The sequence below is a fragment of the Oryza brachyantha genome, chromosome 1, assembly GCF_000231095.2.
Source record: "Oryza brachyantha chromosome 1, ObraRS2, whole genome shotgun sequence".
NCBI lineage: Eukaryota > Viridiplantae > Streptophyta > Magnoliopsida > Poales > Poaceae > Oryza > Oryza brachyantha.
Window position 1 is genome coordinate 29,363,326 of NC_023163.2, and position 137,250 is coordinate 29,500,575.

Consider the following 137,250-nt stretch of genomic DNA (forward strand, 5'->3'; position numbering starts at 1 on the left):
GCTTGCCGAAAATGACAATCAGCAACGGTGATTGGGCTGCATTAGCCGTTAGGCACATAATTTTGGCTTTCGATTTACCAGAAATTTGAATTCGATATTTCAGCCTAATTTGTTTGGTGAACTGACGAAGGAACCACTGCGGATTTTCTTTTGAAGCTGCCTGTCTTGCGCCCTTGGTTACGTGTACGTAACAATGTGACACGCATCATGCATGTCGCATGGTTCGTCAGCGAGAGGCAATTTCTTTTCTTGCGCGGATAGCTCATATCAACCTAACTGTAGTCGACCTAAACCAGAACTGAGAATTCGCAGTTCAAACTTCAACGACGCGCCTAATTATGAGACTATTCTGTTGATTTGTAATTTAAACATGCGTACACTCCTACTCCTACCTGCTGGGAAGCTGTTGTCTCTGCTGCCCAGGAGCCCAGCGTGACAGGCCGACAACAAGTCAAATTCCGTACAGCAAATGATTTTAATTAAAAGACATGCGTTACTTTTATGCAAACCAATCCCTGCCAAGTACTACGTATAATAGTAGAGCTAAATAATAATAAGCTTATATTAGAACATGTGTAATAAATTAATAATAAGGTTAGCTTCACTTAAGTATTTAATGTATATATTTAGAAGTACGAGTAAAAGTAGCTTTTATATGAGAGTCAACACTTCTCATGTTTTATTTTGCTCTTTTGTTCCATATATGCATGTACTTCTTTCGTTCTAAAATATAGTATTTCTATAATTGAAATTTTATATCATGACATAAACGTTTTTTTTGCAATGATTCTTATTATTTCAATCACTCTAGTGATTCCAAATCATATGTTTAGAAAAGAAATCTAACCAATTCAATCAAAAATTGATCACATAAGTGACTAAAAGGAAATCTTTCGGTATCCCTAGTCTTTGCTAAACAACCTAAAATGATTATATTTTAGAATAAATGTAGTAGTCGGCTTGTAGCATGCTATTCAAATTGTACTTGCTTGGACATACTACAAGGTCATATCTTCCATTCCGAAGTTTTTTGCGGGCACGTTTCTTAATTACTAAATAGCGTATTTTTCAAAAGAGAATTATATACCAAAATTGATTTAAAAATTATATTAATTTATTTTTGCAAATACTTAATTGATCGAGCACTAACGAGTGACTCTATTTTATGTGCACAAATGATTACTATCTCTATCTCAAAATAAAATCACTTTTGCTATATGGTCTTTGTCCTAAAATAAATTTATTTTAAAGCAGTTATTGCATCAAAGTTTGTGAAGTAGAGAATAAATGCATTGTATATAGATGAAGTGTCGGATAATTTTATTGAGATTTCATAATGCGAGAGTATTCTAGTCTTTAATTTTGTTTTCATTAATTTTGATGGGAAGAGTAAAAAGAGTAGTTCCCAGTCTGGATAAACGAACGCACTGACTATGTTAGGGCATTTATAACGTGCTTCAAAAGTTATGTGATTATAAAGCTACCCCTGCTATTGTTGTAGTATTTATAATAGTCTTTAGAATAACCTACCCGTATTTATAAAAATCAGCCATTAGAAATAAAATATAAAAAATAACTATATATTTCTTTTTGATATTGGGTCCCGTTGCCAATGTTCATGTTGGTTCCACCATTATAGCCCTAGAAATCCAATACTAATTACATGGCCCAGACATAAAGACTATTTCATCCGTATACTTGTTCTTGCCCTTAATATACTCCTCTATATTAAAATATAACTACTTTAGATCTTAACGCTATATTGGAGATGCTTTTTGATCAATAATGTTTATAAATAATATATATTTTTGAAAATTTATATATTATAGTTTGTTTAATAACAAATCTATTTAAATAGCCTGTTTATTAAATGGTCAAATTTAAAAGGCTTGACTTAGCATTATTCTAAAAATAACTATAGTTTGAGTTGGAGTAGTAGGAAATTTTTCCCACTAATTTTCTTTAGTGTTCTTTTGAGGCTTTTTGGCTCATCTAGTCCCCCGTTTAGTTTCATCAAATATTCGATGGGATTTTCTCAAAACAAATTATACATAAATTTCTTTTAAAATGAAATAAATATATTTCTATTTTTAATACTTAATACTTAAATAATCATCATAGTGGTATTTCCCAACTTATAAGCACTGCATATGCCCAAACAAACACTGCCTAACCGGCTCACCCGCTTTCCTCTGGCAATAAAATTTCAGGACCAACTAGGAAATGTATATTCAAGATTGTTCAGTTTCCCAGAGAAGAGTCTTACGCTTACCTGCCTAGTAAAAGTATGTCATCCTTTGAATACGTATGTTTACCTAAACGAGAGACTCATTCCTTAATCCAAGTGGCCGCGCGCCAAAACGCTCGTGTCGACTGACTCTGATCAGCCTGTGACCTCAGCGACATCGTCAGCACGCGGCTATGTTAACAGGGTAGCTAAGCAATTGGCATTGATCTTATCGAGACTAATTAAACAAAGCTGGATCGCTTGCTCCAAAACAAAACAAGTCCGTAGAGCTGGTCAGATTTGGTGTCGTTTCTTGTAGAGCGCCAAACATTAATTAGGCGTGCCTGCGTCGTATGGTTCCTGGGTAATTAAACGCCAACGTGCCAATTGTGCACCAGCACTGGAAATCATAAACGCGAGTTGCATCATATTACGCTGTTTTTATGTTGTTTGTTGTTATTTTAGTGAACCATCGTCATATACCAGGACGTCTGTGGTACGGTTGGTGAGCGATGCGACTCGACAGAGTCGCCGCGCTAGCTAAGTAAACGGGAAGGGTCGGTCGGTCGATCGGTTGGAACTTCGCTTCCGCCGTCGACGACGGGCAGACATCTCGACTCGTGATAGTAAAATCAACGCGAAATGGATGCTTCTGTTGTGTAGTTACCGAACCTCTTTAGCCTCTCGACATGACTGGCTCCCGTTCATTTCAACTTATGAGATTGGTGTATATCTCGATTTTTATTAGCAAGTTTTTTAAACGGGTAGACGGTACTTTTCATATTTAAAATTTATATATATATATATATATATATAAGTTGATTAAAAAAATTAAATAAATTACCTTGATGGAACCGCTGGAAAGAACCCGTGGACCAACCTGTAGCATATCGTAGCTACCAAGCACCTACATATGCATACACCATACTCCTACAAGATAGTACGATACACCAACCCATGATCTACTACTACTGGTCAGCGCGAGAGCACTTGCAAGGTAAGTACGAGAGCAGCCCAACCAGAGGAAAGAGCAAGAAAACGAGACGACCAGCTTGAAACTACTGTTGGTTTAAATGTCAAAAACACTGTTGGTTTAAATGTCAAGTTTATCACAAAGTCCAATTCCAACGCGTGGAAATATGATGGAAGCTCCAGTCAGTGCTCGATCGGCTGACACAACTCGCAGCAAACCGGCTGAAAGCCTACTCCTAGGAGGAATCATTTGCATGCTAACAGGATGGATTAGATTACGATCGCACGGCCGGAGAGTCGATGCGCCATTGCTTTCCGTTCCGATACGCATCCTTGTCTCACGCTGTGATTCACTAGCCAAGCATTAATCTGCACGTTGCAGCCACTGCTCGCTAACTTCTGTGAATCAAATGTTCCAGCGGCGGCATTCCATTTCATTTCAACAGCTAAGGTTCTGTTTAGTTACTAAATTTTTTCTTAAAAATATTATATCGAATCTTTAGACATCTAAATAAAGTATTAAATATATATGAACATCAAAACTAGTTACACAGTTACAGGGAAAATCGTGAGACGAATCTTTTGAGCCTAATTAGAACGTGATTAGCCATAAGTGCTACATTAACCAACATGTGCTAATGATGGATTAATTAGACTCAAAAGATTTGTCTTGTGGTTTACAGGCAGAATCTGAAATTTGTTTTATAATTAAACTATATTTAATACTTTAAATATGTATCCAAAAATTTGATGTGATGTTTTTTAAAAAAAATTACAATCAGGCCTAATTAGCACAGAGCACAGCGTCCAGTTCGCGGATGCTAACCACGACTTCTCAGTCTCACGCCCCCCCCCCTTTTTTTTGTCTTTTGCTAATATTTATAAATCAAAATTTAAATGTTTAACCTTAAAATTGTTTGGAGTAAGATTTCCAGATTCCAATTATTAGTGGAGCTTAGCTGAAAGCCTGAAAGTAGAGTGGACGTAGTTTGGATTCGTGTCGCCAGTTATCCTTGAGCCACTTGACAGCGTGGGACTAATTTTGGTTTGGTTGCGTCTAGGAGAGAGGGCAGTGGCATTATATTGATGGGAAACGATATTAGTATTATCATATAATACTTCCTCCGGTCAATCATAATCTGATGTCCCTGATAAAAAAAAGAATTGATATTTAGTGTTGGGAGTCTTGGTACTCCCAATATGAAATATTATTGATTGATTAGAGCGACTATTAATTCTTTTCTTTATTCAACTGCAAAAGGACCTCCAACGTAGAGATTATTTGGAATGCATAAATCTTACATAAGTTAATTCGATGCCTAGTTTTTTTTTAAAAAAAAATCCCACATTTCAAATGAGGCTGCCTTTTAAATTGTTCCATTATGTGCACCTATACAAAATAATACATTGCAATGGATATTTTAGCAGTATCGTATTATTGTTAGTTGATATTTCAGATCACCATGATATGTTCTTTTTTTTAGAGAGGCCTTTTCACCTTTTTAGACACCGTGCACACTTTATTTCTTTAAACGATTTCCCTATAGAATTACATTATGAGTTGGTACAAGCTAGTAGATTCTATAACCTATGAAGAAGATGAAGCTAGAATTCCCTCATCACATCATGCCCTCGCCATTTTCTGCTTCAGAAGATTGGCGCACCTATATATTTAAACAAAACATCTACACCTACACAGCTGCGCACTAACACAATGTCTGGAAACGAAGAAAGATGTAAGGCGCGTTCATAGGCAATATGGTTTTCAATTAAGTTTGGTGGCGGTTAGAGGAAATCATCATAAAGACCAGCTAAACGACTAAGCCATATTAGATGATATTTTTTTTTTGACACCGTTGACTTTTTAATTTACGTTTAACTTTTCGTCTTATCCAAAAATTTTATCCAAATATGCAAAATTATAAAATCATACTAGTAATAAATTAAACCATAATAAAATAGTCAATAATTATATAGTTTTTTTAATAAGATAAAGGGTCAAACGTAGATAAAAAAATCAACGGTGTCAAACAAACAATCAGAGCGAGTAGCATTGTTTTTACTCCCTACAATTTTGAGTGACCACTACCAGAATTAACATCGACTGCACAGCAGGTTGACTCAAAACGTTTTTCTAAGGATGGCTCCATATCCAAAACAACAAGTGATATATCATTCCTCCGGTATTTTTTATTTCACACCGTTAACTTTTAAATTTAAGTTTGACCATTCATGTTATTTTGAATTTTTGTGTAAATATACAAAATTATAAATTATGCTTAAAATTGCTTTGATGATGAAATAAATCATAATAAAATAACTAATAATTATGTGAACTGTTCGACTAAGACGAATAATCAAACGTAAGATTCAAATATCAATGATTTCAAATGAAAATGAGATATTTGCCTTTTTCATTTTCATCTAACAAAACAATGAAACAGTAATCAATCAATGTGTTGAAGCAGTCGGTGCGATATTCCATCAGTGTGGGGTGATGCTTTCGGAAGGACTAGAGAATAGTGCGATATATTCCATCGTTCCATTTTAGCCATGCGATCTCTGCCGACAGTGAGAAGTTGTGTAACAGACCATCCCTCTTTACTAAAATTCTTTCATCTTTCTTTTAAGGAGGCTATCCATCTCCCTATAATTGTTGACCGTGGTGCATGCTCCAGTGGAGCTTGAACTGTCACGTAGAATATGGGTTTAACATTTATTGTAAGTTGCAACGGTTGTTTCGCAATCATATTCAACAGTACAATATGTAAAATGGATGTTACGTAACGCTCTGAGGACATCATATCCTGCCAAGTTTCACTCCCACTGATTAGTTGGCGGTTACCGGCAAGAATCTAATTTTAAGTTTGGTGTACAATCCTATCAGTGAGCGAGCTCTCTGCTTCAACGTTTTGGCATTATGGCAACAATTAAATTCATGCATTGAGCAATCCATTTCAGATTGACAAATGCCAACACAGAGATAGGCACGTCCATACTCGTCACATGTGGACTTGGTTTGTCAATGGCGTGTTGCCAATGGTGTACGCACGTATCAGTGCTCTCCCTTACTTGTAAACAACAGGGTGAATGAATACCTTGGTCCATCCAAAAAGCAGAAGAAAACAAAACAAAAACGAGATAAGGTTCATGATATACAAGGATACTCTTGGTGGCGCATTATTTGGAGCACCTGCCTGTACAGTACAGTATACTGTAAAGGGTCTAATCTGTAAAGCGACACACGCAGAATACAAAACGAAATACGTACAGAGAAGGTAATTGCCGCATCCACATCACGGGAAGAATTTGTTTACGGCACTTTCAATCAGGATAGACCAATAATAAATGAAATCTGGTTCGAACCAAAAGGCTGGACAATGACAGCACCCCCGACCACTTCGCTTTCAGGGGATCCCTTCGATAAGTTCTTTTTCTTTTTTTTTTTCTCCTCCCTTTCACTGACGGGTTGGGTTGGCTACACGCTTCCATGTGTCTTCTGGACCGTGAGCTGTGACTGGCTCTACCTCTCCGGTCTCTCCCGTTTCCCTTTTTCTTATCCCTGCGAGTTTTTGTCTCATGAGGCCACATGGAGGACAGTCCGCACGGCAATGGTCCCAGCTCTCCCCTCCCTCCCTCGACCACATCCGATCGATCTGCACGGCAAAACTCGTCGCTTCGCACACGACCCGGCTGCGGTTTCTCCGTCGCTTGCTTGCCTCGTAGCGCGCAACGTCACCGTCACGCCCCTTTTCGCCCCGCTCCGCTCGTCGCGCGCCGGTGAATTTCTCGTGTCGACGCCGTGCGCGACGTGCGCTTTTTTCTTTGCAACGGGTGGATTGGGTTGATGAGTGGGTTGGTTTCCACCCCCACGCGGGGCGCGGCGCGCCGGTGCGAGGGTGAGGCAAAGGGAAGGATGCCATGGCGCATTGAAGGCGAGCGCGAGACGCGACCCGGCGCGCGCGGTGGCGAGGCAGCCAACCACCCCACCCAGCGCCGGCGTAAATGTGGGTCGAGTCGCAAAGCCAGAGAGCTGCGAGCCTGTGACCACCACCACCGCCACGTCCCCGGTCCATGAGATGAGCCCATCGCACTTTTGCACAGATGGGGAGCTACCTATTGGAGGCCGGCTAGCTTACACCCCGTTCTTGGTAAGAGTCAGACGCACACATGCCATTCAAGTGCCAAACTGAGCAGGCAGCTCAGCTCGTGATGGAAGCATACACGCCACGAATAAATACCCAGGAGATGAGATGAGCTGAGAGTTTTAGATGATATGAGAGTTAAAACTGCTACTGCTGCTGCTACTACAACATGCACTTGCCCCAGCTTCTTCACTTCTCGTGGGGCAGGGAAAAACAGAGCATGGTACTAGAGTAGTACACTTTGTACATGCAGCAGCGTATAAAGGACGTACGGTTTAGTGGGCACGGGCACAAATCTAGAAGAATTTAATGACCAGTTGTGGGGGGGGGGGGGGGGGGGGGGGGGGGCGTGTTATCTGAACGTGATTGCCATTGCCGGAGACTTAAAACTAAATGATCCGAAGGCATCGTCCAGCCACAGCTGAGGCGAGAAGGAGATCCTGAGATGCATCACGCGCACGGCATCATCGATTGTGAGCTAGAGATCATATGGGGGGTGTCTCTAGTTTAATCCGTGGGCTCTGTGAGCAACTGAATTGTTTTTTAGGGTTAGAGTTTTGTTTACTGGACTTAACCGAAAGTATGTGGTTGGTAGTAACCCCGGATCTATTTTACAGTAGCTTTGCCACTATGTTTGTTAATTGCGCTGGAGCATCATGCTATGTTATTAAATTGTGATGATAAGAGGAGGCTTAGCTTCCCACGATGCCTTTTTCCTCTTATCTAAAGCTCACGGCCACTGGTCTTCTGCGATAGTTAACAATGGCCAGCCTCCTATGCCAACCACTGCCCACAACAGAGGACAATTATACCACAAATATTTGCGAGTTAATCACAAGCAACAAGCTTTTGTTTTTGTGTGTATTTTCGTATAATGATGTTGTAGGCTACTTGTGGTGCCCACAAAACCAATCATTACTCTCACCTGGACTTGCATTTCTCTTCTGGAAAAATTGAGGTGCAAGAGAGAGCAACAGTACTACTAACATGGTAATCTAATGCTGTTTCTTCCCTAACCGGAGATCAAAATACTCGGTAGGTAGCATTGCAATTGGCCAGACACTCCTACGGTTACATAACGAAGTGTGTGAAAAATGTTTCCGTTAATTTCCAAAAGAGTCTCTCCCAAGTAAATGCCCATTTTTTTGCGATTAATACCCTAATACTCCGTACTGTTTATACGAAACAAGTTATGAACGGCCTACGAATGGAACGGACAAGAGAAGAAGACAGGTTCCTAATTAAGCCCACAACCGAATTAAGACGACGTGACATAATGCTATAGTTAGTTTGAGGTGTAATTGCATTCATGGCCTGAGGGGCACAACCTAGCTACCCTTTTTCTTTCTTTCTTTCTTTCCATGGTGTCATGCGACGCTTAGCAGCATCGTCGTCTTGGGAGGAAACCTGCATATAATGGGCCGGCCGCCATGGCTCATGGGGATCGATGGGAGCTAGCTTGTGAGAAGAGAACAGGTCTCGCGCGCGAATCCAATCAATGTGTTGGCGCCGGGCCGCCGGCAAAGTGGCTTTTTTGCGCCTCCGGCATGTGAAAGCGCCCGTTGGCAACCCGTCAATCCAGGCTTGACAGCCGTTTCCCTTTGATGGTGCCATGGAACTGGCCTGGCCTGGACAACATCACTAGCGTTTGTCTGACGAGAAAGAGGAAAAAAACACGGACGTGCAAAAGTTCCGGAATGGTATTAGGTTACCTTAGCTTAGCCTAATGTAATAACGTCCTTAAGTTTCAACATGGAATAAGATTTTGGGGTTTTTTTTTTGCTTTTTTCAAATGTTTTGACCCTACCTGCTGGATCATGGAAATTGTTCGGACCGTGCGGTGTGGAATTTCTGCAAATTATTGATCTCTGAACGGGGACACGGAGTTGAATTAGGTTAGAACAGGCATTGGGCAGGCTTTGTATACAATAGGTAGAGTAGCAAAGGCCAGAAAGTGAGGATGGTTCAACTACAGAGACCAAAGACGGCTGAACTGCTTAGTAGTGACAAAAGCATGTAAAGTAATCTTTGGTAGGATGAAAAACTCTGTAGCCGGAAGTTTCCTAATCACCCCTGTGTTAAGCTTTTCCAACCTACTTAGGGTAGAGCGTATGTGTAGGCATGGCTTCACACAGAGCAGCTTGCCCCCAACCTAATGCTTAAGCGCGTCAAGCTGATCTCATCGACCCCGTCAACGTGGGTCAAACACTCTGCATGTGCATGGCATTTAGGCCTTAGTTCCCAATTTTTTTAAAACATTAATTATAGATGAACCAAAAAACTAATTGCACAGTTATAAAAGAAATCTTGGGACAAATCTTTTAAGCCTAATTAGCTCATAATTAGCCATAAGTGCTACAGTAACCAACATGTGCTAATGACGGATTAGTTAGGCTCAAAAATTCGTCTCGCGGTTTCTAGGCTAGCCGTGAAATTCGTTTTTTCATCCGTGCCCAAAAACTCTTTCCAACATCCGGTCAAATATTTGACGTGACACTTCTCCTAAAAATTTTCTAAATCTAAACACCACCTTACACACGGTTACGTACTTATGTGGACGCTAGATTCTAGATTGTTCTTTTCATGTAAACTGGGTAAAATAGCTGATTAGTAGTAAGATGCAACCTGTTTATGAAACCAACCATTTGTTAAAATTATTTTTGCTGAGAATTCTTCTGTATAATACATGATAAACCACCAGTTTTTTTGACTAATTTAAAACATTACCATTGTTATAAACTTGTATCGAGCTCTTCTTTGGGATAAAAGGTGAGCAACGCAAATTGTTAAATGATATGTTTTTTAAATATAAAAAGTTGAAATCAAAATGAAATACATCCATTCTAAGTTTAAGATAGTTGAAACTTAATTAGTTATGCACTAATGACTCACACCACCATTTTGCCTGGTCTTCTTCTTCCCTCTCCTTCACTGTCAAACACAGCAGATATGCCCACATCTTCGATATTGTTTTAGCCCTTGAGAACTCATAACTCATGAATTTGATCTAAACTAGTATTACTAGAAATTTAAGGAGTCCTTAGATTGTGACACCAAAATGAAATTCCTAGAATATTTTAATATAAAAACGTTTTATATCCCAGATTTAACAACACGTTATTGCTACAAGAATTTTCCGCTAAAATCAGGAGATTAATTATATTTTTCAGGGTAAGATTTATTCTACTTACAATATAATAAGCATATAATACGTTAACGCGCCATATCGTAAGTGTAAAAATTTCACAGTATTAATTTAATTTTATAATTTAATTGAGACCAGTTTAGCACACATAATCCATCATTAATCTCTTCCATTGCAGTCCATTATCCTCTCGCGCACTGTCGATGGATGCCTAACCATTCTCACCGACTGACGCTAATCTCCGGCCCCTTCACGTACAGCAAAGAAATGGGAAAAAACTTCTCCTCTTCCTCTCTGTATATAACGCTCCGGCTGCCTCACTGCTCTCTCTACAGCGAGCTTTGCGAGAGGGAGAGGGGGAGAGAGAGAGGGGTGAGAGCCGGAGCCGCTCATAGCCTGCCAAGAACGCTAGCTACGCCGCCACCAACTGAGCCCCCCCTGTCTCTTCCCGTGGCAAGCGCGGCCGGCCATTTCCGCCGGCGCCGGCGCGCGCCCGGTGCGGTGCTCCTAAGTCCGCCACCTCTGCGGGTGCGTACGGACACAGTGCTGAGGAGTTCTCAGTCATCTCCTCCTCCTCCTCCTCCTTCTTTCCGTGTGACATCTGCGCCATCCTGTTCTCTGTGTTGTTCTTGGCCACTTGATCTGGTTTGATGCGTTGCTGTGGGAGCTGCTCGAGGCGCTTTTGGGGGGGGGGGGGGGGGGTGGTCTGTGCGGCGCCACCATTTGCTCGATTTGGTATCCGGGTTCTCTCTTTTTCGCGGCAGCTAACAGATTTATGGTTCTTTTTTGCCGTGTTACCATGCCGATGTCGGATTTTGGCTTGCAACTGCCTTCTACTTTGCATTTCTATTAAATGTTTGCTCTTCTTATTCCTTGTGTGTGTTCGGTTGTTCACCCTGGCCACTATGACCACTACGCTCTGCTGTTCTTGTGGGGAAATGTTTTTTATCTTTGCCTGCTGCTACTCTCTCTTCGTTCGTCCTGTATGGCATTGGATTGTTTCCTTTTGCCTCGGTGAAGTCAGTTGCTCACACGAATCCTCCTGTGTCTCTGGTTCTGATTTCAGATGAGAAGCGGCGCCACAGCGGCGGCGACAGTGTGGTCGGCCTCCGCCTGAGACCGGAGAGCCAGTCGACGGCCAGGGGGAAGATTCGGGTGGACTGAGAGGGAAAGAACGGGAGTGGCCATGGGTTCCTTGGAGACGACGAACACGCGGTACCGGCCGGCCGGAGCAGCGTAAGATCTCTCTCTACCACGCTGTCTCGATCTGAAGAAAGGCTCCTCCTTTGCGTGCCTCTCTTTTTAGCTGGTTATGCCCTTGATGCTGCTCTCCTCGCGTGCTAAACCCGGCTTGCTTTGCCATGTGCTGCCATGTGTTGCATGTTGAGTTCGATTGACTCAAGAAGTAATTAGGCTATTGCCGATGTGCGTGTGCGGTGCCCGGCGCCGGCGGCCATATCATCATGTAATCTTGCAGGTGGTGGTGGTGGTGTACTGGCCCTGCACGCTGTACAAGATGCCGTTCTTTTCCTTTCGGTCTCCGTTCATCATGCGTTCCTCCTTAACTTCCCTGATATTGTAGGTGGTGTGGTGGGTGGTGGTTGTGCTGCCTTTATGGCATCCATCCATCCATCAATCCGTTCTTCCCTTGTTGATGTTCCTGCTACTGCAAACTGCAGAAACATGCTCTCTCTGCATGTTTTCTCTCTCTTTTTCTTGTGTGCTGCCGCTCCTGATGCGTGTTGGTTGATGCTGATGTGCGGAGAAAATGGATGTCTGTTTTTGCGGATTTCCCTCAAATCTCCTGGCGGAAAGTTGGTTTTACTTTTGTGGCCATCTGATCCCCTTTTTTAGCTGCTACCATTTGGCTAAAATTGGCTGTGCTGTGATGTGGAGCCAGGGCGTCGGTGGTCATGTGTTCGCACTGCCAATTTGACCCCAAAGACTACGCCTTGCATCGCCAGCGCCATTAAAATTGCAGCATGCATTAGTTCCATGTGCAGTCTGTAGTGGTCACCGGGTTTGCCACGTTTGAAGCGGGAGCTACAGTTGCTTTGTGCCTGTGACCCATCAGTGCCAAATGAGAGAGCTTAGCGTGTAGAAAATGTTGGGTTTTGGCCTAGTTAGATGCTTCGATGCACGGCCAGTCTAGTGGGTCAGGGGGGTCGTTTCCATTGTTTTGAATCAAAATTTCTTGACAAAGCTGTCCCCTTCACAGCTGGGATTACCCATGAGTGCAGCTTTTCGTTTCGTGTTTAACGGTTTTTAAATTGCGAAGTGCACTTTTGGATTTGAGACTAAGAACATGGGGTTAGGTACCCGGGTATCTTTGTGATTAGTGATGCTTTCCTTTCCTAAAAGATGTGTGTGACTAATAAAGCAAGAATGGAGGGAAAATGAATTGGCACCACTTCTTTTTGCTAATCTTTTTCTTTAATTCTCAGTGCTGAGAACCTTGCGGTTTTGTTCTCTTTTAGCCTTTTGTCTTTGATAGCTAAACAACTTTAGTGTGATCACTTTTCCATATTACAGTAAGAGATTTCAGTTCTCCTTTCAAAAGATGTGCTATGTTTTATTAAGATTTAGTATTACAAGGCCTGTTTGTCCATAGAAGCAGGACCAAATAGACACAAGACTATGCAAATTTCTAGGAAAGCAAAACATGATCACCAAGAAAATGTTTTCTAAGTTATCTTTCTGGAGGTAAGTAATGGGAATAGTAGGGCCGTTGGGACCAGGGCATGTTTTCTAGTATTACTTACAATCGATATGGACCTTACCAATCAAATTTTTATTACTTCAATGTGCTTTAGATCAAAATACAACAATCTAAGTTGGTCTTTCGGGGAAACCATATCGTACTTATTTCTTCTTCAGCAATACTTCCATATGCAATCTCTTTCTCCTTTTTCCAGATGGAAATTCAAAAGGCATTCTTTTCACCTTGTTTGCTGACTATCCTTTATCAAGGGGTTTCCTTTTGAATTATTACTTGATGCACGAATATTACTATGAGAAGTTGCTGTCTCTAAGTGTGTTTCTTCTATACCTTCTTTCAGTGATGACACGGCTAAGAGAAGGACGCAGAAAAGCAAAAGTTTCAAAGAGGTTGAAAAATTTGATGTATTCGTCCTCGAAAAAAGCTCTGGTTGCAAGTTCCGGTCCTTGCAACTTCTGCTCTTCGCCATCATGTCTGCTGCATTTCTGACACTATTGTACACTCCATCAGTGTATGACCATCAGATGCAGTCTAGTTCTCGGTGAGTAGACCTATCAAAAGGAAACTTGTTACAATATACTGGTGGCAGTAGAATCAATTCCTCTAGAATCATGGTGGTTATGTTGGAGTAATGTATGACAAGAAACTGTATACTCATTTGCTCACACTAGTTCATATGCTTTACAGGTTTGTCAATGTTGGGTGGATATGGGAGAAGACCATCCCTGATCCACGATATGTATCTTCAGTTGGTTTTCAGTGGGAGGATATATATAAAACTGTTGAAAATATAAATGGCGGTGACCAAAAGCTCAAAGTTGGACTCTTAAATTTTAATAGCACTGAAATTGGCTCATGGACACAATTGCTCCCAGAAAGTGACTTTTCGATAATCAGGCTAGAGCATGCTAAGGAAAGCATAACATGGCAGACTCTTTATCCTGAATGGATTGATGAGGAGGAAGAAACAGAGATACCATCGTGTCCATCACTTCCAGATCCTAATTTTCCAAGAGGGACACAATTTGATGTTGTTGCCGTGAAACTTCCCTGTACCCGAGCAGGTGGGTGGTCAAGAGATGTTGCACGCCTGCATTTGCAACTATCTGCAGCAAAAGTGGCAGTGACTGCTTCAAGAGGCAATCGTGGTATCCATGTTCTGTTTGTGACTGATTGCTTCCCTATTCCAAATCTCTTCTCTTGTAAGAACCTTGTGAAACACGAAGGCAACGCGTGGATGTACAAGCCTGACTTGAAGGCACTTAGGGAGAAGCTCAGACTTCCAGTTGGATCCTGTGAACTTGCTGTTCCACTAAAAGCAAAAGGTATGGCGATTACTGCCAGCATTTTTATTAGCTTCCCATCTAATGACACTTGGTTTAAATACCGATGTTGCTGCATTTCTTTTTGCATGATAACTTAATTCTGCAATATGAAAGCAAGAGTATTTGCTTTAACAGAGATATCTTAATGGTTTTTGTCTGATAATGTTAGAATATACTTTTGCGCCTTCTAGATTTTTTTTCCGCATGACATCGATATTTACAGTAGATAACATTTTTGATCTCCTTTACAGCACGACTTTACTCGGTAGACAGACGGAGAGAAGCATATGCTACAATTCTGCATTCAGCAAGTGAATACGTCTGTGGTGCAATCACAGCTGCCCAAAGCATTCGCCAAGCAGGATCAACTAGGGACTTTGTTATTCTTGTTGATGATACCATAAGTGATCACCACCGAAAGGGCTTGGAAGCTGCTGGGTGGAAGGTCAGAATAATACAAAGGATCAGGAATCCGAAAGCTGAGCGTGATGCATATAATGAATGGAACTACAGCAAATTCCGTCTATGGCAGCTCACAGATTATGACAAAATTATATTTATTGATGCTGATCTCCTCATTCTGAGAAATGTAGATTTTCTGTTTGCAATGCCAGAAATCACCGCTACTGGCAACAATGCAACACTGTTCAACTCTGGAGTAATGGTTATTGAGCCTTCAAACTGCACATTCCAGTTGTTGATGGAGCACATCAATGAGATAACATCTTACAATGGCGGTGATCAAGGGTACCTGAATGAGATATTCACATGGTGGCATCGAATTCCGAAGCACATGAACTTCTTAAAACATTTCTGGGAGGGGGATGAAGAGGAAGTGAAGGTGAAGAAGACAAGGCTGTTTGGTGCTGACCCACCAATCCTCTATGTCCTTCACTATCTGGGTCTCAAACCCTGGCTGTGCTTCCGGGATTACGACTGTAACTGGAATGTGGAGATACTGCGTGAGTTTGCCAGTGATGTTGCGCATGCCCGTTGGTGGAAGGTACATGACAAGATGCCAAAGAAACTTCAGCACTATTGTCTTTTGAGATCAAGGCAAAAGGCTGGGTTGGAGTGGGATCGGAGGCAGGCCGAGAAAGCAAATTTCACTGATGGACATTGGAGGCGGAACATAACTGATCCTAGGTTGAAAACTTGCTTTGAGAAGTTCTGCTTCTGGGAGAGCATGTTATGGCACTGGGGTGAGGCCAAGAACTCAACGAACGAAAACCCGGTGCCAGCGACACCTACTGCGAGCCTCTCAAGCTCATGAGATGTGTAGATAGCCCTATACCAGATACAAACTTCTAAGCTCCATACATACATAGCAACAGCTTGTAAAGGTAGCTATGCTTAGGTTTTTCGACAAAACTATACCTTGTGTTTGCTGTCATGGCTACAGCTCTGCTTTGATGGCTCACATTTTTTTGGTTTTTTGGCCAATAATTCATGAGTATAGGTAAATTTTCTGTTCAAGAATTGTTTGGTCGGTTCGGGGTTGGTTGTTGCTCAGCTGCAATAACCAAGTTTGATGTATGGGTTGTTGAACTGTTTCAGTGATCAAATCTGGAGTGATGCAACATGAGATTGCTGACCAGCAAACACTGCCAAACACTGCTTCCTTTTGACATGAATATTGTATTGCTGTACTTGAGTTGGATTAGAGCCACTGCTGATCGCTGGGGCAGCTGGGGGCCATTTCATACTGGTAGTTCCTGAAGCACCTGGTATTGTATTTATGCTTACTCATTTACTCATACTTGAGTTAAGAGTAGTGCGTCCTGTATTGCACATAGCAATTGCGGAGATTGCAATCAACGACTGCATTCAAAACTCAAGTGATGAGCCCCCATTTCGTGGGCCCCCATGCATGCACAGGCAGATGCAGTACTCCAGTTACTCACCTAACAATGCAGCATTGAAATGCCCTGCTCCTCACTGCAGGTATAGAACATGGGCACACCCAGATTTCTGAAAGAGATCTGGTAGCGATGCAATGCCATGCCATGCTGCCAAAGAAGAAGAACATCATCATTTCCCAGTATCAATTATTTAGTCATGCTTCCGTTCCCTTCGAGATGCAGCCTTTCGGGGGTGCTCAGCTCAGCATGCTGCCCTTTTCCAACGGCAACGCACCGACTAAAGCATGAGTGTGAGGGCATTTTTAACCCATAACACACATAATTTTTATAAACTCTACATTATCACAAAATTAGTACTAGACACCACTCTTTCAATATAAATACCACTATCCATACTTCAATTTAATACTATTTATCTCATATGATATTTTAAATATTATGTAGAAACCATGTCTTGTATAGACATGCTTTTATTCTCTTTCCTTATATATTCACTTGCCACATCATTTTTTATCATATATGATAACTTAATTAATATTATGGATACCATTCTAACCATTGGGTTGAGAATGCCCTTAGGCTGTACAAGTTCAAGCGGCATTCTTTGCCAAAGATACTAATCTCCTTGTAGTACTTCCCTTGTCCTTCAAGATGGGAGTAGTTGGAGGATTGCATCACAAGTGATTGACTAGTTTAGTTCTCAAGAACTAGTGGTAGTATGATGCATTTACGCATCTAGATCTGAACATTCTACCGGTGCTTCACTTGCACATAGGTAGTACTGTTCACCCACGCGCTTATCATTTGGAGCCAGTACAAACTGTTTACTATTGTAAATTTCTAGTTTTGTTATTTTCATGGATATATATAATGTGTATGTATACTTAGATAGTATTAATAAAAATCTAGATAAAACTAAAAAAATCATAAAATTGTGAAACTGAAAAGTCTCAGGCAACTTTGGTTTGCAGTAACAGCCATGGGATGAACAGGCAACTTTGGTGTGCTGTAACAGCCATGGGATGAACACGAGGAAAATGTGAATTGCGCGAGTACGAATAGCTAAATCTCTACAGGCCTATAGCTGAATTTTGGTGTACTAGTGTTGAATTGAGGCGTTGTTTATGAGATCAAGCTGGACTAGTTTACGAGCATAAACAAATTCCCCATTGGGTCGAGACATTTCACGCGAATCTCGTGGAAATCCTACCAACTGAGCCGTCCAAAGAGGAGAGGTTTCAGGAAGAGAGAGAGAGAGAGGCGTACACACGTGGTGGTGGCGTTGGAGTCCGGGTGTCCGCTGTCCGGCGAGCACGAGAGTGGCGCGTCCATCGAGTGTCATCTTCCTCCGTGCCGCCCTGCGCCACAGCACCCACCACCATCAGGGCAAAAGCGAGCGGTCGTCGCGCCGCGCATGGCATGGACCGACTCGGTGGTGCCTGCCCGCTGCCCTAGGCAGGGAGGGACCTCCGGCGACACGCGTCCTCGCGGTCGTACCTGTGCCAGGAGAGACGCCAGCTTTTAGCGGTTTGACCGGGTAAAGAGGAACCAAACCAAAAGGCCGAAGAAGAGAGAGAGATTGCCTACCGTTTCTGTGCTCACTCGTCCATGGCGTTCGCCGACGCGACGCGGCAAGCCGGCAAACTCCGGGAGGGCCTCACTCTGGCACGGAAGAAGGATAACGAGGGATGCCGCGGTGGTTTCGGTTTGGTTAGCCTCTCGTTTGCGTGGTCACGTCGCGGTCGCGGTGTGCCAGGCCGGTGGCAGCGGCGGCGGCGGCGGCGGCCGCGCTCGGTGCGGACCGTGGCTCTGCACGGTCAACACGCGTGGGCCGAACGTATCCGGGCTTTGCAGTAGCCCACTAGTTACTGTGTTCTGTGGCATTTGAGAGGACGGCCCACACCAACAACTAAAAAGCCGATCCGAACGTTTGACACAAAAGTGATGTGCCGTTACGTTGGGCTTGAAAACTTGAAGGCCGAAACTCAAGGCCGCCCAAAAGGCCGGCCTCTCTGAACATGATGACCGGATACCATGGGCCCGTCAAACCTGCGTCACAGTTTACTGGCCATATTCAGTCAGCAATTAGCGTCGACGATTTCTCCTATAAGAACAAGGCTAATAATATAGCCAAGAAACCGTCTATAAAACTTCGTGTAGCTTTTTATTAGCGCATTCATATATTAGTCAGTCTTTATCATTAATGCAAGACTCAATTGTCTCTATGAAAGTTTTTTGGTTTTTGTGTCCGAGCTGGCTATAGACCGTGTCTCATCTCTCTCCTCCACCTCAGCATTTAACTAGCTTAGAGTCTGCTATTACAGTTGCTCTAAGAGTAAGACTAATAATATAGCCAACAAGCTGGCTATAAGACTCTTTATAGTCTTTTCTTAGCACACCTATATAGTAGTTAGCTCTTTATTATTGTTGCATGACCCATATGTCTCTCTCACATAGTTTTTTTTCTTATGTCCAAGCTGGCTATAAGAGACTTCTCTATCTCCTTCCCTCATTCCTCCACATAAGCATTTAGCCAGCTTTAAAAGTATTAATTACTTCCTCTAAGAACATCCAAGATATGCTTTAAAAGTATTAATTATACAATAAATATCCTGATATGTTTGCCTTTATATACTGTGAATATGATCTATATAAAATTAATTGTTAAAATAGTCCATAGACATATGGAATATTCATAAGAATAAATATTCTCACATCTTTTTTGTTATTTCAGACCCACTTTATTTTCTAAGCTATTTATAAGCATAGTAAAATTTGCTATAACTAATGACACGTGATGAGTTCCGTCATATAGACTATATGATATTTATACACTAATATACACTAAGCATTTCGGCGCTTGTCTTGAAATTGACCGGCGAGTCACCGCGCATGTATGCAAGTGCACTCTGAAGTGGGTAGGCAGAGACGGCGCAGAGCATTACTCGGAAATTGGTTGGTCCTCCTGGTTTGGTCGTGCGGAGGGCGGCGCTGCACACCGGCAAATGGGGCGGTGAAGAGGGCGGTGGAAGGGAAGGACACTGCACGACGACGGAAAAAGGGTTTGCTGCTAGTGATGGGATGATGGACCACCACACTACGAGTGAGGGGAGATGATAATGTTCTCGCGATGCAGTCACGCCTTATTGCGGAAACCGCACGCCGAGCCTATCTACTTGTCTCTTTCATGCTCTGCATCTGCACTAGAGAAACTCAAAATTGGAGATTTTATTTTGTGGCGTTGCTTTTCGTAGATTTGGCCTTCATGTTCTGCTTGAGCGAGCACGAGATCATCGATCCTCGATTACCAAGTTCACGCTTTTCTCCGACCCTTTTCATTAAAAGCAATTTTATCAATCTTTTTGAGAAGGTACAAAGAGATCACACTGTTTTCTATATTAAATTTGGTATCTTACGTACTATAAAGATACCAAATTTACATAGAAAAAAGTAGTATCTCATTGTACATCCCAAGGATAGGAAAAAAGCTCTTTCATTAAACATTATGCACGGCACAATGCGTTTGCGAAGCTGCATCGATCGACGAAGTTGGTAGTTGGTGTACCACCTCAAGCTGTATCGGCCTCTACTGGGTCGGTGGTTACTGCTTTATGCTACGCTACTGTACTTTGGGTATCCACTTGTCACCCTGTATGAAGCTGGCGACGCTGTACACGCCGACGTGGTCCTTGGGCACCTGGCTGCTCCACCCAATCCTGCTCCCGCCGGCGCCGGCGCCGCCGGGGCCGGCGCTCTCGTACTCGCCGTAGTAGAGCGTCTTGAGCGCGAAGTCGCCGTTCCAGGCCATCCACCCGCGCGGCTGCACGATCTCGGAGAGCGTGCAGCCGACGTACACCGTGCGCGAGTACTCCTTCCAGGGGCGGCCCAGGTAGACGTGGTGCACGCCGGGGTTCTGCCGGTACATCGCCATGTAGTCGTCGCTGCCGTTGACGAGGCAGCCGCGGAGCACGATCCCCGTGGGCTGCGCCGGGTCGGTGCGGCCCTGCGCGGTGACGGCGTCGTTCTCGCCCTTCTCCGGGTGGAGCTGCCGCGGCACGACGGTCAACGCGGTGTCGTGGAGCACGGTGGCGGAGTTGCCGAAGACGAAGTCGACGGTGCCGGAGACGCGGCACCGGGTGTAGAACTGCCGCATGGCGTGCGCGTAGAGCGTGTCCTGGTGGCCCAGGAGCTCCACGGTGTCCAGCACCGTGCGGTCGCCCGACGACCGGAACGCCACCGCCTGGTGCGCGTCGGGCCCCGCCGTGTTGGAGATCGTCAGGTCGCGCGCCATGAAGCCGTCAGCCAGAACGCCTGGAAACAAGATTCAATCGAGATCACGAAACACGATCCTGGCAGCGTAAAATTTGCTGTAGCCTAGGGTACGAGTACAATCACGTCTCGTGACACAAGAATCTCATAGCAAAATTACAAGCAGTGAATAGAACTGGCAGGTCGAGGACCGTGGGTTTGGGGTTTTTCTAAAAGAAAAACAAAATGGTATATTTGCAAACAAAAAGTATTTGTAAATAATTTATATATATATATATTCAGATCGGTCTAGAAGTCAAAGCTAAAAAATAAATTTTAATAAAAAAGATACTAAATCAACTATAAATTAAAATTTTATCTTCCCAGCATAAACGAAAAAGAAAACACATGGACTCTTTGCACACCAATTTAATTCCCTGTTTGGCAGGGACCACCAAAAAGGCAAAGGCATGGAAAGGTGCATGTAATCTTTTTCTTTGCCTAGCAGTAGAGAGGCTCGTGACACTGCGACGCATTGTCGCTTCCGGCATTACTAATTGGATGGCCTAAAAGAGTGAACGGTAAAAAGAAAGAATGTTTCATTGCGCGGTGACCTAGACTGATTAATCATTTGCAAGAGTAAAGCACGTCGAGGCCTAATTATGATGAAGGAAATAATGACAAAACTATATTGCTCATGCCTCATGGAACGAAATAGCTGGAATCTAGCTGAATCGCTTCTATATTCTTTTGGTGTTAGTAGACTGCACCAACAGATAGTGCCCATAGCAGTGATAACCTGTCTGTCCAAATGTCCATTAGACTACTGTGGCAAACTGGCAATCAGATGGCAATTTGTAGCCATCACCTGCATGCAGCCCTACAACTATCTGTTTTGTACTTTTGTCTTAGCTTAGGAAAAGAACGAAACTAATGGACCTACATGGTCTAATGCGAGAATTTCTCACATTTTTACAAATGAACTCATCTAGAAACATTATTAAAAAATAAACTCATTTCTCAGGTACATGTTACCAGAAACATTATTCAAAAATAAACTCATTTCTCAGCGTCACGTTACGTGTTACGTTGTGCGCCGAGGTATAACAATATGGCACAGAGGTGATGTTGATTGAGATCTTGTATGCGTCGAGATACGGTTAGCGCAGAGTTAGATCAGTCAACTCCACCTCGGCGCCGCTGTTATACCTCGACGTCACGACCCATGGCGCAAATAAATATGTCTATTCTTTTGATGATGTTTTTATTTATTTGTAAAATTTCTTTGTGAAAAGTTAAAAACACTTTTCTAATGCGTCATGCGTGGAATAAACTACGGATAAACAAAGCAAGAGCTACAGACACAGAGCCGGGCATGCAAATGCGACTGGATGCACAAATTTCACATCGTCACGCAGTGCAGCAGTAGTCACTCATGTGGCATGCCGGACGCAACGTACACGAAAGCCAAAGAATTAGGCCCACGTCACGAACATAGTAATCCACGGAAAGGCGGTTTTAGCTGCAGACAAAGAGCTAAATGGGTCGGTCACGAGCAGCAGGTAAGCGCTGGCCACCGCATTGATTCATGCACGTACTACGTGTCTACGTGTACCACCGTAGAAAAAAAACGTACGCCGGCTACCGTGTACGGTATACGGGTGGGTATACGTGCAGGTGCAGCACAGATAAGATAGAGATGAAAGAAGGCGAATACGGGTTGGTATACGCACCTACGGTCGCAGTATTGAAGGTGGAGACGCCGGACGTGTCGGCGTTGAGGTCGCCGGTGATGACCGTCCGCCCCATGCCGTCGCCGACGACCACCACGTTCGTCTTCTCCCACGGCACGTTCACCGTCTCCTTGTACACCCCCTCCTTCACGTGCACCACGAACCAGCCGTCCCCGTAGTCCGCCGCCGCCGCCACCGCCTCCCCCACCGTCTTGTAGTGGCACCCGGCGCCGCAGACCGTCACGTTGGGTGGGAGCCCCTTGGGCACGCCGAACGCGTCCTCGTCCGCGGACCCCACCGCCGCGGGGGGCCAGTAGCCATCGCGCTCCGTCTGCGGCGGGGCCCACCGGGAGGTGTCGTCGCCGTAGCGCTGCAGGGCGGCGAGCATGGAGATGTAGTTGCTATTGACGGCGATGGTGTCGTCGAGGTAGGCCATGGCGTCGGAGATGGTCCGGGAGAAGTTGACGTACTTGTAGGCGGACCAGCAGTCGTAGAGGTGGAGGAGCGCGGTGGAGGCGGAGAGGAGCGACGACGGCGAGGGCGGCGGCGAGAGGCGGTGGGCGGAGAGGGAGAGGAACGTGAGGCAGTTGGTGGCGGCGTTGGAGAGGTTGACGTTGGAGGAGCCGGCGAGGACGGACCGCGCCGTGGAGACGGCGGGCGGGATGCGGGCTTTGAGCGCCGCGAGCGTGGCGGCGAGGAGGTCGGAGTTGGACGCGTCGGCGGAGGCGTTGGAGAGCGTGGAGACGCAGACCGGCTGGAACCGCGTGGCGTTGCAGGCGAGGAGGACGGCGAGCGGCGCGGCGTAGGAGGACGGCGTGGGCTTCGACGGCGACGGCGGGTGGTGGTGGTGGCGCGAGGAGAGGGAGGATGGGAGATGGATCAGGAGGAGAAAGATGAGGAACGGAACGAGACGAAGCGGCGCCGGCGCCGGCGGCGACATTGGTGATGGCCGGATGGAATCGAGCGCGCGCTCGAGTGGGGAGACGGAGCAACGAAAGTGGAGCGTGTAGTGGTGGTTAGACTGGTTAGTTATATCGGCGACGGAGACAGTGGCGGGCAGGGGCAGCGGCTTGGTTGGGCAAGTTTTGTGTAATTGGCTAGTAACAGAAAGGAAAGCATTGATGATTGTAATTGGCTAGTAACAGCTGAATCTTTGGCGATGGTATTGCTGCCATTTATGTTGGATTTGTCTTCCATCTCCAAGCATTGCATTTGCACCACCAGGTGAAAAGACATCACCTGCTGAGTTGCTGCTAGTATTTGAACGATTTGTCTTTCCCCAATGGACCCTAGTCTTAGTTTGTACCTGCACCATTGGGTAAAATCAACCTAGAAAGTAAAGCAGACGATTTTCTAGGACATTTTTTTCCCGGAATACGGTCAATCAGTTATCTTTCGGGGTCGATCGCATTCCTCGACTCTGCTCTCATTTGGTTTGCCTCATGCATGAAGCCACCGTAGACATCTAGTAGGGGTGCTTGAAATTGCCCAGCCGTGCACGACAGGCACTGCCCTCTTAGGTTGCATCCACGTCAGGGTGTATCGAAGAGTTCGTTTAGCCATGCCATCTGTCAGTTCGAACAAACACGATCACTAAGCCCCGCAAACATGCATAGTCCCTTATATATCAGTATACGTTAATCATGAAAAACTAAACGACCTGCCAGGTAATAAGCCTAAATTTTTTACTTATAAAATTTAAATATTAGATTTAAAATGGATTGTAAATAAAACTATTTTAAGCTAAAAAATTTAGGTATCAAACAGGATTGTGAAATAATGTTCTATTAACATCCCTGGAGGTCGCATAACAATGTAGCCATGTGATGTCCTGCTCCCCACAGGACCTGATGTCCCAGCCGCCGAATAGAGATGGGTGGTTTTTTCCCGTCCAATGCCACCTTGTCTACCATAGTTTGCCGGACATGATCACGGGAATAACAGTGGACACAGGTCAGCATCTGGCGGACCAGTGTCCACTCGGGTACTTGCTGTTGCTGGTTAGGCACACCAGCACCGCAGCACATATGCATGTATGCGCAAGTATGAAACTACGTGGATCACAGACTTGCAGCCGATTTTTCATACTTATAAGCCAAAAATTTAAATTTTTAACATTAAATTTAAAGTAGATTTTTGAATTTTTATTATATTTTTTCAGCCTTGACTTTTAGATCACTAAAAATAAGTATATAAAAGTTTTATTCATAAATTATTTTTTATTTGTAAAATATGTCATTTGACTTTTCCCTTCAATAAGCCAACCAATCACGTTTTGTTGTCAATATCCTTCATGATAGATTTAGCATTAATACCAGTATAACTGTAGCACACAAGGAAAAAAGAAGGCCACATGGATTATCCTATGGCAAACCACTGGATTGTATGTAGCTAAAAAGAACAAAAAATAGACCAAACAGATTTAATGAATGAGTTCCCAAAAATTTGCAAATTAATTGGTGTTTACATACAGGTTGCCGATTTTGATGTTTTCTGTCTAAAAGGAAAAACAGACAATGATACATGTGTAACTAAGGAGACGTGTAATCTTTCTCGAGCGCTCGAGGAAAAATATTGGGACAAAAAAAAAAGATGCAAATACCTGTTGCGGATGCTGCTGTCTATGAAAATTAATGATCCGCTCTTTGATATCAGACGAAACAGAAGCAGCAGGAAGAAAAGGGAAAAATAAAAAGAAAGTATAATGTCAGCAGTCAGTCAGTCAGCCAGCCAACGTTCGCCAACCTGCAAAATTGCATGAGGCAAGATCAGATCGGATCGGTATATCACCATTTATATATCTCCAGAATATGCAAGCCATCAGTTCGAAGACAGATGAACACAGCACCACATGCAGTGCCATTGTGCCAATCATCCGCAACGGACTGAATTCTGCAAATGCCTACGACTACTTCGATCACATTCAAGGTATTTCCTTTTTGAAACGAGACATTCAAGGTATTTCAGGATAACATTACCACGAGTTACTTCACTAGAGGAACATAGATAGGCTGGACGCATTCATTTGTGTTCAGGTTATAGTTTTCTCACGCCAAATTTTGGACACTAAGCAATTGTCATGTTCAGGTATTGATTTCACACATAGCTAGAGAGTTCAGCTTTTTTATTATTACGAAGGCAACAACCTTACCAGGTTCTGGTGACAAAAAAAGAAACAAGGGGACTTAGGTATGAAGAAATAAATAGCATATGTTACACTATATACAGTTGGGGGTTCCAGGTTACCTTGCAATCAAAGAACTAAGGAGAAGAAAAATACATGGGATTACTATGCAGTGTTTTGCATGGATGATTGAAGGAATAATGTAAAAAAATATGCTCAAAGAATCTTAACATGAAGGATCTTACCATTTGTCAGAAGGTGCGAAATTACCAGTTCATTCCAAGCATCTGGCACTCCAGGAAGGCACCAGTGACTGCAATCAAGTATGGTTGAAGGATGACTCCATATACCAATATGAGCATCGCTTCGGAAGGCCCCCATCAAAGTCACATTCAGGATAGTAGCAGGAACACTCGTGTTCACCACAACACCAGCGAGTATATCTCCAAATTCACTTCTATCATCTCCTTTGGCTTCAGCCATAGGAAATTCAGTTACTTCACATACCTTTTGATTAGAACCACTGTAAACATCCAAAAAGAAAACAATATATAAATGATTGGATGTTTTTTTGCAAATAATTTACACCTTTTCAAACCACAATAAAAACAGTCTTACATGTTTTCACTAGGCACATTTATAATATAACAAGGGAAGAATAATACACTGGTAAAGATCCGATATATGTGAGAAAACACACCTCCAATGAGATGGCTCATATGTGCGGAAGAAGACATGTGTTCGTTTCAAATCCACCTTTTTCTTCACCCAGGAAGCCCATGTTTCAAGTGCCATTTTGAAAGCAGAATTAATGGATGTCCCCAGTTTAAGCAAACCTCCAGCTTCAAAATAGCAGCCCCTGTTGAAAACATAAAGCAATGCTTTCCCATTAATTGAAGACTGAGACCAAGAAATGATAATTCAGTAGACTCAGCATAATTGGTAACAATTTGCAATAATAGGAAACCACATTAGTTGAAATACTAAGGGAAAGTGTCCACTGAGAAAAGTACAGCGAGACAATAGGCAAAATATTCAAATGATTAATGCAAATTTTGTTCCCTAAAGTAATGCAATACTGTAACACAAAAAAATTAATGCTGGTAAATGAGTTATAATCCCATATAAATTATATTTTAGTGTGCAGTAGTCATACAAACATGAAAACAAGGTAGGCCACTGTTTCTGGATACAAGAGGAGATGATCATGAATAAGTTTGAACAGGATTTATTAGTATAATCAAGATATAATTCCATTGTAGACAGTCCATGTTCCCTAACTACAACTACTCAGGTGAAGACCACAATGCACCAACATCAGCCATCGAGTATACGTGACAGGAGAACCAAAAACACTGTGGTGCTGGTTAGCAAAACTAAGATCAAGGCAACCCATCATTTGTTTTTGTCATTTTGTTATTATCAGTACTCTTGATCAATCCACTTCATGATTCCTGAAGAGCATAAATTATGCAAAGCTCTTAAAAAAAAACACTGCCTATCACCCCTTTGATCTACTAAGGGTTGCTTAGAAGTCACAGGAAATCAAATCAGATAGCTTTCAAAGGGACACTGCTGTCTATTTTCCCAACCATTGCCATGCGGCCATGCCCAGAGCGTCTATCCAGGATTTTGAGGAAAAATAAATGTACTGGAGCAAACATATATTAGGCTCGTAGAATTTAGCAAATTCTAAGAACAAATGTGTGCTTTTAAGTACCATGAGAAAAACTCACATATCAAACAATTTGCCGGGAGTCCACCAATGCCCTGAGTTGAAAATAAGCACATCAGCATTCTCCCATTTCCGGCTGATATTATCCATCCTATCAAGCTTGAGAATGGCTCGGACCCTTTTAGGCCCAAGGCGAGGTGCGGGGCTCTGTTGTACAAGGAACACCGACCTGAAGAACTCTACATTCAGGTTGAATGACGCAAACCTCACTCCTAAAAACCGGATTGTCTTTGAGATCTGATTGCCATTAACCTCATAAACTGTCTTAGGGTCCTCAACACCTGCCATGAGCATGCAGATGAAAGATTCCCACTGAGTTCGGCTCATGGAGTCCCCCACGAACACAATCCTCTTCCCCCTCAGCCGTTCCAACACATCCCGGGCACTGAACCGCGGCAAGTCGCACCCCCTTGGCTTCCACCGCCATTTCAGGTAGCCGGTGTCCTTCCTCCCATTTGCAAGGCAATTGAATCCCCTCTCCGCAAATGGGCACTCGGAGCTATTGTACAAGGGATACCTCCCATCAGGCACCCAGCTTCCGTCGAACACGTCGCAGGACTCTAGATTCTCGCCGGCGAACTCCGCGACCACATGGCTACGGCCCAGGTACCGGAACACATACAGATACAGCGCGCAGGAGAGCACGAGAGCGACGGCGGAGAGGAAGAAGGCCAAGGCGGCGCACTCGAACGATGGACCCGAGGGCGCCCACCACTTACGGTGCGCGGCCGCCGCAGCCGCAGACACCCGCGGGCTCCCAACGCCGCCCCTCGCTGTGAGCCGCGCCGATGTGCTCCTGCTAAAGCTCCCGGTCACCATCTCGCCGCCGCCGGCGCCTGATCTCCCATCACACAACCGCCCCGCTGCCAAATCTGTTCGAACAAATCCACCCGAGAATCTATACAGATACCTCCTGTCCCGCTCTCGAATTCGTCCAGCAAATTGGCCGGATCGGGCCACGGGGCACCTAGCCCAGTAACCCGCGCACAGCTCCCCGGATCACGGAGCACCAAATCGTTTACTGTATGATCGGAGACACAGATTTCCGCGATGACCGACGCAGGCGCGACCGCGCGAGGGGAAGATCAGGGCTACTCACCAGATTCCAGCCACTCCTGTTCCCCGGCGATCGCCGGAGTGGCCCGCACGCAACCCTGAACCTCCTCGGAACAGCTCGATATCTAGTCGCGGGTGTGCCGCCGCGAGCTGCGCCTTTCGTCAGCGCTTGCGCCGCGCGAGGAGGCCAAGTCCGAGGAGTAGGGAAGGAGACAGGAGACGGCTCCGCGCGGAGGAGGCGGTGGCTGAGGAACGGGTGATTTAAATACCGGCTCCAGATATACCAGGGGGAAGAAGGCTCTAGACTCACTGACCTGTGGGGTCAGTATACGGTCGGGGCCCATTTGTCATTGGGCAAAACCGCGTACTTTGACTTTCGCGGTGTCGAGAGGAGGGTGGTGGTTCCGTGGTCGTGTGCGGTGACCGGTGAGGTGCCCTTCGTTTTCGACGAGACTGCGGATGGTTGTGCGTATCGTCCACTATCGTACCATCATCACTGTAGCTATTTACATACGGGTGAGTTTTATTCTTCTATGTCAGTGTTTATAACGATAATGTTATAGTATAGTGGTAGAGGGTATAAACCCCGTTATACTCTGTTTGATGAAAGATGAAGCACAAAATATTACTTCTATAGAAAATCTTTTTATAGTTGTTTAAAAGTATTACGATACAATTTCAAAAAACTTTGAAGATTTAAATATTACTCCTATAGAAAATCTTTTTATAGTTGTTTAAAAGTATAACGATACAATTTCAAAAAACTTGAAGATTTTAATAACTGTTTTGTTTGAAATTGTAGTGGTAGATATGTTAGAGTTTGTTTCTGTATTCTTGCTGCATTTGTTGGCAGTTGTGGGCTCTTAGAAACAATATAATTTTTAGAGATCTTTCCATTAATTCACCATTACTTATACCAATTCGGGTCATTTGCCTCTTGTTACATTGGAAAAGGCTGCTGAAGGTGGAAGATGCTGATTTTTTGGAGAGATGGACCACCGCTATTCAAAGTAAAGTTAGAAACCTGCGAGTACCAAGATTAGGGATATGTTAATTGCCTGAGGTTACCTATTTGGCCGTGTTTTGGGTCTATGTTAGTTTCTGTTTTCCTCAGCTTGTGAGTTTTTCGTTTGTTGTTACCAGGTTCTGTGTCCTGGGGTGTGTTCTCGCCCATAAACTTTTGTTTCTGAGCTTGGTGCTCGTTTTGTTTGCTTATCCTATAAAACCGACAACCCTGGTCCACTGTGACCCTGTTTCTAGCTTTATAAAATGTAGGGCTTCGGCTTTTTTCTAAATAAAAAGTATAACAATACACTGTAAACTTAAAAATCTTTTTAATATTTTATAAAGGTGTAATAATGAACTACTATAAAAAAATATTTTTAAAAACATATTATTTAATGGCTTGAAAATCGTGTATGCAAGAGCCTAAGAATAATTGAGAATAAGTGTGCGGGTAATGTGTGCTTCGTTTTTGATAAGATTGGGGATGGTCGTATGGTTACGTACCCTCCCTTGATATAATGGCATTATCACTGTAGCTATTAACATGTGGATTTTATTCTTCTACTAATTTATACTTAATTTATACTTATATTAGTGATTGTAATAACATTGTTATAATGATATACGATACTTCTCCCGGTGGACATGTATGACACCGCTATATAACGGTAAAAGATTTGAACCCAAGCTGTACTTTGATAAAACACAAAAGATTAGTTAAACTTTGTAGCTGTTTAATGGTATAAAGATACAATTAACTACTATAAAATTAAAAATATTTCGAATACTTTATGAAGGTGAGATAATGAACTTCCATATATATATTTTTTGAAAAAACGCTATTCAATAGTTCGGTAAGCGTACATGTAAAAGTCAAAAAAAAAGAGAATAAGTTAGATAAAATAACACAACCTTACTCCGACCGTCTCAGAATATTTGTGGGATCGTTATTTGGCTTTAGCTAAATGACATATTTACAAATAAATATTAATTTATGAATAAAAATTTTTATATACATGCTGCAAAGGGTGAAAAATAAATCATGTTAAAAATTTTTTTGACTTATAAGCATAAATATAAGTGAAAAAGATAAAAACACGTATAAAAGATCGTAGTTAAGCATAAACATAAGTGAAAAAGATAAAAACGCGTATAAAAGATCGTAGTTGTGGATATACTAGTACCTCTTGATTGCTTGGTGTCAGTTTATCACCAGTTAGCCACCTTAACAGCCTATCGCTGCACCACCGGTGAAAATCAACAGGACAACAGCCATACGGAGAGTCAGGTACTCAATGTTTTCATCGCATCAGTATTGCTATGTCGCTCAAGCCCATTGTACATCCACAACTCAAGCCTATTTTTTTTTCCAACTACATCACGTCTAATCTTTAAACATCTAAATAGAGCATTAAATATAGATAAAAAAATAAATTGCATAATTAGGGAGAAATCATGAGACGAATATTTTAAGCCTAGTTAGTATGTGATTTGTCATAAGTGCTACAGTAACCCGTACGTGCTAATAACGGATTAATTAGGTTTAAAAGATTTGTCTCGCAGTTTTATTTATTCGTGTTTAAAAATCTCTCCTGATATCCGATCAAATGTATGACATGACTTCTAAATATTTTATTTTCACGAACTAAACAGCCGCCAAACACCTGAGCAAGTGAGCAGAACTCGATATGGGGTGATGCCAATCCTGGCAGGACAGGTTTACTACCTCACCTCAGTTCCAAACCATCATCATTTCCTTTTATCATTTTAGTAGCATTTTTTTAAATTTGAATGAATTAGATTATCTTTATAAGTATATGTTTGGCTCTAAAATAATTTAAATGATAAAAATTATAGGATTGAGTGCAAAAATACATATATTATAAAACAAAATTGAAGTCATATAAATGTTTATATTTTAACACGGAGTAGGAGAATTAGACTCGATATGGGCAGCGACCTCAAGACAAAGGAATAAGTTCATCTTAGGCCCCTCAACTTAACATCGAGTCCGTTGAGATCCTTTTAACCCTAAAACCAGAAATGTATACCCCTAAACTTGTATAAACCGTTTAAAACGGGTCCCTCGGTAGTATTAACTCAATTTTTGCCCGGTTTTACTGATATGGCATTTGGTGGCCCCACGTGTCAGAATTTTTTTCTTTTTTCTCTTTCTTTTTTTCTCCAATCTTTTCTACCGGTCTCTCCTCTCTCTCCTCTTCCTCTCTTCTCTCTCAGGCTGGGGCGCAGGCGACGGCAGGCCGGCGCGGGCTAGAGGGCGAAGCCACGAGGCGGCAGCTGGGGTGAGGGCAGCGGCGGTGGCAGCTGGGCTAGCAATGGCGGCTTGCGGCGACCCTTCAGCCCGCGTGCGACGTCCACTCCTGCTGGAGACCCACATAGCGGTGGCCCGCTTGGTTGAGCTTCCCGTCGGCGTCGAGTTGTCGACGAGGTGGGCGTGGGAGCGCCACATTTTGTCATGCATGAACTCCCACACCATGATGCCCTCCACGGCTGGGTGAGCAAACGCGGAAACACCTCCCGGAGCACGATCTAGGTCATCGGCGCGCACCGCCTCGTCCGCCGCCGACACATCCAGCTTCGTGATCCCCACGGGCAGCCCCGTCACCGCCAGCTTGTCCAGTGCGTCGTAGATCTCCTAGCCGCTGCAAGCCGTCGTCGCGTGGCACCGCCCTCCAGCCCGCGTCGGCCGCTGGCCTGCCTCTACCTGCATCCCAGCCTGAGAGAGAAAAGATGCATATCGATTAATTAGCTAGTTAGTGGCTGCATGCATATCGATTATTTAGCTAGCTAGTTAGTTAACGCTAGTGAATCCATGCATGTGTTGCATGAGTCTTCTAGCCAGTAGCTAGTGTATGTGTTGCATGAACCTCATTGCGACTAGCTAGTGGCTGCCGGGTGGGGTGGGTGGGTGCCTAGGCGATGGGTGGCCGGGGTGCGGCGAGCTCCTCGCCGGTGTGGACTCGAGGTTAAGCGACGACTACGACGAGGGGAGATGAGGAGCGCGCTGCTGGTGGGGTTGTCGTGCTCGAGCTCGGAACCGACGCTCCGGCCGGGGATGCGGCGGTAGTGCAGATACTGACCGGCGAGGCAAACCCACTGGTCATGCCGACGAGGCAGAAAAGAAGAGAGGGAGAGAGTGGAAGAAAAAAATAGAAAAAAGAGAAAAAAAAGGAAAAACCTCCTGACACGTGGGGCCACTGAAGTATACCTCAACAAAACCGGTCAAAAAGGTGAGTTAATACTGCAAAGAGACGTATTTTGAACGGTTTATACAAGTATAGGGATGCATATTTCTAGTTTTAAGCATAAGGGATCTCAGATAAACTCGACGTTAAGTTGAGAGATATCAGGTGAACTTATTTCCAAAACAAACCATACACAGCGCATTTCGAAGCGAGCAGATCGGATAGGAAACGGCCCAGCTTCTGTGTGCCACACGTGAGTAATAATTCAAATTCCAGCCCAACAGGCTGCACTATCTCGGCAATCTAGCTTTGGACCAACAACGGGCGCACATATGAGCTTGCTTGGAGAGCTTAGTATTCACAAGCAGCTGGTCAGAAGTCAACTTCTCGGAATCTGTGATGTGGCATGATCGGATAAGACAGTGAGACCCATCTAAAAACGGATTTGTCCTTTAGGTGAAGCGAAACACGGTGACGCTTATTTTTTTAGGAATTAATACTATTTTGATGAAAAATCGTAAAAGCAGTGGCCAACCGGAGAAAATCGTGAATATAGATGCTCGTTGGAACGGATGTACTTCGATAGATGTCCTATCGAACGGCCAGCGCGCGACTGAAAAGTAGATTAGACTAGAACGCCAGCGCTGCGATTCGATAGAGCCTATCGAACTGCGGTAGTTTGATAGGCCTGACTGACTCGGTAGTCGAATAGGTGGTGGGTCCTGTCAAACTCCCTCCATTCGATAGGGCCTAATCGAATGTCCACCGTTCGATAGACCCATAAATTCGCGTTTTCCCCGAATAACCTCTACTTTTACGATTTCCCGTCAAAATAATATTAATTCTAAAAAAATCCCTCTTTTGGCCCTTGCCCTGCAAGCACCGAAGCACACCGTCCCTGTTGGCTGTATTGGAGAAAGTCAAGCTCGGAACCTCACGAGTAGGCTTGCTAATGGGTTGGATGGAAATGGATTAAATGAGTATCGTTTTAATTTGGATTGTCTTTGGTTGGGTGCAAATGGATTGTTATTTCAAATGGATTGGATTGGGTTGGGTTACAGAGATAGATGGAGTGGTATGGACTGAGTTTGGTTAGGTGATTTTAGATTTTAAATGGATTTAACCCATGGATGACAAATGGATTCTTTAATTGGGTAGCTAATGGATAAGAGAATAGACATATGTGGGATCCACATGTAGAAATTTATCAAAATTTGCACAAAGTTGCTCTTACACATAATAAATCATCCCACCAAATTTCAGCCAAATTTAATAAATTTTTATAGTGTGAACGCGAGTTTTAAAATTTTAGATCCGAGTTTATACATACCAAATGGACGCATCCATTCTACTAGAGTGGGTTAGATCCATTTTAACTAAATGGTTTGGTGCGGGTTGGACTAAAATTGAAGTTGGATTGGTTTGGATTGGATCCTAATGAAAAACAATTGGGGTAGGTTGGTTTGGTAGACTAGCTAATAAAGAGATGGATTAGAGCGAATTTGGATTGGATCCAAATCCATTGGCAGGCCTACTCACGAGAGGAGTGCCTCTACTGGGTGTCGTGTTCACAAATTCTCCTCTCTTTTTTGTTGAACAATAAATTCTCCTCTTGATGTTAGAGGCTTGCGTGGGCTTTACATAGTGATAAAAATGAAAAAAGTATTTTAAGCTCTTAAATGGCATTCTCTCCTCTATCACATGTCATCTAAATAGTTATAAAAATAAAATAAATAAAATAAATATATTAATACTAAATATGCAGCTCTACAGATATGCACATTCAAATATGACTTTTACAATTCGTAGCAAAAATAATAAATATAATTATGAGTATAAATATACTATTTAGAGTTTAATTTATTATTTTATTATGAATGATCGAAGATATATTTAAATCTACATATATGTGAAGTGATATATATTTTATTAATTGATCTTCGTGATTTTTAAAATTTTTTATAACTATTTCGTTAGCATATAGAAGACGAGGGGATCCCATAGAGTTTAAATCCATTCCCGATAAGAACGAGAAACTCGATTCTAGAAGAACGTCGCAGCATGAGTGCATGTCAGCCCGGGTTCGTGCGGCGCACGAACGCAAACTTGCACGGGACGTGCAAGGCGATCTCCGGTTAAACGCTTCGCCATACGAAACCACCAGTGGATTTTAGGTTTGAATCTCGCAGGTGGCAGCGCCGGATGCCAGCCTGGTTCTCGACTGGCTTCCTCGCCAGCATCGCGGTGGCGGCGGCGGCGGCGGGCCGGCCTCGGTGGTGGGCTCGGGAATCGCTCTGCACAGCACAGCTAGCTACTACCTCCCTCAGCCGCGCAAAATGCCACTTGTATCATGGTCACATGCACCGGCGCGCCGCACGTGCCCAGAATCCGGCCGGTGGCGAATCCAGGGGCGGACCACGGTGTTTACGTTAACCCGCCTCTTCCCACCCAAAAAAGAACACAACTTTGCCCAACCATTCTTCAACAAAGTTGTTCACTTGCTCCTCCACACTTTACAGTAAAAACACTTTCGTCACCCAGAGTACTTGTCTCATGCGACAATGTTCTTCCGGTTTGACTTGCTGGTCCCCAGAACAGACAACGAGATCTCTGTACTATCATCCGCTTGGCATTGGAGAACTGAAAAACAGCGGACGGATTTACGCATCCACTCCTCCACGTCGTCCCCGAGCGGACACCGTGGAGTAATCTCGCTGTGCATGCAACCAGCTGGCTAACCAAGTAGCAGAAACAGTGAAGCACCCACAGGATCCAGTCCCTCCCACACCACAGGCCCGTTGCACAAAACCACGGAAACCACCGCGCCCACCCACCGGTTTCCATTCCGCCCACGCCTTCATATACGAGGCAGCGCTGCTCGGCGATCCAAAGTCCGAGACACCAAACCCAACAACACCCGAGTTGGCCGACAGGTGACAGCGATAGTGGGCAGCATGCAGGTCGCGAGAACAGTGCGTCTCAGTGGGGGTGGCGCGCCGGTGGCGCGGCCTCCGCCCTCGCGCCGGCAATGCCGCGTGTCCGCGGCGGTGCTGACGGCCGCGCCGGTGACGACGACGACGGCGCGGCGCCGGGTGACGCACTCGATGCCGCCGGAGAAGGCGGAGGTGTTTCGGTCGCTGGAGGGGTGGGCGGCGACGTCGCTGCTGCCGCTGCTCAAGCCCGTGGAGGAGTGCTGGCAGCCGACGGATTTCTTGCCGGACTCGTCGTCGGAGATGTTCGAGGACCAGGTGCGCGAGCTGCGGGCGCGCGCGGCGGGGCTGCCCGACGAGTACTTCGTCGTGCTGGTGGGGGACATGATCACGGAGGAGGCGCTGCCGACGTACCAGACCATGATCAACACGCTCGACGGCGTCCGCGACGAGACCGGCGCCAGCGCCTGCCCCTGGGCCGTCTGGACGCGCACCTGGACCGCCGAGGAGAACCGCCACGGCGACATCCTCGGCAAGTACATGTACCTCTCCGGCCGCGTCGACATGCGCATGGTCGAGAAGACTGTCCAGTACCTCATCGGCTCCGGCATGGTACGCACCCAACGAACGAATCTGTCGAAATGCCGATGGCGTCTCTCTGTTTTCGCGATTTTTTTTTTGGTGCTTACCATTATCGCCGAATTGATTGCAGGACCCAGGGACGGAGAACAACCCGTACCTGGGGTTCGTGTACACGAGCTTCCAGGAGCGCGCCACGGCCGTGTCGCACGGCAACACGGCGCGCCTCGCCAAGGTGCACGGTGACGACGTCCTGGCGCGCACCTGCGGCACCATCGCCGCCGACGAGAAGCGTCACGAGACGGCGTACGGGCGCATCGTGGAGCAGCTGCTGCACCTCGACCCGGACGGCGCCATGCTCGCCATCGCCGACATGATGCACAAGCGGATCACCATGCCCGCGCACCTCATGCACGACGGCCGCGACCTAAACCTGTTCGACCATTTCGCCGCCGTTGCTCAGCGCCTCGGGGTCTACACCGCGCGCGACTACGCCGACATCGTCGAGTTCCTCGTCAAGCGGTGGAAGCTGGAGACCCTGGAGGGCGGGCTCTCCGGCGAGGGCCGGAGGGCCCGGGACTTCGTGTGCGGGCTCGCGCAGAGGATGCGGCGGGCCGCGGAGCGGGCTGAGGACAGGGCCAAGAAGGATGAGCAGAGGAAGGTCAAGTTCAGCTGGATCTTTGATAGGGAAGTGATTGTCTAGGCAACTTGTCTTGGGGTTGACTTCTGAATTTTGAGCCTCAGGCGACATGCCATTTTCGTTATCATCTCTGTTCTTGTGCTCTCTTTGCAACGCAGTAAATTGGTAATGGTTATGGTGCCTTTGATCTTGGAAATTTCGCCGAAAATGTATTTTCTGGTATCATTAGTGAAGATAGTGTTTCTTTCTCACATTTGAACCGCAAAAATTGGTGTTCAAATACATAATTCAGCTGTGCCTGACTGCCTGCAGACTTAATATTAGCATATAAAATTGACAGAAGTGTATACTACCAGTTCTTTTTTCTAACATCTAGTGTGCAAAAGAATAATATTAGTTAATACCACCAAATTGCGAAACCAGATCGCCAGAGCATTCGAGACAAGCAAAAATGCAGTTGATATATTTTGGGACAACGTACCAGTACCACTGCGGCACTGCCTACGCGTACTTGTGTTCAGGAATGTCAAACTCAACTGAACTGCAACCTGGAGTCTTCCCGACTCCATGGAGCGCCATCTTTCTCCTCATGCGTTCTGCCTGCTCCCACCTCTTCGACGAGGCCATGATATTTGACATCAATATGTACTCTGCATCGTTGGTTGACACACGACGAGAGTGCAATCGGCTGATCTCGCTTGATACCAGTTCAGACATGTCTGCATCACCGTGCACCCTGCAAGCTCCGAGCAAGGAGCCCCAGATCACCTCGTTGGGTTCAGCAAGCATTTTCTTGACAATCTCGTAGGCTTCCCTCAATCTTCCAGCACGGCCCAAGAGATCAACTAGGCACCCGTAATGCTCCACTCGAGCAGCAACCCCATACACATCGAACTTGTTGAAGATTCTTAGTCCCTCATCTACGAATCCTCCGTGTGTGCAAGCACCAAGCACAGCGAGAAGTGTGATCTCATTAGGCTTTTGTGCTGAACACTCCATCTCGGAGAAGAGTTGAATAGCCTCAGCGATCTGTCCATGGCTGGCAAGTGCAGAGATCATCGAGTTCCAGCATTCGGTGTTCCTCCATTGCATGTTGTCGAAAATCTTTCGGGCGAAGGCAAGGTCGCCGCATTTGGCGAACATGTCGACAAGGCCATTCAGAACGAACTGGTTCTTCCGGATACGGTGCTCGATGATGAATTTGTGAACCTTCCTCGCTTGCTCCAGCGAACCGAGCTGTGCGCAGGCAGAGAGCATGCCTGCCATGGTGAACTCGTCTGGCTTTATCCTGTCGTCCAGCATCGACTGAAATGCTTCCAGTGCCTTCTCGCAGCACCCTATTTTCGCGTACCCGGCTATCAGCGCGTTCCAGTTCACCAGGTTCCGGACGGGGATTCTGTCGAATACCGCCTGCGCTTCGTCAGCATCGCCACCCTTGAAGTACCCGGTGACCATAGACGACCACACGAACGCGTTCCGCGCGGGCATCTTGTCGAACAGCTCCCTCGCGGTCTCCATGTCCCCCGCGGCCACGTAGCCGTTCACGAGCACGGTCCACGTGACGACGGTCCGCATGCCCGGCGGCGTGGCCTCGAACCACCGCCGCGCCTCCGCCACGTCGCCCTTCTCCGCGAACCCCCGGATCAGCGTCGCCCACGTGACGGGCGACCGCGAGCCCATGGCGGCGAACAGCGCCTCCGCCTTGACCATGTCGCCCGCCGCGGCGTACCCGGAGAGCATGGCGTTGCACGTCACGGGGTTCCGGTCCGGCATTCCGTCGAACAGGCGGCGCGCGTCGGCCAGGAGGCCGCACTTGCAGTACGCGGACACCAGCGTGGTGCCGACGAGCAGGTCGCGGGCGTTGGCGGATTTCACGGCCTCCGCGTGGAGGGCCCTGCCGAGGCCGGGATCCGGGCGGGAGGCGGTGGCCTTGAGGAGGACGATGAGGAGGGGAAGGTGGTGCGTTCGCTGGGGCAGGTGCTTCGTGTAGATGATGGCGGCTTCACGGAGGAAGGCATTGGAGGCGTAGTCCTTGGCGAGGTCTGCCCACTTGTCAGGGTCACGGCACCCTCTCGTCAGGTAAAGGCCGTGGAGCTGCCTCGCTCGGTTGGCCGCCATGGCCAGCGCTAATCCGCCAGAACGGCGTCGGCTACGGCGCTGTGGCTTGTAACGTTGGGTCAAACGAAATGTCAACTATTTCTTGATTAATTTACAGAAATTGTTTTTTTTTTTTTGGACTGAGTGTCTGAGTGCAAAGGGAATAGCCTCTACTCTTGCAGATGGACATATTTTATCTGAAAGCGACAAAGTAACGAGCCAGAACACCAGCACAGGCAGGATGCCATCTAATGGATTTCCATCATGCGTCATCAGGTTACTTACATAAGGTTGGCACAGTTCAAAACGCATAATAGCGAGATCAACCGCCTAACTAGCTTAACAGATAAATAGAGTACTATACAAAAGCTGCCTTCTATTTCCTTGGAGGATTCGTACCCATCACTTCAAAAAAGGGCGACACGGGAAGATACGACGATGACCTTTGATGCTGTCATGGAACAGGAACAGACGATAATATGAATCTTCATCAACTGTCAGGTACTGGCACTATTTGCAACTGCATAGCGCGGTCAGTTTCGTCGTCGTCGGAGCTACTGGATTCCGAAGTCGACGAACCCTCCGGGGCATACATATCGTCACTGTCTTCATTCTCCACCTCGTCAGCGTAGTTGACAACTTTCCTTTTTCTCTTCCCACGGCCAAGATCCACCTTGGGAGTAGCAGGCTTAAGAACACACAGATCATCAACCTTGGGGGAAGAAGGTACTTCATCCTCGACACCATGAGCAAAGCTCACAATGCTACCAAGATAACCGTTATTGTCCGACGAGCATTTCTCACCAGAGGAAGGGTCTAACTTTAGGAGATTCTCAATGGCTTCATCGTCGTAGTGGATCGATGTTGCGCTGACCTTCTTCCTGTCCACAATTGTTTTTGCTCCATAAAGTAGAATGGACTGCAACTCATCAGCACTGGGCTTCTGGGAAGAGTTCATCAACATATTTTCAATTGCCAATTTCTGCTTTGACTTCTGCAGTATCTTCTCCTCAACAGTACATTTTGTAATGAGCTGGTAAACGACCACCGGTCGGGTCTGCCCTATTCGATGAGCCCTAGATTGTGCTTGCAAGTCCATAAATGGGTTGAAATCAGGATCTAAAAATAGGAAAGTCAAATCAGTGCAGGCGGATAGTAGGCATACAGGGAAGGGGCAATAAACACATTAAAAACCACTTACCGTATATTATTACCCTATCGGCACCAGGCTGCAAAGTAGAGTAATGCATGTTAATCCAAGGAGGCTTCACAGGCTAACAGTTTCAATTGACAATAATATATTACCAGATCAAATCCTAGGCCACCAGCACGAGTTGACATCAAGAAAATAAATGTTTCACTAGCATTGTTGTTGTATTCTTTTATGCTCTCCTGCCTAGCAGAGAGTGGTGTCTGTCCAATGCTGCATGTATAACCACAGCCATGGAATGGCCAAAAAGAAATGGCATTACATTTGTCAGGTAGTGAGGAAAAAGAGTGAAGAAAGTCTGGAGCAGATTGTACCAAAATTGTAAGACGAAAGGTAGACGAAGGAAGCATACCGTGCATATTTGTACCCAAGGGAACAAAGAAAAACCTCAAGAATGTCAAGCATCCTGATCATTTGTGAGAAAATCAGCACACGATTTCCCCTTTCTTTCAATCTTGGAAGCAACTGACATTCACAATTGTGAAGTGTTACTTAACTCCCACAAAAATATTAAAACACCAGCTAAGTTTAAACTTCAAATGCAGTGCCAAAATATGACAGCAATATAAGGACCAATACGAGGTCCTCAGAGAACCTTATGCAGAAGTTGAAGTTTCCCAGATGAAGCAACAAGTGAGTGAAACACATCTTGGCTTGCTTGCTGTCCAACTTCAAATCCTGGGAATAGATACTGGAACACAATTTTAGCATCTAGGGCAGCACAAAAATTTAACGTGTATAGCACACATAAAAACTGGTATTTCTTTTGAACAGGTAGCCTCATGATTAGTTTGCTATCTTGGGCGAACGAGCATCAGAGCAAGGTAGAGCAGTTGGCTTGAGATAAAGACAGGAGGAATGTAGGAATGGGGTTTAAGACACTGCTATACTAGTATAAATTTTAAGCTTCTCACGCACAATACATTCTCTATAAGCACTCCCACACATCACTGTCAATGTGAAATCTAAGAATGTCCAAAAACACTCAATTCCTAGACTTAAGAAAACCAATTAAGTTTTGTGTTTGATCAGAAAAATAGAATGTAAAAACTTACAGGATGATTGCAGCATTTTCGGAGTTCAATAAGAATGTTGTTCAGAGAGCTTCCTGCCTGTAAAAGTGCAAACACAAGACTGTTAAATCTGAGTATGGTATCCAGTTATACATAGAATAAAATAATGGCATAGTTATTGAAGGTTTCCAAAGCCTGTTGATAATGTGCCTTTCATCTTCTATGTCCTCAAATAATAAATTGGCTCTTATTAAGACATAATTTGCAAAAGAATAGTAATATTCAGATAATTTTTAGTTCTGTCAGCCACTTGAAATGATAATAATATACTGGTCAGGCATTACTGCCTTTGAGAAACCTTGTTTGTGCCATATTGAAATATCATGTGATCCAATTCATAGGACAAAGATAATTTACAAAGTGAATCTACTTACATCTTTATCAAAGCATACAAGATAGCAGAATGAATAACTCACCATTCAGGATAGCACTATTCAGCTTTGTGTAATTCTTCTCTAAAATATTAATGTAAAGTTCTCTCTGGGAATCAGTAAGTGCACAGGGAACTTGAACCCACTTCTTTATTGGCATAGAATCTGTTAGAACATCAGATTTCATTCTCCGCAACATCCTGGGAAAAACAAGAAAATAAGATTGCTGCCCACTGATATTAAACATATGTAATTCTTATTTCAGAGTATCACCTAGGCTTTAAAATATCATGAATCCGAGCAATTTTTTCATCCATTGTCAAATCCCTCTCAGATTCAATTGGTGAGAACAACCCATCAGTTTTTGGATCAGAGAACTCATCTGGATCAATATAATGAAGCAAAGAAAATAGTTCCATAATGTTATTTTGTAACGGAGTCCCCTGTACAGTGAAAGAGAAGAGGTACAAGGACAAGAACGTAGTTAGTTATTTAAAAGAAAAGGCAGTTGCAATGCACTGTGAGAGTGACTATGTTAAAGGACAATCAATGTTAAATGACAAGAATTATACAGGTCAGATATGAGTACATACCGTAAGGAGCAACCGGAATTCAGAGCAATATCGTTTTAGGCATGCTGCAAGGTTGCAGTCAAGCTTCTTCATTCTGTGAGCCTCATCAACTGATGTAAAAATGGCGAAATGCTCAAGTGTTAAAACAAAACAACAGACACAATACAGGGCAAGCTAACACTAAATAATGGACATCTTAGGAAAAAAAAAACTTACTGACTATCGAAGACCACTTGAATTTCTGTAGAACGGCCTTGTCAATTTGGACAAACTCGTAACTTGTGACTAGAGCATCAAATAAAGGTTTCCCTTCAGAAGAGTACATTTCATGGACTTGGATATACTTACGAGAGTCTTTGTCACCTTGATAAACAATTACATTAAGATCGCTAGCCCAGTGGCCAAATTCCTAAAGAACAAAACAAGCAACCAAACAACAAGATTAATACAACCAAATTTATGCGAACTGAACAATGTGATATTGAAGCATGAATTCAAGATAACATTTAAAATTTCATTTAAATAATAAATACAATATAGTATGTCAGAAGACCGTATAACTGTATACAGACCTTTTCACACTGCAGTAGGATGCTCTTTGGAGCAAGGATCAATGCTGGTGATGCAGTTAGACCTCCCCTAATAATGTGGTAGAGAAAGCAAACAACTTGAACAGTTTTGCCAAGACCCATTTCATCTGCCAACAGAAAGGAGAACAATTCCTATTACCATAGTCTCACCTTGAAATAAGAAAGTAAGAGTTGAACAAGATGCTTTTCCATCATAAATGTAATGCCAAGGAAATAAAGAAAATGTAAAAGACACTAAATGATTACTCGGTTAACATGGATCATGATAAATCAGATTATTTCAAAACACCCCAATTAAAACAACACCAGAATAATTCACTAAATGTGTATATAGAGCAGTATAATTTGATAAGGTGCAAGTACAATGGATGAATGGATTATGGATTTAGAGTTCATGAACATACCAGCTAGAATAACACTTCTCCTACTTTTAAAGTTATCTAAGATCCATTGTAAACCTTGAAGCTGATAGTCGTACAGAGCACCACGGTGCACCTCCTCTATTTTCAATTCATCAGGATGTGTTTGGCTTATGCTCTCTCTTTTTGAGGCATTTTAGTGCCTTTTAAAGAGGAAACAGCGTGTTGCACACCATCAGTACAATATGGCTCCCATGTAGCTTCACAGTAATCAAGACCCTTCCATTTTACAAGGAACTCATACTCATCGAGGTCTTGATTATCCTCGAAAATACCCAAGATATCACATAAACCTTCATAATGGGACTTCCTCCGACATGCTATGGCTCGATCTACATCAAACCACTCTAGTTTCCTTTGATCCTCTGAATAAATCTCCTGGGGCAAACTGTTGTAATGTTTCACAGATCAGTACAGTGGTATTATCATTAGGAAACACAACAGGTATGAAAAAAAGAAACGAAATTGTTTTAAAAAATGGTAAACAACAATATGGTATTGTTCATTCAGAATGGCTAAGTACTGGTCAATGAAAAGGTAGCAAATCAGCAATGGCTAGTATTATTAAATTACCAATGAAATGAAGGTTGTTACAAAATATAGTGGATATCAAACAATAGCGTTAAGTTCTCTAAAAAAAATCTTTAACTATTAGGAGATTATGCAAAACTACTACATTCAGGAAAAAAAATAATAGCAGCACTGACCAAAAAAAAACAGATATAGCTTTAACAAGAAATTAATGAGCAGAAATACAATCAAGAGGGAGTATAAAAACAAAAACAATAATAAGAAGGCTTGCCAGTTCTTCATTAGATAGCTCTGTACTCGTAAACGATCAAATACATGAAGCCATTCAAGTGGAACCTACAGAGAGTAGATAATTGTATTAGAAACAGCATTTACAGGGTCCACATTGAGTACAGCGAGTACATAATAAATACTAGGCAGACTGTGGCAAGGTACAATTCTAACATAGTAAGTCAATCGTTGTGGAGCTGCAGCATTTGATTGCCAATACACAAAAGATTAGTGTATGCTTGTGCTAAGAAGATAGAAATAGAAGTGTAGGCAGCTCAAGCAAGACTTTGCAATATATAATACATGGATAGCAATTCTGTAACTTAATATAATGATCAAGTATGCTTACAGGAAAAAAAAACACATTGTCTCTTTATAGACACAAGAAAATTGTTAAGGAAAATAGACCAAGATAGATTGAGTAAGAGGGCTAACATACCCAGCAGTCATGATAATGAGAAAGCGATTGCCATTTCACAAGAAATTCATACTGAAAATCTGAATCCATAAGAGTTCGTCTGTGTCCAACAAGTCTTTGAATTTTTTTGGAACTTAACACTTCTGCCACGTTGGCTGATGGTGCTAGATGGATTTTGCACCATGAACATTCCCAGGAGCCTATACTCTCTTGCAAAGGAGGATCGAGACAAAAGGTGTGGAAAGTACAAGAACAATTTGAATTCTTGCATTGGATGAGAAAAGAGCAGGTGATTCCAATCTGGGCATAAACCAAGCCAGTCAGGATTTACTGTAATGACGAAAAAATTATAAATTAATAAATCAGCACAGCCAACATACCTTACAGATCAAACAATTAGGTCGACTGGAATCACGTCTGCTACATTTTATGGCATTCCGCAATAATTTGTCATCTGAAAAAAATATAATTAACAAATGAGCAATTTTACGGTACTTGAGTAGGTACTGAGAGGTACCAAAATTTTAGTATAAAATTTGGTACCTCCTAGTACATAGGTACCAAAATTTTACACTGAAATTTTGGTACCTCCTCAAGGACTGTAAAATCGCTCTTAACAAATATGCATGACAGAATTTCAATTTTACAAGAAGCACACTGAGGTTCTACTCAAATCATTACGCAAAAAAAGAGGTTGTCAATTCATTCGATATCATAGCTGCAAGCAACAACAAATGCATTGAATAAAAGTGATCAGCAATGGCGGATGTGTTTGATGTGACTATGGAATATTGGTGCTATGCACATGCATGTATGGTAACAAATTATTTCCCAGGTATTTTAGATATTTGTATGGTGACATTTTATTACATTCTGCAAGGTGCAACATGGTGACATTTTATTACATCAATCATAAGTTGACTAGTTATTACCTGATGAAGAAGAAGCCATCAAACTGCATGAAGAAGCTTCAGTGCAACTCTCCTGGAAATGCTCGGTAAGTTATTTATTACATCATGAACCATTGATCTAGTTCTTCTATTAGTCAACTTACCTCTGAAGCTTGATCAGCTTTTCGTTTCTCTTGTAGCCGCTTTGACATTCTCCTTAATGGATTATTCTTCCTGAAACCTGTGGTAATTTCAGTAGACAATGTAACAAGATTGAAGAAGGTTATGCCATTTGTATATTAGCAATACAAACAAGAATAGATTCAATTGTTAGATCTTAAAAGGTATGGTCTTTCGGCTCATGTAAAAAGGAAAGGTGCAAGTTTCAGAAACTGGTGATTGGCAGGCCCGGTCTAGCATAGCCATCCCTCGGTTGTCTGCTCAACTACACAACAATCGAAATATATTTGCCCTAACTATCTGTCTTCCTTTTGTTCTGCTTGTTCTTTACCTTTTACCCCTTTTGTTTGTATACAACCACCAATCATAACACAAAACATACGGAGTTCTCATGTGTATTCCCAAAAAAAGTTTCATCAATGCACAGATGATGATATCTATTGAAAGGGATGATTTGACTAAAATAGATAGCATCTTCCATCCCCTCTAAAACAATTGTATCCATAACATTTCAAGATGCCTCTTTGGCTAGCCAATATTTTGTAGCCTTTATCCAAATTACCGAGATTAATAAGCAAACCACATGATCTGTGGACAATTACGGTAGCCATTTCTAATCAAAACGGTCATAACAAAGGGTGTCCACTTACTATCATCGGTGTCACTATCATCATCAACATATGAAAGGTTTCTAGTACACAATCTGTTCTGAAGGCGCTTCGATGCTCGGCGGGGAACTGAACTGTAGTCATCTGCATAATGCAAATTTTACTATTGTAGTAGCAGGCTCGGTGAACATCAGTAATCATGCAATAATTCAACAGTCTATAACCATACCAGTATCGTCCAAGCTACTTCCCAGAGCGCCTTTGTCTTGACCCACCTCACCATCGAAATAATCAGATGTAAGTCTCTCTCTGTGACGCTTTGACCTTTTTGGAGCAAACTTCCTGGCTTCTGTAAAACATCGACCAAGAGTAAATCTTCAACTGAACGAATACATCAGAATCAACGTGACAGCATAAACTGCAAATAACATTGTTACCATCCTGGGTACTCCAGCTGTTTGCAAATACATCATCTTCATTGTCCTTGCCACCCAAATCGCTCTTTCCAGTTTGTTTGGAACGTAGGCGCTTGGACCTTCTGCGTGGAGCCAACTCTTGGAAACATGCTACAGGGAGAATACCAAACTCTAAATAACAAAAGTCAAACAAAAAATGATGTATAGCTATACAATTATTTTATCAGCCGACGAATGGTAAATAACATCATCAGAAGTTTTGTATAGTGTCCATTTTTGCTCTTTTTTCATAGCATATTGAGGGCTTGTTTAGTTCCCAAAAACATCATATTGAATTCTTGGACATTTAAATGAAGTATTAAACATAGATGAAACAAAAAACTAATTGCACAGTTATGGGAGAAATCTTGAGACGAATCTTTTAAGTCTAATTAGTACATGATTAGTCATAAGTGCCACAGTAACCAACATATGCTAATGACGGCTTAATTAGGCTCAAAAAAATTCGTCTCGTGGTTTCCAGTCGAGCTGTGAAATTCGTTTTTCCATTAGTGTCCAAAAAACCTTTCCGACATCCGGTCAAACGTTCGATGTGACCTCTCCCCCAAAAATTTTGCCATCTAAACATGGCCTGAGTTGTGATTTCTAAAACACACGACCTAGATGAACATGATGCAAATAATAACCACATTGCCGCATTAACAGTACAAATAACACCCGTAATTTCGAGGTACTTCAGCTGACTCCATCACTCACCTTGATCATCGGTGTCTGCACCATGCTCCTTAGCGGTTGCAGCATCGCTTTTTGCGATCGCCTTCCTAAGACGCCGTAGGTTCTTAGTGGAAGCTGGCTTCCGCTCATCTGCTTAAATCAAAATGAGAGTTAAGACGAAATGAGGAGATAGTAACAAAACACCAACCCCTTACCCTACAAGAAATTTGGACTTTCGGTCTCACCTTCCTCGAGGGCACCGAGCGGGCTCGCTTCACAGTCCTCCACATTGCAAACCTCCGGGCTTGCGATTTCTTCATTGGGTGGATTCGTTTGTGGATCTGGTTTCAAATCATCTATCAAATATGTGGGTATCAGAACGCTACAGATTTTCGAACACCTCGATCAAAAAAGTATTTCACATCTTCACCGCGGAATACAGCAATGTCTCTCCAAACACACCAAACACGCAAAAATGCAAGGAAAAAATTGCTCCCAAATCCCAATCTCACCCAGAACCGATCGGAGATAGTATAACAGCATTGCCGTTACTTACGACCCTGATCCGACCAAAAAAAATCAATAATCACATTATACAATCCGAATCTCCAACTGCATGGTTCAAAAAATCATGAACTAACGAAACACACAGTTCAAAAAAAAACTCAAAACACCAAATCAATCACAGACCCGATCAAAATACCCAAAACCGACGCGATCGCGTCCAGAACCAGATCCACTCCACTCACCATCACAGAGCTTGATCGTCTCCACGTCTACGGCCGCGCTCTCGCCGCGCGCCCTACCGCCGGCGCCTCCTCGCCGACCTCGCCCCATACCACGCCTCCCGCCTCTCGCCGGCGGCATCGCGGCCGCGTGGTGACTAGGGTTTTACTTTTCCGAATTCGAAGCGGCGGAGACGACGGCCCCGGTGGAGTGGCTTCGCGAGTACGGAGAGAGAACGGATGTGATGGCTTCGGCGTGCAAGGCGTGAGAATGGAGGAGAAGCGGGTTTAATAGCTCGCGGTGTGCTGAGAGGCGGGAAGGTCTACGAGGTCAGCTCCTCTAGATAGACTCGGCGTTTACATATGTTACGCCGACTTGTGGGTCCTATCTGGTGAGTTGGCTCCGTGTTAAGTGGACCTGGTCCACAGAAAGGGTGCGAGGGCGGGAATTCAAAGCGGCCGGGCGAGGGGTTTGTGGAGAGCGGGAAGAAAAAGCCAAAGGCCTTGTTCGAACGTGGGATGAATTTCCTAGGGAATATCCATCGAAGGAGGGATTAGGTTGACCCCCTCCTACTCACCAAATTCCCTCACATCACGAAGGTGTAATCCTTGGATACAAATAGTCTAGCACAGGGAATGGTAGGGATTGCTTCATCTTGACTTATATATAATAATTTATATATATATAATTCTAAAATCAAAGGAAAATATAAAATCTAATAACACGATGCATCAACTGCATACCAAAGCAGACCAAAATAAATAAACCAGCATCACCTAGTACTGGTGATAGTAATAACACTACTACAAATAGCAAAAATAAGACTAATTACACAACTAAATATTGTGCAAAAGAGGTAACAAAATTGTAGGAAAATTAGATGTTTTCTAAATCTTGCCAAAAACATAAAATATGTGACAGTGTCCACAATCTGTAAAATAACAACCCAAAAATAAGCAAATAAATTTCTCAGAATGAAGACATCCACAATGCCTGACCAACTCATTTTTCAGTATAGTTTTAAATAGTATGAAAATGCACTGGCTTTTCAGCATTAACCAACTAACTCTTCCATACATAGCTCTGAGATAATGAATGACTATTACATCATAACAACTCTCACAATAATTGCATTTCCAATCAAGTCAACGGAAAACGTGATGCAATCTGTACAACTTCAGGTTATGGTAATAACAAAATTAGCTAATCATGGTTCATTCAGATCAATAGACCAAGTACCAGTCCTGTTTGCATATGTCATCTTGCAATCTCCATCACCCCTGCTCAAGAAAAATAACAATTAGCAAACCAGTGAGACTGCTCATGCTAATGCCTTTTACTTTTTCAAATATACAAACTTCTACTACTACTAAGACTGATGATCCATAGACTGCAGGTTTAAGCTAGTATGCTTGCAAAAATTCAGAGCACACATGACTATCACAACATTTAAGCAAGAAATCAACATAGTACTCTAAGGTGACAAGATAAAAGAATGCACAAAATTCATAGCCCAGTCCACATTGATCAGACGGTGCATGCTAGCTTAATGCATATAAATTTTGTGTGATAGGATAATTAACATTTAGCAAGATAATTAGTATAGTACGATGACGAAGACCCCCACCATTTCTAGGCAGATTTAAGTGGTACAACAATTAAATTTCATAATAGAAACTTACTAGCATTGTCCTTAACCACATAAGGCGGGTCATAGGTCCTGCACTCATGAAGATCTCTCTATTTTGAGCATCCTTGAAAACACCAAAAGATTTGACTTTCTCTTCATTTGATAGCTCTTCCATCCTTTCTACAACAGTTATGCAATTCTTTATTGAGCAATCATCCACTTTGTTTGACTCCTCCTTTGCCTCGTCTCTCCTTGGACAGAGCTGCAACTTTCTCCTCAGATTATTTTGTTCTCATCTCCAGATACCTTCCTATCATATCAATGACATCATTTCTTTTAGCCTTATTCGCAATCTTGTCGACCCTTTTCCTCGGAGCAAATTTTCTCTTCTTGACATTGTTTTCTCCATCTGTTCTTGAGGAGGTATGAATGTGGCTTGGTAGAGTTTCTTGATCCATTCCATCGTCTTCATGATCTTGAACTTGAGTGTTCATATCAACATCAACAACATAATTCGGATCTAGAAATGCATCACTTCTCTCAAGGTATTCTTCGCCATTGTCCACTTGTGTGATAATGGCATGTTGAGATGGCTCAATAGAGGTGAAATTCATGTTTCCCTCGGTAGTTTGTCCTAAAAAAAAGCTTATTTTTATCATAGAAAAAGCAAGGCATAATCTGATGTAAGAAAATGTATTAGTAAATGTACCATCATAGAGCTCTCCTAAAGACTCAAAGAGAGGGAAGGATTTGTTTTTACTGAACTTCGTAGCCTTCTCATTTGACTGCAGAAGATACAAAACATAATAATAATTGCATGAATAAATATAATATTTGATTTCAAAGAGAATAAAAGAACTCTACTCAAATGTCACACCTTAATAATGTTTTGCCAAACAGCATCATCAGCAAGGATCATGCAGCGTTTGTGATCCCAAGATGCTCCACTTTGTTTCCTTGCCTCCTTTAGCAACATATAATCTCGTTTCAATTCTTTCTCTTTGTCTTGTATCTGCTGCTTAGTCATCGTGACATAGGGATGTTTCTCACGGAACTCTTTGACTACTTTATTCCATGCCTCACTTGTCCATCCATTTTGGCATCGATAATGTGGATTATTGTGTTCATGTAGTAAATCAATAAGCGCCTTTTCTAGTCCTGGGTTCTATGAAGCTCGACATGGTTGAGCTGTTAAATAAAATTATATTGCATTAAAAAAATGTAGCATGAAATGTAAGTATTTCAAATTAACAAGTTTGACACTACCTTTTGGAGACGGTCCCTTCTTCTGCGTGTTGAAGCTCTTAGGTGAAACCTTCTTCTGTACATGCCTATGTTGTAATAAGCTTGCTTTTGGAGAAATTCTTCCAAACATTATAGCTGTATTGCAATATTGTACTGAAATTTATTGAATCAGCAAGAACAAACTTCTCTACTAAGAGTCAACAACATTGCTGCTGATTACGTAAAACGAAATAAATACAAATAATACAGATCCAAAATACTATGAGGCATTAACATAATCTTGCCACATCTTCTTAGCAATTGTATCTCTAATATTATTCCCACTACTAATCTAATTGCTTAGAGATTCCACATCATTTTGGTATTCATTGTCACCTTCTGGTAGGTCAACAAAATCAGTTGGTTCTATATTATCAAGTTGGTTTTCTAGCCACCCCTCATCACCATTAAGCATTCGGATCATGTTGTGGAACACCGCAGCGACTGCTGGAATCCATACTTGGTTCTTTATCCGATGGAAGGTACCTACTTTAAGGATGGGAAATCGCTTTTTTAGAACACCCAAAGCTCTCTCTATATGGTTTCTCAAGATAGCGTGCCGGTGATTAAATAGCTCCTTATAGTCCCTAGGTCGATTATGACCATGTCCAAACTCCTTTAAATGGTAACGGACACCACGATAAGGAGCAATAAATTGTGGTGTGTTGGCATAACCTCCGTCCACCAGAAAAAAAATACCATTTGGTACTTGAAAACCACTATTCACTGCTGATCTAAGAACCTATGCATCTGTTGCAGACCCCTCCCAGCCACATGAGATAAAAGTGAAGTTTAGGTCAAAATTGCATGCAACCATCACATTTTGGCTTAAAGTTCCTTTTCTATTCCTATAAGGAGCTGCCTTCTCTCCATCTATAGTTATAGGAATGTGGGTACCATCAATAGCCCCGATACAATTCTGCAGCAAGGAAAGAAAAAGATGAAAATATACATGAGTTTTTATTTAGTCAAGAACTAGATATTTATTTGTACTTGAGTGTCAAATTCACCTTAAAGTAAGGAAAGAAGCGAGGATTTGTTCTAATCTTCCAATGTGTTTGGTTAGCATGAGGAAGCTTGAGAAATCTATAGGTGAGTGTCGGGATTATTTGAAACACAGATTTGATGTGGCGATGAATTGTGCTTGAATTCAAACTGCAGAACTTGAAAGCTTGCATTGTGCGAGAGCATAAACAGGAACATTCCAAGTTTCTCCTCAACCTTCACACCTCTACTATCTTTTAACAAATTCTGCTCTCTAAGATAATTCGCAATTGTCTTGAAAACATGAGGCTCCATACGGAATGCAACTTTGCAATCCATTTCATGTCCTTCGAGAATTTCCTTGAGCCTCTCTTTACCACATAGCCTTGAGGTATGTCTAGGCCTTTTTGTCGTACTAGCATATACAATGCAGGCAAAATAAGAAGCATCATATCATCGTCCTCTTCTCTCCTCTTTTTAATTTGGTCGACCATTCTTGAAATGATTTTTATACTAAAGAAAAATATCGAACCGCTATAATTTAAAGCATGTAAAAATAAAATATGTAATTTAGCATGGAGCACTAAATATTTATATATATTCTACAGTTAAGTAACAGTGAGAAAAAGAATATTAAATAATTAGTAGTGAAACACAAAGAAGTACTCATATATATATATATATAGAGAGAGAGAGACATGTAGAGTCGGTTTGTAAACCGACATAAATTCCTACTCTATTGTACACCAGCTAAATAAAAATTAACTACCTCTGCATGCTATCATTCAACAAGCAGCACCTACTAGATAGTACCCGATTAGAATATTATATTGCCTCCTAGAATCACAAGGATATCAATGTAAGGAATTAACGCTTTGTTTGGATTAGGCCAAGCATATAAATCATCCAGGAACTAACTGACCAAATAATTCAAGCGATCCTGATATACTAATGAAAATGAAATTGCATGGGCTGATTCAGACCATTAGCTTGTCACAAAACATTACTAGATATCTAGGACCTTGAGACCTCATTTTTTGTTGGACTAATTATGACGTTTTGTAAACTGTCATACATGAGATTAGATGTAAACATCTGCAGTTTCGTGTACACATCAAATTTCCATAGGTACTTAGATGTAACTTAGCTAAATCTCACCGTGTGCCAGAAGCAAGGAATCCAAACTCTGATCTTGCTCGACAAGATCTTGGCTGCTGATAACGACACCTCTCTCACTCCTTTCCTCGGCTCGACGTGATCTAAGAAAAAATTAGCTCAAACCCTAGAAGAGAAGAACAAGGTGAAACTCTAGAAAGAGAAGAGGGGTACTGACCGGAAAGGGGAGCCGGGAAGGGAGGAGACGAGGAGGACAGTGATGGCGCTGCTTTTTCGACGGAGGAAGGAGGCGGTGCTTTGGTCTCGCGAGACGGGGGAGAGGGAGGTCGCCATCTTTGGATGAGGAGACGGCGGCGCACCACCCTGCGTCGTTGCTCGGGGGGGATTTTTCTCTCCCCCGTGGGTTGGGAGGAGTATATTTCCCATCTCGGCCCAACCGAACACACATATGGGCCACAAGGGATTATTAGCCCAGGCTGGTATTTTCCACGGGTATTGGGCCTTTATCCCGCCCAAACCAACCCTAAAAGAACAAGGCCGAAAGGTTTTTTGGTGCGGGGGAGCGCACGGGGAACATGTGCAGTGAGCTGGTATCCACCGTCCGATTGAGGACACGGCAGGATGACGTGCGGCTGTTGTTTTCGTCCAGGTAGATTTTTCGTGGCTAATTTTTGGGACGATTTCGAGGTGGCATCGCCATCTCGCTTGACAGCAGGAAGATGGGAGATTGGAAAGGATTGAAGAGGGAGAATTGCTGGAGAGAAAAAGGATTTGCCACCGTGACAAATCTTATCTTTTTATTTATATTTATCCTTATGCATAAAAGCTAAAATTTAAATTTTTAATTTTAGTTGATTTTGATTTTTCTATCATAGTTTATTTTTCAGCATTAACTTTTAAACCGCTAAGAATATGTATATAAAAATTATACTTATAAATTAATTTTCATTTGTAAATATGTCTTTTGAATATTTATTTAAAAAAATCAAACAATCATCCCTGAGATTCTTACTGACAGGTAGTAAGGAAGTCTTTCATATGATCCTAGGACAAAAGTCTTACAAATTTTTGTTCATTCTAACTTGGGTACATGACTATGGTGCAAAGTCAAATAATATATTTATAAACAAAATATAATTTACAAATATAATTTATATATACGTATTCTTAGATATCTAAAAGTCAAAACTATAAAATTTTAATGTTAAAACCTCGAAATGAACTCCAAATATATACCCCAACTTTCTTTTAACGTGTCTGACTATTAGCATTGAATTTTCTTGTCGCCCTAAAACAGGAATTACGATTTACGATCTTAAAAGGGCGTGCTGTAATTCCAGGCTGCCAGCTGTTGCCTCTCAAACTGCTGCCACATCATCTGCTCGTTTGCGAGAAGCCGCTGCCTCGCCTGCATGTCCATCATCTGAACGTACGTCGGCGGAGGCACGGCCAGCGACGCCGCGAACGGGTCCGTTGCTTGGCTGGCGGTGGCTCCAGGCGGTGGTGGCAGTGCAAGCACCGTCGTCGCACAATGAGGCGGCTGCATCGCGCTCAGCTGCTGGGTGGCGAACCTGCTAGCCGACTGCACGCGCGCTGTCTCCCAGTCATCAGATGGATCGTCGTCGAACGCCTCCCACTTCGCCGGCGTCAATGGGTCACCGCCGAACAGTGACCGTGCCGGATTCCGCTCTTGCTCCTCCGCCGACAACGGCGTCGTTTCTTCATCGAGGTGTAAGAAGTCGGCCATGTGGTCGTCGACCACGACGAGTGCACCTGCCGGCTCAGCCCCTTTCACTTCCGGCGCTGGGAGCGGCTTGGTTGCGTCTATGCCACCGTTGCTGGCAATGGGAGCATGAGGGCTGGACGGCGCCGGCGCCGCTTGCCTGTCGCGGATGAACTTGTCCATGAGGTCCAGCTTCTTCTGCGCGACGTGCTCGACGTCGGGGATCTCGGACGAGGGGCAGATGGCGGCGAATCTACACCACGAGTAGAAGTCGTCGAGCTCGTCGAGCAGCGTCGCGACGCTGGTGAAGATGGAGTGTACGCGAACGCAAGCTGGGGTTTCCAGCATGGCGAAGCGGTCGATGAGCACGGACATCACACCGGTGAGTTCGCTGTACATCGCCGCGCTCTCCTTCACCAGTCTGTGCAGCGCCGCCGTCACCACCTGGTTCGTCCTCGCCTTCCCCGTCGGCCGGCACGCGATGAACCGGTCTAGGATGTGCTTCAGATGCTGCGCCTTGGCGATGAGCTCCTCAGCCGTCGTCTCCGTCGCCGGTGGCTCCCTCGGCACTACCGCCCAGACGTCGGGCACCACTTCGCCCACTTCATACCTCCCACCGGTTTCGGGGAAGCCGTCGCGGCGACCCTCGAGGCACCATCGGCCATGGCTGGCTACGGTTCCCCCGCGGCCCTTCATCCGGTGCTTGAGCCTGTCGTCGAGGTAGGCGGCGTAGGCGCGCACGAACGCGTAGAAGTCGCGCGCACGGGAGCGCGACGACCGGTGGGGGAAGCGGGACGACACGTCGAGCAGGCGCCTGCCGCGGCGTGTGGCGAGGAACACCTCCTGCTCGTAAGCCGGGTCGCCGTCGGCGAGAAGGTGGTGCACCAGCGCCAGCGCCTTGACCGCCACGGCCCACGCCCGCGTCCGCCCGAGCCGGCGCGATACCGCCTCGACGCAGGCCGCCACGCGCGCCCGGGAGTAGCACGTCAGCGTGATGATCTCCTCGGCGTGGCGGTCGTCGGCCGGCGCGCTCTCCCCGTGCGCCGTCGCCTTGACAATCGCCACGGCGAGGTCCGCGGCCACCTCGTCGGCGCCCCCCACCCTCGCGAGCCCGACGCTCGTCCTGTCCTTGACAGCGCCCAGCGCCGCCCTCAGCTTGCTCGGCGCCATGAGGAGAGAGCTTCTCACGAGCAAGGAGAGGAAGCAATCGAGGACGAACTCGAATGCGTCGGAGAGTTGTAGTGGAGACTTGGAGGAGATGACGGAGATGAGAGCGAGGGGGAAGAAATTTGTAGGCGCCCGCGCGCGCGCGGGAATCTGGCGGTTGATGTGGGGCGTGGACGAACGGTGGAGGGGGAGGCCGTTTGGGCCGCGCTTCCGTTGAGGCTGAAACTTAACCGAACGGTGCCCTTCGTCTGGTTTAACGCGGCTTTGGTGGCTCAGTTTAGCAGCCTACGGCCCGTCATGAGGTGGTTCAGCTGTGGGGTTACAGGCTTACAGCTCAAGCTTATGTAGTACAGTTCATGTTTAGTTATCTTAGGAGTATTTGACAGTGGCGATAGCTTCCCGGGGTCCTCGGACCCCGTGTAAATTCTCTAATTCTTACTAAATTATATCATATTAATTAGTGTATAAGTATAAAAATTAGATAATTCGTACGTATTGGATCCCCGGTAATTTTTATTATGAGTTCGCCGCTGGTATTTGAGTAGCAATTGAATTACTGTTAGCTGCTCTTAACAGATTATCAGCACCCATCTTTCACTAATTGTAAGTATAAGGGAAACAAATTATTAATTATTAAAAATAATTTATAGGTAGAACTTTTATATACATGTTTTTAGCGATCTAATAATGAATGCCGAAAAATAAATTATGATAAAAACACAAAATCAACTTCAGAATTAAGTTTTATAATTTAAATTTTGGTTTATAAACATAGGTAGAAGAAAAAGATAGGTGCCTATGGTTAGTGCTAATACTTGAGATTCACCTTGTATCTTCTGTTCATCAAATGTGTTGTTTTTCTTAAGAGAAAATTTACAAACGTGTTATTATAATTTAAAAATGTTGGAGATATGTCATTGGTATCACAATGACATATGAGACCCATATGAGTCAATGACATGTGGCTCTTAATAACATATCTTCAATTTTACAGAATTATAATTACATATTTGTAATTTTACGTTTTCTCCTAATCATGTTCAGCTGAAAAATCATGACACAAGGAGCGGAAGCGGAGCCGCTCCTCCGGAATGAAGTGTGTTCCTTTCTGAAAGAGAACATTTTGTAAGATGAAAGCCCACATAACCAGGCCCGGCGTTCACAGCGGACCCATTGGGCTAGACCAGGATGGCTAACTGAAATATTCTGGGGGGATTTACCCCCATGGCCCCATGGTCTTTAGTCTTTACACGGCCAGGTCAGAGTAATCATCTAGACAAGGTTTATGTCGTTTACGCCGTGCCATTCCATTTTATACGGTCTTCAATCTTATTCTTTCACTATTACTCTGTTTTATAATATTTTTAACAACTATAAATTCAGCATCATACAAAAATATTCTCAAAAGTGAATCTAAATATGCCATATCCATTAGACAAAACACATAAAATATTTCATCTATTCTAGAGTTATTTTTGGATGGGGGTAGTACATTGTTAGCTCAATCATTAGTTTAAAAAAAATCAAAATATTGACTTTCTGAAAATCAGGAACATCTAACCGCTGGTCTAATCAGCCTACTCTGTTGCCTTGTCGAGTTTTTAGCCAACTACTAGCTCCAATTTATATATAGTCAATCTAATAGCCAATTTATACAATAGTTAGCTACAAAACATCAATACATTCAATACATGGTCCCACATGTCATACATATATTTTGTTTTGGAGTCCACGTATAGCTGGCTACAAATTAGTAGTACACATCTCTTCTCTCTCCCATCTTATCTTTTTAAAATATATTTATAGCTGGTTTATAGCCTACTATTGTACCTGCACTTATATGTTTCAGAAGGTAATCAAGAATCTGAACCGCTGTAACACCATCATTTTCATCATCCCCGGGAACGTGCAAGATGCTACTACCACTCTACTAGTTTGTACTAGTCATACTGAACGGTAGGATTCAGGGTACACCAATTCTTCTGGTTTCGCAAGCTGTTGTACATTGACCATACTAGCACCAATGATTGATGAACACAGCCAGATTCTCGATAGGATGGAAACCAGATGTATAAAACAAAATGGACGATGAAGATAAAGCAGAAACCCTATTTTAACGCGGTGATAGTGTATACATCAGTAGCAAACTTGAAGTCTTCTTGACTTTGGAGCATTGGATGAATCTTGCCCATCATCCTCTGCATCTGAAACGAGGACGAGTCGACAAGGCACGAGAGCTAGGGATCTCGCCATCAGAGTAAATAGTAATGTACGGAGTATTATACGTCATACAAAGTAGCAATCAGGGACAAAAATAATGTCAGAAAAGTAATTAATCAAGTTCAAAAAATACGAAAAATAAGAAAGTGGCATCGAAGGGTACGAGGACGCGGTCTATTGTTATGAGAATAAAGACACAACGAAGATACAAATCTAATGTAGAAACTCTTACAGGAAAAACACACGAGTGCTGACCGATAATAAACATGCGAGGAGATGATTACAATACAAGAAAATAACAACAGGTCGTCACAACCTTTTCCATGTAGGTTATAAAATCTAAGAGTTATAATAGAAAAACACTATGAATATTATTAGAAAACTAGTAATATAACCCAGATACACTGTATATGGTAATTTGGATCGTTTCTCTAACACTACTCCATACGGTGTTATCAATCACTCATTGACGTATGTATCATTTCATCACAGCAACTGGACTTCTTTTATTTTGTTATAAATTTGTAACGTCATGTCGTCCAAATGGAATGGAATTCTCGCATAAATTTTATGCATATTAATTTATTGAAAACGGTTTAAAATATTTTTCAAAATTATAGTAGTCAATTTATCTGTTTATACCATCTATCTCATAACTATTACATGCCCTGTTTTACCCTATAAAACTTTATAGTATTGTATAGATTCACACATTTGTACCATCTATTTAGTAACTATCATACCGATGCGTATGAATCTAGACACATATATAAACTATATGCACAATTCGATGGACAATAGTTGAAAGTCTTGCAATATATAGTGAAAGGGTATAAGAACATTCTCGACCATTTATCTGAATTTTATCACCTATATTGTTATTTAGATGATCATCTAAAATAGATTGTCTTCTCGTATCAGTCATCACTCCAACAAACATATATATTACATCATCTATTTATATTTTATTAAAATTTTGTACTACATGATCTCATATTGTTCATGCTCTCTTCTCTCGAGATTGAGTGTTAAGATATAAAGTGAAGGGAGAGAAACTTAAAATACGGAGTTTCTCTTTTTAATATGGAGAATGCTACTCCTTTTATTTCGCAGTGTAAATATTTCTAGCATTATCTAGACTCATAAGGATGCTAATGAATCTAGACACATATATAAATTATATACATTCAGTAATGAATGATTTAGATAAAGCTTGAAAGACTTACAATATAAAACGAAGGTAGTGTATTTTTAATGGATAGGTTGAAATGTTTGTTAGAGCAAACTTTTACGTCTACATACTCTATTTTCATGATGAAGCGTGAAGTGGAGTATATGCTGAGAATGTTCTAAATCATTCATCTATTTATCACGAAAGGTGAGAGCAGAGACATCCACTAAAAATCGAAAATGTTAATATGAAGGCAATGATAAGATCCGTTGCAGAATGGCAGTGCTCAAGTGCACTACAATGATTTGAGATTCAGATCCTAACAAAATGCCCACCACTAAAAGTCCTATGTTTCGGGGAGGATTTATATTTGTCACGGTCACATAGAGTAGAGAGTAAGTACATGATCGATCGGCAGAAGGTCATGCAGCCTTCTTTCTTGGTGCCATTGACTCATCATAATTCGAAGAGAACGCTATATGCTTTCTGCAATAACCTGCGGCAATTAGAACATAATGCCTCATTTAATTAAATCGACTGACGACAGAAGATATTTCACTTTCTTCTTTTCTGAAATGGTCACATCAAGAGATAGCCTAGCCAGTTGCCATCCAGCCATCAATTAGAACCGTTGCACCCAAAATTAAAGTTGCCACATCGCTATCGAAATCACCCTATCACCGATGAACGTATTATTATTCATCAGTAGAATGTAATTATTTTATTTTGCCTTTAAGGGACGTCCATAGTTTTTCATACCATCTAAATAACCATAATTGTTTTATATAAGGACATCTCTAAGAGTTTTACAATTTTTGTTTCTCAAATCTCGTGTTTCGCAAGTCTTTAAATAATATGACAAAGAAAATTCTACTCAATCTCTAATAGTTTGGGATATTTCACTTGGAAAAGCATATGCGCGGCAACGAGGGGTGACGATGCGCAGCGGGTGGGCACAGCGACCCAGAGCGACGGAGTGGGGCGGCGGCACGTGGAGGCGGCGGAGTCGGCCTGTGCGAGATGAATGTTCCGTGCACGTGCGGGAGAGAGAAGCTGCATCGTACTTTTCTGTGTTTAACAAAGAAAACTTTGACTCCCAAATATAGGCGCAAACGAGAAGATATGATAAATTGCTAAATTTAGGAAAATCATATGACAAACTATTGGAGAGTGTTTTTTTTTCTAATTTGCCCAAAAAAAACAAAGATGAGAAGGTGGGATAGGGAACTCTTGGAGTTGCGGTAAGGTAGGTCAAATATGATGTTGTATCATAAATATACAAGTTTATTTTGACTATATAAATTGAATGTTGCATTTTTTTGTAATTTTATAATTTGTTGGAATGCATAAAAATGAGATGAATAATTTCTCGAGGAAATAAAACACATCAAAGAGCGTTGCCGGAAACAAAGGGTCTCGCGGTGTATTAACTATAGAAAAATTACAATTAAACTTTTATATTTATGTCCATAACGACTTAATCCAATGTTAAAAAACATAATACAATTATTAAATCACTTATAAATCTACTTAAATAATTCAATTTTAACAATATAGGTTGAAGCGGGGGTGGATACAAGTAGGGTGGGCAGGGCTGCAGCCCTATTCCTAATTCTAAATATGCATTGACATTCTATTTTATTTTAAAACTTAAAAAACCAGAAATAAAGATAAAATTATATAAATTTAACTAATTAAGCTATATGTTTGAAAAAATTATGGCTCTAGCGTTGCGTTGAAGGATAAGAGATGGGACCCTGAGTCCAGGAACAGCATGAGCAACATGCCGAGCTCCAAGGAAAAAGAGAAACCGAACCAGAGTTGTAGACGAACAAGTTGGGAATTTGTTGCTGTGTTCTCTTCCATGATAGATCAGTGCCTTTTTTTTCCCTTGAAAAAAAGGACTGTCAATATTCAGGTAGCATACAGACACAGCAAAAATTTCTGAGATAACCAATGGAGTGATCCAAGTTCATCTCTGACCTGGAATCTGAACCGTGAAAAAAAAAACATAAAATGCAAAGCACATGCCTCTCCTTTTTCACCGGAAATGCCAATGCACGCTCGATGTCCCGGGCAAGAAGCCGATACGCTACGGAAGATCCAAGAACTATTGCCCAAAACCCAGCTTTCTTTTGTTCCCGTAGCGTGCGTCGGGTCACCTGTCACGTACGCGCGTGGGCCAGAAAAATGCATGTGTGCGGCGTACGCAGAGCCAGCCAATTCCTGTGTGCACCTTTCCACCTTTTTGCTCGCAGCTCGCTCCTCTCCCCACAAAGCCACAGGCTCTTGTCTTGCTACTACTCAGCCTACTCCTACTACCAGAGTCGAAGGACAAACTGCCCCTTTGGATTCGCTCTTGTGACAAAAATATGGCAGCAAAACGCAGGCAACTTTTTTGAGTCGCTACAGGTCTAGAAATTCAGTAGCATGTTCAGGGATTGCAAGGTTTGTTTTCTTGCATTTGCAGTTTTGCACTATGCGAGTGGTAGTGTTCTCGGGCAGTCCAAGTTAGGTCTGATTTAGGATTCCGTTTGCCGGGTTCGCGCATATATTGTCGCATGCAACCAAAACGCACGGCGGCATGCACGCTGCATCTGGCGAGTCAATTATCTCCGTTGCCGTCGACTGATAAAAAGAAAGTAATTAAAAAAGGTAAAAGAAATACTTTCAACCATATCTTTTTATTTCTGCTTAGGCTTATAAATTAAAATTTAAAATTTTAATCTTAAATTTAAATTTGATTTAGAGTTTATTTGTCATAATTTTTTTCAGCCTAGATAATTAAAAACACATATACACATTTTATTTATAATATTTTTTATTTATAAATTACCGTTAGTCTTTTTTTCCTTAAAAAACCAAATCACGAGGGCTTCGATTTGCGGCTGCAAATACCGCGGTATACGCCATACGTGGGAGTTGCAGAGTTGCACGTTTACTACTGCGTACTCTACTCGAGAGTACATATACGATGACGCTTGAAACCCGATGGACAATGGCGTTACACGACGGACACGCCGAAAGGCTCGATCTCTTGAGACTCACAATGATTGCATGGATGGCAGCCACCGAGAGAGACGCATCTGGCTCGGTCAGGCAGGAACAGCCGGCCCGACCCATGCGTGCAGCGTGCATCGCCCATCCTTGACCAATCAGACCGGCCCGGTCATGGATTATGGAGTACGGATTACAGATTAACCTGCCGGTTCGGGTTAATACGGTCAACCGGGTCCGTGTTAACTTTGCTGCTGCCGCCACGTACAACGAAAAAACACACAGAAAATGAACGCATGGTACCGACGATGAAGAGGGTGTACGTATAATAATACGGCTATTACTCCTGTTGCGTGGGGACACTGACCAGATCAGCATTCATCAACTACTCCATCCGTATAAAAAAAACTAAATCAATACAAATCCATAACAATTAGAATGACATTTATCTTTCAAACCTTAATACATTTATCAATCTTGATGCATTTATCATCTACTTGCATCCGTTTCATAAGCTAAGATGTTTGACTTTTTTGATTGTAACGTTTAATCATTCGTCTTATTTAAAAATTTAGTACAAATATAAAAAATAATAAGTTGTGCTTAAAGTTTTTTTATAATAAAGTAAGTCACAAGCAAATAAATGATATTTTCATATTTTTTAAATAAGACAAATAGTTAAATATTACAAGTAAAAAAGTTAAACATCTTATATTATGAAACGAGAGAGTATATTTTTAAATTCCAATACACCTGCTACTCATTCTAACAAATTAAATGTAACAGTTGCTTAATAAATAAAGTCGGACGCAGATAATACCAGGGTGCAACAGTTTCGATCCGACGGGTGGGACCGGTCGTCTTGTTGTTGACGCAGCCGTATGGGGGTGATGCCGACCTTTAGTCCTTTACCGTCATCCCGGGGCTTCTTCGCACACGTCGCTTGGATAAGGTCATAAGGACGTCCTAGCGCTACTATCTACTCCCCTTTCATATATAAGATTTTTTAAATTTATCTAAATTCTTATATATATATATACTTATTAGCATTCAAATAAATTTAGATAAAATTAAAAAACTTTATGTCGAAAAATAATACACGTATACTTATACACGTCTTCTCTTCCAAATCGCATCGGCCAAGTTAGCATGCAGGCTGGCTGGCTGGCTGGCTGGCTAGCTAGCAGAGATACGTACGTAAAAAATGTGCAAAATACATCACGTGTACAATTGTACATGAGTCGACTCGTGCCGTAATCCTCCTAGTACAACTAGTAGCAGACCATATCATTCATCCGAATCAATCACGAATACGTTGCACGACCACAACAGCATTGGCAGAAGAAAAATATCTAACCAGCCGCTGGCAATATATACGATGATACCTATTCTAGCCTGCCAAAGGCATTTCATTTTCAGCTTCCCCCACATCAAGAGCATAAAGTTTTCCTGTAATATATGCTCAGCGACAAGTCCTTTAATTTTCCAGAGAATATGTGCACACGTACAAAAGCCAAGCCAAAAGGTTCATCTGGACCCTGCAAATATATGCATCGCATGTGAAGGATAAGACGGACGTCGAATCATTGGGGCTGTGGATTTGTCACCGATCGATATGATACATCGATTCAGATCAGCTGGCCGTGCACTAATACCCAGCCATCCAGCGTCCCTGGTTTTCGCTGGATGTAGCCAACACAGAGCGCCATCAGATGGACATCTTAGCGAGGACCGCACGTAATGCAAAGGTACTTATCGCCGTTTTCTTTATTTCTTCTCCCCTTTTCAGGATTCGCTTTGCATGATTAAATTCATCATGCATTATTGCATTTTGCACAATCTGTGTTTTTAAGAAACCAAAGGATGTATAACACTATAACCCAGTACAGTATACATCAGGTATGGTACCTTTTGTTAGCATTTTAAATGATCATAGACCGTGGTCAATGACAAAAATTTCCTGGTCAGTTACCAGTCAGTGCAAAGACTCCGGTCATATATATAGATCGGTGCAAATTGCTGGCACCACATGCCCATATCTTATCGTCCAGATTAAGGACGACGAACCTGACCGACGGATCATCATCAATTCATCATCGCATACATCATATCAGGATCACAGCGTGATTTGTGACTTGCAGGTCTTTCCTAGTCATACACACACTGATTGAGCTTGCACACACGCATCTAGAGACTTAGAGATATGTATGAACCGAAGCTAATCCGGTGGTACAGTTTCTAGTTTGGACACTTACATAATCAGCAGAAAAGGAAAGAAACTTGATGGGTGGTGATAGCCTAACCTGTGCTGTGCAAATATCCTGTCTGTGTTCATTCTCCAAGACGATAATTTTAACCATCTTTTGAGCCAAAAGACGTGGACCTGCCGAGGAACAAATCAGCTTTAGGTGGGCTAGCTAAACATTCTCCGTTTTGGTCGGGAAAATATATACGATCGAGCGAGCAGAGCATCAGGGCATGGGTCACACCGTCACCGGACAAAAGAGCAGTGGATAAATTCCGTGCAGAGGATCACATACGCATCGCGATGTCCTCCAACTTTTGCCGCCGAGGGCAGCATACCAGAAGCTCCTAGTACCAATTATCCTCACCATGCAAAATAAGGCAGGTGCATGCAGAATTGTTGCAGATTTCAGAGTCCCACTCCAGCATGGGCTTCTCTGTAGCACATAGCTACCACTACTACTTTCTTCTCTCCAAACGGCCAGACCTGTTCTGAGGTCTCTCCATCACATGTATGCAGGTATGGCATTGACTATTTGACTGTGTTAACAAGACTGTTTTAGTGTTTTGAAGTTCAAACCACCGTCAAGTAAAATATGTAGCAGTAATAGTTAGTACTGTAGTTGTCAAAGGATACCTTAAGCTTATGAACCATGATTTATACTTAAAATGGCAAAATGACATATTTGCAAATAAAAATAATTTGTGAGTAGAACTTTTTTATATATGTTTTTAACGATCTAAAAGCCAATGCAAAAAAAATAAAATATGGTTGGAAAATCTCAAAATTATTTCTAAATTTAAGGTTAAAAATTAAAATTATGCCTTATAAGCATAAGCATAAGCGAAAATGAGGGTTTAAGTTTTCATATCACCATAAAAATCAATATACATCTACAAAATTCATTGAAACTATAAAACCACTATGCCCATAATATATACTCACTTCGTTTCACAATGTAAGACTTTTTAGCCTTGTCTAGATTTATATGGATGCTAATAAATCTAGACATATATATAAATTATATACATTCATCAATTGATAAATTTAGACAATATTAGAAAATCTTATAATATGAAACAGAGGCAGTAGTAAATTGCAAATTGAGTTGAAATGACCAGGTTTTGTATATCAAATTGTTGTGTCGGGTTAAAACCACACAACACCATAGACTTTAGCTGTTTTCATTTACTGGAAAATTGTCTTGCTAGGGTTTAAGGTCTCTATGCTAAAATTTAGGGTAGCACTGTACCTCGACTTCTTGCTAACTATGCCGTCGTCATATATGCAGGGTTTTGTCTTACCCTCCGTTAATGCACAGTTATCACGATCATAGGGTGTACTATAAGTAAGACATTTAATTTTTTTAGTAAAATTCATTTGGTTTTCACACTGTTCTGCATGTAATTGTGAATTTACCCCGGCTTACCACCGGGTAGGATAATTCTTCCTTCCCGGTAAAGTAAACCCCGCTTATCAGTGGTTGTGGCTCCCGGTACTTCCAGCTCCTTATCCAGCTAACTGTTGGTCTCGTGAAGCAGCACGACTGCTTTTGCTTCAGCTGATCTCTGAACTTCTGAACCAGAGGAGCACTCCTGCAGCTTCGCCATGCACGCGGCAGGGCCGCGCGCGCGGGACAACAGCACTCGAGCAAGAGATGCCCCCAAAACGACACGCTCCTCCACGCAATTTTCGCTGTTTCCACCGCCCCGCCGAAGGATTTGGCCGTTGCACGTTGGGCGGTGCTTCTCTCTTGTCTGCGACCGAGTGCGTCCAGGGGCAGCGGTGGATTTGCCCTGGGGCGGGATGAGCTAAAAAACTCTTCGCTACCCCGTTAGGACTATAGAAGTCTTAGCTAAAAAGTCTTCACTACCCCGTGGAAATTATCGATTTTATCATATGGTAAAAACGGACCACAAACACCTCAATATATATGTTGTTTCATTAATGGTATAGATGCTCATCAAATTCTCAACCAAATCGCTAATTTGAATACATGTCTAAAGAAGAAATATCCCGCACATAATGTAAGCTTGAATTTATATGTATAGTTCTACTATACTGTATAGTCATATTAAGTTCAATATGCGATTTTGCAGTCTAATGTTTACAAACATTAATTACCCCTTTCATATTATTGTCGGCATGTTTTCATCTATGTAGTTTCGCTTTTGATTTTCTAATTTTTTTATGTCTTTTTCATTTTGGCTGTACCATTTTTTATTCGCTTTTGAGAAAAATATGGTTATTAAAATGGTTTGGACTTGTTGTTTTTACATTCTCGACCGATTTCATATTTAAATAGGACTGCACAGTGTTTACCAATTACCAGCAAGTAAACCAGTGAATATTGATCCAATAGCTATCTCTTTGGTTTTTACTTTCTATTCCCTCCATTACGCATTATAATGCTTTTTAGTCTTGCATAGAGTCATACATATATACAAATAAATCTATACACATATACAAAACATATATTCAATATATGGATGAATTTAAACAAACCAGAAAGTGTATAAATGGAGTACTTTTTTCCACTTTGTGTTACTACCTCATCTTGTTCTTATCCTAATGCTTATAAGTTAAGATTTAAATTTTAAAATTTAAATTTAGAGCTAATTTTGAGGTTTGTTTCATCGTAGTTTATTTTCCAGTATTAGCTTTTAGGTTGCTAAAAATACGTAGATAAAAATAGATTATTTTTCGCTTCTGAATATACCATTTCTCTTTTTATATTAAAAGGCCAAAAGATGACCTCCTTAGTTATTGCTATCTTCTAGAGCTGGCATGGTCTTTTAACATTTTTTTGCGAATGGTAAATTTATACAAGACTTTTGAAAAATACATCAATACAAAATATATGGCAAATATTTCAATATCCAAGTAGAGGTTAGTAGTAAGACTTACCAAAGTTATAGGCTTATAGCCAGTAACTATTCTAAAATGACATGTAATATACGTGTATTTCTAGCACTATATAGACAAATTAGCTAAAAAGAAATGATTTAAGTACTTCTGATTAAATAAGGTGATTGATGAAACAACAAAATCTCCATAAATACACCTTTTACAAGAAAAAAAATTAAATTATAGAAATACAATTAACGTGAAGTATTTAAGAGCGGCACATTTCTCTCCTCTTCACCCTATGCTCCTCTATATATCTCCACTCCCTTATATAATCACAGACGCACAGGGACACTGCATTGGCAGTAGCTCAGTGTTGTGTAGCAGTAGCCCACCGCTGGTAGCTAGCGAAGCCAGCCAGCCATTCAGCGAGTACTCTTGGGAGAGCTAGCTAGGAGCGATCTATTCTAGCCACAGGGAGGAAGAAGATAGACATATCGAAATGGAGCACATCGCGAGGTTCTTCTTTGGAGTCTCCGGTGAGTGCTGTGCCATGGCTGCAGCCGGTTCTTCTTCGATCTGCCTATACATGTGCACGTAGTATTTGTTTCTCCCATCATCGAACGCTCGAAGATGAAGGTGCATGGCCGGTGCTGCTACTGCTAGAGCTAGCTTGCTTGTTCGTTCGTTCGGTGATTTTTTTCTTTTACACTGTGGATTCGTTTTAACTGCTCTGCTGGTTTGTTTTCCAGGCAACGTCATCGCCCTCTTCCTCTTCCTGTCGCCTGTGTAAGTTTTTTGCTTCCACAGTTCCATGATGCCTAGCAGAGGAGGGATGATTGGATGAACAAGGGAAAGAAAAAAAAAACTAGTGAAAATGGAAGAAGAAACAAAAGATACCTGTAAGGTTGCAACTGATTACTGATGATAATATCTATCTCTGAAAAAAAATGAGCTACCACATAGTAGAGTACTAGAGTGCCCCTGTTCATGGAGAGTGTCAGCTTTGCTCTGCTCGTCAGCTTCATCTCTCCATGATTTTGTTGGTCAAAATTTTGCAAACAAAGCTACTGAATTTAAAATCTTATTTTTCTGCTTGCTTGGTTGCCGGTCTAAACTCTCACCGGAAGCCGTGTGTGTGCCCCGGTCGCACGAAAGCCGCATGCTTTGTTCTGACCGGTGAGAAATCTTGGTGGCTCTTCCGTTTTACAGCGTCACCTTCTGGAGGATCATCAGGAAGAGATCAACGGAGGACTTCTCCGGCGTGCCTTACAACATGACACTTCTCAACTGCCTTCTATCTGCCTGGTAACTAACTGAGACTTCACACTTCTGGCACCGCCGTCTGCATTTCTTCCACGCCATTATACTGCGTTTTGTTTCAGAAGTTTAGCGTGATTCTCACTAGACAAATTAGACACAACATGACCGAGTTTAGTGAACTCTGAATGTTGCTTTCTTTTAGCCGGATTGTTTGTCGGCTTTTACGTGCACCTTTTCCGAACGGTTAGACAATGTTTATTTTATATAGAAGTTTATTACTCCTATTCATCATCGAGTAGTTTTTTAATTTTATATTAGTTAATTTTATTATTTATACTATTAAATAGTAATGGGATATTCTTTCATCTTTCATTATAAGAACACAGCAACACAGCCTAACTGCCCTTGAAATGGGTTACTAGTCATTGAGTAATCGGCAATCCTGAAAGTAAACTTACGTTTACGACCGCCATTGCGGTATAATGCGTCCAGAAATACTGGATGATATTGTTGATGGGAACCACAGCCGTTGGCTCATAGCGTAGCCTCTGTCCAATTTGCCTCGTTGATGGAAAGCTACTCCTGGACCCACTTGCCAGCGCTGTGACAGTGACTGCTGTGAAGGAGCTTGTACACACACGTACGATTCCTGTATCACTCACTGGTGTGTGCAGTGGCTAGCTCTGCTGCCGGCATGGCCAGGATGGCAGTGACAGGTGGGCCCGGACGGCAGTTGTGGAGGTAGCACATGCAGCCTCACGTTCGAGTGTTTCTAGCTCGAAAAAGTGGGTGAGCCTTTTGGGCCAGTATGGTTTTAGGTGTGTGCTTGGCAGGTGAGAAACACCATCTGCAAGTCGATTCTTCGCAGGTTTGTGTTTATCAAAAGAGTAGGATCAAGGGCAAGCACAAGGCATAAAGTGGCAGAGACCATATCGTGACGGTTCTCGCATGAAAAAATATCCAATTATGCACCAGCACCACACCTGCAAGTTAACATCCTAATAAAGTTTCCGTTCTTGTGTGTGCATGCCCACATGCTTTTCTTCTGGGAGGCAGACTTTTCAGATGGTTTTTTGTTGGGAGGGCACAGTCTGAAATCCACTGATTTAACTAGAATTAAACATATTTTTTTCTAAAGTGTTCTTGGAGAAAAACAAAATCAAAGAAATCCAGAAAAAGGCCATACATTGTGATGAATATTGGTCCGGGTTTTGGTTGAAGGTACGGGTTGCCGTTCGTGTCACCGAACAACATCCTGGTGACGACGATCAACGGGACGGGGTCGGTGATCGAGGCCATCTACGTGGTGATCTTCCTCATCTTCGCGGAGAGGAAGACCAGGCTGAAGATGATGGGGCTCCTGGGCATCGTCACCTCCATCTTCACCATGGTGGTGCTCGTGTCGCTGCTGGCGCTGCACGGCCAGGGCCGCAAGCTCTTCTGCGGCCTCGCCGCCACCATCTTCTCCATCTGCATGTACGCCTCGCCGCTCTCCATCATGGTAACAACACAAACAGTTTCTCTTCGTTTGATTTTTTACTCGTTTGACTAAGTTTATAAGAAACTACATGAGTATTTTCAACACAAGACAAACATATTATAAAAACGGATACATTTAATGTTAGATTTAATGAAACTAATTTAATATACTACGTATCTTTATATCTGATTCGCTGAGTCGTGTGTGCAGAGGCTGGTGGTGAAGACCAAGAGCGTGGAGTTCATGCCGTTCCTGCTCTCCCTGTCCGTGTTCCTGTGCGGCACCTCCTGGTTCATCTACGGCCTGCTCGGACGCGACCCGTTCATCGCGGTAATTGAACCCATCTTCCTTTCGCTGTCCCATGGATGGCCGCAAGTCTGCAAGCAATCTGAAAGTTGATCGCACAGAAAGCAACGTAACCTGACGACGAGGCATGATCCCATCCAATCCAATCGAGGCCTCTGCGTTTTTTTCTGTCTCGATCGTACGTACTGTCTGATGGGCACATGCAAACCGCTGCAAGCACAGGCACAGCAGCAGCACGGTGCACGGCTAGCTAGCTGTTGCCATTCAATGCCGCAATGGCCAGCGTCGGTTATCCTTTCGGTGTCTCCTCCAACTCGCACGCCAGAGCTGGCTGACGAATGAATCTGTACGTGTTTTTGTGCGTACGTGCAGATCCCCAACGGATGCGGGAGCTTCCTGGGCCTGATGCAGCTGATCCTCTACGCCATCTACCGGAACCACAAGGGCGCGCCGGCGGCCGGCAAGGCAGGAGCCGCCGCCGGCGCCGATGACGAGGTGGAGGACGCGAAGAAGGCGGCCGCCGCGGTGGAGATGGCCGACGCCAAGACCAACAAGGTCGCCGACACCGTCGCCGACGCCGCCGCCGACGACGACGGCAAGCCGGCGGAGGAGGACAAGGTCGCCAGCCAGGTGTGACGACGCACGCGGCGGCACGGCGGCATGGGAGGGAGCATGCGGCGTAAGCACTGCTGCTGCTGCCGAACTGATTATTAGTGGTTAAGCAGATTATTGTTGGTTTCGTATTTATTTCTTGCTGATCTCTGTCTCTCCTGGCCTGGGACACATATATGCTCGAGATGTCCCTATGATCTGGGAGGGCACGAATGCACGATACTGTATTTCCTATGTTGCAAGCGTGAAGCATTTTGTTTCCGATTCGTTCGAGCTATGCACTCCTCAGTTGCATAGTACGACACTTTCTAATCTTATTTAGATTCATATGAATATTAACGAATCTAAATATATATATATATATATAAATTATATATACTAGTAGGGTGGCTCACGTATTTGCACGGCTAGATTTAATTTAATTTTAAGTTTCAATAATATATGTTTATTTTTTAAACTCTTAAAAAATTGATTGACGCTAGATGAAAAATATGATTAGCTGAACATAATCACATATTAGAACCAAAAAGATAGATATGAATATAGATGATCACTGAGCTAATCCTTATTGTTCCAGCCTGCTCTTGTGTACTTATACGTCCGTAGAAAGAAGCAAAAACATCGATCAAGGACTGTTGGGTCTCATGAAAGTCCGCATATACTTGGACTCCGATTCACCATCTTAATCTCTATTCTTTTTGGAATTTTGAGCAGATTCCAAAAAATTGAAAAATAATCAAAGGGAATTAGATCGTGGTGCACTCAGCCGCCGCTGATGCCCGTCAAGTACTCAGACGCCACTAAGCTTTTACGCCATATGATATATCTCAGGATATCTTTTTAACTGTGCACATATGAGTTTACGCCATATGGTGTCCGAGTCATGTATATTCAATCAAAGCCAGAGCAAGACACAATATGTCTGACTCCTGTAAATTTGATCAAAACACCTAATTGTTCATAAGTATCTTCCTAGAATTAAGGAAATAATAATAGATTGGTCTCAATTTATAGAAGTTGTTTTCTATTCAGACTTAATTTCTTTTTCTCCATGTTAATCTACATCGTTGAAATCGATGTGATCCTACTACGATCTAGCGGTTGTGTTTTTTCTTTATTTCTCCCGTTAATAATTATCCTAGAACTGTTATCTTTTCAAAAAAAAAATCCTAAAACTGCTAAGTGTTAAAACATGAGTTAATGGCAGGCTTGCTTGAGCACTTATTTGCTAGCTAGCTAGTTATCTTGTGTGTGCGCATGCATGAGAATATAGCCCTGTTTCGACAACACACGGCGGCTAGGTTGCATATATACCTAATTGGCTAATTACATTAAGTCGTTTGTTGTTTCAACATAGTAGGATTCTCGTAATCTTTTTTCAAATGTTTTCAAATATAATTATATTTCTTACCTATATTTAAATTAATCTACACCGTTATAAGAATGCCACCATGGTTGGCCCGCACGGAGAGAGAGAAGGGAGGAGGAGGATGTTGCTAATGCTAAGTTTAGGGTGATGGGTTTGAGAGGTCGCGAGCAAGGGAAGAGTGCTGCTTTTTCTGTGATGGATTTGGGTTGAAACAGTCGCTACATGCATGTGCTCTTCTGCCTCAAACAGCAAAACCATCAGCTACTTTTCATCTGCATTGCTTCAACTTCAGTAAACTCATTTCACAGCAAAGTAAAGCTAATGATTAAACACTAAACATCACGTAAGAGTAGTTAGTCAGTTACTATCTTTTATCTTCAGGTAGAACTAGTAGGATGCCCGCGCAAATTGTGCGGCTAGCTTCATTATTAAATTTCTTATATAATATCGAATATAGTTTATATTTATTGTAAAATATAAATATTGAAAGTGGTAGTATAATTTTAAACTCTGGACTAACATGATTAAACTTTACCCTAAATTATATTTAGGGTAAAGATTTATTAAATAACATAAATAATAATCAGAAATCTTTGAAAGAGATTGAAAGAAAAAAACATAAGAATATTATTGGGAAGCTAATTCTATCGGTATGTTGTATTGTTTTTCTCAACACCTTATTGGATCCAAATTCAAACTATTATAAAAGAAAGCATAATTTAGATATTTTGCATCGTGAGTTTTTTTAACAAAATTTATTAAATTAAAAATTAAAATCTAAAGTCTATCACGGTTGTTGTTTGAACAGAGTAAGGGTCTGATTCCATATACGTAGCCAAATTGAGAGGGTTCCGTAATTTTTTTCTAATTTCTCCAAATATGATTATATTTCTTACATATATTTAAATTAATTTACACCATTAAAATATAGACTTACTATAATCTAACGGCATAGATTTTTTTCACATAATATTTAATTACACCTTTATAATCTAGATCTACCGTGATCTAATGGTGTTTTCTTTTTCTCCAATTAACGTGGTAATTTCTAGCCTCCAGAACGATTGTGGAGCCTTCTTTTTGGGTTGTCTTTATATTATAATAGATAGATAGATAGATAGATAGATTTATCAATTGATAAATTTAGTTAAAATTAAAAAGTCTTAAAATATAAAACGGTAGTACTTTTGTACCATATGCTTGACAATACTTGGAAGTTGAGTAAAATACCGTCTATCTTAATTGGGCTCTGTAGCTATTGGGCCCAAAGTATAGCAATTCAACGAATTAAAGGCCCACCACCCAAAAGAAAGTCTCCCAAGATTAAAAAGGCCCAAACACACTGACACGGTTGGCCCCATAAAATCTGTCGGAGGCACGTACTATACTGATTAACGGGTTCAAGAGTTTGGATGCATGAACAAAAACCCGTTACGACCATCCATTAGCCCGTTTACTCCTCCTTCCTCTTGAAGGAAGGCGCCACTTTCCGCGGGTCTATATAAACGGACGCAACTTGGCCCCACCAATAACGAGACGGCGCGAGCGATTCAGGGGAGCGGAGTACCCAAACGTAATTTCGGAAAGTTCTCGGGAGGATGCCGATAGAGATGCCGCGGGGGCTCCCCTTCGCCGTCGACACGTGGGGCCCCTCCTCCTCCCGCCGCCGCCGCCACCGCTTCCTCACCCACGCGCACCGGGACCATCTCGTCGGCGCCGCCGCCCCCGGAGAAGGCCCCCGCGCCGTCTACGCGACGCGGCTCACCATGGCCCTCGCCCTCCGCCACTTTCCCCAGGTAAGACTCCCTCTCCAGTCTCCCCGACTCGCGTCGCGTCGGTTCCTGTTTGATTGTGTTTCCGGGCGGTGTCTGTGTCTGTGCTAATCAAAAGCTGGCCGTGTAGCAGCTTGAGAGGGAGGAGTTCGTGGAGATGGAGGTGGGGAAGACGGTGGTGGTGGACGACCCCGCCGGCGGGTTCTCCGTGACGGCGTACGATGCCAATCACTGCCCTGGTAATTCTGGTTCATGTTTTTCAGTTTTGCCTAAAGTTTTACAGCTCACCGTGTTTAAGTTAACGTATAGAAATATATCACTTAATTGTCAGTCGATAGGGAGAGATACTTCAATTCAGCGGCCAAGTTATGATCAATGGAATTCGTAGTTTTATGAGTATTTTTATATGTGAAATGGGAAGGGTAGGGCCTAATGCACTTCTTCTGTGTCATCAGGGGCGGTTATGTTCTTGTTTGAGGGTCAGTTCGGTAGCATTCTGCACACGGGGGATTGTCGGTTTACATCAGATTGTGTACAGAATTTGCCACTAAAGTACATAGCGAAGAAAGGAAAAGAAAACGTTTGTCGTTTAGATTTCGTGTTCCTGGACTGCACATTTTCCAAATGCTTCCTCAAGCTACCAAGCAAGGAATCAGCTATTCAGCAGGTTTTCCTCTGCACTTAAATCAAACGTGCTTGTTGGTGGTGATTGCAGGAGTGTGCATATGACAACATGAGCAGTCACCATTGAGAAATGTTTTAGTGATTGCAGGTTATAGCTTGCATATGGAAGCATCCCGATGCTCCTTTCGTATATCTTGCTTGTGATCTTCTTGGTCACGAGGATATCCTTGTTGAGGTGTCGAGGACATTTGGATCAAAGATTTATGTTGACAAGAGAAGGAGCTTGGATTGTTTTCGAGCACTGTCTCTCGTGGCCCCTGAAATCATTACTGATGATCCATCTTGTCGATTCCAGGTACTTTAGCCCTCCAACTACTAAATCCCATTGTAATTTTTTTCACTTGATTATCTTGCATTTATTTCCTTTTAGAACCTTGCACGTAGAGGGAAGATGTTTTATAGTACATATAGGCACGAGTGTCAGTACTTAGTTGGTTTCACATCTGACTCAAGTAGTCGACCCCAAGTCTTATCATTATTGGGAGCTAGAAAGACTGTTATTTCCTAAAATATATTGAGGTGTCTGAAACGACTGGAAGCCTGGTAGCGGTCCGGCAAGAGCTATAGGGCAAGGTGGGTAGTACAATCCTGTGCGAACACACTAGGTTATTTTCTTGGAAAGGAACTAAAACAGGACAATTGGTTGGCCCAGCTTGATCCATGTTCATCCTAAATACATAATCTCTGTTCATGGTACACATGGGCGTGAGCTTTATCTTATTGTCATTCTGAAGCAAAAATAGTTGCTGCCAGGTCTACTGCACCCAATGGCAACAAGGTAGAGTCTCCTCTAGCTTACTATTCAAAAAAAAAAAAGGTCTACTGCACACTCATATGACTGAGCACACTCCAGTCTCCTTGCAAAAAGGAAAGAAAATGATGAAATCAACTCCAACCTCTTCAATATTTCAAGCTAAATTTGTTGCTAAAACAGTATATACAGGATTTGATGATAACCAACCTTGACTAGTACAGATTTAAATTGCTTAATCTATTCTGGTCTATCCTATATTCCTATGTTTTGTATGGATGTTCATTTTCTTCTTCTTTACTTGTAACCTATGATGTAGGATGTTAGTTTCCAGCACGTATATATTTTTACTTGTAACCTATGTTATAGGTTGTTGGATTCCAGCACTTATATGACAAAGCATGTACAGAGATTGAAAAGGCAAGGACCAGTCTTCAGCCTGAACCTCTATTTATCCGTCCCTCAACACAGTGGTATGCACACTGTGCTCAAAGCCAGAAACCCAGCCTAACAGAAGCTGTGATGGACGAGTGTGGGGTTTGGCATGTTTGTTTCTCTATTCATTCCTCGCGTGATGAGTTAGAACAGGCCTTGCAACTTCTCCATCCTCAGTGGGTAATTTCAACAACGCCGCCATGCTTTGCCATGGAGTTGAGCTATGTAAAGAAAAATTGTTTCAAGACCCGCTTAACTGCTGATGACCCACTATGGAAGATATTCGGATATCCTCTCCAAAAGTCAGCATCCTCTTCATTGCGTGATTCCGACAAACACACAAATGAAGATCAATCAATTTTTGTTGAAGATGATCATGATCATTCAACCTCTCATTGTGGCGAAGAATGTACAAACTTTGATGTCAGCACACTTGAACTGAAATTTGTGCCATCCCTTCCAGTTCAGGAACCGGATATTACATTATTTGGAAGAGCAAGATTTGGTTTAGAAGAAATTGACATAATGAAAGAAGAATTGTGCAATCAGTGGGTTACCGTTGAAGAAGCCAGGGCACATTCACCATCATATTTGATTTCTGATAGTAGCGGTGATGGTGAAAAATGTCCAGATTCAGGGATTGATTTTGCCATGGAGCAAGTGTCAAAGTCTCAACAGGATTATTCAGAATCTGAAGATGAGGACCCTTCTTGTCAGCCTGTTGCATCCCCAAGACATTTAGAAAGACGTTCAATCCAGTATTTACCTATTGGTGAGTGCAGTTTGTCGCCGGTGGTTGAGGAGCCTGAAAAGTCTGATGCTGTTGTAGAGTCAGAATCAATAAATCATGCTGAAAGTTCAAACATTTGCATGGTCAGAAGTGGAGAAACAACAGATTGTCAAAGGGACATCTTATGCGTTGTTGGATCATCGAAATGCTTGAACGCTAGTTTGAAGAGGCTTTACAGATCAAAAAATGTCCCTGTCCCACGACCCCTCCCGTCCCTTGTTGGACTTTTGAAATCCGCTAAACGGGTCAAAGTGCAACGTAGCACTGATTGAGTGATTGTACATTTGTCCTGCGTTGACTTCATGGCGCGCCTTACCTTCAGATAAGATTGAGCTTTGCACTGAAGATAAGATTGACATGTACAGAGATTACCAGAGCCCAGCCGCCCAGATTACAGCAGTACAGGAGAGGATTCGTTCAATTTTTTAAAGCTTATACATGTCATTGTACAATTTTCAAAATGTTGTAAAGAAAATTGATGTATTACTAACATTTTTAATTTATACCAGTTGTAGTAAAATCGATGTACAATCCTGAGATCGCACTGCCAAATAGAAGTAATTAGTTATACAATTCTGAGGGATATTTGCATCGATCTGTGTAACACACTTCTGAGGTTGTTTTCTTTGCTCAAAACTGGATTACGGTAATAAGGAAATAAGATTTTGCAAGCGATTTTTTTTACACAGGCTTAAATGCATTTTGGATCTGAGAGGATAAACATGACATGCTATATTCTAGCAATATATAATTTTATACATGAAGCAGAGTCGACAAGATATGATTCTACCCCAAAATACCACAACCATGTGCCAATTCTCTAATACAACATAGTTCACCTCGATTATTCTGAAACGCGGACATCTACGATTAGGTAAGATTAGTTAACAGTTCAGTGGTTCACATCTTTTTACAGCCTCTGCATCAGATACTCCTAAACAACAGCAACACTAATGCAACTCATCCCGTAAGCTCTATCGCCATGCGGAGGAGACGATTAGGGTTTTCTCTCCCCAGCCAAAGTGAAGCCCGCCATTGTCCTCCTCAAACTTGTATCTATCACAGTATGACTTCAGGAGCGATCTTATCCCGCCAATGACACTGCTACTAAACGGGCATGGTGTGAAGCCAGCCATTGTCATTCTTGCCCTCCACTTTCCAGCAACTTCATATCTGCAGCATACATAAGTTCAGTCAGCTATTTGAAGAGAGAGCCGTGGAATGTATGAGTAGAAAACAGCACTCGGAACTACCTCTCCACACGATCAGGACCTTCACAGGCCAAGATGTTGACAATTTCACGAGCAAGACATTGCCGCTCCACATTCATTCTATCTGGACTTTCCCTTGGAAGTGTCGCGTCCAGTGAATCAAAAAGTGCGGCGTAATAATCATAGGTCTCACGGAACCTACCAGAGTGAAATGTTTCAGATGTTTAGTACTATGATAATTCATAACGAGTTAGTAATCAGCAATGGAAGTACACAGGTTGGTAGTTGGTACACAATCTAGAGGAGAAAATTTGGTCACTAATATATGGTGCATCTTAAGATTTAAGAAGCCATTTTACATCACTAACCTTATCTGAAACGGAGCAGTATTGGTATTAGCATCCTGCTCAACCAATGTCACGAGCTTTGGTTGGAGACCCTTCACCATTCGAAGGAGCTGGTCCCTTTCATTCATAATCGAAACACTCTCGTCAGGAAGGTGGTGCAGTTGGAATGCAAAATTGACGACTAGCGCTTCCCCAGAACGACAATCTAGCATTGCAGGTGTAACATCCCCAATGTTGGCACCCACTGCCCTGAACTCAAAAGATACCCCACAGTCCTCTGCAAGTTTCTCTAGACGTTGACCAATGACCTTCAAACCACCAACGGTCCTCTGCACCGTTTCAGGATCATCCACACCAGTTATTCTCAAATGACGTGGCTTATTTGCATTATTTTTCAGAAACTGTATCAGTGTAATGTACTGACTGCCCTGATTGATGTCAAAGTCTATAATGTGCAGTCTGTCTTCACCTTTGCAGGCTTCGAGAATAGCATAATTAGCAGCCATGAAACCGAACCGGAAGCATGGGCAGATTTCAAAGAGGATTTGCATTGCAGAAAGCTGATAAAGAGTAGGGGCCTCCTTGCATGTCAAGGCCTTGTAGATGCCAGTCCCTGATGCCACTATTCTTGCAGCAAGACCTTCCACCATATAGGCTGCAATCCTCTGAGAGGGGTCCCCTTGGATTGAAACCATCTGCCGGAGGTCCGTTATGATTGCCTGTGCTTCATCTACGTTATATTCCGATAATGCTGTCGCACAGTCAAAGAGCAACTGCTTTGGGGTCCGTGGTTCTCCATTGTTGCTACCAGCACAACTGATGCTTGATTCTGATTCTTTTGGTGAGTTGGGGAGTACAGCGTTCTTCATTGGATCAGCCCATTCATCGTTAATGCTACCTGCCTGGGAAATTTCATACAAGATGTCATCACTATCATCAAGTAAAGCATGCTCAAGCTCCTGAAGCTTCATCCTGATCTCATCTTCATCAAACTCTACTTCAAGTTCAGAACTCTGATTATCTGATATAGACTGGGAATTCTGCTGAGATACATTGGACACCAAAGGTGAGTCTTTTGCCACATCAGAGCAGGAATTGGACTGAATGTCTGCAGAAGCTGGAGAATGGCCATCAGCTGTTACCATGTACGGTATTGGTGAGGCTTGCTGATTGTAAAAGGAATTATCAGAATTGTATGGTTCAGGCCCATAACGGAACAACTGCGTGTCAGACGCATATCTTCGTGCAGCAAAATTTGAATTTGGAGGGCCGAATTTATGTATGTAAAGATTATCTGCATAGGTTGTTGACGGGTCCGCTCGCCTAACAAAAGACATCACTCTTCTCTAGTGCTTCTGAACCAACGAGGCTAAATACTCAACTTAAGGAACCGGCTTTCTCTGATTATGGATATTGAACACACACCTGAAATAACACAGGATACATCAATATACTGAGTGAAACAGCATTAAAATTGCGTTCACAACATTAGACATATTTAACAAATTCAATTAGCTTCTTTTGGTTGTTCTTCTGATGCAAACTAATAGCAAAGAAAACATGATTTTTTGGATGATGGAAGCGACTTCCAACCTCTGCACCGACTGAAAGTATGTGCAATTGCACGGAGTCAGAACGACATTTTGAAGTTTCTGTAGAGTAATTCAGTGCTGCCGATTCCATGTTGACCTAACAGGTAATCTAGCTATGCCAAAATTCAATTGATGGAAACTTAAATATCTAGAGCAGACACTTAAAAAAAGAGATTTTATTTTTGTCTAACCAGCAGCAACTAACTAGAAGCTTTCAGGGTATGGTGAGCAACAAAGACACGCTAGAAATAGCTCAAGCATTATTGACCGATTACCATGCGCCTGAAACCTTAATCAAGCTGACCTAGAACGCAAAAAATAAGAATACATACACCAGAAATACCGAAATAAACCACAGCTTATACGCGCCACAAATAAAGTATTGGTGTAAATCCTCAACAGCACGATAAGCCAAAAAAAATCTCTACTACGTTCAAGCCATGATCATATCAATCCCCTAAAAATTTCTGTGGTTCATCAACCTGATTTCTCCCGACATAACTTCCCAATCCACAGTTCCACACGGACATCATCGACCAAAAAACAATACGCAATCGCAAACTCCGCACAAAAAAGGACTTGCCTTTCCATGTTCTAAGATTGCCATGGCACCCAAACCCCTAAACTCTGCCCGCAAGCAACCACACAAACCCCAGAAGTTGACCAAATTCTCCTCCTCGTCGTCATCCCCCAAGCCAATCTTCGATTCCCCAAGAACACACACCACCACCACCACCAACCAACACCGATCGTGCAACCACAAGATGAAGAAAAAAAAGAACCACCACAAGATCCAATAGCACAGGGGCACGAGCAAAGAACCAAAGGACAGACAGAAAAAAAAAAGGACGAACAGACAAGACCAATCCTTGGAGTTGCAGGCGAGGAGGCAACAAAGAAAGCAGCAAAGCAAAGCAAGCACTTTTTTTTTTTTGAGGAACGCAAAGCAAGCACTTACAGGAGCGAGCGAGGGTCCCTGCTGGTAGCGGTAGCGCGCACGGGAGCCGGAGAGGAGCGGAGAAGGCGAGGTGGGAAGCGGAGAACGGAAATGGGGAGGAGGCAGGAAGGAAGGAAGGGCAAGGCAAGGTTGGAGAAGAGAAGAGAGGAGGCGGGTGGGTTGGGTTGGTTTGGTTTGGTTGGCTGGGGATAGCGAGTGGCGGGTGGCGGCAGCCAAGTCCGAGATGTCATACGGTGGAGTGGAGGGGCACGGGACGCGGTCTCGGTGCGACCGGCGGCCGCCTCGCCACCGCACCGGGGTCTGGGGGGGATCCTCTGTGGCGCCACCGCCCACGGGAACCGCCGCCCGCGCCTCCTGGTTTTGTCCCCCGGGGAGACTACGCGCGATGCCCTGCTCTCTCATTTTGGTGTCGCCGACGGCTACACGTATTACGTGTTTGGATTACGTGCGTCATAAAGAGAAACTTAGAGTGCTTTCTCTTAGAGTAGCTTTAGAGTTGTTAAAAAAGAAAATAAGACGAGCAATCAAACGTATATATAAAAGTCAACGAAGACAAATTGAAAAAACAAAAAAAGTATTAGATATATCTAATGTCCAACGAGTCTATTAACCACCGCCATATAATTTTTCATGACATATTGATGCATACACAAATCGCTAGCATTTTAAAATAAGGGTACTTATTTTTTATAGTTATATTTGGATAATTTATACTCTTTGTGGTATGAAATATAGGTATTCATGGAGTGAATGTTTAGTTAGAAATTTTATTTATTTATTTAAGTTTAGAATTTGTGGTATTCTTATTTACATCCTTGCAAACACACGTTACGTGGAGTTATGATTTATTTATATTTCATCAGTATAAATATATACACGAAAAATTTTAGTACGTTATGTGGAGTTATGATTTATTTATATTTTATCAGTATAAATATATACACGAAAACTTTTAGTGGAATCGATGATTATATTCTAAATTCGGTGTAGACGTGCAGTGTTTTTCACGTGATAGCAAAGCTACATAATATTCATACTAAAAAAATTCTAGAACAGAAGTTCTTCGTACCAAATAGTCAAAAAGTCATTATCGGAATATGAAAATATGTAATTATCATCGACTTCCTTATCCAGTGGAAAATGACGTTGTCTCTCCTACTTGGCAGCTCTCTTCGGATCAGATCACCCTATCCAAGAAGGGAACAAAATTTAGAGACAATTAGTCATTTATTTTGTTGATGTTTTGTGCATGGACCAATATACTTTTCAATACACAAATGCCAAAGTATTTTTGCAGATAATAGGAGTACCTTTCAACATGAGGAAATTGAGGTACAGATAGTGTTCTTTTCTACTATCAAAGATGATATAGACCAGTGGAACCGTTGTAAACTTTAAGCTAAACTAGAATTTTTTTTCAAACTATTATCTAGTTTTGCTCCCTGGTATCAGTTGGATGGATGGAGGAGCCTTGGCAAATTGTTGTAAATGTACTCTCTTTTCTCTATCTTTGAATTTTGATGCAATATGTATTTTGCATGTCAACTCTGCACAAGTGTTTATGTGCACTTCATGTCAAAATTTTCCCCAATAGTTTTGATGATATTTCACATTGACTGTTGGACTCGGTCTTACACAAGCCACAAAACGTTGAATGGAGATGCTTGCTTACACAAGATCCTATCCATTTGGTTACGGCTGGCATTTCCAGTTTCACCGCATCCTTACCAAACCAAACCAAGCTGATCATTTCACAGCTTGACCGTTGAAAACTATGGAAAGGTTTAACAAGTACGCAGCACAAACCATAGTGGAGAAAATGATCTAATAGAATTAAGACAAGTAGCTGCACAAATTAGTGAGTCCATGAATGAATTGTTAATTTCTGTGAAATTGCCGTCGCCTTCTTGTTGAAGGTTTGATCGATCTACCCTATTGTCTTCGGTCTAAAAAGTTTGATCCAATAGAAACTTCTACCGAGTACCAGTTTACCGTACCGATGCTGCAAAGCTTACCTATGGTCCGTCATTGGAGTTTCGGTTTGTAGCAGAAAACTTGTAATCATAATATGTCACGCACATTTCTCGTAGGATCTTAGGCCTTTGTTTAGTTCTCAAATTTTTTTTCAAAAACATCACATCAAATCTTTGAATACCTAAATAAAGTATTAAATATAGATAAATCAAAAAACAAATTACACATTTACGAAAAAAATCTTGAGATGAATCTTTTGAGCCTAATTAGAAAGTGATTAGCCATAAGTACTACAGTAATCAACATGTGCTAATGATGGATTAATTAGGCTCAAAAAATTCGTCTCGCGGTTTCAAGCCGGAATCTGAAATTTGTTTTGTAATTAGACTACGTTTAATACTTCAAATATGTATCCGAAAACTTGATGTGATGTTTTTTAAAAAAAAAATTTCAAACTAAACACCACCTTAATTCCATCGTTTGGTGCAAACTAATTGGTGACAATATAATCAAACGCTTCACCCAGTAGTCTCTAATAGAGTAATGCTACCTCCGTTTCATAATATAAGATGTTTGATTTTTTTGGTTGTAACGTTTGACTATTCGTTTTATTCAAAAATTTAGTATAAATATAGAATATGATAAGTCGTGCTTAAAGTTCTTTTGATAATAAAGTAAGTCACAAGCAAAATAAATGATATTTTCATAATTTTTTAAATAAAACAAATGGTCAAATATTATAAGAAAAAAGTCAAACATCTCATATTATATAACAGATAGAGTAGCAGTCAATTAAGACCCTAACTTTAGCCCAAGCTTCGCATATCATCATCATCTGAACATATCAGCATATCATTACCCACCCATAACTTACTTTTGACCGGGACTAATGTATGACCACGTTTATTTCACTATCTGTTTGTGAAAGATCCACATTTCGGAAACGCTGGAGGTACACTTTTGCACAGAATTGTTTACGATCTGCTTTGGATAATTAATCATTCATAATTCATGTAAACACTCCCAGATTAGTTAAGGTCCCTAAGCTCCAACCAATCATCTCAAGAAGTCGCTCTCCTGCAGTGTGAAAGGTGGTTTTTCGCCTGTGATTCCTGTGGGCTGGAAGCCGGCAAAACCGTCTCTCACCTGTGAATCCTGCGTGCAGTGCTTTCCAGCAAAAGCTTGCAGGCAGATTAGAATAAAGTACGTGTGCTGCTAATAACAAATCGTCATGCAAGATTGGATTTTTGGATTAGCTAGGCACGGCGCCCCGGCCCCGGGTGTCGTTTCGTGCAGGGCCTTTTGACTCCTTTGCACTGCTAGCAAGCTAGGAAGGGGGGTGTTTGAGTTTTTTATGGAAAAAAAGCCAAGTGATATATTTGTAGATGAAAAATAATTTATGAATAAAGTTTTTTTACATATGTATTTTTAACGATCTAAAAGTTAATATTGAAAAATAAACCTTGGTAAAAAAACCCCACCAATTTAACTCTAAATTTAAGATTAAAAATTTAAATTTCGGATTACGAGCATAAGCGGAAAAAAAATGGTCGCTTGATATTGGGTGAGTTGTGTTTTTTATTGCCCAAGTGCCCAAGCATGTTGTTGCCGTGTTGTGAGTCGTGAGTTGTGACCATGTTTAGTCAAAGCGCAGACGTATGCATACATTAAGGTGGTGTTTAGTTGGCAAAATCTTTTGGTAAAAACTCACGTCAAACGTTTGACCAGATGTCGGAAGGAGTTTTTGGACACGAATAAAAAAACAAATTCTAGATTCTATTTGGAAACTGCGAGACGAATTTTTTGAGTCTAATTAATCCGTCATTAGTACATGTTGGTTACTGTAGCACTTATAGCTAATCACGTTCTAATTAGGTAAAAAATTCGTCTCGCGGTTTTCCATAACTGTGTAATTAGTTTTAATGTTAATGTATATTTAATACTATGAAGTGTCCAAAGATTCGATGTGATGTTTTTAGAAAAAATTTCTACAACTAAACAGGGCCTCACTCATTCATCGCCACCAATCATTCGCAGGCACTTAAGTAGAAATTTTTCCTTTTCCTCTACTTCATCAAAGAGGAATTTAACTATTTGACACTTTTACCAAGACACTACTCAAATACCACTCTTGCCGTTGCTTTTAATGTTTTGCCACAATAGAGACATATAAAATCCGTTCTACCCCTTTTATCTCTTTTATATTTCCTTTCCATAACTTTTCTTACCTGCATGGTTTACTCTCGTTATTTCTAATGAGACACGATTGCTAGAATTCTAAAATATCCTTACGTCTAACCTGACTAACCATAATAAATGACATCATAACTCCTATCATGATGAATTAATATTTTACTCAAACCATATTTATAGAAAATTTCTACATTTCCAAAGTTTTTAAATGACATAATTAAATGTTTCTTTTCTTATTACAATCTCTGACAGATCAGGTATTAAATATGACGTACTAAAATAATGAATAAAAGTTTAATTTCTCAATATCCATAGCTCGAGCATGAGTTAAAGAAAGAGCATTATTAGGGTTAATTTGCATCCGTAGCTATTTTATTTACTATACAAATTATTTTAGCATACAAGCATAAAAAGATTATCTTCACATACTTAAGATAGACGATCATATAAACAAGTAACATGGTAAAGAAATATGAAATGATAGGGATAGAACTGATATTTTACGTCCCTAGGGTGACAAAAAAAATAAAAACAATGGTAAGAGTAGCATTTGAGTAGGGGCTCTTGGTAAGAGTGACAAATAGTTAAATTCTCCTCGAAATACTGCTATAAGATATAATGAAACCTGTAGCTCTACAGGTTTCTCTGCATGTTGAAATTTAGTGGGTCCATGAAAAGGTTTGCTGCATGAATGATTGTTGGGTCCATGCTTGCCTTGAGAGTCCCACGAATTGTTCAGTTTGTTTGTGCAGTACACTGAATCTGATATCCAGCAATCGTGCAACTTGCTGCGTAGCTCTGTTGACACGGGGGGTCTGTCTATATGTTTTTCGTGCTGGTTGCGAGATCTGCGTGCCCGTCACCCTGCGACGTTGCATGCGACGAAACGGCACGCAAGTTTGCATATGTCGTCAGAAGCAGGGAGAATCTTTCGTACAAGAATGGTGGTGCGGTGCAGTGCAATGCGGGCGTGCGGCAGCTGCATCATGCTAACGGCCCGTGACACGCCACGCCATGCCACAACACACGCCTAGCTCGTACACGACAGCATCTCAGTGTTAGATGTACATATTTTTACTCCGTTTCACGGTGTAAAACTTCGTAGTCTTATCTAAATTTATATGGATATTAATGAATCTAGACATATATATATATATATATTATATACATTTATCAATTGATAAAGGCATAGCTAGAAAGTCTTATAATATAAAACGAAAAAAAACTTACGCATTAGATTCAAATAAACATCAATGAATGTAAATATATAGAACAAATCATTAATCAATAGATAATCTAAACTTGGATATTATGAATGACCTAATATCAATTAAATAGGTAGAAGTGAGACTCTGAATCTAGCCCGGCTAGCCCACCACCCCATGACCCTCATGGAGCTAGCCGAAAGACCTCTGGGTGTTTCTCCAATAAATAAATCTAGACGTAGCTAAGACGTTTTATAATGGAGAGTACAAACTATCTTAATACATACAAGTTGAAGGCTTGCAGCCCCCTACCCGATCGGTACCATTGAAGCCCCCTTAGCCCTCCCCCAACAATTTTTTTGGTATTAGTGAAGAGAAGAAGGGCTAAAAGCAAACATCACGAGTTCTTAGTTCTCTTTTGTCCAACCCTTCGTAATATTTTTTCTAGATCCGTCACTGCATCTAATAATACCCTTTTATGTTTACTGTCATGACCATACATAAGAACCTAGGAATTTATATATTTTTATTAAATTTTCATAAATAGAATTTTGTTTCCAGAAATAACAAATCTAATCCCCCTCCCCCAACACCCAAACGGTGGATGCGAAATATATAACGCCCACAACCACAAGGTGGACATGAAATATGACGTGAGAAATATCTACTGGAGTAAGGGTGACGATCATTAGATTGGAGGGTGTAGCTGAATGTTTCACGCCTACTGACTGAGCCGGGGGTAGATTTGCTATTTTTAAAAAAATAATACTACCTTGTAAGACTTTGCTATTATAAGATTTTCTAGTCTTGCCTAAATTATGATGAATATATATAATTTATATATATATATGTCTAGATTCATTAGAATCCATGTGAATCTAGACAAAACTAAAAAAAATCTTACACCATGAAATGGTGGAAGAAAAATATATATAAACAAAAAAAGTTCCAGGAACAACCATAAGTTTCACAAAACGCACACAGTATGGGAGGGAGGACCATTTCCTTTCACTTGCCATTACGGCCCATAAATATCACGGCCCGTGCGAGTGAAGCCCATGGAAGGTGTTGGGCCGTGCCTCTGTGGCTCACGTGCAGTGGGGGGCCGAACAAACGTGAGCCCTATGGGCCGCCGCAGATAGAGCCATGGGCCAGAAACCGTGGTAGGAGGGTCTCCTGCAAAATAGCCAGGGTCCCAACCCCTCCTCCCTAGGCTAGATTTGTATGTTTGTAATCGCCTCCTGCTACGGGATAAAACGCCCAGATAAGATGACAGAAGAGCCTACGTAAATTTGTCATCGCCGTGAATTTGCTGTGATTAGCTGCTTTTGTTTGCATCTACTGTGCAAGCACAAGCAGTTCATCATAATGCACACGCTTCAAAAGATCTGTTGCAAGGCAAACACAAGATCCATAGCACGGAAGTTCTCCCAGTCAGTGCGGCAATCCTGGGGTTTTAATTTACAACTCCTCCCCTCGCAAAGACGAGTTTCACTTCTAACATCTACAAGGAGACAGACGAGCTAGTAGGCGTGGTTGGAGAGGATGGCTCTGCCGGGGCGGTGCGGGTGGTGAGCGCAGGCGCAGTGCACGGAGGTGAGGCTGAGGCAGCCGCTGATGATGAGGGAGTGCCGCTCCGGGCAGGTGTGGAGCGCCGGGAAGGAGTCGCACACCGCCTGGACGGCCGGCGGCGTCAGCGCCGTGCACTGGCTGATGTTCAGGCTGGCCAGCCCGTCGCTCTTCCTCGCCGCGTCCCTGCAGCTCCGGCCGCCTTTGCTCTTCACCCGGCTGTTCGCCGCCAGCGAGTACATGGCCCGGTCGGTGATGTTCTGGCAGTAGTAGAGCCCCAGCGACCGCAGGTGAGGGCAGCCGTTCGCGAGAGCGACCACACTCTCATCTGGACATCAAGAAACGAGATGCCATTATGCCAAGCTTCAGACAGCAGAATTATCCTTGCTGACCAGCAAAGTTTGTTCAAACGGAAGAATGTCAGACACTGGGATCAGGCAAAAACACCGACGATTACCTGTTATAAGAACACAGCCGCACAAATCCAAAGCCCTAAGTTCAGGGCATCCTGATGCCAAGCTGGTCACTCCCTTGTCGGTTACACTATCACACCAGCCTAGGTTCAAAGACTGCAGCTGGCCACAGTTACAGGCGATGGCCTGCATCGAGGACATAAAGATCAGCTAGAAATCGTAGCGAAAGTGCGAAACAAATGTTGTAACAACTTCGGTACCTCCAATGCTCTGTCAGAAACTGCCCTCACACACCCGCACAGATTCAAGCATTTCAGGTTCTTGCACTGACTACTGAGATAGGCCAAAGCAGCATCACTGAAATTGGAACATCCACTGATGTTGAGCCTAGTAAGATGGGGGCACCCATGTGCCAGAGCATACAAGGATCGATCACTAAGTCTAAAGCTTCTGCTAAGATCCAACTCGCGTAAATCATGGCAGTTATTTGCTACAGCCTCCACTGCACTGTCTTCAAGCTGAGGTTTAATTTGTCGTAGAGAAAGAACCTGCAGCTTCACAAATTTCTGAGCAAGTGACATCACTAAGTCATTCATGTGAGCCTGGCACCTGAAAACAACAAACTATGGTTAATCAACAGCCAAATTGCCCACAGAAGAAATCAGAACATTGTTTAGAATGATAAGGTTTTGCAGTCACTACATAACGTTCGTAGGAATAAAAACACATAGCTGTCTCTTAAAACAAATTGCCCGGGACAACATTATTTGACCATACTTCTTAAACTCTGAGATTTTTCTGTTGCTCTTTTACTACCAAAAGTTTCAATATAACAACTTACATCTTTTTTTTGTAAAGAACCAGTAACACAAGAACTGATGCTAGGATGTACGTATGGAACAAAGTAATCAAACATAAGTGACAAGTTTCTATAAAACACTGTACAATTTGTATCCTGAGTTACATAATTATTCATGGATATTGTCACAAGAGTCATTTCTTATACGTCTTTAATCTTCAATATGTCATAGTCATACTATGCAAACGATCTATCCATCCATCAAAGATCGGATGGGGACAACAAAATGGTTTCATCAGAATCGTGTTCACTTCTCTAATGTATGGTCAGAATCATGTTCAGTTATCCACGTATGAGAAGCAAAGGCGGATTGGCATACTCACCACGAAAGAGAGAGATTCGTGACTCCCCATTCTAACGTATCACGCCAACCGGTGCAGACACCAGAGGCCACGATGACCATCCTGTCATCTCCAGCCATTGATAATATCCTCAGGAGCAGCTCCATGGGAAGGTCCTTCCAACCTAACAAGCTGGTTCCTGTGCCCCCATTCTGTGACTGTCCACTCTCACCACCTCCAGAAACCATGAGGGCATTGAACGAATCGTCGAATTCACTACTCATCAGTTGCTCGCCGTCCATTGTTTTGTCGAGAATACGAGGCCCGAAAACAAACTAAACCTGCAATCAACAGCGCAGTTAATTAAGGACCCTGTACTAAATCCGAGTCTAAACAAGAGAAGGAAATCTTCTAATACCAAAATATATAGCAAAATAATACAGAGTTACAAAACACAGATACAGTGGCATCAAGCAATCACAAACCACAAACCGAGAATCTAAACACCGCTCGTTTTGCACGAGTAACTAAACAACTCAAATCTTCAGAAGAATCGAAAGACAGCTTAAAGGGATAGATAATCCGCAAGGAGCAATCTTACGATCAACATCCAGGAAAGCAAAGAAAGGTACCTCAAGGGGAGCTCCTAAAAGAAAGTATTCTCTGCAAGTGGAAACTTTTAGCTTCAGCAAAAACCGACCCCCCCCCCCCCCCTTTTTATTTTATAAAAGGAACCCAAGTCAGAACCGCATTAAGCCCAAAATGCAGACGAAACGGCAGACAAGGAGGCGAGATGCAAGCTGCTCAACCTTTGATTCGACAGAGTGTCGAAAATTCAGTCCCTTCTATAGCTAAAACACCAGAGGCGTACCCGGCACTGCAAATCTCAATCAGTAAAGGCAACGAAGCTAAGCTCCAGATGATTCCGGGCCACGAGAAGCTAATCCAGGAAAACTAAGGAAACAAAATCCAAATCTTCAGAGACCAGATGATAAAGAGACCCAATTTCCACGCAGACAGCATCCGTTCGAGACTGAAAATGACCTGGTCTAAATATCTTGAAGAAAGGGGGGAAGAAAACAACTCAATCATCATCCAGGATCGCAGTAGCTTTCGAGCACAGGCAGCCACACACACAAACAGCTGAGGAAATGCATAAACAAAAGCTCAAAGATTCACCGGGGAACACCAAGAAAACTACCGGGGGATCCAAACCGCCAAGGCGATCTCCTCACCACGAATCCCTAAGACAAGGCCAGGAAATTCCGGAAGAAAGGAACTTTCTGCAATTCTACTCACCTAAGTCGCTCCAAGAAGAAGCGAAGAAGCGCACGCCGCCAAGGATAACAAGGGGAGAACTTTTTTTGCCGCAGTCGTGAACTGGCGGCTGCCTGGGGAGGGAGGAGGGCTCGGGTTCTAATAGGCGAGGCGAGGACCGGAGACGGAGGAGAGGAGGAGGATGCGCCACCGTGGGGGGTGGGTCAGGGACGCGGGCCGAGGAGGCGCGTGGCGGGAGAGAGGGGCGGACACGTGGCCGGTGGCGCCGGGATTTTTATCCCGTCGATCGATCGCTGGATGCGGGGACGGGAAAACGGGAGGAGTTCGCTGTCCGGACCTCGAAGCCGCCACCAGGAAAGGTCTGGAAGGGCCTGGGCCTGGGCCCGGGTTACGCAAACGCTGTTCAGGTCGGAATAAGTTCATCCGATGATGAACGAATTTTATATTCATCCTCCAACAAAAATCAGATACAACAAGTCTCTTAAGGCCTTCTTTATTGCTAAATATTTTTGGCAAAAGGATCACGTTGAATGTGATCGAATGTCGGAACATATTTTAGACATAAATAAAAAAACGAATTTTACAGCTCACCTGTAAACCGCGAGACGAATCTTTTGAGCCTAATTAATCCGTCATTAGAACATGTAGTTAATATAGCACTTATGGCTAATCATGGACTAATTAGGCTAAAAAAATTTGTCATACGATTTCCCCTATAACTGTGCAATTAGTTTTTATTTTCATCTATATTTAATGCTCTATTTAAGTGTTTAAAAATTTGATGTGATGCTTTTGGAACTAAACAAGGCCTAATTATCAAAATCCGTGCAAAATAAGTCCTAAGACGATTTGAACGACGATTTTAGCTGATATGATGTCTACGTGACTAATTTGCTTCGGTCTTCATCTAAGTATTGATGTGGCATATGAAGCAAAATTTAATAATTAGAAAAACAAAAAAACCGAGGATGGCTGGGAAGGAGAGAGGAGGTGACGTCAGCTCGCCTTGGAGATATAGAGGAGTGTGAGACCTAGTGTGTTTGTCTAACTGTTAAGTGGGTTCCACTTTTTATTTTTATTTTTATTTTTATATATTTTGTTTTTAGTGTCATATCATGTGTATAGCCGTGACTTAAAAGCTATAAAATAAAACATGATGAAAAAACTATAAAAATTAAGTTTTAAAATTCAAATTTTGATTTATAAGTAGTGGCAACTACAAAATGATGTAAGCCTTCGTAGGCCAGTGTTTACTGAAGATTCGTTGTTTACAAAGATTACAGTAGTATAGATGAAAATTCTAAGAAACATGTAAACAACTAACAACATAATTGTACTTGGATAAGCAAAGATCTCCTACATTCTTGTCGCTAGCTTGTTTTGTATAATTCTAGTACCAAAAGTCTATGGCACGTCGTTACGAGAAGCCTTAATTGACAAAGGCGGTGCATATATGTTGCTTTGATGCCGGTGCCGTTTCCTTTGTGCTGCTCCATCTCCGTCCTTTGCCTTGCTCTATATCCATCTCTCCACGGTCCACGCTGCTCTGCCTCTGGCCCTCCTACCCTTCCGTTGTTGTGCCTCTGCTCCCTCCACTTGTCCACACTGCTTTGTCGTCAGCGTCGATCTCTGCATGTGCTACTCCTCTCCGTCGGCTTTGAACTCCAACGCGTGCCCTTCACGCTCCACCATCCTTTCGCGCTGCCTGATCCTGCAACGTTGATGACATCCGTTAGTATCATCTAGTACCAATTAGTCGTCCGACGAGGTGACGATAGCCGTCCCGCTACCATAGCCGTGGCCATGGTAGTGTGAGCGCATGTGCCCAGGCGCGTGGCCGCTCGTGGTGTGCGTGTGGGCGTGTCGTCCTCCTCGTCCTCGGCGATGAGTCCGCCACCTTGCAGGATGTTAGCCATGGTTTCATGCTCATAACTTATATCGTCCTCTAGTCAACCTGATTTTAGTATTGAGTTCAATAGCTTATAAGAAGAGATAATTAAAAATAGTAAAAAATGCTCACCGCCGTTGGTCCTATTCTACAATAAAATATCAGATACAACATAGTTTAGTCTAACATCTAGCTAGCACTTCTTCATGTTACATCCATCTACCACTCGTTTTAAGTTTTCGGCTACAGGTATACCATGGAACTTGCTCCCCTTCAACTCGTTCTAAATAGCTTAGTAGTTGAGCTCTCAACTATCAGCTTCACTATTGATCTCTTAGGTAGTGTCCTCACTAACAACCAGTGTTGATGTTGCATGTAGGACATGCCCTTGCCATTGCTGCCTATAGCATCGTAAGTCCACTTGTCTCAGAGGGGTGATGGACAGAAAATGGAAAGAAGAAAGCATTTGAGGAGCGGGCCTTCAGCCTGGGTCGATGCTTGCTGGTTGTTGTATCACTCCATGCTATTGTCACTTATGTTCTCTCCCACGTCTTATTGTCTCCCTCATGGCTCTTGTTTTGCTTCCTCATGGGGCAACAACTGTGAACCTCTTGCATCCACTAGTCACCTACGAAGCCATTGGAGCTCTTCGATTGACCTCCTCTTTCGCAACTGCCACTCGTCATCGTAGGGCTTAGACCTAGCCACTTGAGTAGCATTTTTTGACGTTTTGTTGTAATCCATTATTTATCTTATTTCACTTTATTGTATTCAAGTATTTCATCCTCTGCCAATTAGATGTTACCCATGACACACCACCTTACCGATGTATCCACCGTTGCCTCCAAATTGCATGAAAATAAGTTTTTTTTTCTAGATGTTATAGTAAAAAAATCTTGGATATTTCTAGTTCAAAAGGAAAAAACTTAGACTTAGAGCATATTGGTTCTTGGTGTTATTGTGATACCCGAGCCCATTATTAGTGTTTTGGCCTATGTGTGTTCTCGTTCGTGTTAGTAACGTTAGGCACAAGTTTTCAGTTGGTGAAATTAGTCCCACATGAAAAATGCCAACTTGTATACCCAGTTTACCAAGCATAGTACCTCCGGGTTAATCCTTTCACACAAAGCGGGGATGGAAGTGTAAGTGATGTGTTATGGGAACGTGGGCCTACTCTATGCGGATTTAAAGGTTGGGGTGTTACAGGTGGTATCAAAGACTGAACCCACACAACACGGGTGTACGTATGCGGTGGCCCATTGAGGGACACGTTGCAACATCGTGGTAATGTGAGGAGATCCTGGATATTTATTTGCTGAGTAGCAGTAAGGTAGCGGGGGCGTCAACCCTAAAGGAGAGAGTGTAATACTCCTACCCATTGGCTCATTAGGTTCAAGTGTTCAGTTGGTGAGATTAGTCCCACGTAAAAAGTTTAGATATGTTTGTCCAATATGAAAAGTTTAGATATGTTTGAGCCTACCTATATACCCACTTCATCCTAAATATAGTATCTCTAGATGAAACGAGAACGAAAGTATAAGTGGAGCGCTGGGTTAGAGTGTCACGTTTATAATCAGTAGTAACTTTTGAACGTCCCGTATTCTCAAAACATTTAAACATTTAAAGTAAAACATTAAACCAAGTGATGGAGATATTTTTCTCTGAGCGATGAAACAGAAAACACCGCCGGATGTTATGTTTGGATCGGCCACCCAATCTGTAGTTGGGTGATTGGGTCCAAAAGTAGCTGCATTAATTTGCTACAAACTCTTTATTTTATATCACCAATTTTACAGAGAAGCCTAAAGTGGACTGTCAAGCAGATACCCGTCTAGGTTCAATGAACTATACTCCGCAAACTACTGAATCTACCCTGCATGCGACCAATCATGGCTCTATTGATTGATTGATTGCTCGATCCCAAAAGGCAGGCGACACACCGGCCTCTGATCAGACCAATCTTGCAGTGTCACTCACCACTCTATGCTGATTTGTCCTTGCTAATGCTCTACTGCTACCCACTCGCTTGTCCATTTGTAGTCGCCATGAACCTAGCCACGAATCTAGCCCACATTGGCACTCATCCCCGGAGCTCCCAAAGCGCCCCCGACGAGCAAGAGACACAGCCAAATGTGATGATAAGATCACCAGAATTGCTTTGCAGATATCGGCCACGATGTAGATCGATTTGCAGAAATTTAATTAGTCGATGGATTAGCCAAATTGCAGGGCATCTTCTCGTGCGGATTGACGCAAGCGTGTGCCCAACTCCTCCCATTGGCTCGATGCGTGGTCTTATAGTACAGAGGTTACTCAGTTTCAGACTTCCTATGTGTTGCTCAGAACAAAAACGTCGGATGATCAGGTAAAGCAAAGTAGGCACAACCTTAAACTATAATACTTGTCAATATTATCTAGCCTTTCAGTGTGTATGATGTTTACTTGGACAGTTGGATATCTTTCTAAAATCCAACTGAAGGACTGAATTAGCACGCAAAGATTTGTTAAATTCATCAAGAGTTGAGGTAACAAAAACCATCTCATTCCATGGGCTACGTTAATACGCAAAGTAGACATAAGCCATCAGTTTCAGAGTTTTTTTTTCCTTGACGTTGATCGGTTCATAGTCGTAATTCCGCTACGTACCTTTGTGCAAGAAACCACAGGCCGAAGATGCTAAAACCTAGTCAAGTACCATGTTCAAAGTAGGAGGTCGTCAGGAACAGCGTCTCTGAATGTCTGAATACTCGATAGTCGCTAACATTTCCAGATGCTTGTGTTCATCTTACTTCCTCTCATTTATAGCGCCCAGCTAATAGTTCATCTAATGTACAAGAACAATCAATCCAGAATATGTTCTGCTAATCCAGAACGGTGGAGAAGCTTTGCTTTTATGATTGATGTGGGCACAAAATCCTTTCATCTGAATTCCTTGTATCTGCTGTTGTTGATCGGGTGCCAACAAAGCTGGGACAGCAATGGCGTATGCTGCTCATTTGCTTGTTGACTCGAACAATTGGCTATGCCATGAGATATCAAACCCACCGTATTTTCACTTATACTTATGCTTATAAACTATAATTTAAAAATTTACACTTAAATATGGAGTTTATTTTAGGTTTTTATTGTAGTTTATTTTTTAGTTTTTTCTTCCAGATAGCTAAAAACATATGTATATAAAAATATACATAAATTATTATTTATATATTAATAAGCAGTTTTGCTTATGCTTATAATAATGCAAACAGAGGCTAAAAACAGCTTGATGAAAAGGGGTACTGCCATAAAAAGACTGGTCTGCTTTTCTTATGATCATTTAAGAAAGATATCTGATCTTTGATGGAGAGGAGTGAGGGCCCATTGCAGTCGCGTTAGTTATCGTGGAAAATTATTTACGACTAAGCCAAAATTTTAATTCTTAACCTTAAATATGATTTTGGTACTATTTGACCATAGTTTATTTTTTGACATTTGTTTTCAGATCACTAAGAACACGCATAAAAAGTTTTATTGATAAACTTTGTTTGTAAATATGTCATTTGATTTTTTTCTAGAAAAAAAAAACATGACCCCTAGATAGTATTATTATTATTATAAATGATGAGATCTGAGTGTCCCACAAGTTCCTCTAATCTCTGCCTTAGGAGATTAGAATGGTCCCTTGTAAACATTAAAGTTGGTGACTCCAGAGCTTAACTTTAGGCATGGGTGCTTCTCATCTTTTCCTTGCTCACAGATTCCTAAGAGTTTGTTAACTAAACTAACATAAAACATCACTACAGCCTTCTAGTAATTAACTTCAAAAGTTCTGCCGTAGAGAATAATAACTTCTTGTCTCAGTAGCAGGAAAAATACATTTCCCTCTAGTACATACACCTTTCAGTTTCGTAGGATAAGGTTATGAGTAGTATTCAAGTAATGAAGAATAGCAACTTTTCTTGCGCACACATATATGCTTTTGCAGGTTCTTGGGCAATAATATTCTGCTCTCATTTATTTTCTGAAATTGCGTCTTGAGAATAGGCATCCAGTCAAAAGGCATTTTATTCCCTACAAACTCAAATCACTAGGAACAGATTGGCTGTCTAATGAAACAATGATGGCCCTGAATTTTCAGACTTCTCTCTCAGCAGAAGAACGATGGTTCCCTTGCCAACTTGTAGAAGCTGGAAAAGGACGGCAGATAGCAATCCACAGGTCTATTCATTCCTTTTCAGCATGGAGGTGTTTTTAATCAGAAGTTTTTGTTTTTCTGAAGGTTAGTGATTGGAATGGCCCCATCAACTAAGTTCTCCAGCAACCTGTTCAGTTGGGATTAAGGGGGTGATTGTTTGGCATTTTCAGTGAAAAAACCAAATAACATATTTAAAAAATAATAATTTACGAATACAACTTTTATATATGTGTTCTTAGCGACCTAAAAATCAAGACTGCAAGATAAATTACAATGAAAAAACCCTAAATTAACTGCAAATTTAAAGTTAGAAAATTTAAATTTTGACTTATAAGCATTAACTGAACAAAAAAGGTGAGGGTGCAAAGCAGATGGCAGCATTTTAGATGGCCCATACCCTTATCTGATTGGTAGTCGTTTTCGCCTGAAAACGGCAACTGGCTGGACAAACTGAAAGAAAACAGCTGCCTAAATTGCATATATTTATATTAGCAGAAACTAAACTGCTGCCTTACATATGTTTTCTTTCTGCCTGGTTGAGAAAACAAACAATAATAAAAAGGTCACAGCATAAACTGGCACTCTTCTTTCGTACTACCCAACAGATCACACTCTTCAGCTATACAGTACCCCTGAAAGACACCCTGGTTAATCTATCTTTAAGCTTTAAAACAGTCTAAGCAACACATTAAACTTTCACAAACCGTTTAATTACCCCTGGATGATTTTGTTCAACCAGCTCTCGGGTGAGAGGGTGCCCACAAAAACGCTCTCCCTCCGTCAACCCTCACCAATGCATACAAAAGTAAAAAGAATAATTCACAAGATAAAAAAAAATAAAAGCAGACAAGAAAAAAGCCTGAAAATTATGAAGCAACCAAATATTGAAAACTAAGAAGCAAGGCTCCTTTCCCTCTTTCTTTAATTCTCAACTCTTACTAACCTTTTGAAAAAAAACTCTTACTAAAAGATACAAAATCTTGAAATTGACAACTTTTCTTTAACCAAAATATAGAAAAATAACGATCCCAGTCCTAAGAGTGAAAGGCTAGGAAAAAAACAAACGAAATATCCACGCACACGTCATTTTTGCAATTGTTATTGAAGATGAATAAAACACATGCATACTACAGATTTATGACAGTGGCATAGCACCAAGCACTAGACGAAATTCGTAAAGAACTAATCCCAATAAAAAACCATGACCAAGTTCACCATGTATGTTTTGTGACGTGTGTTTTGAAAAAAATTTAAACTACTGCCAACAGAATTAGAACTAAGAAAGAGATGTTTTAACAGTACTCAGAAAGGCCGGTGGAGAGTGCCAAAGGGAGGGGATCTTTTTTGGCTGAGCAAAACCGGCCAAGGGGTTTTTTGAACGGTTTTGTAAAGTTTAAAGTGTTGTTTAGGGGGTGGATTAACCAGGGTGCCAAATCTCAAGGGGTGATCTAGACTTTTTCCAAAAATTTAATGTCAGTAAACATGAAGGACACTAACCTGAGAAGACGGTTTTACATTTACAAAGATATGCAAGAAATGTAAAAAAGTGAATCATCGATTACACAAACATACAGCGTTATATGCATCTGAAAATATAATGGAGACAGGGGGAAAAAGAGAGCAAGTTTCATGACGAACAGTGGCACAGAATCATCAAGGGTGAACTCAGAGAAGAGGATTTCCCTTTGACGGCTGCTTCACTTTGTAAAATGTGGGATGAATTGCCGGGACAAATCCCTGATGTGCTCATTTTCTGACTCAATCAGACGAACAACATCTCCCATAGAAGGCCGCTGTTCTGGGTTTGTCCTGACACAAAGATATGCAGCTCGTGCTAGATGATACAGCCCATATGTATCGTACGTTTCTGCAATGCGCTCATCAATTAGTTCATGCAGTGCAAGACTCTCAACCAAAGGCTCAGCCTGAAAAATTGGAGGTGTAAAAAATGAATGGTGCAGGTCTACTGTAGATAGATTGACAACAAAAAATAAAAATAAAGAGGATCTACTAAGTGAATACCCATTGCAATATATGTGTGCACTGTCCTCCACGTTCATCAAGCACCCTACGACCAGATATCAGCTGGAAAAGAACAATCCCAAAAGCATAAACGTCTGTTCTGACAGAAACTATGCCATATTCAGCATACTCGGGCGCCAAGAATCTGACGATAATGACAAGAAATGTTGGTGCCGTTAGAACTTAGAGATACCGGAGCAAAAGGGTAGCACAAACTAGTATCACTGAAAGAATTTGAGCTTGTACCAACCCTGTTTGGCCCAGAATCCTTGTATGGATAGAAGAATTGCTAGCCTTCCATTTTGCAAGACCAAAGTCCCCAAGCTGTGATGATACAACATATATAATTACAGTCAGATTGCATAAAGCATTTGCATCTTGAAATATACAAGTAAGCAATGACTAAGATCTATCATCCTCCAGCTTACCATAGGAACAAAGTCATGTGTCAAAAGTACATTGCTTGGGCGTAAATCCCGATGAATTATTGGGCCAGCACGACATTCTTCGTGTAGAAAACGCAGCCCTTTTGCTATACCAAGGGCAATTGCATGCCGCTTATGCCACTCAAGTAAGCTGGCGTCCTTGTCTATTTCATCAAATGACGAGCAAAGTAAATTAGTCGGTCTTCATCTTCGCAATATGAATTACTTTATCCACATCGACAGTGGCACTTACCAAATAAATGCCACTCAAGGGATTTGTTGCATATGTACTCATACACCAAAATGTTGTAGCTTTCTTTGCAACAATACCCAAGCAGCATGACAATGTTTCGGTGACGGGCAAAGCTGAGAACTTGTACTTCAGAGAAGAACTCGGTATAGCCCTGTGAACTAGCTTCCTTGCGTAATTTAGCTGCAATGACCTGGCCATCCTTGAGCTGACCCTTGTACACATGCCCAAACCCACCCTCACCCAGCAAATTCTCATTTGAGAAGTCAGATGTTGCAGCTTGAATCTCTGAGAATGGAAATTTCATAGATTCCTTTATGTAAAGAACTGACTTTAGACCACAACCAGTGCATAGAACTGGTCGCTCCGATAAATCGTAGTGGGAGATGTTTCCTTCAATACATTTCCCTGTAAGGACGACAGGAACAAATGTAATGTGCCCAAATAGATATGGTATATGGCCTCTATGAAATCAACTACTGGAGGGTAAAATTGCACAATTTAAACTCCGAGAGAAGTTTTTAAAAAAAATGCTTTTCTAATTCTATCTGCATGAAATAGCACATATACAACTGGGACAGAGTGCTCCCTTTTCTTTCTTTATACATTTATCTAGTTTAAAACATTTGAGAAAATTACACTAGTTGCTAGTTTATGCTTTTGCTTTACTAAAGAAATGTGACATACCATTAGACAGGGATTCATTTCCGTCGATCATTGAGAGAGACATGGCGCTCATTGATGGTGTCAAGCATGCCATGGTGCTACCAAGCACACTGGAGGTTTCATGACTCTCGTGATAGCTTAGAGAGGCAAAATAACTTACAGGTGATGACTTGGTCAACTCGCGATGACTGTCGGTATCTAATGTCTCAGAATGCAGATCGAGTGACACTGCTAGGTGCTGCAGAGCCTTTACTTCGCCGACACTTTTGTTTGATGGAATAGTCCTAATTATTTTCAATGGCTGCACCACCAAGTTATCCTGAAATACTGCCACCTTGCAGGCAATGTGCTTTTCTAAGTACTTAAAATCTCTCCTCAAGTGCCTAAAAAATTACAAAACAGTACCACATCAAGTATTGAACCAAACAAGCTTAAGACATTCCATCAGGAATAGTCTGTAAACAAAGTTAAACAAGACATGCTGTGCATACCTATCTAATACAACCCAAGCAGCTTTGCTGGATTTGACTTCATGGATAATGACAAACTTGGCTGGTGATCCGGGAGATACCTTAAGGGTCACATTAATCTGAAATAAAAACAATGAGCATCAAAGTGTAACAAAAATATTTTCTGCATTTTCAATCAAATTGGGGAAGCATCTCTTACAAAAAAAAGTTTGGACAGGGATTAGAGGTGAAACTGTCTGTGGTTTTGTTTCATAAAAAAGACTTATTTCTGTATGAATTAATCCGTAAATTCAAGCATTGTACCCCGACTTTGCGGAGCTCCTCCACATCATGACGGAGCTTGTTTCGGTAGAATTCAGCTTTCACCTTAACCTGATCACCTAGGAATCGCAAGTTCGTCCCGACAAAAGAATCAGTACATGCCTTGGTTTGGTAGCCCACTATAAAAAAGAAAGAAAAAAAACAGGTAAGTTATCAGTAAATGCAATCATTGATTTGTTATATATTACATTCAATGTGGAAACATGAACTGAAGCCATATTTCCAAACACACCTGTAACTAGGATGGCTAATAATGCACTAACTGACCATTATTTAAAATTGAACTATTACAGTGTCAGACTAGATATTTTTAAAATGGAACTGCTATCATTGACATATCATTGTTTAATGCTGGAGTATCTCTTGAATAGGATTTTGTTCTTGAAAGAAGAAAGGAGGAATTCTAAGACTAACCCAACTTTGTCTTCAGAAATTCGCTGAATAAAGAATGCATGGTTCCTTCTTTTCTTTTAACGTCTTTATTATTCTGTTGTCATTACATGAGATTGTAGGTTGTAATACGGAACGAGATGTTGCAGCAGTGTGATGCCAATGGACAACGCTACCGATTGATGGTGAAAGAATGGCCAATAGCACAGAATTGCAGGAAGGACATCTATTTGACCTCTCTTGGGCGTGCAAACATGAACTCTCACTAACAAAACAAGAATGCTACTAGAAATTTCTATCTAAATGTACCATTAAGTGCAAATATCCATCTTCACTGGAGAATAGCACATGACTTGACAGTTTAGGAGTCCACTTCTACTATGTAGTGGCACTTCAATTCTATTACCAATATGTAACAACAGGTTAGAATGCACAATGCAACTAGTGAACTAGACAGCATTTGGGTAGTTTAATTCGTCTAAGTATAGACCGTAGGATGACATAGTTAACAAGAGGGAGTTGAGTCGAGGAAAAGAGCTGATAGAAGGTAACCCATGGGACCCGAAAGGAAAGGGGAGCGTGGCCCTCACTCGGATTGGCGATGGCGTGGAGCACGCCGAGCACGAGGAGGGAGTCGCCGCCGCGGAGGATGTCCCCGCGCGTGACCACGGCCCTGAGCGCTATCCTGATCTCCTCCTCCCGGTGGTCCCTCGTCGCGTCCAGCGCCAGCACCACCATCTGCGGCGGCAGGGCCACCGGCGGGATGGCTGCCCCGCCGCCCGGAGTGGCCCCGTCCGCGGACGAGGCGGGCGGCGTCGGCTGGTCGTCCCCGGCGCCGATGACGGAGTACATCGACATTGGGGTGCTGCTCCTGCTCCTGCTCCTGCTCCGGTCGTCCCGCCGTCGGCGCCGCGACCTCCTTCTCCCATCGTGCCCGCCCGGGAGAGAGCCTATTAGTAGGCCGAGGCGGCGGCGCGCCTCGGAGTATATTCGTGACAGCACGGAGTACATCCCGCCCTGCTGCACGCGCGGGGGGCATCCCGAAGGCGCCGGGACAGAATATATCGCGGGCTCCCCATGTCCCAGCGCAGGCGACGGCGACGCGGGGGGAGTAACCGAGGGCGGCCGCGTCGGCGATCCGCAGCAGCTTGCGGTTGTCGCGTCGCGGCGCGGCCGGTTGCGCCGGCGGAGGCGGCGAGGCAGCGGGAGAGGTACGGGCGAGCAGGAGAGGCGAGGCGAGGCGAGGCGAGAGGTTCGAGACGGAAATTCTTTTTCTGTTGCCATCGGGCCAAAACCTCGGGGGCTGGGGGGCCTCGAGGTCGGCCTAACAAATTGGGGCCCAATATTTCCGGCCCATGACGCTACGCCACGAGTCCATGGTCAGCTAAATGACCAATGGCTACAACTGCTTTATGAGTTAGCTACGATAGTAAAATAATATGCTTCTGGCTTTTTCAAGAAAAACCCAAATAATATATTTACAAACTTAAAAATAATCTATGAATAAAATTTTATATATGTGTTCGTATTATCTAGAAGTCTAGACTAAAAAGCAAACTACGATTAAGAAAACGTAAAATTAATTTTAAAATTAAGATTGAAAAATAAGTCATAGGGATGTATAAGTGAATATTAAGCTGAGCCTGACAACCACCAGCTATAATGGGCGATAAGAGAAAACATTTATTTATCTTGTTGTTAGGTAAAAGCTTATTATCTACCATTTGTTACTTTCTAGTTTTATAGTGTATATGATGTATTAGTAGTAGTATGTATTTCTTACCATCCATTTTAGAAGTACATCGTGATGCCCTTAGGAAATGCCCGTGTATCTACTCTGGTCAGAGAGACGTTGACCCCTAATTAAACGAGTTTAGTTGAAATGACACTATCGTCCAAGGACGCGCCGACGCCGTCGGGTGCCTGATCCAGCGCAAAAGATCGGGTGCCCACCCATCATGTCGCTGTTGCATGCTCTCCTTACCCGCGCTCGCTCGCAACATGCTCTAGCCTCTAGGGCTGTGTTCGAATCCGACCAAGGGGACACTTCTCCCTCTTTTTTCATACGCACGCTTCTTTACGTGCGCTGATTTGACTAATAGGCAATGTCAGCCTAGGTTCTGTCTAATTTCTCTTGAGCATATGTTATCTTTCTAATAACATCTTTATCATTGTAATTCAAGTTATTTTTCTTCTAAATCACTTGATTAGTACATCTATAAGTTACAATATCTCATATGATTATATTTTAGGAAAGAAAAAGAATATAATTTTAACATAGTGATGAAAATCGGGTGTTGTTCCACCGCTAATATAAATAGTGTTTACCGCTATAATAAATGTGCTTCATTGTATTAAATTGTTGAAACATAATTGGATATAAATTGAAACATTGAGGTTCATGGATAAACCATTGATTTTAATGTTTCATCGCTAATAAAAAAAATATTCCATCACCATATCCGAAAGTGTTTCAATATATTAAAATAACGAACATAACAGTTTACCACATTTAGCTTTTATATATGAAACATATATTCGCACAAAAATAAAGATAAACATCACAACATTTCGACATAAGAAATATCAAGGATATATTAGCTGAAACGAAATGTTATTTTTTTATAATATAATTATATAAGATCATGTTATAAAGATTCAATTCGATAAATACAGTGGTGTAAACAGCCAAAAATTTTGGTACACCCCCAAACAGTATGGCACAACTGCCCCTAATTAATGTTCCATGTGAACAGCAGTAAAATCAGCACAGTACAGATCTAGGAGGGGTATACAGCGTCCAACAAAAAATCTGGGAGGTGCACAGTATAGATTTTGGCAAAAAATTTTGCCTCCCCGTTCAGTTACCAAAGGCCAAAAAGGGGCCCAAGCCAAAAAATTTTGGGCTTTGCAAAAAAAAGTTTTGAGAACTAACTCGTGCTTTGTTTTAACTGTGTTCATAAAATTTTAAGTTACCGTGCTTTGCTACAGAACAGTGAGTTATGATATATTATTGGTTATTTTATGAACACAATGGAATGGATGCAATAGACAGATCGAATAGAAATCAAAGTTATTTATTTTTTATATTTTTCTCGTGAACATGATGCACGGTTTTTTCGGTTTTCCCGTGGGGTTACTTTTTTCATGGTTCTCAAGGTAAAAGGGGGGAACTAATGACCACGATTTTTAATAGTAGAGATATAACATTGTCAAGGTTTGAGCTCGTTATCAAATAAAAACACTTTAGGTTTATGATGATTTAGATTTTGGGTGTGGTTTTCATTTTGTGAAACATGTGTATGACTATTTCTTTCATGCAACATGTTTCATTTGTTCTGCATGTATCTGATTTGTACAATTAGCTGAATAGCGTGTGTGATTTGTTCAAATAGTTTAACCGTAGGCTTCATTTTTTTATGCTACTATCGTATGAACATGAAGTGTATCTAGCTTGTCAATACGTCATCCATAGAAAAAACAAAGTTACATACTTGCGTATGCACTTGCAACAAGATTTCCATAAAGCTAGTGATATATCATTAGTCTCTACCTCTTTAGCATGTGTGTTTGCAGATCCATTAATAGATATGTAGTGTGTGATACATGGATGTATGTATATACCACATATTTGGTGAAATATAAATTTAGTATTAGCTATTACAAACTTAAAAACTAATATATTTTTTTATAAAACTTTCGATAATATTCTATAAAAATTTACTACTAATTATGTATCAGTCCAAGAAATACAACCGTGAATAGCTAGTTAATTTTCACCCTCTTCACCTCCTTTCTTTCGAACGTAGTTGAGTCCACCCTACAGAAGTCCGTCGTGTGTCCTAAAAATAGTGATAATTTGATGGTTTGATATTTTTTATTGTTAAATTATTTATATCAATACTTCTGAGTATGATATATGAAAAAGAAAAACCACGGGACGGTTTTCTGCACGTACGCCTCCGCATGCACCGGCTGTCCATCTCCGCACGAACATCCCATTCGGACGGAATACCGTCCGGTAGTAATCCTCTATATAAAACTATCTAAATCAATTACCATAGACCAATATATCAAATAATCAAGCCTACCTCACAAGTTTCAGAGAAAAATAAAATGTCTCGAAAATAGCAGGGCATCCACAGAAATACAAAATCCATCTCTCTACTTCTGTCCAAAATTTCACCAGCACGCCGCACGCCGCACGCGTACACTCAAGTTGCCTCGATCCTAAGCAAGACGACCGGTGAGCCAGCCAGCCAAGTAGCGGCCAAGTCCACACCGAGACATCCCCTCCCCGTCGCGTGGACTCGCGAGCCCCAATTCCCCCCCACCTCGCCGACGTCGCCGTCGCCGCCGTCTTCCTCCGCTTGATTCCTCCCCTCCCCTCCTCACCCCCCACAGTCCACGGCGCGTCGAATGCGTGGCCCTCGCCGCCCGTAGCCTACCCCGGCCGGAACGGCGAGCGCAGCTGTCCCGCGGCGCGAGACAGCGACGCCCTTCCTTCCTTCCTCCTCCTCCCCGCACCCGGATCTCGCATGCGCTGCACCCTGTGGCGCGATCTAGCGGCCCCGCACCGCCGGAGGTGGTAGAGGTTTTCCCGGGACTTGGGCGGCTGGGGTGGAGGGCATGGCGACGGAGGCGTCCACTTCAGCGGCCGCCGGGGCGCGGGGCGGGAGCTGGGTGGAGGGGATGTCGGCCGACAACATCAAGGGGCTGGTGCTAGCGCTCTCCTCCAGCCTCTTCATCGGGGCCAGCTTCATCGTCAAGAAGAAGGGGCTCAAGAAGGCCGGCGCTTCCGGCGTCCGCGCAGGTGACCTAATTTCGTCCTTATATCCTCACTTTGCTCTTTGCCGAAGCTGTACGTAGTTCCTGTGCTTTCTGATCCGCGCCGCAACGCTTGGCCTTCTGGTATACATGCGATCTCTCCGGGGAAGTACTGCGGATCTGTATCAGGGTAAGGGAGGGTAGTGCTTTAAGCCTATGAATACACCATGATCGAGCATTTGAGGGATAATCCGTTGGATTGGATACTAAATTGGCAGGCAATGGCATGGAATTAGATTGACGAAGTGGTTCACATATGTTGGTGCAATAATGATGCATTATTTATTTCTTACTATGAGTTCATGCGGCATGTTCGAATTGAATTTATGTTGCAATCATTCCTCAGACAGTCGAGCATGTTAATTCTAGACGCCCTAGCCCAACTAAGAATGGGAATGGTATTTTTTTTTTCCTAACAAGACTGGGAATAAACTATAACTCTGTTGCTTTGAGTTTTGAGGGTTTATTATTGGCTTGGCTGCAAAAAATGTGTAGGATAATGACCTAAAATGGGTTGTGAGACGCATACCTTGTTAGTTTGGATGGTTAATAGTTCTAAAGATTTGAGCATTGCCCTTTTAGTTCTTGCTGGCTGACTATTTTTACATTGGCTGGGTTTCAGGTGTTGGAGGTTACTCCTACTTGTATGAACCATTATGGTGGGCTGGAATGATTACAAGTAAGTGAAAGTTTCTAAATGAAAGCCAATATTCATGATAATACTTAACTATGTGATATTGATGGTAGTCAGTACTGTTTTCCAGTGATTGTTGGAGAAGTTGCTAACTTTGCAGCATATGCCTTTGCTCCTGCTATCCTGGTCACCCCACTTGGTGCACTAAGCATCATCGTTAGGTAACATCTAGAACTCATAATTCCTTAATCTAATATTGAGATCTTCTGCTGCTTATATTTCCGGAAGCCTGCTCATTCTTCATCTTACCATATTTCTCTTACAGTGCTGTTCTTGCGGACATTATGTTGAAGGAGAAACTTCACATATTTGGTATACTTGGTTGTGTTCTCTGTGTTGTGGGTTCAACTACAATTGTACTTCATGCTCCACAGGAGCGTGAAATTGAATCTGTAGCTGAAGTTTGGGATCTGGCTACTGAACCAGGTACTGTGTTGCTGACAATTTAATATCAAAATATTACCGACCGAATGTTTATCTCAAGTACTAAGGTTTTATCTTTTGTATTGCAGTCTTTTTATTTTATGCAGCCATTGTGCTTGCTGCAACTTTTGTGCTCATATTCCGTTTCATCCCTCAATATGGTCAGACACACATCATGGTGTATATTGGTGTTTGTTCACTTGTAGGGTCTCTGTCGGTATGTGCTCCATGTCTGGAATAATTCTTTCAATTGATATTCATAAAATTCTGTTTAGTAGTTAAGCACCTATTCTAGTATTTTGTATTCATAAAATTGTGTTTATTGCTGCTCTTGGCAGGTCATGAGTGTGAAAGCTCTTGGAATAGCCTTGAAACTGACCTTTTCCGGAATGAACCAACTAATCTATCCACAGACATGGATGTTCACCATTGTTGTTGTTGCATGTATACTAACTCAGATGAACTATCTAAACAAGGTAACACTAATTTCTGTCCTAAAAGAAAAGAGTTGCTTATTTGCTTAGCAAATTCCAATATCTGACTGAACTATCACAAAATGCTTTCATGTTTAGCATCTAAGGAATATGAAACTGTAAGCTAGCTATTAAAAGTAGTCAACCAAAACCTGTTTCTGCTTGTTTAGAACTAAGGCTTGACGTACATGTATGACTGTTCAATGTGCATCACTTTACCATTCAATGGAGCTTCTCAAATGCTTTAAATCTATTTTGTTTCCTTTTGCAGGCTCTTGATACATTCAATACTGCAGTTGTTTCGCCTATATACTATACAATGTTTACATCACTAACCATTTTGGCTAGTGTGATAATGTTCAAGGTAACATCCTTGGGCTTCTAAAATCCTTTTGCATTGATGTGTGCCAGCCGTTTCCTTACTCCTTAGCTTACTTTTTAAACCTGCAAGTTTGCAATAAATGAAGCATAGCTTGTTTTGACTAGAATTGTATGCGGAGGTTGCCTGTATAGCTTTCAGGTACTTGTGTAAGGCATTTTGGCTACCCGATGTATTTTCAGATTATATTGTTTTTTTAACTTAGCTTATTTGCTTGCATAAAAGTATCCATCACTTCATTTTGTCAACAACAATATGCATAATTTGTAATTTCATATTTGTATGACATGTGGGAATTATGATGAACAATGAGATAGTGAGTTTTCTCAGAACAAAGCAGAAATTTAAAAGTGACCTTTAACATCTTTATGTTTCTCATTTATCACCATTCTTTCTCCAATGGTTTGACTGTGATGTACTATTGATTCTTGAACCACTTATACAATATCACCTATTGTCCTGAACCCGTTGCCATTCTATTTGTTCAACCTTTTTGTGAGATTTCTACCAGTAGCATTGTCTAGAATACCATGATGGAACATTTTGCTCAAGTATACACCACTGAATTTATTACTGTTCTGGTCATCTGCTTCTGTGGTCAATTTATTTGCATAATACTAGGGCACTATGTTTTGTAGCAATTAAGTTGCATTTCTTGCTAGATGAGTACAGAGATTCTGCTCTGATTCACTCTGTACCACATATCTGCAGTTGGTATATGCATGTAGTCTCAGTGCTCAAAGGCACTCAACAATCTCCCTCAAAGCTTGTGAGCTACTCAAGCTCAGCTTTTTCTTGGCTCATCTCAAGCCTAAAACAAATTGAGCTCGAGCCTAAAGCTTGTGCTCCACAATGTAGCTCAATGATGTCCCGAATGCATGCATGACACTTGTTTTTCCCTGGTCTGTATTCAAGTTTTCAATTCCTCAAAGCCAAGTCCAAAGCTAGTACAGTAGTGTTCCTGTGCTAGCTAGCTGCAATGTGTCCTAGTTACATGCCACAGAACATCTTATTTGTGCCAGCAACATATTCCTGTCTACTCTCCTTGGTCCTCAGTTCTTTCTCAATTTCCTGTAGTATGAGCTGCTAGTGCCACCAGGGTACCAGGGTGCTTCACAACCACAACGTCCTGGTGCTTTCGAGCTTCTTCTGAATCAAACCTGAGCCTAACTGCAAGATTGTATGTCAGTCTAGGCTCAGGTTGAGCTCAGCTGTAGCTTATGTCAAACTTGAATAGGGAGCTAAGCTCTCTCGAGCTTGATCTGCTGACAACCGTACTCGGTGCCTGTAATGCATGTTTTGTTCATGTGCGGCTTTCTGACAATGACTTGTTGACTAGACAACTGGGTTAGGGAGTGTGGAAACCACAATAGTGGCAGTGAATCAAACACTTGCTTATGTATGTATATGACTAAGATTGCATGGAAAGTTAGGTATCAAAGTGAACACCTGAAATCCTTCTCTTTTATCAAGATTAATCTAACTTATTAAATGGGATTTGAGGGGAAGGGCAATCAAGTTTTTAAAATATATCATTACCATTTTTCTATTTCTTGAAGGGCAGTGACTCCATTATCTATTGGTTATGTTTGTCTGAAGCTGTAGACATCTAACCGAGTGTGCATAATATGATCCATGTCAAATCTATCGTTGTGAAGTTCCCTAGGCAATCCTGCTATCTATGCTTGACATGCTCAACTTGATTTGATTCTGTTGCTGGTCAATTAATTTGGCTGTTGGCTGAATTCTGTTATTTTACATGATGATACTTAGTATTGTTATATAATATTTTAGCCTTGTGGTCAATATTATTTCATCTAGTCTGCCTCATCTAAGTATCTAACTTATGTTTGTTGTCTGCAAAGTCAGATAAACTACTCCATTATCCTATCAGTTATTACATATAGCGGGTAGAAAGTAGAAACCTGTTGTGCTTAGTGAACAAATTCAAATAATGTTATGGATAACTAACATACTTTCATTCAGGACTGGGATCGGCAAAATCCAACTCAAATTGTGACAGAAATGTGTGGTTTTGTTACTATCCTTTCTGGGACGTTTCTTCTTCACAAGACAAAAGATATGGTCGATGGTATGGTTTCATGCTCCCTTTTCTTTAATTTGCACAAATTATGTTTATAAAATCTCACTCTGGTCACAATGGCCTCAACAGGACTCCCACCAACTCTACCTATCCGAATACCAAAACATGATGAAGATGGCTATGGGGCTGAAGGCATCCCTCTTAGATCTGCTGCTGAAGGCCTCCCTCTCAGGTCACCAAGAGCAGCAGAATGATTTTGACCATAGTACTGCAAGCGAGCTCAGCCATTCTTTCATTCCATACAAATTGTAGATGTACTTTAGGTCTTATAAGGTAAAAGTTCGGCTCCCCCTGTAATTTTTGAGACATCGGTACAGAGTATCGGGGATACATACCCCCCCCCCCCCCCCCCCCTTATACATCTCAATTCTCAAGATACCCAAAATGGGTAAGAATCAAAAGGTTTTTTGGATGTAAATCCCGGGTGATGGATGCATGGCGTTCTCTGGAACTGTTGTATTCTTTCAAATGAACAATTAGAGGTAGGGAAAAAAGCAACTCCAAGAAGATACCATTGCTGATTTCCGTCAAGAATCTTTTGCCACCTTTTTTCATTTCAGGCTTCTGGATCTATTTTCATTTTTATTGCTGTGATGTTCTTAGCTTCTGTGTGGGGCTAAAGGCTCGGTTGCCTCACTACTCATGCTGAAGCAATCCTTTCTTCCATGTGTGGGTGGATTCTTTTCAGCTTCTTGTTTATTTTATCTCGCTCTTTTAATTAACCTTCTCTCATCATCCCAAGCTCCCAGCTGTGCATCTCAATTCTTGCAACCTATTGCGCAAAGCGCTACCAATGGCTGAGAAGGAAGAATGCAAGGTGCTCATCGAGCAACCCAGCAACGCCGCCGGTGATCCACGCCAAGAAGACGACCGCGAAGAAGAAGAAGACGACGACGACGATAGCTCGAGCTTAATCCTGGTGGCCAACCTCATCCTGAGCGGGACGGCGCGGCTCAACGTCCTCCTCCCCACCGCCACCATCCTCACCTTCGCCATCTTCGCGCCGCTCCTCACCGACGACGGCAAGTGCACCCACCTCAACCGCGTCCTCACCGGCGCGTTCATGCTCCTCTGCGCCGCCTCCTGCGTCTTCTTCACGCTCACCGACAGCTTCCGCTCCCCCACCACCGGCCGCCTCCGGTACGGCATCGCCACGCCGGCGGGCATCCGCACGTTCTGCGTCGTGGCGCGCCGCCGGAAGGCCGCGCCGAGGGACCCGGAGAGGTACAGGCTGCGGCGGTCGGACCTCTTCCACGCCGCCCTGGCCCTCGTCGCCTTCGTCACGTTCGCGGCGTCGCACCACGACATCGTGCTGTGCTACTACCCCGGGGTGCCCAGGAAGGTGGTCAACACCGTGCCGCTCGTGGTCGGCTTCGTGGTGAGCCTCCTCTTCGTGCTCTTCCCTTCCAAGAGGAGAGGGATCGGGTACCCTTTCCTGCTCAGGACCGACCTCGTGTACCTACGCCGCTGAGACGAACCACCGGGTCGCATGGTGATTTGATCGCTGGATTTGTATACGTGAAAAAAGTATTTTACAGGGTTTGTCTGGGCCAAAATGTATGTACATTCTTCATTGCCTTCTCTCTCAAGTGAAGTACAAAGCTGAAAAAGGATGTGTATTCGAGGGGGAGATGTATGGCGAGTAACTTGTTTCGTGCTGCCTGTTAATTGATGGTCTTGATCCTTGTTCATTCCTCTGCGTCAGGGTCCGGCTCAAGGCCTGCGATTTGCTTCAGAGGCTTCCAAACAAATTTCCTCCTGAGCCAAACATGGCGGGAAAGTTAATCCAGAGATCACAAGAACACGCACCATGGTTTCGGGGTTCAGATTTGTGTACCAGTTTCCGCATTCGGCGATCACCCTGACTTTAGGGCGGATGTCAGGGAGAATGGCGAGGAACTGCAGCTCAGCCTTGGAGAGAACCTGCAGAATTAAAAAAAAAAACAAGCAAAATTAGTAAGACAGGATGGTGAGATGGATGGATGGAGAGCTGGAGACCTTGGCTTCCATGACGCAGACGACGAGGCCCTTGGCGTCCGGGTGCAGCAAGCTGAGCCTGTAGTCCACCTCCGGCGGGAAGTACCACCTCGCCACCGGCTGCCTCCCGAGGCTAGGCTGCACGCATCAGAGCAAGCAAGGAAGCTATGGTGTCAGCCATGATCAGAGCTAGTCAGTTTGAGCGAGGTGGGAGATGACCGACCGGGCAGACGGGGTGGATCTTGGTGAGGGTGGTCTCGGGGTCGCCGAGGCCGCGGGCGGAGAGGTCGAGGAAGTAGTAGCCCTGGTAGCTGAGGCGGCTGAGGTAGCGGCCCTCGTAGCCGCCCTCGTGCGGCGGGTAGATGGCCAGGGACTTGTGCTTCTCCACGTCCTCCAGCCACCGCCCCAGGTCCGGCCGCACCAGGTCCCCTCCCACGAAGTCCCGCAGCCCAGCCCGCGCCGCCGCCGTGCTCGGCCGGCCCGTTCCCACCCGCGCCGACGACGACGGCAACGACCCCACTCCGCGTCGCTGCTGCGTGGGCGACGCCGCCGGCAGCGGGGACACCGTGCGCGCCGCCGCCGACCACATCGCGAGCTGTTCGTGCGTGACCGGGGGCGAGTGGTGAGCGGTGACTGGGTGGGGCGCCGTCTGTTCGAGCCTGTGGCGGAAAGATAACAGCCGCGCGCGTGCGTGCGTGAGTAGTCGCCGCGACGAGCGGATAAGACTCGGCGCCTCGGCGGCCGCGCGCGATGAGCCGCCTGCGCGTCGCGTCTGCGTTTGCGTTTGGTTTCGCTTTACGGTGCGGGCGGTTTGCTCGGCTCTGCGCCTCCTCACCTCGCGGGTGCGGGCGTTGTGTACTTGCGTGACACACGCTAGCCGTGTTGCTGCGCGGTGACTCGCCCGAAATCCACACGAGCGCCCGGGAGACGTTGGGCGCGGTGGGTGTCTGTGAGTGCCGTCCTGGGCCGTGCAAAAACACCGGCCGCTGCTGGTGCTGGGGACGCTTCAGTTTCACTTACCACAGCTCACGGATGAGGATCAACTGCAGTTGCAGCTTTTGACTGTAACTTTAGCAGTCTGGCTCAATCCACCATCCAGCCGAACACCAACCGCTAAATCTAAGGCAATATCTCTTCTTTCATTTACTTGTTATTTTGCAGATCATGAATAAAAAAAATCACTTAGATGGCATAGAAATATAACGGTTAAATTAGTTATACTCAATTATTCATATCTTTTTACTTCTGATTATGCAACTTAAAGTTTGAATTTTTAACCTTAATTTTGGTGTTGATTTTATTTTTTTTCACCAAATTTTATTTTCCAACCTTAATTTTTAGATCGCTAGAAATACGTATATAAAATTTTTATTTACAAATTATTTTTTATTTACAAATATGCATTTTGGAACAATCGCCCCAATGTGTTTAATAAAACTTTTTTTTGAAGCAAAGTAATAATTACATCACTATTTTTTTTGCAGATATTACATATAAACAAAATGTATACTAGTTACAAAATAACTTATTCAGGAAGTTTAGAATAACTTAATTTAGGCTTGCTAAGTGGAGTAGCTATAGGAAAAACAGAAAGAAATGGGCAGCTCTACATCCGGCCATTGGTTACTCATTTAATGGTTGGATGGATGGAGTGTTAAAGTTACAGTCAAAGCTGCAACAGCTGATTCCGATCCCGTTTCAACCGGCCCTCGCCCAGTCAATGGATAAAGTTCCATCATCTACAGGTCAAATAATTTAATTTATGTCATTCAACCATAAAACCAGGTAAAAAGATATTCATAACAATTCGTGTAAATATAGTCTCTCGATGATTTAGACGGTGCTCTTGTTCTACTTAGCGCCCACACAACCTGTTAACTTTAATTTTTTTCCCATATAATGTATAACTATTATACGACGTTATAGTCAGCCAAATAAATAACATGATAACTGAAAAATTGCAGGCATCATATGGCGGTCATACGAAAAAGGAGACCTACATGTGCCCTCACCTCTTCCTTTACAATCTTCCCTTCTCTCTTGGCTCGGACGACGAGAATGATGCTAAGTTGTTTCATTAATGTCTCTTAACGCGGACGTTTGTAGCGGCATGACATGACAGAGGTACATGCAAGTACACTACCTCGAGAGATTAGGGACGATGGGCTATGCAAGAAAGCAATGCATGGGAGGTAGAAGGCCGCAACCACGAGAATAAAAGAAAGAGAGCGTTCTGGGATGATTTATACCTTGTTTTATGGGTGAGAGGTATAAATAAAAATTAAGATATAATTAACGGACGTAAAATAGACTTTTCCCATGGAGAGAACGATGGAGCACCTCATAATAACACATAGTAAAAGGTCGGATGACTATTTATATGACATATAAGTAATGTGTATATATACATTTGTGTGTTAAAAATCTGCTTCTCACCTGTTCTGTAATGGGCAATGGCTACGAGCCTATGATAGGACTAACACTGATAAGACCGGAAGCATGCAGCCCGCTCGATCAGACCACGTACAAAGCTCCACATACTCCACGAGTTCTACCTTTCTCCACATTCTATGGCCTTGGTTAACCATCTAGGGTCAGTGTGCTACAGTTGCACAAAGAAACTAGTGCGCACATTTCTCCTCGTCCTGCTCTTATCACACTTGATCGACTAGTTTTTCTAAGTAAAGAACACCTAAAAGATGCCTAAGTACGCCATGATCTCCCGAGTTCAGTGTGAGACAAAGGCTTTAGACTCTTGCCGCATTATTTTTCACTTTTGATTATGTTTACGAGTCAAAATTTAAATTTTCAACTTGAGTTGATTTTAAAGTTTTTCACCATAATTCATTGTTTAGTATTTTCATTTAGATTGTTAAGAATATATATATATATATATATAATTTTTATTTATAAATTATTTCTTGTTTGCAAATATGTTGTTTGTCTTTTTCTCTAAATAAAGCAAAAAGATGAAACATACACTTAGGCCAAGTTCTTCTTTAACTCTTACTAATTCAGATTCTTTTAATTCAGATTCTTTTCATACGTATGCTTTACGAACCGTTAAACAGTGTATGTTTTGTAAAAATATTATATAGAATTTTTTTAAAAAATATATTAATATATTTTCAATTTTTATAATCAATTAATAAATAATAATATACTAATCTATTAGTACGTCTTCGGCTGCCGGATATCTAACCCACCCCCGAAAGCAGCCCTAATACAACCACGTGACAAACATTTGGCAATCCAGCACCACGAAAGAAGATAAGTGTTAAGCATTTTTAGTACCAGCCGCAGAATCTTCCTCCCCACTGTCCATGGATGGCGACTGCAGAGGTCCAGGCTCCAGGGGCAGCAGAGAGCCAGCACGAACCCACTGAAGAGTGTCGACTTGGGCAAATGGCAGAATCAGGTAATCAACCTCACTACAAAAGCAAGCGAGATCCCGTCTCAAAGTGCTTGGGATCTGCCGACTTTACGCGTCACGGAGCCTCCAAGATTCTTCCTTCTCGCAGTATCCATGGCCCTTTTTTTCTTCACTACTACTGGAGGAAGGAAGACGAGAGGAAGATTCTTTCGTTTTGGTGGATTCAATCGATCACTTCTTCAGAAAAAAGGAATGGTGAATGAATTTCAGAGCCAAAGTAAAGTTGGCTGAGGCTGCGAGGTTGGCGCCATTTCACTTCTTTATCACCATGACAGGACTGATAAAGCGATAAGTAGAGTACAGAGAGACACTTCCATTTCCTTGTCTTTTTCTTTTTTACCTCCATGAATTATATCCTCTACAGTAATACATCACAGCAACACGCACTGACAATTCTTTTTTTTTTCTTAGCGTCTGATCGCTGTGTTCTTTTTTTTTTAATCTGTTGGGGTTTAATCGTGTGAAGTGGATTTGGTTTTCCTTCGGAGCGAGCTTGATTTTGACGTGGCGAGTCAACGTGTTGTCGTGTTAATTTGGATGTAAGTGATCGATCGATCACTCGATCAGCACCCGCTAGAACGGGCGGTACACCTTGAGATCCGACATGATGCCGGCGATGGAGCCCGCGGCGGCGGCGATGGAGATGACGAGGCAGCCGACGCTGAGCATCTGGAGGCACACCCACTGAGTGCTCCACCGTGGCACCTTCTTCTGCACCACGTACATCTCCACGGGGAAGTAGACGGTGAGCGGCCAGAAGCCGAGCGCGCCGAGGAAGCCCACCACGTCGTTGAAGAAGGGCAGCAGCATGGACACCACCGTGGTGGCGACGACGAACGCCGTGCGCCACGTCGACCGGAAGAGGCTCAGCTTGTACCGCCTCGACGGGGAGAGCCGCACCTCGACCTCCCTGGTGATGTACGGCGACTCCGGCCACCTCTGCGCCGCCCACTTCTCGACGAAGGCGAAGAGCGGCTGGCAGAACACCTGGTAGGCGCCGACGAGGTGGACGACGATGGCGGCGTTGGCGATGTCGAGGAGCCAGAAGGGCTCGTAGAAGCCGAACCCGGTGAGGAGGTTCCCCGGCGCGTCGTCGCCGAACGCCGCGTACCCCATGCTGCCGCAGAGCATGTAGAACACCGTGGTCACCGCCACGCTCACCACCGTGGCGCGCTTCATCACCGTTGCCTCCGACGGCGGCGGCGCCCGGATGGTGTCCTGGATCTCGATGAGGATGAGCGAGTAGGAGTAGGCGAACGCGATGTCGCCGAACGCCTGCAGGCTCCGCCACACCTTGTCCATCGGCGTCACCACGCCGATGCTGATCCCGGTGAGGCTGCCCTTGAAGCCTCCGTTCGCTACAACGCCATGCGCAAACCGCGTACTGGCCGTCAGCACATGAGCGCGAACACGAGGCAAACGAGCACGTACATTGATGCTGATCTAAGCGTGTCGTACCGACGACTTGGACGATGCCGAGGCTGAGGCCGATGACGGAGTAGGTGAACGACATGACGGCGGCGAGCATGGAGAGCCAGGAGATCTGGTCGAAGTCGGGGATCTGCGAGAACAAGACCTCGGCGACGCCGAAGATGGCCATGTAGGGCACGCTGGAGACGTTGCACGGGTTGGCGTGCCCCTTCTTGTGGAAGCAGTTGGCCCTCCCGATCGCCATCATGCTGATGGAGGCGGCGATGGTGTAACCGATGGCGACGCCGACGATGTTCGCGTACTGCAGGAACCCACAGATCTTGACCTTGAACCCACCTGCACCGTCGACGACGACGACGACGACATCGATCGCCAGCAAGCAGATCGATCGAGTTAATTCATTCGTTCCTGTGTCGCTAGAAGCGAACGAATTGAGCAGAGAGCGTTTGCATGGATACGCACTTAGGTTGGCATTGACGGCGTCCATGTAGGTGTAGTTGCGCTTGCCGGAGGTCTGGTCGCCGGAGCGGTAGCAGTCGGCGAGCAGGGCGGAGGTGTAGTAGGTGACGAGGGAGAAGAGCACCATGACGGCCGGCCCCGCCACCCAGCCGAGCTGCGCGATGGCCCACCCCAGCGACAGCACCCCCGACCCGATCACCGCCGTGATGATGTGCGAGCTCGCCGTCCACATCGTCCCTGCACCGGCCGGTACATATGACCCCATTTTAGCCACGACACGAGCAACAAGATGCGCTCACGCCGGTGCAATAACACTGTCGTCGTCCGCGGCTGAGTCCGACGCTTACCGTTGCGCTTGGGGCGGCCATCGTCGTCCACGAGCTTGGAGCCGGCGGCGGCGCGGCCGAGCTCCACGCCGTCCATGGCGGCCGCCGACGCCGGGTAGTAGTACCTGCCGACCACGTTCTCCCCCATGGCCTCAGCTCAGCTGGCTAGCTAGCAACAGAGAGAGTGCACAGCTCAGTGAACACAGCAGCAAGCAGCAGCAGCCTGTGAGGCTGTGACCTATGCACGTCGTACTCTCGTCCTCAGATGCATGTGCTAATTCTGTCAAGTGCGAGGTGGTGGGTGAGAGTGGGGTTGCAATTTATAGGAGCCGGCCGGCCTGCGCCGAAGTGGGTGCAGGACCATCGGCGACGACGAGGGGCCAGCCGCCGTGTGGCCGCTGCTGGTGGGGAGGGGAGAAAGGTGCTACGCGCACTGAAATCACGGCTGTGTTCTTTTTCATCGACGAATGATAAAAAGATTATTTGATTTTTTTATAGTTATTCAATAATATAAACATTAAAGTTAACTATTATAAAATTAACTATTTTATAGTTATTTAATAAATAAATAAATATAATATTTAACCGTTTAGGGACATGCACACAAAAAACTGAGCAATAATTTGACCTAAAATAAAGCAACAGTAAGCTGCACGATGCACAGAGTCATAGACGTATATGAAACTCAACACTAGTCTTACTGGGAGGAACATTTGAATCATAAGTGGAGCTCCAGCTCTAAAACTTTTTGAAACATTGATTGTATTTCCAGCAAGAATTTGGAAGTTGTAGTTCTACTAATAAACCCGTAAATATATTGGACTTTTTGAAACTCACTAGTGTTATAATACTATCAAGGTGGCAACACATTGCGGATATGTTACCGTAGGAAATAATTTTTTTTCCTAAAAAGAAGCATTTTCTGGAGAGCTTTTTTTCCATCCTTAGCTATGAGGTACCACTCTTTTCCATGTAAAATCTGGTATCTTCTTATACCTAAGGTACTCAGAGATACTAAATTTTATATAGAAAATAGTGATACCTCTTGGTAATGATGGTAAAATTACTCTTTTTTTAATAGTATTTAGATATTGCTACTTTGCGTTGAATGATCGAGTAATTGAATAATTTATGATAACTATTTGATGATACAAATGAATGAATCATTACAAAGTTTTAAAATTGTTATATATATATATATATATATAGTTTTTTCCTAATAAAACGTACCGTTCTCATTAATTCCAACTCGGAAGAAAAGAATGTGCCCTTAACTATCACACTATATTCCATCTGCTTCACGAAGGCGAATAGTGATGTCCTGCGACGATAGCGGACAAAGATGGCAATTCCTAAAGTGAAACTGTTCAGGTGTACATTTTTTTTCCCATGAATCTAGGGGGGAGTCAACGGCGAACAGTTGTGTAGCTACTTGCACACTGCAGTGTTGACCCTATCCGAGTCAAGGCTCCTCACAGACGCATCCACGCTCGTTAGAATTCAGAAAAAGAAAGGGTCATCACAGCGCGGCAACACCACCCAAATTTCTCTGATTGTCCCTCTCTCTCTCTCACGCGCACAATTCAGGGTGCCGGAAACTTCACTGTATCAGATATCGATTTCTGCATCACGAGAGCTAGAGATAAGATGGCAACAGTCTCCTGCATTCTAACCACTTGCCAGTTGCTACTTGCTACCCTCTCAGTGCGTGCGTGAAACACATTTACAGATCTGAATATCTGATTACCTTCCTCTGAAGAAGCTAGCTGCTCTTCTTCTGCTGCTGCTGCTGCTGCTGCTTGGTGACCTCTGTTTCTCTGCTCTTGCAAGGATTGAGCTGGCAAGATTGGGCAGAAAAATGGATCAGCAGAATGGGAGAAACGATGGTATGTTCAGCTTTGGTAAGCTTGGTGTGGTGTGTGCTCAGCTTACACCGGTTAGGGTGGTTTTTATAGGGAGCTTTGCTTAAGGCTGCCTGCCTGCAGATCAGAGGGCCTCATGGAATAGCTTCATTTAGAGTTTTGGTCCATTCTTTTCTTTGGTTCCATGGAATAGGTTCGGTTATCTCCTTTCTAGCGCCCACTTGGCCATTGATCATTGTTCATCTCGCGTCGTTTGGATGGACCTCGATCGATCCGCGTATCATCATAAGACTTAAGAGCATCCAACGGCAGCTTTGTTGTAATCAAGTTTGCAAGCCGGTATGCCATTGATTAGGGTTGGAGATTATAGTTAATCAATTGAGTAGTAGTTTGGCAAGAAGGAAGTGCATCAGATCATACTAGCACAAGCTGATAAGCATCCCCACTTAAGCTCAGTCTGATTTGAGGTTCATAGAATCACACTAATTAATAACTTCCAGAATGCTTACATTCTGCATTTGACCGGTCTCTATATCAAGAGGAAAGAAAAGCAATGGCTAAGGATACACGAATGTGGCTTTGCAATGGATGTCCATTCTTTTTTTTGTAGCCAGAGTGAGTGGCCTGGTAGAGTAGTAGTATACAAGAGATGCTCTCTTATATATGATAGATAAAACTACAGATGCATGCACTTAATTGAGATCCAGAATCACCATATATAGTACGATGATAATCAAAGTAGTCTTACTACCTAATGGGAACGATTAAACTAGTTTTTAGAGCATAAAAGGGATCAACTGATCATGGCATCAAGCTAATGCAGGGCCCCTTGCTGCTTGGACAGAAACAATAAAGCAATGGCTGGAGCTGCCCCCCTGTCTGCCCTTTTTGTCTTGACCAGCATTTGTGCTCTTAGAGCTGTATCATAACGACTGTTAAGCACCTAAAATTGTCCTGAAATGGGTACTACCTCCAATCCAAAAAAAGTATGGTGTATAGTATATGTGCAGGTGCAATTAAATCTCGAAATCTTAAATTATAATAGATGTAATTTAAAATACATCGATAAATAGAAACTCTTTCATAATTACTAGTATATTTCTAATATTATCTACATATTTTATTGAGGAAGTAATGATAAAAGAAACTGTGCAATCGTCCAAAACTTCATTCTTTTGGTAATGAAGGTAAGAGTATCTAATATCTTCGAAGGCAACCGTTATGCTAGACATTTAACTTATTATCCTCTTTTTACAAATGAGGAAACACCAAAAGTGCTAAATGATGTACTTTTTACAAAACTACTACTAAATGATGTACTTTTTACAAAAAAATTCTATAGGAAAGTTGTTTAAAAAAATCATATTAATCTATTTTATATTTTTTTAATAATTAATAATTAATTAATCATGTACTAATGTAATACTACTTTTTTCGTGCCAGGGTAAGTTAACTTATCTCCAACCCACCGAATGCAGCCTCGGTAGTTTATATATCATTCATATCATATGGACTATTATTGTCTGCTTATTCCTTATCTACTGCAGCCAATAATTAAATTTTAAAACTTAATTTGAGATGATTTTGAATATTTTTCATCGTAGTCTATTTCTACCATTGATTTTTAAACACAAATTATATCATTGTAAAAATTTTATTCATAAATTTTATTTCGATGATTTATTCATTTCTCCCACTTCTCATCCATTAAGGGCCATAGACTAGACCCTCCAACTTTTCAAGGGCAACCACAGGGCACAGTATGGTTCAAAGGGCCTGTTTAGGGGAGCTTCTCCTAGCTGCAGCTTTTACCAGAAGCTGCTTTTGCCAAAAGCTGTCCTAAACGGTCCACAACTTCTGAGAATCTATAGTTACAGATTCTGGAAAATAAACTAAGAATCCAGAATCTGGAGAAGCTGGATTTAGGAGATTTTCCAGATTCTAAGAAGCTGGCTACCATGCAGCTGCTTCTCAGAATCTAAATCTAAAGCTCCCACGAATAGGCCCAAAAGGAGGTAATGACCAACAAATTACAATACTTAAAAGCAGCGGGATTTTGAGGCCTCTGGAGAGTTTTGCGCTGGTGTGGCCACAGCGGAGGCCGACACGCCGCCCCCGTCCTTTTCCGGCCATTTTGCAAAAAAACCCTTATAGTAGTTGGTAATTTCTTATAAGTCACCGGTTATTTGTTATTAGTCCCCGTGAATACATTCTTATGTTCAGGATATTTACTTAAAGATCCTCCACAAAATAGAAAATCCTATGCGAAGGAGAGAAAAATCCGATAATAGGACCGCGGGTCTTAAAAACATAAATGAGAGGGGCCTTTTTGAAAAGGATATACTCAAGGAACCCTAGCCATCTCACGGCCTCCCCCTGCCCTCCTCCCCGACGCCGCCTCTTGCTCGCCCCGCCTCCGCCTCCGCCTCCGCTCGTGCCGGCGCCGCCCCCGCCCCCGGCGGGTCAGCCGGCTGCTGTTTCGGCCGGCCCCCGACTCGCCGCCCCCGCCACGCCGGCCACCCAACGCGACGTCATCCCTCCACTATCCCACGCCGTCGCCGCCTCGTCGATTGCTCTGGTGGGTCGCGTCCTCCTCGCAGTGCCGTCGCTGCCCCCGCTCTCCTCGCTGTTGTCGGTACCACCGCTCTCTCTCTTCTCGCACTCAAATGAGTTGCATCGACGCAACTCCGCTTTGCCACCATGGGGCCAGATCTGGTAGAGGGGAGGCCGTGCTAGGCAGATCTGGTGGCCACAACCTCCCTGTTGGCGGATCCGGACGCCTGGAGGCGAGGGCGACAACTAACGCATGAGGCTCGTGGGCGGTGCTGGTGGCAGGAGGCACCTCGGTGATGGCTGCCTCGACCTGACGAGCAAGGTATCGGCATAGATTTTCTTGCTATCAATGCTACTTCAGCTTGAAGCCCAACTAGCGACCAATGAAGCAAACTACTAACCTAGGTAAATATTCGTAACAATTTTGCTATGGATTTCATCTTCTCCTGATCTAGAAATTTTGTTTTTTCAGAGAAGTTAGAAGGACGACAAATGAGGTGTTGACAGTGGGGGGAGATGTTGAGGTGCTTGGCCATCAATAGGTAGTTTTTTTTTTTGTCCCTTAGCAAATCAACGGAAGTCATATCTTCTATTTTGTTCCATGGCCAGATTGGCAACCATCTTAGGTGTGAGAGGTCATCAATTTGATGTCTGGTGTCCTAGGAAAAGTGAGTTGCCAGTTAATCTGGACTTCAAATTATATCTGAAACAATTATCTCTGCAGGGTTATAGTTCATAGTTCCTAAATGTATATTTTTTTGTGCACCGAGAAGTTTATTTTGGTTTTGTTCTAAAATAAAACTTGAAAGTACTAATTAACAGGAACATGGTCATACCTTGAAGAGGAAAACCAATCATAGACAGACTTAGTTCATCTTGATTAGTTATTTAGACTAAATTGCCGCACAAGAATAGGAAACACCAAAAGTGCAGAACTATTTTTCTTTTCGTTGTTTGATTAGAGATTTATTTTTCTTTTACATTATAGATTTGTTGCCTCTGGTCTCAGGCTTCTGAATGGATTGGAAAATATGAGGCCACCTAAATGTATATCTTTTTGTGCACCGAGAAGTTTATTTTGGCTTTGTTCTAAAATAAAACTTGGAAGTACTAATTAACAGGAACCCGGTCATACCTTGAAGAGGAAACCCAGTCACAGACATACTTACTTCATCTTGATTAGTTGTTTGGACTAAATTGCCGCACAAGAATAGAAAACACCAGAAGTGCATAATTATTTTTCTTTTCGTTGTTTGATGAGAGCTTTATTTTTCTTTTACATTACAGGTTTGTTGCCTCTGGTCTCAGGCTTCCGAATGGATTGGAAAATACGAGGTCACTAGATTACCCTAATATGTTTGGTGCCTGAGGAGCTCTGTTAGGTCTCTTGATTTTTTTTCCTCTGCCCCCCAGTCTTTCCTTGCTCTTTTGCTCTACAAATATGTTTGTGTTCTATTAAAAGATATATCTTTCGGTGTTTCAGTGTTGGTGGATACAATCATCCAATGATATATTTGGATATGCTGCTGACTTGTAGTGCTATGTATGATCTCGCATTATTTGAGTTGACATGGATAGTAGATGTGGGGTAATCATCTAATGTGTTAGGCGATTGCATGGGTTGCAAAAGGCTATATTTTTTTTGTTTGTTTTTAACAACCAAATCTCTTATATAATATTTAGGAATAAACACCAATTTTCCTCTTTGTGTTGAGCAGCATACCATATAAGTATATTCCAGACTACCTCTTTGAGTATGTTATGTGACTATAGTTTACTACCTTGGATTGTAAGACTAAAGAGTTGGCTTTTGATCATTATTGATGAATATGCAACTATTTTTTTGAAATAAATTTAGAAAATAAGGTTTTATTAGTTTTGTAACAAATTTAAATTTTATGGTTTAACCAGTTGTAATAGGTCAGGTCCCAAACTCTTATTCTATTTTAGGTTACCTAATCTACCATACATCAATAAGGTATCATCTTAAAATGGATATCACTATTGCTTTGTGAATAATATGAGAAACTAGAAGAAAATGCAATGAATTTGTACAAGATGAAGGACCAACTTCCTTCCACGCATCAGTTAGGGTGAATAGGACAATAGGTTTGCATCCTTTTTGTTTCTACCTATCTATTACTGATTTGTTCTTAAGATTTAGTTTTTGATTCATCTTTAGCTATTGAGATTCATAAAGGTGGGTTGATACATAAAATCTTTATAACCGGAAAATGTCCTATTTTGTTGGCCTAATTGCAGATAGGTTGGTAGGGCACGCAACGCGCGCCGTCCACTCAAGTTCTTCTCTACTCGGTAAGAATTGATGATAGACTATTATCGGGTCATATGCTTAGTACTCTGTCTGTTTCAAGTTATAAGTCGTTTTGAGTTTAGTCAAAGTCAAATTACTCCAAGCTTGACCAAATTTGTAGATAAATATAGTGACATATACAACACCAAATTAGTTTCGTTAAATCTATAATTAAATATAATTATATCAAAATTTTACACTTTTGCTATTGATCAAACGTTTGATTTTTTGTTTTTCGGTCAAACACACGCTCAATGCATGCGGGGGAGGGGGTCGAGGGAAGGGCGTGTATGAGATTTGTGACTTGCATGTATGCCTTTAAATTATTGTCCAGTGAAAGTGACCGAATTTGATTGATGAAATTAAAATTTTTAAATATTTGATCAATAGACAGACCCAAAATTATATGAAGTAGAGCATTGGGAATAACCTAAGTAGAGCTTATTGAATTATATCGAATCTATTGCCAGGTCACCAATTCTTTGCGATTCAACTAGGCCCAATGCAACTCATATAGATGTTTAAGAGTGAAGTGCACCAGCGGTCACTAAACTTGTGTGTATATGCCATCTAGGTCCCTCAACTCTCAAAATACATTTTTAGGTCCCCGAACTTGTCCGGGGATGTCATATAGGTCCAAACAGGCTCTAACTCGCTCTATCCGCTGACGTGGCATACCACGGTGGCGTCTACGAGAAGGAAGAGAAAAGAATAAGGAGGAGAGAGATAATGACATGTGGGACTCAAATGGCACCACCAATATGTAGGCGCCACCGTGACATGACACGTCAGCGAATGGAGCGGGTCGGAGCCCGTTTGGACCTATATGACACCCTCAGACAAGTTCGGGACCCAAAAATGTATTTTAAGAGTTCAAGGATCTAGATGACACATGCATACAAGTTTAAGTACCGCTGGTGCACTTTACTCTAATGTTTAATATCTGTGATCCAATTAGGTCCAGAACAATCGTTGTTGGGCTAACTGAACCTGCTATACGGGCCGTCATTCCTTTCTATTCCAGGACATTGCAACGATCGTCTCTGTCGTCTGTAACCCTCAAGATATGTTCGTGAATATACACACCTACTGTTCTCCTATGATTTCATATCGTAAGAATGCATATAATTTATATAATGCCTAGATTTATTAGCATCTAGACAAAACTAGAAAGTCTTACGTTATAAAACAGAGAGAGTATATATAGAGCGATGACTGAGAAGTGAGAAGCTGACATGAATCGACGACGTGTTCTACAGCAGTAAGAACGGGTAAAGTATCGTCAGTTCGTTGGCTCAATCCATCTAGCTTGGCATCGATCATCAGTTCATCACCGACACCTCACCATATAGTTTGTTCGCTGCAAAGGGAGCTATCAACCACCCCCGTGATGCATATCCTTTTAGCTACACGGAACCAACTTTCTCATGATCCTCACCGTGAGACCGAAACCAGAGCTGCTCTGAGTTGACTTCCTTCGCCTAATCCTGAATCCATCTTGCAGTTTGACTATAAACACAGCTTGAAAAGAAAGAAAGTAAAAAAAAAACTCTGAATTGTGGTTTAGGCATGGAAAAAACTCTGAATAATGGGTGGTAAATTCAGAGATAATAGTGAGATAAAGGGAGTGGAGAACGGACGAGCGAGTAAGGCATGTGGTGGTGAGCAAACAAGGCCATGCCCGCTGCTTTCTCCGACGGCGGCTTCCCCGCGAAACGACGGGGCGTGGCGGCTTCCTGGCCGACGGCGCGACGCGGCGGGGCAATCGACTCCGGACGGGTCGATCGCTGACATGTGGGCCTCACTTTTGGACTTTTTGCGGGATGGGCCCCACGGGTCATGGACTTCCCCAGTGGCGCGCTTTAAAACGTTTGGAGGCACGGGGGAGGGGAGGTCAGTGTGACTTCCACTTTCGCCGCCTCGCTTCGTTTGCTCGCGATGGCGATCGCCTGGGCGCTTCTCCGACTGGCCGCCGTCGTCGTCGTCGTGACGTGTGAGGCGTCGCCGGCGGTGGAGGCGGCGGGGGGAGGGAATAGCTCGGCGGCGTGCCCGCTCGACCTGGGGTACGTGCGGGAGTTCCCGTGGGACCGCGCGCCGTGCATGCCGCCGGTGGCCAACCAGACCGCCTGCTGCACGACGCTCGTCTCCGTGCTCGGCGTCGGCCTCGCCGCGCGGCTACGTAGCACCGGCCACTTCCGGCTCCCGTCCGCGGACGCCTCGGCCGCCTGCCTCCGCGCCTTCTCCGACGAGCTCGCCTCGCCGCCGCTCTCGCTCCCGGACACCATCGTGCCGGCCTGCTGGCCCGTTCCGTCCCAGCTCGCCATCTCGCCGTCCTACTGCGCCGGAGTCACCACCGCCGAGCAGTATGTCGCCACCGTTGGCAACGCAGCCGTTCTCGCCAGCCTCAACTCCTCATGTGGCTCCGATCTCGCCGACCTGTCGGTCTGCTCCAGCTGCCTCGCCGCCGCTATCGACGCCTTAGGTAGACTCGTCGCCGCCGCGGCGAAGGCAACAAATCCGCAAAACTGTTTCTACCTCACCGTCCTTTACGCCGCCGGCATCTCCAGTTCTGCCGGCCCTACCTCCCCCGGCACAGCCAACTGCGCCCTCGGCCTCGCACTCTCCACCCCTTCGGCCTCTTCTTCGCCGACGTCCAGCTCCAACCACACCGTCACCGTCGCCATCCCAGTCGCTTCCGTCCTGCTCGTCTCCCTCATAGCAGCGCTACTTGTTTGGAGGAGGAGGCAGGACAGCAACAAGAGAAAGAGCCGCGGTTTCTCCGACGAGCGGCGGATGTCGCGCCCTCGGCCGAATGTCGGCTCGGTTCTTTTCAGCATGGGCGAGCTGGCGAAGGCGACCTGCGGGTTCGCCGAGCGGAACCTCATCGGCCGCGGCGGGTTTGGCGTCGTGTACCGCGGCGCGCTCGACGACGGGTCCGTGGTCGCCGTCAAGAAGATGCTCGACCCGGACATGGAGGGCGGGGACGAGGAGTTCACCAACGAGGTGGAGATCATCAGCCACCTCCGTCACCGGAACCTCGTGCCGCTGCGCGGGTGCTGCATTGCCGACGACGACGCCGACGAAGGCAAGCAGATGTTCCTCGTGTACGACTACATGCCGAACGGCTCGCTCGACCACTACATCTTCCAGGACGGCGGCGAGGGAGGACGGCGGCCGGCGCTGTCGTGGACGCAGCGGCGGGGCGTGATCCTGGACGTGGCGAGGGGGCTCGAGTACCTGCACCACGGCGTCAAGCCGGGGATCTACCACCGGGACATCAAGGCGACCAACATACTCCTCGACGCCGACATGCGGGCGCGCGTGGCGGACTTCGGCCTGGCACGCCGGAGCCGGGAGGGGCAGTCCCACCTCACGACGCGCGTGGCAGGCACGCACGGCTACCTCTCGCCGGAGTACGCGCTCTACGGGCAGCTCACCGAGAAGAGCGACGTGTACAGCTTCGGCGTGCTGGTGCTCGAGGTGATGAGCGGCCGGCGCGCGCTCGACCTCTCCGACCCGTCGGGCGTCGTGCTGATCACCGACTGGGCGTGGACGCTCGTCAAGGCCGGCCGCGCGCCGGAGGTGATCGCCGAGGCGCTGCGCGAGCGGGAGGGCCCGGCCGGGGTTCACGCCATGGAGAGGTTCGTGCTCGTCGGGATCCTGTGCGCGCACGTCACGGTGGCGTGCCGCCCCACCATGCCGGAGGCGCTGAGGATGCTGGAAGGGGACATGGACATGCCCGACTTGCCGGAACGGCCGCAGCCGTACGGCCAAAGGATGGCGTTCGACGAAGGTGAAGGCAATTTCAGCGTCTCGTCGGTGTTGGGCGGTCCGTTCATGGACTTCGGCGACATGCTCCGATAAACCGATGGCCTCGGCAGTGGTATCAACCGTTGATGGATGCAACGTGAAATCCCTCTGTTCTATACTATAAGACTTTTTGAATTTACTTAGATTCATCTATGTATCAATGTATGTGTTATATATGTGTTTAGATTTATTAACACACATATGAATTTAGTCGATATTAGAAAATCTTATAATATATAACGGAGAGAATATTTGGATCCGGAGACATGGATCTGCAATTTTACATGCGTATATATGCAACACTTTTACAACAAAATGCTGAGTAACAGAAGTTCAGAGTCCCGCATCAACATTAATTGATGTCAATGGAAGTTAAATGACTGACTTTGTGCTGAATGCTAATTACATTTTGCATATGATGTATACTTTAGTTTGCAAGTACTAACTAACTGATGCCAAGATCCACATACTCCTATCACATTTTTTTTTTTTAATGAAACTCCGTAGCTGACAGTGTACTATCTTGTGTTGAAACTCAAGCGAAACGAGGGATGTCAGCCGTTAGATCTCGCTAGATCAACGGTTAGGATATGGTACCGCCTCCCCCTGTTGGACAGTAAAAATTCTCCAAGAAACCAAGCTTTGATACATTGTTTGCTACGATGACAAACTATTCACCGTTTGACAAATGCAGTGATAACACAAATCACACTTACTGATATCTGAGGTAGCCCCCATGGCTGGTGCCATCTACCATGAGGGCAGACCGGCAAGCAAGGAGCTTCTACTAGAGATAAACTATATATTGGCACTGGCACACCAAGCAACTTACATATGACATGTATGTTCAATAGTTCATCGAAACAGACGTGAAACAGAGATACAGTTGGCAATGCATTAGGATACAAGCCAGTGGTGTGTGAGATAACCAGATGAAGTGGCGGGGGGCGATTTAGCAGCTTATTAGTTGTTTTCCTGCAGGTTGGGGTGGCTGGGCTGCACGCGGAAGGTGATTGGCATCTGGGCCGCAAAGTCCCTGTCTGGATGGTACCCAAGCTCAAGATCTCTCATGCTCCCGCTCAGCGCTATATCTTGCTGATGCTGCATGAGAAGGATTAAAAACAATGTCTTAGGTAAGGGAGTATCTGACAGACAAACTACCACAGCAGGTATAGTAGCTTTATCTGACAGACAAACTAATTTAGTTGCTTTATCTCTGTGGGCTTTGACAATATTGCTAGTACAAGGTAAAGCAAAAGTTGTTGTTGGAAATGAGTAATGTAAAACTAAAACCAGGATATAAGAAGGCATTTAAATCCTCTGATTGCTTCATAAGTTAGTACTACAGAATGTTGCCAACTTCCATAACTGATGTAGTGATCGTTGGGGGTTTTAGTATCTTAGGAATTTCATTTGTTTTCCTTATAGAACATATAAAATTCTCACTGAGAAAAATGCTGGTCGAAATTTTGACGACAAGCGTTCAAACAATGGCCTCACTGAATCAATGTGCAAACGTAGCTTACATGGTGAATATAAGTGAACTGGTATGCAAACAATTTATCTTGAAGTTTAAGTTCAACAAGCGTTACAAGCCAGACCATTCTGCAAAGTTACCTACCAGTTTAAAGGCCAGCAACTTGTTCTCGTCTTCCAGCATCTTGTCCTGCGGTTGATCAAGATAACAGGAATGAGCCCAAAGCATAAAAGGGAACTGCCAACACATGAGAACTAATCATATATTCAAACTAGGCCATACATTTCTCACGTGCCTTTCCCAATGGTCCATCTGCACCCATAAACAAAGCAACATCAGTAATGAAGAAATCTAAAAAGTGCAATACCTATGTTGTCAACCGATGAAAGGCCAAAAGAACTGTGAAGAGAAATGACATATTACCAGTTTGTCATTCACGTTCACAATCCCATTGTCAAGTGCCTCCTCAATCATGATAAGCTCTTTGGGTTGCAGCGAGTTCAGATCTTCGCCTTTCAAGTGTCTGTACCATAAAAATGGGCGACTGTAATCTACGCAGACACCAATACAGTAATACTGAACTCCACATATAACCTATTTAAGGCTGACGAATTTACCTGAGCTCAATCTGCATATTATCGTTCTCTTTCTTGATTCGATCAATTTCCGCGCTAAGGCTCTGGAAAGATTCATGCGCTAATCAGTGAGAAATAACTCTTATATATGTTTCTATAAGATCTATAAACAAATGTGCTCTTCTGGCTCTGAAATACCTTGTGCTTCTCATCCCACAGTATCTTTCCGGAGTTGGTCTGGTATTTCTCCAAGATTCTTGATAGCCTATATATACATGTTCCACCATTGGAAGGTTACCAAACGTGCCAGGGCAACAGATGCAGATATCATAACTCAAAACCGAATTTAGAAAAAGAGACATTTTTCTGCAACAGAAACTGACTTTAAAGTTTAAACGAACAAGAAACAAATCTAGCCACAAACGCAGACCTAACACAAATACACAATTCCGTTCATGGAAAGTTGGTAGCATCCGAGGTAGTGATAAAAACTAAATCTTTAACCTAGCTGTTTCATCGAAATGATTCTTGCGTCTATTCCCCATCTAGACAAACACTACACAGAAAAATATTATGTGCAAAGAACCAGGGAAATATATAAACGAGAAGATACGGGCACGCACGAAGTTTTTGGGGAGCAGTAGTCGTAGAGCTTCCCGGCGCTGGAGAAGATGACGACGCCGACCTCGGCGTCGCACAGGACGCTGATCTCGCGCGCCTTCTTGAGGATCCCGCTCCGTCGCTTGGAGAAGGTCACCTGGCGGTTGGTGGAGTTCTCGATCCTCTTGATCTCGATCTTGCCGCGCCCCATCCCGCCTCCGCCTCCTTCCTCCAGCTAGCTGCCGGCAGCAACGAACAGTCAACAACAACAAGCGCGCTCTCGCCTTTCTTCCTCCACTTGCCTTGGCTGGTGGCGTCGGTATGATGTGGTGTGGTTGGGCGAGGGCGAGGCGGTGGTGCTGGTGGTGGAGGAGGAGGAGGAGGAGTAAAGGAGTTCGCCATGGCAGGAAGAGGAATGGTGATGAGGAGGCTTTCGGGGCAGTTCAGTAGGGTGCTCCCGAAACGGCAATTCCCCTGCTTTGCTTTGCTTCCGTTGGCTTGCTTCCACGTCCGATTTATTTCGGTTGCTGGAAAGCCGAAAGGCGAGGAGGGATTGATTGCTATTGATTTGATTAGAGACGTTTTCAGGTACTGTACTTTCTGTTGTGTCCTTGTCTGCGATACTGTATAAGTCTACTCGCATGTTGTATGCATGTACCTCCGCAGATACGGTCCACTTCTCGTAGCATTTGCAGTATGGAGACGTGACAAGTGGTCTTATAATACCACGCTGTTATCGTCATCCATAGAAGAGAGAAAGGGCGAGTGAGTAGTCTCGCTAGCTAGGTCACACTCACCTTCTACAAGACACTTACAGAGGTAGCACGGGATACAATAGGTTTTTTTTAAAAGTCACACCTTTGCCTTCCTCTGACCCTACGACAATCTTATGTTGGAGGAGAAGATCAGCGACGACCCTGCCTCCTTGTGGCCCTGCGATAATCTTATGCTGAAGAGAAAGATCAGCGACGACCTTGACCTTCCTATCCTGATCCATCTGCATTGAGAGTGGATATGGGAGGTGTTGCAGAGGAGGAGCTTGTAACCTTGATCCACTAGCATGGAGAGGGGGATGTGTGACGGAGGAGTTGATCCGCGTTTTGATGAGGCAGATTCGCCATCAAGGCCTTTACTCCTGGCAATATCACTTGACAAGGGTACTGCTACATTGAAGAGCTCAACGATTGTCGTCAATCTGTACCGCGGTTGCCTCGATCCGAAGGGGAAGGGACAATGGTAGTGTAGACATCATCACTGGAGGGCATAGGGGCTTGCGGCAGCGGGTCATCGGTAAAGGAGAAGAGATTGGTGACTAGCATGTCATTGAGGGGGAATAAAAACACAAAGAGAGTGTGTCGTGGAGCAAGGGAGGGTCACTACTCTATCTCTATCTCTCTATATATTCTTATTTATAGGATATACATGTAACTTGAAAAAAAAATGAGGATTAGAGTAGAAAACAATAGGAGTCAACATGAAAAAACTATTTTGCACTACGAGAGAGGGGATGGTCTCAACTTATATGGCATTTTATTTTCTCTCTAGGGCCACATCTCGATCGAAGATCTTGCACTGTGAATGTATTTAAATGATTATTACTTTACAAAATAAAGTTGATTTTAACATTTTCAAAGTTACCTGCGTAGTTTTTGTTTTGAAGAGTTTAAATCACTATCAGGTTAGATCTGATTTTCGGGAAAAATGAAATATAAGGCTACTTCATTGTTACTTCGAGCTTTAGCAATTTTTAGTTAAGATAACAAACCAAATATGCAAAGTTCTATCATAAAAACACTGCCAAATTTTGGCATGACTAGTAAATTTTCCGTGCTTTGTAACGAGATATTGAGTTATAATACATTAGTGATTATTTTATGAGCTTACTGAGAATAGATCCATTAAACACGATCTAGTATGCAAGAGGTAGTGATTGATCCTTTCAGTTTTCTCAGGGCGAGGCGACGGTTGGCCTTTTGGTTTCTTAGGATGAAAGTCTGCTACACAGTTTTCTTTAGAACACGGTACAACGAGACGCTCAATACAATATTAACGCTCATAACACACGCACATACTCTCCTAAGAGTACATTCGAAGATTGACCGACAAATCCTGAAGATTAATGAAGTCACCATGAGCACCTCGCTATCGATGGGTACGTCGCCTACCATTGAAAGCACCAAGCTGTTAGAGTCCTGAAAAATTCGCTTCAACAAGAAGTCGAACCTATGACTTCAAGCGCTACTAAGACTCTTGTAACCACTAGGTTACAGATCCTTTTACATAGCTACGCCCAAACACAATCCAGTGCTAACAAATTTCTACTAGTACTCCATCTGTCCCTACAAAAATCAATCCCTAGCTTCCCAAGAAAGTACTATGGAGTTAGCTAAATGATGAAAGTATTATGGATATTAAAAGGATAAAATTTCTCGATATACAAACCAAGAGTAGGTAAGAGTGAAAAAATGATTTATTTTAGAACAAATTTAAAACTCTAAAAATTGATTCATTTTGGAAAGGAGGGAGTAAGCGTCATTTTGGATAAAAGTAGGGAAGCCCATACTTCTCCACGGCCCAACAGTGGGCCCAGCCCGTGCATACGCTCTAGTTTTTTTTTTTTTTTTTGAGGAACTGCATACGCTCTAGTTGACTTCGCCTAATCGGCCTCAAGAAGACTCATGGAAGCAAAATCGATCGCAGATGGCCTGAGATCCAGCGAGATCATCACGGCCCAAGAAAGGCGCGAGTCAACCACTCAACCAAACGCGGCCCATCAGGGCAGGGCTCCGTGCTCGGGAAACGGGAAAGGTAAACGGCGGCGAGGCGGCACGCCGAGCCAACGGCGACGAGAAATCTACGGCGGGTACCCCGCCCCCGCCCCCGCCGCTCCGCATTCCCACCTCGCTCTCCGCCCCCGCGCCGCCGTCTCCTCCGACCAAAACCTAGGAGAGCGGTTTGCTCCCCCCCCCTCTCTCTCTCTCCGCCTCCAAAACCCTAGCTCCCTTCCCGCCCCACGGCACGCAGCTCGATCTGATGCCGTGAGAGCCCCAACTGGCCCGCCGTTTCGCCCATGGAAGATCCCGTGGCCGCCCCTTCCTCCTCATCCGCCGCCGCCGCCTCCGCCGTGGCGCCTCTCCCGCTCGCTGCGCAGCAGGTGCCGGCCGCGGCGGCGGCGGCGGCTCAGGACGCCGCGGCGGGATGCAGGAGGCAGGTCTTCTCCGTGGAGCTCAAGTCCGGGGAGACCACCATCGTGTCGTGGAAGAAGCTGCTCAGGGAGGCCGGCCACGCGGCCACCTCGCCTCCACCGGCCGCGCCGGCGTTGGCGGCGTCCGAGCCGGCCTTCCCTGCTCTGCCCGGTCAGCCTGGTGCGGTAAGCACTACCATTACTGTTGCTACTGTCGGTTGGTCAACTGCTTTAGTACGCGTTCTGCATAGGTGCTCTCTGTGAGTTGATCTAAATAGATAGATTGGAAGCCTAAATGTTAGATCCGGAAGTGGAAAAGTGGTGCTTTTGTGCCTCTTGCAGGATATAGCTTTCTTAGGTTAGGGTAAATGCAGAAAAGCTATTTTCATGTCTTATGAGTACTGGGCGGCTTTCTTTTTCCTGGCTGATTACTGGCGTTATCACTTCGGATTTTGAAATGGCTTAATGTCTCTTCCTGTTACCTTGGGATTAATCTCTGCTGGAAACTAGTGCCTAGCCATTACGGCCAAACCTCTGTCAGGATGCCACTGTAGAAGAAAATTATGCCATAGTTACTGGCATTTTCTATTGTCATTGTAACTTATTCTAAACCTTACAATTCAATTTTATATGTTTTAGTCAGACCTTGTACTTCTACATCTAGAGAAGAATGGATAGGTTATGCTGGACACTGAAGACTGCTGTATCTGACACTAATTTATTGTACAATTTGAAATTTTGAATCAGGTGCATCCTCCAGAAAATGATTCAAAGGATCCAGCACAACCAAATCGGTTCAGTGCCGTTATTGAGAAAATTGAGCGCCTTTACATGGTAATGAATGCCCCTGACGCTGGATTCACCATTCGTTGAGTTCCGAGTTCTGATTTTTCTTCATTGAAACTGCCAGGGCAAACATAGTAGTGATGAAGAAGATCTTGATGATGTACCGGATGATGATCAATACGACACTGAGGATTCTTTTATTGATGATGCTGAATTGGTTAGTTATTCAATCATATCTAATTTTTACTTCAATGTATATATCTTCCTTAGGAGCATTTTATCATCTCTTTTCTGATTGTCTTTCATTGCATTTTTCTTTTTTACAATGTAATGATGCAGACCACACCAGATAATACTGCTATGACAAACTCATGATTTACCATCAGAACCCACCATTTTTTTTATTTATTCTTGTAATACCCTCATGAACTCAGTTTATTGTTAGGTGAACAAAGAATTCTTTCTTATATAGTTTCATATGTCATGTATGGCTCATTGGTATATATAGGAAATGGTGGCACTGAAATGTTCACAGAATATTGGGTGACCCCTCACCCTGTGTCATGTACTCATGTACTTATATGACTTGGTTTACATAGAAATCATAGTGCCAGCTTATATGTATGATAGCATGTGCACAACTGCCTATCCTTCTGGTTGGCATCCTCAAAACATATATTCTGCTTTGTCAATCTGTATATGCATATATATTGAGTGTGTTGTCATTGTCTCATTGGTGATTGCTTTCATGTTTCATATCTTTGTAGGACGAGTATTTTGAAGTCGATAATTTGAAGACTAAGCACGATGGATATTTTGTTAACAAAGGGAAGCTGGAACAGATGTAAGATTCCTAAAAAATCCCTTTAGTTTGGGGCCAATAGAGGAGCAGTATTTATATCCAATCCTCTGGTGCTGATGCTCATTGAGGGCACCCTATCACACCATTCCATAGGCTGTTATCATTTATTGACTATTGTATCTTGTTTAATAGGATATGCAGTCCTTTCCTTATTACAAGAAACATTCATCCATCAAAACCAAATACATATTAACAGAAACAAATGCATTCATATGTGGTGTGATAGATGATTTATGCCAAATTAATCAAAGGAATGGAAAAAATAACAGCAACATGCTTACTTGTTTGCATGCATTACATATTTACATATATGCCAGAATGGATAATATATGCTAATGTGGCTGTGTTTTGCAGTGAAGCTGGTACATCAGCAAATGCTGCACCAAAGAAAAGGAGAAGAAAAGATTCATCAAGTGGTCATATTGAAAACAACCAGGTCGCTCCAGTTGATTATTCAAGCATTGGCAACATGCCTGGAAAATCCGCTGCAAGAAGTGGTCCACATGTTGGGAAGAAATTAACCAATAGCAACTTAGGTTATGGTGAGTATTACCATGAAGACAACAGAGTGGTGAAGAACATAACTGGTGCTCCTGGAGTCCACAAAAGGAAATCCATGGATTTTCCCATGGGTTCTGATACTGTGGCATCTACAAAGATATCTAGTAAGGATATGCCACATGCTTCGTCGGAGCTGAAAGACTTGGAAAAGCATAAAGTTGCAGCAGTTCAGCCTACTGATTTCACTCATAGGTCGAAAACCGTGGAGGCATATGACTATGCCTATTCAGCATACAGGGATAGGGAAACTTCAATGCAACTTGATTTCCAACAAAAAAGGGCCTATACTGGGGAAAATCGAGATCCAACAAACAAAATTCATCGGAAAGAGAAGCATGGAATGGGTGAATTTTCTGGCATGGCAACAACTGGTGTGGTATATTCTGCACAAGTAATGGTAAGAGTTCGTCATATCAGCGAACTTGTGCACAAAAAGAACATCAGACCTCAGCGGTCTATATATATAGCTTTATATTTAACCTGTATAATCCTAGAAATTTACTTAATTTTACTCTTATTTCCTTGCAGCCAATTACTTCTAGGGAGGGTTCTGGTACCAAACCTAAAGGCACTAGGCTTGAGAGAGCTATTCGGGATCTGGAAAAGATTGCTGCTGAATGTGAGTATCACATGGCTTTCCCTTGCTTTACAGAAGCCCTTCTATTGACCCATGGAGTAGTTCTGGAAGTAATTTTAGGTACTTGGCATTCTCCTTGCAGACAGACCACCAGCTATTGATATGAACGAGCTAGATCTAAATGGCCAGGTAACAGTTAAAAGACGGTTGCCTCCAGAAGTAAAGCAAAAACTTGCTAAGGTTGCAAGGCTATCGGTATGTAGTAGCACAACCAAATCTCCTTGTGATTTCATTGTATCGAATGCGTGAATTCCATGCTTATTAAATATGCTTGCATGTTCTTGACTGGTGAATAGTTCATCATGTGACTGTTAATGGAATTTCTTTAGCCGTCTAAAATTACTACGAAAATTTATGATTTATGTACCCAGTATCTATGCATCTCTTTTACGCACTGTAGTTTTCTCTAAAATGTCAATGGAAGCTACCTTTCAG

General features: G+C 43.1%; 20 protein-coding genes across 28 annotated transcripts in view; 8 read left to right on the forward strand and 12 right to left on the reverse strand.

The window, feature by feature from the left end:
* Positions 1-10,822: 10,822 nt before the first annotated feature.
* LOC102718599 (UDP-glucuronate:xylan alpha-glucuronosyltransferase 1-like) lies at positions 10,823-16,145 on the forward strand. The gene is made up of 5 exons (XM_006645057.3): positions 10,823-11,017; positions 11,556-11,725; positions 13,549-13,749; positions 13,896-14,533; positions 14,785-16,145. Exons 2-5 carry the CDS (start codon positions 11,676-11,678, stop codon positions 15,804-15,806), a joined length of 1,911 nt encoding a protein of 636 aa, XP_006645120.1. The 5' UTR covers positions 10,823-11,017; positions 11,556-11,675; the 3' UTR covers positions 15,807-16,145.
* A 3,727-nt stretch (positions 16,146-19,872) lies between these two features.
* On the reverse strand, positions 19,873-23,959 carry LOC102718881 (probable pectinesterase/pectinesterase inhibitor 51). The gene is made up of 2 exons (XM_006645058.2): positions 22,377-23,959; positions 19,873-20,706 (listed from the first exon to the last, which is right to left on the reverse strand). Exons 1-2 carry the CDS (start codon positions 23,314-23,316, stop codon positions 20,015-20,017), a joined length of 1,632 nt encoding a protein of 543 aa, XP_006645121.1. The 5' UTR covers positions 23,317-23,959; the 3' UTR covers positions 19,873-20,014.
* An 810-nt stretch (positions 23,960-24,769) lies between these two features.
* On the reverse strand, positions 24,770-28,522 carry LOC102719160 (protein trichome berefringence-like 7). Its single transcript, XM_006645059.3, has 4 exons — positions 27,237-28,522; positions 26,201-26,359; positions 25,746-26,023; positions 24,770-25,121 (listed from the first exon to the last, which is right to left on the reverse strand). The coding sequence occupies exons 1-4, from the start codon at positions 28,052-28,054 to the stop codon at positions 25,099-25,101; spliced, it is 1,278 nt and encodes a 425-aa protein (XP_006645122.2). The 5' UTR covers positions 28,055-28,522; the 3' UTR covers positions 24,770-25,098.
* A 6,882-nt stretch (positions 28,523-35,404) lies between these two features.
* Positions 35,405-36,847, forward strand: LOC102719536 (stearoyl-[acyl-carrier-protein] 9-desaturase 1, chloroplastic). Its single transcript, XM_040524460.1, has 2 exons — positions 35,405-36,044; positions 36,145-36,847. Exons 1-2 carry the CDS (start codon positions 35,457-35,459, stop codon positions 36,712-36,714), a joined length of 1,158 nt encoding a protein of 385 aa, XP_040380394.1. The 5' UTR covers positions 35,405-35,456; the 3' UTR covers positions 36,715-36,847.
* Positions 36,848-36,955: 108 nt separating this feature from the next.
* LOC102708863 (pentatricopeptide repeat-containing protein At3g21470) lies at positions 36,956-38,808 on the reverse strand. The gene has a single exon (XM_040524455.1). It carries the CDS (start codon positions 38,767-38,769, stop codon positions 37,153-37,155), a length of 1,617 nt encoding a protein of 538 aa, XP_040380389.1. The 5' UTR covers positions 38,770-38,808; the 3' UTR covers positions 36,956-37,152.
* Positions 38,809-38,920: 112 nt separating this feature from the next.
* On the reverse strand, positions 38,921-47,877 carry LOC102709139 (chromodomain-helicase-DNA-binding protein 3-like). The gene is given in 23 exon segments (XM_040529970.1): positions 38,921-39,867; positions 39,950-39,977; positions 40,054-40,171; positions 40,311-40,423; positions 40,554-40,669; positions 41,448-41,602; positions 41,676-41,845; positions 41,996-42,084; positions 42,191-42,383; positions 42,547-42,671; positions 42,969-43,139; positions 43,142-43,371; positions 43,786-43,850; positions 44,224-44,502; positions 44,583-44,661; positions 45,134-45,186; positions 45,257-45,333; positions 45,923-46,024; positions 46,110-46,229; positions 46,318-46,446; positions 47,053-47,160; positions 47,256-47,366; positions 47,850-47,877. Coding segments are annotated over 23 exon segments (3,288 nt in total). The 3' UTR covers positions 38,921-39,238.
* An 846-nt stretch (positions 47,878-48,723) lies between these two features.
* Positions 48,724-50,472, reverse strand: LOC102709427. Its single transcript, XM_040520117.1, has 4 exons — positions 50,244-50,472; positions 50,076-50,151; positions 49,419-50,000; positions 48,724-49,016 (listed from the first exon to the last, which is right to left on the reverse strand). The coding sequence occupies exons 1-3, from the start codon at positions 50,391-50,393 to the stop codon at positions 49,648-49,650; spliced, it is 579 nt and encodes a 192-aa protein (XP_040376051.1). The 5' UTR covers positions 50,394-50,472; the 3' UTR covers positions 48,724-49,016; positions 49,419-49,647.
* Positions 50,473-54,065: 3,593 nt separating this feature from the next.
* Positions 54,066-55,643, reverse strand: LOC102709706 (putative clathrin assembly protein At4g02650). The gene has a single exon (XM_040529976.1). It carries the CDS (start codon positions 55,641-55,643, stop codon positions 54,066-54,068), a length of 1,578 nt encoding a protein of 525 aa, XP_040385910.1.
* An 11,789-nt stretch (positions 55,644-67,432) lies between these two features.
* LOC102719817 (bidirectional sugar transporter SWEET1a) lies at positions 67,433-71,048 on the forward strand. Its single transcript, XM_006645061.3, has 6 exons — positions 67,433-67,659; positions 67,873-67,909; positions 68,333-68,428; positions 69,605-69,884; positions 70,074-70,193; positions 70,542-71,048. The coding sequence occupies exons 1-6, from the start codon at positions 67,623-67,625 to the stop codon at positions 70,803-70,805; spliced, it is 834 nt and encodes a 277-aa protein (XP_006645124.1). The 5' UTR covers positions 67,433-67,622; the 3' UTR covers positions 70,806-71,048.
* Positions 71,049-73,681: 2,633 nt separating this feature from the next.
* LOC102720096 (5' exonuclease Apollo-like) lies at positions 73,682-77,250 on the forward strand. 2 transcript variants are annotated; one of them, XM_015842957.2, is made up of 5 exons: positions 73,682-73,946; positions 74,053-74,161; positions 74,378-74,589; positions 74,695-74,901; positions 75,727-77,250. In XM_015842957.2, the coding sequence occupies exons 1-5, from the start codon at positions 73,749-73,751 to the stop codon at positions 76,852-76,854; spliced, it is 1,854 nt and encodes a 617-aa protein (XP_015698443.1). In that variant the 5' UTR covers positions 73,682-73,748; the 3' UTR covers positions 76,855-77,250. The 2 variants fall into 2 exon arrangements, with proteins under 2 accessions (XP_015698443.1, XP_006645125.1); XM_006645062.3 differs by having other exon boundaries at positions 74,056-74,161.
* Positions 77,251-77,291: 41 nt separating this feature from the next.
* On the reverse strand, positions 77,292-80,798 carry LOC102720378 (scarecrow-like protein 1). The gene is made up of 4 exons (XM_006645063.3): positions 80,691-80,798; positions 78,162-79,565; positions 77,836-77,991; positions 77,292-77,755 (listed from the first exon to the last, which is right to left on the reverse strand). Exons 2-4 carry the CDS (start codon positions 79,475-79,477, stop codon positions 77,557-77,559), a joined length of 1,671 nt encoding a protein of 556 aa, XP_006645126.1. The 5' UTR covers positions 79,478-79,565; positions 80,691-80,798; the 3' UTR covers positions 77,292-77,556.
* A 6,706-nt stretch (positions 80,799-87,504) lies between these two features.
* LOC102720653 (F-box protein SKP2A) lies at positions 87,505-90,589 on the reverse strand. Of its 2 annotated transcripts, none has more exons than XM_006645064.2 (5): positions 90,484-90,589; positions 89,227-89,525; positions 88,305-88,653; positions 88,089-88,230; positions 87,505-87,959 (listed from the first exon to the last, which is right to left on the reverse strand). In XM_006645064.2, exons 2-5 carry the CDS (start codon positions 89,484-89,486, stop codon positions 87,586-87,588), a joined length of 1,125 nt encoding a protein of 374 aa, XP_006645127.1. In that variant the 5' UTR covers positions 89,487-89,525; positions 90,484-90,589; the 3' UTR covers positions 87,505-87,585. The 2 variants fall into 2 exon arrangements, with proteins under 2 accessions (XP_006645127.1, XP_006645128.1); XM_006645065.3 differs by lacking the exon at positions 90,484-90,589 and adding an exon at positions 89,817-89,995.
* Positions 90,590-97,769: 7,180 nt separating this feature from the next.
* LOC102709987 (probable serine/threonine-protein kinase PBL15) lies at positions 97,770-102,267 on the reverse strand. Of its 2 annotated transcripts, none has more exons than XM_015835098.2 (9): positions 101,659-102,265; positions 100,661-100,797; positions 100,379-100,476; positions 99,909-100,270; positions 99,225-99,629; positions 98,975-99,135; positions 98,797-98,870; positions 98,547-98,691; positions 97,770-98,449 (listed from the first exon to the last, which is right to left on the reverse strand). In XM_015835098.2, exons 1-9 carry the CDS (start codon positions 102,077-102,079, stop codon positions 98,222-98,224), a joined length of 2,031 nt encoding a protein of 676 aa, XP_015690584.2. In that variant the 5' UTR covers positions 102,080-102,265; the 3' UTR covers positions 97,770-98,221. The 2 variants fall into 2 exon arrangements, with proteins under 2 accessions (XP_015690584.2, XP_040383200.1); XM_040527266.1 differs by having other exon boundaries at positions 98,269-98,391; positions 101,659-102,267.
* Positions 102,268-105,349: 3,082 nt separating this feature from the next.
* LOC102721125 (probable magnesium transporter NIPA4) lies at positions 105,350-110,499 on the forward strand. Its single transcript, XM_006645066.3, has 9 exons — positions 105,350-105,881; positions 106,518-106,574; positions 106,660-106,750; positions 106,855-107,015; positions 107,102-107,229; positions 107,351-107,488; positions 107,757-107,849; positions 109,851-109,956; positions 110,038-110,499. Exons 1-9 carry the CDS (start codon positions 105,698-105,700, stop codon positions 110,160-110,162), a joined length of 1,083 nt encoding a protein of 360 aa, XP_006645129.1. The 5' UTR covers positions 105,350-105,697; the 3' UTR covers positions 110,163-110,499.
* Positions 110,500-110,571: 72 nt separating this feature from the next.
* Positions 110,572-111,616, forward strand: LOC102721408 (protein DMP7-like). Its single transcript, XM_006645067.3, has 2 exons — positions 110,572-110,635; positions 110,711-111,616. The coding sequence occupies exon 2, from the start codon at positions 110,762-110,764 to the stop codon at positions 111,437-111,439; it is 678 nt and encodes a 225-aa protein (XP_006645130.1). The 5' UTR covers positions 110,572-110,635; positions 110,711-110,761; the 3' UTR covers positions 111,440-111,616.
* A 20-nt stretch (positions 111,617-111,636) lies between these two features.
* On the reverse strand, positions 111,637-112,748 carry LOC102721691 (NAD(P)H-quinone oxidoreductase subunit N, chloroplastic). Its single transcript, XM_006645068.3, has 4 exons — positions 112,169-112,748; positions 111,967-112,083; positions 111,806-111,891; positions 111,637-111,726 (listed from the first exon to the last, which is right to left on the reverse strand). The coding sequence occupies exons 1-4, from the start codon at positions 112,532-112,534 to the stop codon at positions 111,657-111,659; spliced, it is 639 nt and encodes a 212-aa protein (XP_006645131.1). The 5' UTR covers positions 112,535-112,748; the 3' UTR covers positions 111,637-111,656.
* A 2,946-nt stretch (positions 112,749-115,694) lies between these two features.
* Positions 115,695-119,489, reverse strand: LOC102721973 (amino acid permease 4-like). Of its 2 annotated transcripts, XM_006645069.3 has the most exons (5): positions 119,342-119,489; positions 117,616-117,763; positions 117,272-117,505; positions 116,837-117,145; positions 115,695-116,736 (listed from the first exon to the last, which is right to left on the reverse strand). In XM_006645069.3, exons 2-5 carry the CDS (start codon positions 117,740-117,742, stop codon positions 115,952-115,954), a joined length of 1,455 nt encoding a protein of 484 aa, XP_006645132.1. In that variant the 5' UTR covers positions 117,743-117,763; positions 119,342-119,489; the 3' UTR covers positions 115,695-115,951. The 2 variants fall into 2 exon arrangements, with proteins under 2 accessions (XP_006645132.1, XP_040384316.1); XM_040528382.1 differs by lacking the exon at positions 119,342-119,489 and having other exon boundaries at positions 117,616-117,866.
* A 1,858-nt stretch (positions 119,490-121,347) lies between these two features.
* On the forward strand, positions 121,348-128,488 carry LOC102710267 (probable receptor-like protein kinase At1g11050). Of its 5 annotated transcripts, none has more exons than XM_040521916.1 (5): positions 121,348-122,331; positions 122,482-122,551; positions 123,297-123,391; positions 124,272-124,325; positions 125,282-128,488. In XM_040521916.1, exon 5 carries the CDS (start codon positions 126,262-126,264, stop codon positions 128,185-128,187), a length of 1,926 nt encoding a protein of 641 aa, XP_040377850.1. In that variant the 5' UTR covers positions 121,348-122,331; positions 122,482-122,551; positions 123,297-123,391; positions 124,272-124,325; positions 125,282-126,261; the 3' UTR covers positions 128,188-128,488. The 5 variants fall into 5 exon arrangements, 4 of the variants coding, with proteins under 4 accessions (XP_040377850.1, XP_040377853.1, XP_040377856.1 ...); XM_040521919.1 differs by having other exon boundaries at positions 125,348-128,488; XM_040521922.1 differs by having other exon boundaries at positions 122,323-122,414.
* A 20-nt stretch (positions 128,489-128,508) lies between these two features.
* Positions 128,509-131,154, reverse strand: LOC102722626 (MADS-box transcription factor 2). The gene is made up of 7 exons (XM_006645070.3): positions 130,809-131,154; positions 130,384-130,450; positions 130,228-130,289; positions 130,034-130,133; positions 129,893-129,922; positions 129,755-129,799; positions 128,509-129,234 (listed from the first exon to the last, which is right to left on the reverse strand). The coding sequence occupies exons 1-7, from the start codon at positions 130,994-130,996 to the stop codon at positions 129,097-129,099; spliced, it is 630 nt and encodes a 209-aa protein (XP_006645133.1). The 5' UTR covers positions 130,997-131,154; the 3' UTR covers positions 128,509-129,096.
* A 2,530-nt stretch (positions 131,155-133,684) lies between these two features.
* Positions 133,685-137,250, forward strand: part of LOC102710554 (ubinuclein-1-like) — a 7,078-nt gene continuing 3,512 nt past the window's right edge. Inside the window, exons 1-7 of the mRNA XM_015832720.2 lie at positions 133,685-134,155; positions 134,717-134,803; positions 134,880-134,972; positions 135,523-135,599; positions 135,972-136,575; positions 136,707-136,797; positions 136,898-137,010. Of these exons, the coding sequence (XP_015688206.2) occupies positions 133,856-134,155; positions 134,717-134,803; positions 134,880-134,972; positions 135,523-135,599; positions 135,972-136,575; positions 136,707-136,797; positions 136,898-137,010 (1,365 nt within the window). The 5' untranslated portion in view covers positions 133,685-133,855. The remainder of the gene's footprint in view (positions 134,156-134,716; positions 134,804-134,879; positions 134,973-135,522; positions 135,600-135,971; positions 136,576-136,706; positions 136,798-136,897; positions 137,011-137,250) is intronic.

Excerpts from the sequence above, each read along its gene's own strand:
- LOC102720653 (XM_006645064.2), bottom strand. The coding sequence starts at position 89,486 with ATGGACGGCGAGCAACTGATGAGTAGTGAATTCGACGATTCGTTCAAT. Across the intron at positions 88,231-88,304 it reads TTTCTGACAGAGCATTGGAG|GCCATCGCCTGTAACTGTGG; the intron begins GTACCGAAGTTG and ends TCCTCGATGCAG. Across the intron at positions 87,960-88,088 it reads CGGCTGTGTTCTTATAACAG|ATGAGAGTGTGGTCGCTCTC; the intron begins GTAATCGTCGGT and ends CTTGATGTCCAG.
- LOC102722626 (XM_006645070.3), bottom strand. The coding sequence starts at position 130,996 with ATGGGGCGCGGCAAGATCGAGATCAAGAGGATCGAGAACTCCACCAAC. Across the intron at positions 130,290-130,383 it reads TGTGGGATGAGAAGCACAAG|AGCCTTAGCGCGGAAATTGA; the intron begins GTATTTCAGAGC and ends GAATCTTTCCAG. Across the intron at positions 129,923-130,033 it reads TGAACGTGAATGACAAACTG|ATGGACCATTGGGAAAGGCA; the intron begins GTAATATGTCAT and ends TTATGGGTGCAG.
- LOC102719817 (XM_006645061.3), top strand. The coding sequence starts at position 67,623 with ATGGAGCACATCGCGAGGTTCTTCTTTGGAGTCTCCG. Across the intron at positions 67,660-67,872 it reads GTTCTTCTTTGGAGTCTCCG|GCAACGTCATCGCCCTCTTC; the intron begins GTGAGTGCTGTG and ends TTTGTTTTCCAG. Across the intron at positions 69,885-70,073 it reads CCTCGCCGCTCTCCATCATG|AGGCTGGTGGTGAAGACCAA; the intron begins GTAACAACACAA and ends TCGTGTGTGCAG.
- LOC102708863 (XM_040524455.1), bottom strand. The coding sequence starts at position 38,769 with ATGGCGGCCAACCGAGCGAGGCAGCTCCACGGCCTTTACCTGACGAGA.
- LOC102721973 (XM_006645069.3), bottom strand. The coding sequence starts at position 117,742 with ATGGGGGAGAACGTGGTCGGCAGGTACTACTACCCGGCGTCGGCGGCC. Across the intron at positions 117,506-117,615 it reads TGGCCGCCCCAAGCGCAACG|GGACGATGTGGACGGCGAGC; the intron begins GTAAGCGTCGGA and ends CGGCCGGTGCAG. Across the intron at positions 117,146-117,271 it reads CGCCGTCAATGCCAACCTAA|GTGGGTTCAAGGTCAAGATC; the intron begins GTGCGTATCCAT and ends TCGACGGTGCAG.
- LOC102719160 (XM_006645059.3), bottom strand. The coding sequence starts at position 28,054 with ATGGTGACCGGGAGCTTTAGCAGGAGCACATCGGCGCGGCTCACAGCG. Across the intron at positions 26,360-27,236 it reads CCCGGCAAATTGTTTGATAT|GGGCTGCTATTTTGAAGCTG; the intron begins GTGAGTTTTTCT and ends TGTTTTCAACAG. Across the intron at positions 26,024-26,200 it reads TATGAGCCATCTCATTGGAG|TGGTTCTAATCAAAAGGTAT; the intron begins GTGTGTTTTCTC and ends GGATGTTTACAG.
- LOC102721691 (XM_006645068.3), bottom strand. The coding sequence starts at position 112,534 with ATGTGGTCGGCGGCGGCGCGCACGGTGTCCCCGCTGCCGGCGGCGTCG. Across the intron at positions 112,084-112,168 it reads AGATCCACCCCGTCTGCCCG|CCTAGCCTCGGGAGGCAGCC; the intron begins GTCGGTCATCTC and ends TGATGCGTGCAG. Across the intron at positions 111,892-111,966 it reads TCTGCGTCATGGAAGCCAAG|GTTCTCTCCAAGGCTGAGCT; the intron begins GTCTCCAGCTCT and ends TTAATTCTGCAG.
- LOC102718599 (XM_006645057.3), top strand. The coding sequence starts at position 11,676 with ATGGGTTCCTTGGAGACGACGAACACGCGGTACCGGCCGGCCGGAGCA. Across the intron at positions 13,750-13,895 it reads CAGATGCAGTCTAGTTCTCG|GTTTGTCAATGTTGGGTGGA; the intron begins GTGAGTAGACCT and ends TATGCTTTACAG. Across the intron at positions 14,534-14,784 it reads TGTTCCACTAAAAGCAAAAG|CACGACTTTACTCGGTAGAC; the intron begins GTATGGCGATTA and ends TCTCCTTTACAG.
- LOC102710267 (XM_040521916.1), top strand. The coding sequence starts at position 126,262 with ATGGCGATCGCCTGGGCGCTTCTCCGACTGGCCGCCGTCGTCGTCGTC.
- LOC102721408 (XM_006645067.3), top strand. The coding sequence starts at position 110,762 with ATGGCTGAGAAGGAAGAATGCAAGGTGCTCATCGAGCAACCCAGCAAC.
- LOC102709706 (XM_040529976.1), bottom strand. The coding sequence starts at position 55,643 with ATGGCGCCGAGCAAGCTGAGGGCGGCGCTGGGCGCTGTCAAGGACAGG.
- LOC102720378 (XM_006645063.3), bottom strand. The coding sequence starts at position 79,477 with ATGTCTTTTGTTAGGCGAGCGGACCCGTCAACAACCTATGCAGATAAT. Across the intron at positions 77,992-78,161 it reads ACTGCTCCGTTTCAGATAAG|GTTCCGTGAGACCTATGATT; the intron begins GTTAGTGATGTA and ends TCACTCTGGTAG. Across the intron at positions 77,756-77,835 it reads GGTCCTGATCGTGTGGAGAG|ATATGAAGTTGCTGGAAAGT; the intron begins GTAGTTCCGAGT and ends TGTATGCTGCAG.
- LOC102719536 (XM_040524460.1), top strand. The coding sequence starts at position 35,457 with ATGCAGGTCGCGAGAACAGTGCGTCTCAGTGGGGGTGGCGCGCCGGTG. Across the intron at positions 36,045-36,144 it reads ACCTCATCGGCTCCGGCATG|GACCCAGGGACGGAGAACAA; the intron begins GTACGCACCCAA and ends AATTGATTGCAG.
- LOC102718881 (XM_006645058.2), bottom strand. The coding sequence starts at position 23,316 with ATGTCGCCGCCGGCGCCGGCGCCGCTTCGTCTCGTTCCGTTCCTCATC. Across the intron at positions 20,707-22,376 it reads CTTCAATACTGCGACCGTAG|GCGTTCTGGCTGACGGCTTC; the intron begins GTGCGTATACCA and ends TCTTGTTTCCAG.
- LOC102720096 (XM_015842957.2), top strand. The coding sequence starts at position 73,749 with ATGCCGATAGAGATGCCGCGGGGGCTCCCCTTCGCCGTCGACACGTGG. Across the intron at positions 73,947-74,052 it reads CCCTCCGCCACTTTCCCCAG|CAGCTTGAGAGGGAGGAGTT; the intron begins GTAAGACTCCCT and ends CTGGCCGTGTAG. Across the intron at positions 74,162-74,377 it reads CGATGCCAATCACTGCCCTG|GGGCGGTTATGTTCTTGTTT; the intron begins GTAATTCTGGTT and ends CTGTGTCATCAG.
- LOC102721125 (XM_006645066.3), top strand. The coding sequence starts at position 105,698 with ATGGCGACGGAGGCGTCCACTTCAGCGGCCGCCGGGGCGCGGGGCGGG. Across the intron at positions 106,751-106,854 it reads GCACTAAGCATCATCGTTAG|TGCTGTTCTTGCGGACATTA; the intron begins GTAACATCTAGA and ends TTTCTCTTACAG. Across the intron at positions 107,489-107,756 it reads AGATGAACTATCTAAACAAG|GCTCTTGATACATTCAATAC; the intron begins GTAACACTAATT and ends TTCCTTTTGCAG.
- LOC102709427 (XM_040520117.1), bottom strand. The coding sequence starts at position 50,393 with ATGACTAAGCAGCAGATACAAGACAAAGAGAAAGAATTGAAACGAGAT. Across the intron at positions 50,152-50,243 it reads TTTGGCAAAACATTATTAAG|TCAAATGAGAAGGCTACGAA; the intron begins GTGTGACATTTG and ends TATCTTCTGCAG. Across the intron at positions 50,001-50,075 it reads TTTAGGAGAGCTCTATGATG|GACAAACTACCGAGGGAAAC; the intron begins GTACATTTACTA and ends GCTTTTTTTTAG.
- LOC102709987 (XM_015835098.2), bottom strand. The coding sequence starts at position 102,079 with ATGTACTCCGTGCTGTCACGAATATACTCCGAGGCGCGCCGCCGCCTC. Across the intron at positions 99,630-99,908 it reads AAATGAATCCCTGTCTAATG|GGAAATGTATTGAAGGAAAC; the intron begins GTATGTCACATT and ends TCGTCCTTACAG. Across the intron at positions 99,136-99,224 it reads CCTTGAGTGGCATTTATTTG|ACAAGGACGCCAGCTTACTT; the intron begins GTAAGTGCCACT and ends TTGATGAAATAG.